The following is a 121689-nucleotide window of genomic DNA, read 5'->3' on the forward strand; positions in this document are numbered from 1 at the left end:
ATATTGAGAATGATTAAAAAATTGCATTTGTATAGAAGTTTGAAAGAGGTATTGATACTTTCTGGTTTGTGTATTCAGTAACAAGACTAAAATAATTTTGATACATAGATGATAGAGGGCCACACAGGAGAAAAGTCTCTATTCAATAAAACTGGATCAAATGAATAATAGTAAACAGAGAGCTTTTATCAGTGCAACCCTTAGTCACGAACCACAGATGAACTATTCGATGCACGCAAATATGACGTTACACTTTCTTTTACATAGTAAACACTATCACCATCTATTGGCAATCTTAAGCTACATAATTATAAACTTAACACATGGTATCCAGACTCATATCTATTTACAAAGAAAAGTGAAGAACTGCATTCAATCGGAGTACTTACGGAAGCAAGAAGAAATTATCCATGAAAGATGTTGGTGTGTTAAAATGCATTGTATCCAAAAACATTAAACGACTTCTCAAGTTACGGACAAGGTGTCTAATACACAGTTGAATTGATTTTCTTCTCGGCTCTCTTTGGAGGAAGGCAGGTGACAGGCGTGCAGCGAAGGAATGCTTTCGCCGGTCCTGCTTAAGTAAGTGCTCGTTAGATGTAAGTTTTTTTGTGCTTTTTCATGAAGGTTTCATTATGCATTTATAAGTTAATATTATTGTGTAAGTACGGGTTTGTAAGACATTAAATGCACACAGAACCGATAATAACTAAAAATTTACCTTACCAGAAGAAACACTTCACAGTTGTGGAACTTTCCAAAGTTCCAAAGTTGTGGAACTTTCCAAAGAAATAGTCGTACAGCTATTCGTAGTATTACAGACTACAGCCAGTAGTTACACTTCTTCTACGAACGTTAAACGCTATGCAATGCAAAGCGCATTTAAAAGGCGAAGCTCTAACGGATGTCTCAGTACTCCGAATTCAGCTCTTAACTAGCAACTACCACTCAGAAACTGACGCCCTGTCCGATCTCATATAGTCCCCCCCCCGTCTTTAGTACTTCTGAAAATTACCGGAAAACATATGAGAGCCGGAGACGGTTACAGTTACATACAGTATCAATTACAGTTATTCAATTACCATACCCATTGCAAGTATACAATGTCGCAAGTACGCAATACAAGGACCAGACCAACTTGACGCGAGTTTGGCGACAAAAGTCAGTCCCCAAAACCATTGCCAGCTTGATAATATCTGGCCAATTTAGCTAGATAGCCATTCATTCAATGTTATATAGACTTGCCCCTGTATTCTTAGTTTTCCGAAAAGCTTCGTTTTTTTAGATTTTCATGTTACATTATATTTAAAAAAAAAAAAAAAAAAGATACAATTTCACTAAAAAAAAAACAGATATAATTCCACTAAAATTATTTACATATGCACAAAATTCGTAATAATATCATTAATGAATTCGTCTATCATGAAGATGGAATTCGCCGTTTGAACACTTTGCCATAATTCATAGACCTTGCGATAGTCCAGAAAGGTGTTACTGCGCCATTTTGTCCATCTTCACGTAGAGATACGAGGTAAGTGAATAAAATGCCTTTGGCGTGTAGAGTAATTCGGCGGAATAGTAGTTGGACATATTTCATCCTTATGAAATTCTGTTTGATGCTGCATGTATCCTGTGTATAAAAATTAGAGGCTTTCAGAGATAAATTCAGATAGCTATTTCTTTCTTGTAGGATTTTCTAAAGCAGATAACTCGCGAGGGCCTTCCGTGTAATTTGTGATTGCCATGGTATCTTTCTTACTCATTGTATAATGAACACTGAATTGCTGAAAATGTGATTTTGAATAAATAGTAGCTCACACGTGAGCGCTATTGCTTTACTGACGTTGCTCCATTGGATAAGTATAATTTATCTACCTTTATCAGTTTCGGTTATTTGCAGCCACAACGCAGGTATGACTAGATTAATAATTATTTCTTAATATTTGATAATTCCAGGCATCAACAAAAATGAATTAATATCCAAATCTATTCTATTACACTTCCTCTCGTCATTTTCAACCTCCAACTAAAGAAGAAGGTTTTATTTAGCCTTCGAAACTAATCCTGCGAATAAATGCAACTTACGCTAATTCTTTTTGTTTTAGTATCTTTAATATCAGATCAAATCAATCTTTATCTGATTGTTTTCCCTCCCCCCCCCCCATGACAGCATCATTAAATTGATTTTCTTTTTCCGTTTTCAACCATTTTCTCTTTCATTATAGAGGGCTTCATTGTAAGTTATTAACTAATTCACGAAAAGTTGTAGATCTTTCTTTTTTATTTGTGGTATTTGTCTTTGGCTTAGCTGAAGAACACTTAGTTGCAGCTATTGCCATTCAGTCGCTAAAAGTTGCTTCTGCTAAAATAAATGTATGTCACTTCACACTGTTTTCTTGCATCCAATATTAATAGTCTTAAAATGCAAAATTTCATTGATAGTTCGTTAAATATCGTCTAATTTGTAAAAACTGAGGAAATAACTATTAGTAGATGATATTTTCAAATACGCATACTATCTTATAAAATATAATTTTAAAAAAGAAATTCTTTATTGGAAAAGTGATACTGGCCAAGCAAATGTTCAAAAAATAAATTCTTACCTTCAATAAAAATGATCTTATATATTATTTCCAGTATATTCAATTATTTAGAAATTCAGAGATTTAATTCGGATATTTACACCTTTGTAAAATCCTTGAATAAAGATTTTAAATTTTAAGGGAAAATATTCTGACAAAAGTATTTTTGCTTATTTGTTAAATACAGAATAGTACGGTAAAATTACATAATCGTAACAACTAAACAATAAACATCGTAACTATAAACAACAGGCAAATTAATAGATCATTTCGAACACCAGTGTAGCCTGCTTTACAACTCAAACATTAAAATTTAGGTAACTATTCTGAATTAAATATTCTAATTTGCGGCAAGTTGTTTAGCCTTATTATTAGCTGCACAATAAAGCTTCCAACAAAATAAAAGAATGCATATAATAAATAAAGAAAAAAATTAAGGCTGTCTTAACAGATGGAGACATTGTGTTCAAAACACTTCGCAGGATAGAAATTATGAAGAAAATTATCTGTTTTAAAAGTGGACAAAATTTTAAATTGATAGAGATTAGTTTTATACCCAAGCTCTTACCTGAAACAAGCCCCACTTTTTAAGGAGAAACAATTCGAGGACGCCATAAGAATAAATATATAAATCAGCAATTGTAGCACACCATTAGGTAACACATTAGTTAAAAAAATTTTAAACACTTTGGGAACAAAATTGAGACAACAGAGAATTTGGGCAAACGCCGTTACCTCTGTAGCGTGAGCTTCTATTTCTGCATTTATTACTGGTTTACGTGGCGTAACAGCTATTACTTTGCTGCCACTAGACTTCGACGCGGTTTTAGGTTACAGGATTATCTGAGACCTGTAGAATAATTCTACTGCTTGTTAATATCTTTGAATTCTTTTAGTTTAGATTTTGTTCGTTGAGTTACCGCCCGAGTGAGGGATAGTATGTTAGCGTCAAGTTGACGCATTGTAAATTTTGAAGAGTTTTTAATAAAGGGATCTTTTTTAAACCTTCTCCTGTCTGGTTCCTGCACGTACTTCAGCTGTCATACCTAAAACTAAACAAGTAGATATTACAACATAATTAGAATTTAAAGTGAAGCTATGGTAAATTTTAGTGTTTTCTCGTTTAGTGCCGTCTTAACAGGTGACAGGTGAATGCGAAGCCGAGCATCTGGAAGGCTTTATATGACTAATCGAGTGTCGTCGGATACCCAGAACTGTCCAGAGCAACTCCCTCCTGCTGCCTCTCAAGGACTGCATCGGGAGTGCCGTCTTAACAGTATTATGAGCATCTGGTCAAACCAAAGTGCTGGGATCCCCACAACACCCACTTACAGAAATGAGATATAAATGGATTAGCATGGACCCCTATGCTCATGGGGACCCTGGAAAGTGCTTTGCGGGCCCTAATTAAGATGACCCTAATCATGGAGGTAAGAAGTAAGATGGAGTAGCCCTAAACAAGTTTCTCCCGTACCCTGCTTTGAAGCACCGGCGATCCCTATTATTCGTGTTCTTTAACGCGGAACATTAGACTTCATTAGATTGGATGGTGTATGTTAAACTACTAGACAATTATTAGTAACTACTTAATTGAGTCTTAGTGGTTACTTAACTTAGTGGTGACCAAAACATTTGGTCATTTACCATTGAGTTCAATGGGATTTGACGCGTTCGGAAGTAAATATTTTGTAATTACGTCGTAAATATACATAAAAAAATATATATTTTCTTTTTCTTCAACACTTCAGAGTCCTAAGTATATGAAAACAACATATTTTTAAACAACATTTCATTCTGAACGGAATTAAATGCTATATTTTTCACAGGACAGTTTTCTCAGAATGGTTTAATTTGAATGAAATATTTTCACAAGTTTTCGTTAATTACATTAGAAAAAAAATTAAGGTAATTCGATTTTATTCGGTTAAAGTACAAAAATTAAGATCAAAGTTTATTGTATTATTAATATTAAAATTATGTATTATTTCTTTTCTATTTATAGAGCTTCTTCCTAAAATACTTTCTTAAATATGACATGATTTTTTGGCTTCTGAGGCATCTTTTAAATCGAAAAATGTAAGTCAATTTATAATTAATGCTCTATTCGGTTTATTTTAAATTAGAGAATTATTAGGAATTAGCGAAATACTTTAAATAATACTTGACTTTCTCTGAACATTTCTGAAAGGGAATAAAATAAGTTTTTTTTAAGTATTATTTAAAACTTGTAACTGAGTTATTATAAAATGCAAGGGGAATAATTCTTTTAATTATACTTATCAGATTTTTTTTACCCTTCATTTCAACAATACATATTCTAAAACTCTTTATTACGCTCTTAAGTGCGCATCTCATAGCATTTGCTTTACAATACCTTTTAACAGATTGCTTTCCAATACGAACAATTCTTGCTTAAATAGTTTTATAACGTATTTGTCAACAGGATTTCAATTTATGTTTACAATTCAATATTAAGGTTATTATATATTTAGATAACATTTATTGTATAATCATTATAAATTAGATACATTTAATAGTTAGATTTCTTCACAGTACTTTCACAGTTGTTTATAAGTGAATAAATTCTTCATTTCAAATACATTTATAAATAATTTAATGACCTGCGTACGTTAAGAAGCCAGCATAAAACTCGAATTTCCGAGAAAAAAAGACTTGCGCGGGAAACATTTAACAATCTGGAATCAATAAGAGGATCATAATCGGACCTCTTTTGGCAGGATATACAAATGTTTTTACCTCCGTCGATTACCCTATTTTAAAATTCTTAATAAGCTGTCTTGATCATGTAGCACGTTCACATGGTCACATCATCTTGACCGCACATGGTACTCTTCTGTTCCACCCATTTGTGTAAAACTGTACATAATTTTACACAAATGTGTGGTTCCAAATCAAGGGAAAGCTAACTTATTGGCATATCTGTGTGTATATTTATTAATTTTGACGAGGATTGAAGCATTTGATGGTAATTTTATTTTTAATTAGCCCAAATAAGTAAAACGTGTAAGCCCAAAGTGATTATTTTTCAGGTATATAAAATTAAAACGATGAGTTTAAAATGAGCGGCAGTAAAGCCTCTCCTCTAAAAAATTTTAAAAGGTACATGTTACAATAATATCTGGATGTGAAAAAACATTTGTTTTATTTAAAACATTTTGGCGTTTGGAAAATAAAATAAAAGTAGCGAATACTCTATCAAGGGTATCGAAAGACGTATACAATTTTAAATGTACCGTAAGGTATTTTTCATTCTTTAAGCATAACATTTTTCTTAAAATCTATATTTTTGTAGTTCAACAGCTTAGAATTTTATAAAATAAATTCAGATTCAAAATCGCTGTTGTTAGTTATCGAAAAATAACCAAGATGTGATTTTTGCGTAAATGTCACTAAACTATACAAATTGCTATTATCCATCACACTATGAATGTTTCTTTCATGCGAAAGTGTCCCTTTTTCGATTTATGGAACTGTCGTTTGTCGAAATACTATCAGAACCCTGTCAAGCGAACTTCTGAATGTAAACAAAGAACACCCAATCTGGTGACCCAAGCTTCAAAGCAGTGCTTCACTTCTAGTGCCGGTTGGCCCCTCCTTCCTTTCCTACCTCCATGAACCTAATAGTATTGATTTCAGATACTTGATGCGAATGCTTTTCAGAAACAACATATGGAGCCATTGCTTGAACAAAGAAAAAAAAAATAGTTTCTTAAGCAAATTTCTTTAAATCAAATACAGATACAGAAAGATTTCAAAAATATATGGCACCATTGATTAGTTTGACATGGAATTCTAAATTTTAAGAGACAAAAAATATGGTTTCTTATAATTTTCCAAAGAATTTATTCATGCAGTTACAAAATTGTTAGTTTGTACAGTATGCATTATTTCTCTCTTTTACTACCGTAATTGTCAATGTAAACACAGAAGAAAAAGATGGCTAACTTTTAACACTATTTTCAAGCACCAAAACTTTCCAACCCAAGAATATCATGTTAGTTTGCATCGATTACTGGCAGCATCGATGCGTATTATCTAATGTTCTGATTCATACGTTAGACTTCAATAATCGACTTCCTGGTTCAACAAATGCTGTTAAATGAGGAAAAATTGTTTGATGTTAATACAAACCCACGTCGGAAAATTTGGGCAAAAAATTCGGAAATATGTGGGCTAAGCAGTGATATAGAGAACTTCTGCAGGGTTGGAGAATGATATATATTTATTTTCTCAATATAAAGAAAGTAAGAAAATAAGTTTAAAAGAAATTACTGTGGCAAGATCAGGAGCATAATTGTATTATGCAAATCTAATACAAGTTAGCGAAAGATTAAACGAGGAATAGAAACAAGGCTGGTTCCAAGCATAAGCCACATAGGTAGCCATCTAGAGTCCTTACTTTCGGAGGGCTCCAGCTAACACTTTCCTATAAGCGATAGATAATTAAAGGAGTATTTTGTTTTGAATTATTAATAGGTTTAATTTATACGGCGCGTCAAAAATTTTGCGGGAACCCATAAGCATTGAGAAAATCCAATACACGCGTGAGTGAAACTGTCAGTTTTTTCACTTGAACTGTAATATACTATTGCAGTTTTAGGTCATAAAATTAATTTCTAATTTTAAAACATAGAACAATGTGAATATTTTAAATAAGTAACAGACGAAATGACAGCTTCACATGCAAAGCGAAAGAAAATGAACGTTTATATTATAAAAAGAATGTGTCGAAAAGTTTTCGTTTTTTCTTTGTGTGTATTGTGTTATCTTTATCTGTTTTCAAATGCATTCTAAAATTATTATAATAAATTAAAGAAATATTAAAATTGTTAAAATTTTTGGCGACCCCTGCTGCAGGTCCCGTGACCCTCATGGGGGTCGCGACTCACAGTTTAAGAAACTATTGTCTAGGACATCGAAAATGCACAGTCAGGTATGGCAGCAAGAACTGACCTGGTAATTACTTGTGAAAAAATTCAGAAATTTCTTAATTAATTTAATATTTTTGTGAAAATCATTGAAAGGATTTGAGCAAATATTTTTTACTTTATTTATTTATTTTTATTTTTTGATAAAGATACACGTTTCCTTTGTATTGGTAAAAAATAAGAAAGAACTTAACAGTACGAATTTAATTTTTCCAAACTTTTTCTTTTCTTAAGAATTTCGCTTTATTCATCAGAATTAAAAGTTGTCAAATTTATTACGATTAATCAAATTGTTTTCAAAATGGCCACATATTTGTTACATACATATATATATATAAGCATTTTGGGGACTACCCGAATCCATCAGTTTAGATATATTGTCATCGAGAGCGCTGCCGAGGGTGCATCACAAAGTGTTAGACCAATAATGCATCCTCAAAAAGGGGGAAGAACACATACAAACAACTTCTCTTAAACGGGATTCGAACTTGCACCCTGAAATTCGGACACCTTATCTCTAAACACTGTACCGATCAGACGATTTAAATTAAACTAAAACGAGCAGCAAAGCTATATGTTTGCATTTTGGGAAAAATAATGTGAAAACATCTTTACTCTTTCTCAAACCGCTATCTATACGTTTTTGCCATTCATATCTCTTTTCAACTACTGTATCTTTACTGTCAAAGGACAGCTTATATCTTGCCCGATAGTCATTCTTACGTTTGTACTGAATGAACATTTAATAAGAATTTAGCGAAATTTAAAAATTTAGAAGTGAGTTTATAAAGCGGAACATTTGTTAGATAGAATAATAAAAAAAGCATCAGTTATTAAATTTTTAATTTATAATTTGAATTTGTATTAATTATTTCTTAGAATTCATTGTTTTAAAGTCATACACTTTATTAAAGTTACTAAAAGGAATTTTACGTAAACTTAAAATTAAATTTTTTATTCCCAGTTTTATCTGTTTAATCATCTGATTATGCAAGTTGTTCGAAAAACATGATTACTGATTTCATTTCTTTAAGTCTTGATCTTACTCATACATTACCTCTAATTACAAATTTTCTCAAAATAAAAGAAAAAAGTATTAAATTTTAAGGAAACAGTTTCAACACTGTAAGTTAAAGGTTATATAAATATAAAAGCTAAGGTTTTGTCTTTTTTGTGTAATAAAAAGCAAAACTTTCCCCACATTTATGAGTAAAATTCTTGTAGATGTATCAAGAACAAGTTCACTGATTCAGGCCATGTATAAAAAACAAGAGGTGTGTTTTAGCGATTATTGGTTCAATATTGATTAAAGAACATTTGTTGTTAATTTTATAGTTGGCCTCTTGAAACTGTGAATCTCGAATTTAAAGGTGCAACTTATTAAAGCATAACGGATATTTTCCTAGTACAGATTTCCCCCTCCCTATTAGGAAATTTTTAATACCGGAACCATATGAAAATATACACTCACGTTTGTGAAAATTGCAACACCAAGAAGGAATCATCATAATTGAATGCAATTTAATACACAGTTGAGTGGTAGTGGTACAAATAAATGATTAAATGTTCAAAGCAAACAAACAAGAACAAGAGATCAGAATCAGTATTTTGTGTGGCCACCACGCGCCGCAATAAGTGCTGCTACACGACGTGGCATGGAGTCAAACAAAGTTTGAATGTCTGACTGAGGAAGAGCATTCCATATCGTTTGTACGCGTACCCAAAGTTCGTCTGCAGACGCAACAGGACGAGGATCACGAGCAAGACGCCGACCAATGACATCCCACACATGTTCAATTGGCGACATATCCGGGGAACACGCAGGCCAAGGAAGAAGCTGTACCTGCTGCGCTGCAAAGAAGGATTTAACAATCCGAGCAGTATGAGGGCGGGCATTCTCCTGTTGAAATACAGCGCCTGGCAAGCTTTGAAGGAAGGGAACAGCTTCGGGCTGTAGAACTTCACGGATATACCGGTTGCTGTTCAGATTGCCCACAATTCGTAGCAATTGAGATCGTCTATGATATGCTATGGCCCCCCAGACCATAACTCCGGGTGTTCGTCCACTGTGGCGTTCGATAATGCACTCCGGAAGGTGGCGTTCACCGGCATAGCGTCTGACACGAATGCGACCATCATGGTACCACAAATTAAAGCGGGATTCGTCAGAAAACACGACATGCTGCCAATCAGCACGCCAGTCTCTATGCTGATTGGCCCATTGTAGCCGCAGGCGGCGATGGTCGTGCGTTAGGGGGATCCTGTATAAAGGACTAAAACGTGCACAAAACCATCGGATGAACCAGCCACCTGTGCAAATTGTGGTTTAAGTCACACTGCATCCTTTCGTGGACGTAGTTATTTCCCCAAACCCCGACAATATTCACAAGGAAAAATGTTGTATTCGGACAGAGTTGTCATGAATAGTGCTCAGCCACCTCAAAACAGGCAACCACCTGAAATTGCCGAGCTCAGAGCAAAACTCGAAGAGGCCAAATCATTGATAGCAACCCTCACGGCCGCTATCTCTATCTTAAAGGACACTACTATGCAGCTCAATGCTGCTGCAGTGCAAAATTCAGTCATGCCTCCTCAGAAAAATCATGACTAATCCCCATCAAAGTTTTGCTCCCATTACGATTACTCTGTGGAATGCACAGAACATTACTCAAAAAATAGCAGAATTTCAGGACTTTTTAATTAGGCATGAAGTGGACATCTGCCTGGTCACTGAAACGCACGCAAATTCAAAGCACAACATCAATATCGCAAATTATAGCACCTATCGATGCGATAGAATCAGACACCGTGGCGGAGGTGTCGCCATCTACGTGAAAAGGACTCTTTGCTCTGGCTTATTATCTGCGGATAATACAAAAGCATTCGAAACTGTCAGTGTTAATGTGGTTTTACCCAAAATCGGACATACAAAAATTTGTGCACTCTACAACCCACCTGACAACAAAATATCTGCGAGTGATTTACATCATTACCTGCAAGACTCAGCTCCCACAATCATTGGAGGTGACTTCAATTCAAAGCATGTGGACTGGGGCTGCAATCACAGCAACGCAAACGGACACACCATCAGAGACTACGTAGAAAATTATCCCATCTTCCTATACACACCCGAAGAAACTACATACCGCCCAAACACTTCACGCAAAAGACCTGATATCCTTGATTTTTTCCTCACTAATTTCAACATACCCCTTGCAATGGAAGTTACTCATGAGCTGACCTCAGATCATGTCCCTGTAATGGCAAGACTGGGTTACAACAAGCCGAAAGATGCAAAGAAAGAGAAAATTGTAGACTGGAAATTACTTCACAACCTTGCAATTACATCCCCCATAAACCTGGGTCCTCTAAAAACCACAACTGATATCGAGAAAGCTGCAAAAATTTTTACGAACTCTCTTCAGGATTTCCTTGCATTAGCAACTACAGAAAAGAGGCATTCCTCTCATTACGGCGCCCTACCCATGCACATCAGAGAATTAATCAAGCAACGGAACAGAACCCGAAAACTCTACAATCACACCTGGGATCCTACCTTAAAACCAATTATCAATAGACTCACCAGAAAAATTAAATCTAGTATCCAGCAGCATCGAAACGAATCCTGGAATTTAAAAATTGAAAACTTAAATCTTGAAGACGGTTCCTTCTGGAAGTACATTCGTAAACGGAAAAACCCTACAATTAGCACCCCTCCAATCAGAACGCAATCTAACATTGCGTACACCAATGAAGAAAAAGCTGCAGCTTTTGCCGATCACCTGACCCAGCAATTCACGCCCAACGATTTCCCTGCAGACCAAACAAGCATTGCCGCCATTACTGACCACGTCAAAAACTGGCTCAGTGCACCATGTGAACAAACTGGGATCAAACTCACTACCCCAAGTGAAGTGAAAAATATAATCAAAAACTCAAATAATAGAAAAGCTCCTGGACCTGACAAAATCTCAAATAAACTACTTAAACAGCTCCCGCACGGTGTCATCTGCAAACTAACTACAACGCCTGTCTCACGAGCTCTTACTTTCCAAATGTATGGAAACACGCTTCGATCTTTCTTATTCCAAAACCCAAGAAGCCACCTGACAAACTTACCAGCTACCGACCTATTAGTCTCCTGTCTACACTGGGGAAGATTTTTGAGCGAATTATTTACAATAGACTGCAAAACCACCTTGACTTCATCCCAAAAGAACAGCATGGATTCAGGAAAGGACTCTCGACCACCCATCAGCTGGTTCGTATTTCTGAATTCATAGGATCGGCGCTCAGAAATAAACAAAGTATTGCTTTCCTCATGCTAGACGTGGCCAAAGCTTTTGACCGCGTCTGGCATGAAGGCCTCATCTATAAGCTTATACAACTGCATATCCCGAGAGAACTCGTCCTCATCCTGAAGTCGTTCCTCGAAAATCGAACTTTCTCAGTTAGACAGGGTGATCATCTTACTAATCCTTATCCTATCCTAGGAGGGGTCGCCCAGGGTAGTATCCTAGGACCCATTATCTATATTATTTACGTCTACGACTTTCCTACCTTCTCAGAAGACTACAATTTTCAACTTGCCTGTTATGCGGATGACACCGCACTTATACAAAAATCCAGGAAACCTAACAACGCTCTCGTCCAACTCCAAAAGAAAATGACCCAAGTAGAAGAATGGTGCACGAAGTGGAGAGTCAACATTAATGCTGACAAATCCCAAATTCTGCTTATCCGGCGCTACAAGCACCTGGATAACATTTCCACTACAGTTACCCTATTTGGCACACCAATCCCGATTGTAACTCGGGCCAAATATCTCGGAATTACTTTCAATAGAACTTTCACCTGGTCTACGCACTTCAACATCACCAGGGGGAAAATCTTCGGCATCATGTGCAAACTGTTTCACCTCCTGGCTGAGTCTTCAGGTCTGAGCCTCAATAGGAAGAGACGAATATACACAGCAATCATACGACCCATCATAACATATGCATCCCCAGTCTGGGCAAATGCCAAACAAAACGATCTCAAAAAGCTGCAGATTATCCAGAACAAGTTTCTCAGAATCATCACAGGAGCCCCATATTACATCAGAAATAAAAACCTGCACCGAGACTTAAAAATTGAATATGTGACAACCTACATCAATAAGCTTAACGAAAACTTCTACAAAAAAGCAAACCATAATAGTACAGCAGACTTCTCCAACATTTTTAATTACGAAATCATAGAGGACGATTACTACAATAGACCCTTCACCGCCCATACTATTAACATGTTAAATTCCCACACAAATTAAGCAGCATTCACTAGGGTCAGTTTCTGAGAGGGTGACCACCTCACGTGATCGACCTGACCACTGCAAAGAGTCTCGCTTCAAACAACCAGAGCTGTCTTCTGATTCGCCAGCCCATGATCCCGGCTCTCCGCCCACAGACTGCGAATTTCTTTTAACCAGCATCACCGCCACCAGAGGGCGACACACTTGACTGATATTACTTTTTATTTTCCTCTCACTCACAGCTACCTCCATGGGATTTATTCAGGTTTCTCATCACCATGCCCATCGTGGATTTACATCAGGTTTACAGGGAAGTACTGCAAATGCAGTAGACCCCCTGTATAAATACTTCTGTATCAAAGTATCATGTATAAAGGAGTCCGTGCGCGCAGTCCACACTGCAGCAGACGTCTACGAATTGATGAAGCACACAATGAAACACCTGTAGCTATTGACCACAGTGCTGCCAATTGTCTAGAGGAAGCTGTACGGTCCGTCCGCGCCATGCGGACCAGGTGTCTATCATCGCGAGCTGACGTCACATTTCGGGGTCCACTCCCGGATTTCCGAGTTGTCCGACACTCGTTCGTCCACTGCTTCCAAACGCGCATCACTGTGCTGCTGTTACGCTGCACACGAGAGGCTACTGCACGATACGACAATCCAGCTTCACGAAGGCCGATGATTCTCCCTCGTTCAAACTCTGTAAGTTGTTCAAATCTCGCTCTCTTTCGTCGACGAGGCATAAGTACAGATTGAGTTAACGTTTATCACTAGCAGATAACCACCGATAACCATACACGCCTTTCCTTTTTCCTACTATTGCCGTGTGTAGCTTGCTGATAGCAAGCTGTATACCGGCTGTCATGAATTAAAAAGTACATTGCAGGTATAGCAAATGCATGAGTGTGTCCGGAGGACAGGATGCAAAATGAAAGAAGGTGTGACTACTTTGTCACGTGAGGCTATAGCGGTGTCTGGTAGGCTAGAGAGATGCTGGTCCAAGTTTCAGGTACACTGTGCATTTTTACAAATATTCAGTGCATAAACTCATCAAAGTGCATTTTTCTCACAACTAGAAAGACTATATACAAAAGTAAAATTCCGCAGGGAGTCCAGCAGAAGCAGTCAAAGATATCTCTTAGTAGAGGTCTTTTGATTGGCTGTATGCGAAAATCATGAGAATTTGCTATTTACAAAATATTCAATTGCAGAGACATAAAAACATACTTTCCAGTAAACTAAAAGTTAAATTAAATAAAAGAAATTTGAAACCAATAGGAGCAGTGAGAGATCTACAGTAAGCAGTAGAAGACTTTAGTTCGTAGTCCCGTGGGAGGTCACCCTCCCGTGCCTTGACCCCGATAGTGGCTGCTTAACTTTAAGCATTTCAGTTTTCCAAGTAAACACAGGGGTAAAAACTTAGGTTGGAAAGTTCTGATTTTCATTGAGGATAAATGCAGTAAATGGTCTAAGGTGCCTGTCTTCGTGCAATATTTCATATTCAAAGAGGTTAAATTGACGCATATGATTGCAGTCCTGGGCTTCTCTGAAGAAATTCCGATTTTGCTTTGCGATGAACTTATCTAAGGGGTCGATCTTGAGGTCATCTTGTAGACACTTATTTGTCACGAAATAATGAGCATTCGTAATACTCCTGAGATAGCGGTTCTGCACAACACATAATTTATTGAGGTCAGTTTTGGTCAGGGTGGCCCACGCTGGGGAGGCGTAAGTCATGATCGGTCTGATCGCAGACGTGTAGATCAGCCGCTTTTTTCCCAGGTCGAGAGTGGAGTATTTACCAATAATTGGGAAGAGACATTTGATAATTTGTAAGGCCTTATCCCTGACGTAATTTATATGGTTAGTCCACGTTAAGCGATCATTTATAATCACTCCGAGGTACTTGGCATGGGGAACAATTGGAACAATTTCGTTAAATAGATAAAGTCCTCTTTTGACAGGTGTGTTTCTTTTATTTCTGCGTATGAGGAGAAGTTGAGATTTGGCTGCGTTTATTTGGACTTTCCATTGCGCGCACCATCGTTCAATGCTAGGAATGACATCTTGTAGTTTTTTGATGGCGTGATTCATATTAACAGACTTTACTGCCAGGGCAGTGTCGTCTGCATAACAGGCCAAAATAGCGTTATTTTGAGATGCTTGAGGAAAGTCAGCAGCATAAAATAGATACATATAAGGTCCTAGAACTGACCCTTGCGGAATACCGCTATGGATATATAGATAGCACCGTTCACACAAACACAAAAAGTCCGGTTTGTAATGAAGGAGTGAATTGTCAAGATCATTTCTCGGTCCACGTTAGCAGTAATTAATTTGGATATGAGCCCCTCATGCCAGACGCGGTCGAAGGCTTTCGCCACGTCCAACATGAGGAGAGCAACACTTTGTTTGTTATGCAAAGCAGAGCCACAAAAGTCAGTAATGCGTAACAATTGCTTCGTAGTAGAAAGGTGCTGGCGGAAACCAAATTGTTCCGGGGGCAACATGTTTAGATAGGATTGCATACGTGAGAGAATAATGCGCTCATAAATTTTTCCGAGCACAGGCAGGAGACTAATAGGTCGATAGCCATCTGGTTTCGTGTGGTCCTTTCCAGGTTTAGGAATTAAAATAATTTTTGCACTTTTCCACTGCTGTGGAAAGTAGGAGTTAAATAAACACGCATTTAAAATGCTAGTGAAATTCGCTACTGCACAGGGAGGTAACATTTTAACTGCAGTATTAGAAATGCCATCATTTCCGGGAGCTTTGCGTGATTTGAGTTTTTTAATAATTTGAGACACTTCTACAGGGGTAGCAAATTTGAGAATATTTCGTGCTGTGGGGGCATTTAGCCAATCTTTCACATGAGTAAGGGTGAAAAGTTCAAAGTTTCTGTCCACAGGCCAATCATTTGGCGTAAATTGTAGTTCCAAATGCGAGGCGAAAACATTTGCTTTATCTTCATTTGAAAGGGCAACAACTCCGTTATGGAAGATGGGACGATTGGTAACAAAATTTGCTTTGAGGTTTTTTATTAAAGTCCAAAGAGATCCGTCACGGAAATCTAAGTTGCACATTTTTTCACACCAGAGTTCGTCCTTGTGTTGCTTCACAGCAGTTTTGATGTCCCGGTTTAGGCGATTTATCGCCCTTTTGGCGACAGGATCCCAGGTAAGGTTGTAAATTTTTCTGAGGCGATTTCTATGCCTCATCATTTGACGTATTTTAGGCGGCAGTCGGAAGAGCGTGTTTGTATTTACAACTGTATCACTAGCATTTTCAATAGCCCTTTGAATTTTTGAGGTAAATGAGGATACTGCAGAGTCGATGTTATCAACACAGATCAAATTTCTGACATCAAGAACACTGTCTTTCATGAAGAGTTCATAGCGCTGCCAGTCAGTAATTTTCCTAGTGGAAGCAGTATTACTTTTGTTCACTCCTAAAGTAGCAATGATCGGTAAGTGATCCGAGGATAGTTCGTGCAATACTTCAAGCATGATAGGGATAGTTGTGGTGGACAAAACAATATCCAGAATGTCGGAATATTCTATTCTGTCCGGGCGATAAGTGTATTCGTCCGGTGTGTAAATAACAACAGGATGGCTTAAAATGTAATTTTGTAGAGTTTTACCGTTTGTATTTCCTTTACGGCAATTCCATGCGATGCTCTTGGCATTTAGGTCTCCTGCCAGGATCGTAGGAGTATCAGGAGGAAGGATTGAGTCTAGTAGGTTATAAGTTAACACATTATGCGGTGGATTATAAAAAGCACTGAAATAAATATTTTTGTACACCGGAAGGGTAATGCACACTGTAATCAGCTCGCAACCAAAGTCTTTACACTCTTTAACTAGGCAAGATGGTAAATTTCTCTTCACATAGATGGCGACACCTCCGCCTCGATGGCTAGTTCTATCACAGCGATAGATTCTGTAGTTGGAGATATTCAGACTGTAACATCTTTGAGCATGTGTCTCAGTAATGAGCGCGAAGTCAATATCGTGCTCGCACAGAAATTCTTGCAGTTCTGAGATTTTATTGCGGAGACTATTTGAATTCCACACCATGAAGCGGATTAAATTTGCCTTATTAGTGTGTTGGCCCATTATCTGAGATCACATTTTCTTGAGGTAGAGCGTTTTTTTCTTGGGTTAGTTGCTTGAAGAGCAGGGGAAGTCCAGAATTTTGAATAATTGCGACAAAGCTTTTAAGTTCATGTAGAATGGTTTTAGCTTCGCTTACCGCTTCAGGGGCAAGTCCACTGGCTAAGGCTTGCGAGTAGGATTTGTTACTAATTACTCGATCTGCATAAAATGATGGGTGAACCTGAGCTTTAGGCTTTGGAAACTTTTCACAACCACGAAAGTTCGCAGTGTGTCCAGTCATCTTACAATTCGCACACGTAGGGGGAGTATTCTTGTCTTTTTTACATAAAAACAATTGATGAGCGTCTCCACACTTAACGCACCGAGGTTCATGGTGGCAGTGTGTCTGAGCATGGTGAAATCCCTGGCAGCGAAAACACTGCAGGGGTCCAGCTCTACATCGGTATCTTTCTACTTTAATCCTCATTCCTAGGATGAATTCTTCGTCGAAGATATTTTTACTTTTTTCCTTACGATCCAGGGTGATCAAGAAGAGAGGCATATTTATGGCTTTTCCGTCTCGTCTTCGTTTGAGTTGATTCACTCTGATGATGCTATAACCTTTTTGAGTTAAATACTCAGCAATTTCGCTTTCGTCCGTGTCATTGGGGAGATGTCTAATAACAGCCTTAACATATTTGTTTTCAGGCAATTCGAAGCAGTGATATCGAATACCTTTGTCTTTGAAGACCTGTATGATTTGTTTATAAAGCGCAGGGGATTTGGATTGGATTTTAAATCCACTCTGAATTAATTGACCAAAGTAATCCTTTTCAGCCTGCAGATTATAACCGATGAGGAGTGCTTTAACTTCTGAAAATTTGAATCTTTCATCTTTAACCATGATAGGCGGTGGTTTTCTTGAGCTCGTGTTAGGATTGGTCGATGGTAGCGTCAGCATTGGTTGCGGACTGGGAGAAGTGTCCATGACGTTATTTTTTGGTGTTTCGGTAGCCGGATCTGCGACCTGTACTTCTGGGGCTGTATCCATATTATCAGAAGTTGTTTCCGTGGTCGGCTCAGCTGTCGAATCAGAGGAATTCGTCAGGGTAGGCTTTCGAGAGGGTTTTCTTGGTCTTCTAGTAATATCTCCTTTAGGACCTGAGTCCGTATCGGAGCTGTCTTCATCCAATGCTTTATATTTTTTCGATTGCTCTTCATCTGAGCGCGCAGGGCTGCTGGCTCGTCTGGCATTAGTTTTGTTGATTCCAGTTATTGAAGAATCGTTGTCATTAACCTTAGGAGCTATGTTTGGTTTGGGAAGAGAAGTAGAAGAACGATCAGCATTCAATTCTCTGTCGATGAAAAGTTTGAGACGACGAAGGAATTTAAGGTCTCGTGCATCTTTAGATGAGAGAGATCCATCAGCTTCTTCAACGCATTCTAAGTTGGTAATCTCAGCGGCAATAAAATCAATCATTCGATCCATGGTGGAGCGGATGGCAGAGAATATAGCAACGGGGAAAGCAATCAGAGTCTATTGCAATGCCGGCCTACTGTTACAGCGGCATGCACTCTGATCAGGTATAATAAAAGAAGAGTTCCAATATCACAAAATCAGGAGCGAGCAGATGCACGTCTTACATGTACGATAGTCAAAACTCGAAATCTCTGGGCACGTGGCCACGCAAGCGCGGCGATTAGGCCTAGGACAGGATGATGAAATCGAAGAACCGGATCTGGTGGAACGAGCACTCGCAAGCGACGTGCTACTCTCACGAGGGCCAAAAAAAAGCCCATACACGCCTCGCTACAGCCGTCTATTTATTCAGATCCATCAGCCGTTCAGAGGGCGCTGCTCAGCATACGCATGCGCTACGGATTTGCAATTCTAATCATTTGCATATCATGCGCTACTTTGCATTTCCTGAAAATTTCAGCTCACTCGCGTAAGTCCTTCATGGTGTTGCAATTTTCACAAACGTGAGTGTAGATTTTAAATTTGTAGAATCACTGCTCACACAGTGTTGAAAATACTTTTATAAAATTTTCTATTTTTTTAAAATTGTAAACATTTGTGGAGGGAAGTGAGCACCTAAAATTAATATTTAAGTAAAGGAAGACAGCAGCTGTCCTTTTCGAACACCATATACAAGCGAGTAGAAGAACTTTAAGCTCATATTTGATTCTTTGATATTCTCTAAACTTTGGAATGAAAGATAAAAAATCCTTGCCGAATTATCGTCTAATAATTTCGTCGAAAACTGAGAAAGATTAAAGCATCTGTTAGTTCTCAAATGCTTACACTGCAGTTAGATGTTGGTATATATATGTAGGAATTAGAGGGAAAAATTGATTTCGATCCGCTCAAAATGCATTTTGCAAGTTTCGTTTTAGTAATTTTCTGGGTAGGCTTCTGCCATGCCACAGAAGAAGGTAGTTCTCTAACTTTTATGTTTTAGGTTTCTTAATAGAAATGTTTCTACTCAAATATACTTTTCTATTCTGTAGGTATTATATTTGCTGATATCTGATTTTATATTATCTGGCTCAGTGATCATTAATTGAAATTATTTCAGATTTTAGGTTGCTGTTGGGAGTTAATTTATTACTCTGATTACTTTGCTCATTTACATATCGTAGCATATATATATTTTACAGATAAAATACGAAAAACAGAAGTACAAAACGTAAAGCTTATAATTTTTCTATGTTTTTAGTACTGAAATAAAAATAAAACTTTTAAAATTTAAATACTAATTTATTTTACAGAATAGTGCATTTTATTTTTATTTTTTTTCGCTTTGATTGCCCTGAAAACTGTACTAAAGGAGAAACTTTTTATTTATCTCTTAGATGTCTAAATAGTAGCTGATCGCCATATGCGAAGTATGAAAATTTTAGCAATAATTTTATTTTAGAACAGCCTTATTAGCGATTAAGTGAAAATCAGTTCTTTCTTCCCGTAACAAAAGTCCATGTGCAACTGAAACCATTTCCACTAGAATTTAATTTTCTTCCAATGCGAAAAAGAAACGTGAAATTTGTTTACAGTTATGCGGCTAAAAATCTCCATCGTGTTCCTTTTAATGTTTTCAAGATCATCAAATCGGTGTTATTTTATTGAAGATTTCAAATTTTTGAAAAGAAAAAATTTGCACAGCGCGATATTAGGTTTTTAAGGCAAATGAGCAAGGATAGAAACTTTTTTTAGTTCAAAGGGGCTTTGCCCCTGAAGGACTATTGTTTTCGTTTTGCGATTTTGCGTTGAATCACTATAAATGTCCGTTTCACTTTTCAAACTGTTGCCACCATATGTTAGAGTTCTGTTATTATGTTTGAAGAAATTAAATAATGAAAAATCTGCATAAATGTATGTCTATTTCTCGCGTTGTGATAAAACAACGGTACGTAGAGCCATCGAATTTTGAATGACGTAATCTCCCTACGAATACGGGCATGTGGAAGACCAAATTTGAAATATTATCGATTTCATATTTTGCAAAACTTTAACGAATTTTTGATTAACAAACTCAAGGATTTCAAAGTCAGCAATGGAAACACTCTACGGAAAAAAAAAAAAAAAAAAAAAAAAAAAAAAAAAAAAAAGACACCTTTTTATCTCCAGCGCCGCGGAGCTGTGTATCGGAAATTCTAAAGATATGCTCATTTTAAAATTATTTTGCGACATTGCTATTGAACTGAATTTTATGGTTTAAGTGCAAAGAACATGATATTTAATAGATAAAGATAACACACAAAACGTTAAAAAAATCCTTTGGACGTAATTTAAAATCTCAAACCTGCAAATTTTTTTAAATATTTTTTTAATTAAATATTCAGTCACCAAGGGTGCTGAATGAACTTGTGCCAAATCTGATCTTACTCGAATAACAAGGAGTGTTTAACAATGGTTTTGTTAACAGTCTAGGTAGGTCAATTGTATGAAATATTTATGTACTGAACCATGAATGTAAAAAAAAAAAAATTCTCTATTATTTTTAAAACGATGAGGACATTCATGCACATGTGCCTGTGATAAACACCGTTCCTCATACACATCGCGCAATTTCTTAACAATTTCGAATTCTTTTTTTGACTGATTTAACGAAGAACTTACTAACAGTTCTCTGTGCGTTCTATGTTCAGTAGCAATTATGTATTTTTTGTACCAAATATTTGCATGATGAGCGTTCCAGAGGTTATAGCTTTTATGAATCTCCAACTCTGCACCCCTGAAATGTACCGTCACACAGGTTTGATAGGCACGTACTGCGCAGTATTGCTATGCCTATGAGGTAGTGGCCAAGTGACCAATTGTGCAGTTACAAATCAGTTATTGTTATTTAGTTGTCTATCTTATATATTAATAATTGAAATTTAATTTATCTTAAAACATCTACTGTTAGATTCGAGAGCGCTTGGATTCGTAATTTTACAATTAGCTCTGTGCATTCTATGATATTAAGTGCCACTGATTTCCTTACACGAGTTATCGTGATGTTCTGCGAGTTATGTGATCTAGGTTCATGCAGACATGAATTCAATAAAAAATTAACATAAACTTCAGTAGGTCTTTACTTGAAAATTAACATAAAAGTTCAGGTGAGAGTCTGCTTGACTAACATTAGGTTCATAATATTCACAGCTTTATTTTACTCTAGGAGAAACCCCAATTCTATGTAATTTAAGGTGTTAAACCTTCAACTAAAGCTTACCGTTCCGGAAGGACTTCTCCGGAATCAGCTACAATAGCCAGGATTTAAACATCAGTATTCATCAGCAGCTATTTACTCGCTATACCATCGTCTAGTTCGTTCTGCCACACCTACGACTAGATTCGGACTGACATTCATCAAATAGGCAACTTCAACTAAAGCGATCAGACAACCTAAACGTTCCGGTTAACCTACTTACGTCCTTAAGTTTGTCACAAAATTCTATATAACCATCTAGAGGGAGCTAGTTGCGTGATTAAGTAAGATGTAATAGTAAAACTGCAAATTGAAAAATCAACTAAATTGTCAGAATTTAAGTATTTCTTTTATTCATTAAAAAAAATCAAGTAAAAGACTTCATATTTCAGAGTAGTCTTCCTTTTTTATTTAGTAGACAGATTTTGCTGTAAACAAAGGTCATTAAAATGCTCCACGTTTCACTTTTGAAACAAATAATTGCAGCACATGAAACACTTATCACTGCATTAGTTGACAGCGTTATTACAACAAAGGCCATCAAAAGTTCCCATCGTTTTTCTTCTAAAGCACAAACAGTTCAAGCAAAGATGAACATAACGCGATAAGGATAACGTGTCATCGATCATCGATAAAGTTTTGCATTGCTATTTTGCAAAGTGTAAAATATTCATGTTTCAAATTTGAATTAGAAAACTCGGCGATGGAAAAAAAAAAAAAAAGCATTTTTGCATCGCAGTACATTTGTATTTAGAATTTAATAAACATACTGAAAAACCTAATGTGTTGCCACTGACCGAATCAAAATATTTTTATTTTCCCAGCGGCAGTGTTTTGCCATTCAGTAAAGTGTAAGATATTTAATTTTCCTTTCAAATTTATTCTGTTACTAATTAATAAACAAAGCGATTTAAAAGCAATAAGCGCAGATTCATTTAAATTATTATAATAAATGAGTCCAAAGTTCAGAAGCTTAATATTAATAATATATAATATTAATATTTCAACGATTAAAAAAACGAAATGTTTCTAAATTTAAGCAATAAGATATTCATATTTATAACATGTACGACGGACTAAATTGCAATACAAATGTAAAATAATGCAAAGTGGAACAATATTACACTGTTATATAATTTTCAGTGATAGTCTGATTATTAGAGTTAAAAGAGTTTAGAGAGAAAGCAACATTTGCAAAAGACGGTAAGAATTACTACCTAGAATATTCATTGCTTCAAAAAATTGATTCTTCTACGACTTACTGCGAATAATTTACAAAAGCAGGAAGATTGTTTGTTGCAATTAAATAGTGTTTTAAAATTTTAAATGGTTTATTAAAGAAGTTTGTAATTTTAAACTGCTATACTTAATTTTTAAAATAGTGCAAAATTACTTTACAGTGTAATAGAAAACATGAAATTTCAGGATTTAGCGATTTAGGACCCTTCAGATTTATACATTTTGTTTAAAAATATTTTGTATAATACTTTTGCATTAATATACTTATATTTTTCATCTTCATTTCTTCTTGTAATCTCTTGCAAATATAGATACTTAAATGAACAAGATTTTAAAGAATATTCTATGGGTTTTAATAAGGTTTGGGTTGAAAAATCAAAATTTTCAGCAACATAATTTTAAATTGTGAAGAATACGCAGAATTTTTATTTAAGTTTTAAATGAGGTAAAATACTTCAAAGAAATATGATTTAAACAACTTAAATCCCTCTAAGATTTCGAAACTAATCACAGATAGCATGTATTAGATTTTAGAATACGTTTCCAATTTAAAGCTCTGTAATGACTATCTTAACTTCCGAAAACTTTAGCGAAGACTTTCATTAAACAACGGTACATATTTCTTTTTATAATTTAAGTTGCTATATTTAATTTCTAAAATGCCATTGATCTGAACAAGATTAATTTCAAAATATTTCAGACAACAATTTTTTTACCATTAAAAATAAAGTTTATACATATTGTTCGAATAGTGTGAGTACATATTGTTCGAATAACGTAATTATTTTGATAAATTTACTATATTTGTATTACATTACTTGTATTTAAAGAGTTACTAAATTCTTTATTCAGTCAAATAATTATATGGTTTTGCTTCGTTTAACTGAAACATGTTTCTCAATCCTACAGTTTACTTAGGAGATCTTCCAATGGAAAATCCTGATCTCATAGAGGGAGATATCTTAGGAGCGGATGATCATGATGTAATTTACAATTTTAAACATTACTTTTTATTATTAACAACTGTTAAACTGTAAATACCTGAAAAAATTTGAAGTATACTTATTTGAAAGAATCAAAAGAGAAAAACCTTCTCTTTTATGAAGATACTTTACAAGATATCATTAAGACAGTTTAAGATTAAAAATTTAATGTTTTTTCAACTTGCTAATACATTAATTATTTAAAAAAATTAAACATTTTGTTAAGGGCAATTAAAAATGTGAATGCCTTGATATCGTCTTACGCGCAGAATTAACCAACAGAGAACATAATTTACGCTTCGAAAATATGACGATTCTTTCTTAAAGTTCTTTAAGAAATCTAACAGGATTTAATTAAGTGACTTTTTAACATTATTGTCCATTATTGCACTTCAAAACGAAAGGCAAATGGTAGTTGCAGACTAGAAGGTAGGAAAAGACAACTTACGAAATTACATTGCTTGTCATTAAAATTGCAGCACCATGAAAGAAAACAAATACAAAAAAGATATTTATTGTACGTAAACAGTATAGCACGAAGATATATAATGATTCAATTTGTAAGCATTTTGGAGGTTTACAGGGCTGCGAAATTAGTAGAAATAGCTGCCACTCCTGGCAGCTAAAACAGCCCTTACCCCATTAGGCATCGAGTCAAATTGGGCTTGGATGACAGAAATGGGTAACTCATTTCATGCTGTTTCAAGTCTGTACCATACTTCATAAACCGTACAAACTGTAGAGGGGTAGCTGGCCAGTCTCTCAGCAACCCCTAACCAGATGTTTTCAATGGGTGACAAATCTGGAAACTGTTGAGGCCAGGGCAGCAATTGAATACACTGAGTATTGAGGAAGATCAGAACGTATGGTCTTGTATTATCTTGTTGGGACATGGCGTTTGGAGGTCTCGAAGATAGTGCACAACCATTGGACGTAAGATGTCAGAAATGTACCTAATTCCCGTCGATTCGAACCAAGGATGTGCGTCTTGTGTATCCAATGGCTGCCCAAACCATTACACGAGGTTCAGGGCCCCTATCAAATGCAATGCGATATCGAATGCAATCAGGCGACAGCGGTTTCCTCGGACACTCCAGACACGTATACGGCCAATCAGAATACTTCGCATAGAACCGGGACTCGTTTGAAAAGGTGACATTGTGCTACTCCTGTACCCAGCTTTGTCGTTTGGCGCACGCACCAGAGTCGCCGTCTCTCTCTATGCTGCATTGTCAAGCGAAGCCGAAGCAATAGTCACCCTGCTGATAAGTCCACGCTGCTGCAAACGTCGACGCAACTTACGAGCTGATACAGGGCGTGCTGCAAACATGCAAATTTCCTGACTACTGGTCCGTGATGTGGTCGTACAGTTTTGCAACGCTGACCTCACAATATGTCTGTCATCTCTGACATTATTCATGGGAGGACGTTGAGATCCTGCATGCCGTTTAGTATTACTCTCAGCAATCCATTGATTCCATATTCACATGACAAGGGCTGGATGTCGACCAGTGCGACCAGCGATATCATGGAACGATAATCTACACTTTCGATAGGCAATTATCCTGCCTCTATCGAATTTCAAAACTTGCTGGTAAGCATTTTCTCCTCTTATTTGAGGCATAACACGATATTCTGAGCAAACTCCAACTTTACAAAGTACTTTTCGAATGAGAAATCCACTACACTACTTCTCTTTTATGCAGTGTTTCAGATGCCATGTCTTCCTCCTGCATCGTCTAAATGCGCTGAAATACTGATCATTTACATATCCCAACTTATTCCTTCATGTGATTTTGACGTTTGTCAGATCATTCCTTTGTGGTGGTGCAATTTTAATAGCCAACAGTGTATTTGTTTCGTGCACAGTTTTTCAATCTCTTCTAGTTCAATGCTTACTTCTCAAGTTTTTTTACTTTTCAGCTTTTACCTTGCCTTTGCAATGATGACACATCAGATGTCTTTTGAATGTGATCTGATTGACTGATAGCGCTTAGAATTTTTTTACACATTTATTGCAATTACGTTTCATCAAATTATTAATTAAAACGTTTCACACAATACGGCATTTTTGAAGTGTTTTACAGATCTGACAAATTACTCAGATTTGCAGAAGCACGAGCAATGGTATATTTTCAAAGAATATGCTAATTGCTTTTACGGAATATCCGGATATGATACGTTTTGGGTCATATTTTTAGAATATTAGATTCATAGTTTAAAACACCGTTATCTTAAAATATAAAAGCTTAACTACATTAAACTTCAACTGACCTATGTATATAAAGGACTGACAGACATAATTTAGCACGATTGTTATAAGGATGCGTGACTGTAAATATTTATAAATCAAATGAATGTTTAAATGTTTGTTTCAAAAGTGTTTAAACAACCAAATCTTTCAAATAGATTTTTATTGTCTTCTAGCTTTTCAATGGCATTTACTGCCCAGAAATATCCTGCTACTTTTCAACTCTCATCGATAGATGATAACTTCTACGATGAAAAATTATGGTTAGTTGATTGATTATCCATAGCACACGTAGGCTGGCTTCCTAAGCAGGAAACCTTCTAGGAAAATTTTATCAGAGAAACTGGTTTGTAACCATGAAAATACTCTTGTAGCCAGCCCGTTATCTAGCTTTTTAACGTCAGTATTTAACAGTTTTACCCAGTCGTCCACTTATGTATCTTCTTGTTTCTAATCTTTTTTATTCTATATTTTTTCCTTAAATTGTATTAATACGTTTTCATAAAAGAGGTTAATTTAATAACGACATGTAATAGTTAGCAATATAAATTGAAAATAAGTTTAAAATTCTATTTACTGCTATACATAGCATTCCAGAATTTGAATACTTAAGTTTCCTTCTCGATTTTTCAGTAAAAATTTATTAGCTAATTCTTTAATTAGTACATAAAACACATACATAAACATGTTTTTTGTACTAAGTAATAAATTAAATAATAAATTTATACTGAAAAAGCAAGAAGTATATTTAAAATACACAATTACATATTTTCTATACTATTTTATCATGTGTTTTATTAAATCCAGAAGTAAAAATATTATTTACTTCTTCTTGCGCTTATTACGCGAAAATTCACTTAAAATTTTTATAGCCAGAAAAATATGTCTTCAAAGCCACATTCATAGCAAAGAATATGACGATTTGTAGAAGCTTTATTTTTTACCATTATTTACGACGATGATTTAAAACTTTGAAGTTTTTGCACTGCTTTATTTTATACTACGATCTTTTAAAATTGCGATACTTACTCCTTACTTTCATTTCTCCTCCTCCTACGACTACGGTTGTTCCTTGCCTTGATTTATACGTCACGATTCATCTGCGATATTTTTGCCCAAATGCTTTCGGCGGACATCGTTCCCAAATATTCCGATAAATAAATAAATTAATAAAACCTATTTATCTGATGATCCAAAATATCTCACAAATCTTAAATAAAATATGACTGATAGAAATGACGATGTGATAAATAAGAAGTAAATGCAAATAGAAATTACATCTGTAAGATACGATAGCTCACCATCACTTATAATATCTCTTTGTAACAATTTCGTTTTCTGCCTGATCAAATATCGAAAATCAAATTTGTTGCAATCTGGCTAATAAGAAATTCTTGAAGTAAGATTCGATACTTGCTTGGATGCTAAGACTCTCACATATGTTTTTCTACCATATAGTTCTTCCCGAAAATCAAATCTTCTTGTAATCTAGTCGTATATTATGTAACCATTTGTTCTTCAGATAGTTATGCAATCATTGAGCAAAACAAGAATTGGATCATACTTATACTTTTCAGCAATTTTTAGTAAACTCTAAAAAATACTAATTTAAGTCTTTCATAAAGGAGCGAAGTTTTGTAAAGTGAACATTCGGAACATTTTCGTGATGGTATAGTTTATTTATACACCATTTTAAAATTTATTTAAAATTCGTAGACTCGTTTAATTATTCAAACATCTGCATTAATATGACTCATGGTATAAATGTATGAAATAGAATGAAATTTATGAATTTTTCTAATGCGTACTTAAGATTTTTGAATGCCTGCCCTATGAGGATCTAATAAAAGTAAAGTTTTTTAAATGTGTGCAAATTTTTTCCATATGTAAAAGTACAGTGAATTTTCATTCACATTTCTAGGATAGAAATGCAGTTGTAGATAAAAGACAAATATGGCCAGGAGGGGTCGTACCATATGTGGAAGATCCTGGATTAATAAAAACCGTTGGTAAGTTTTACTTAAAATGTTAATTTGTTTTAAAACGTTTGTTATAATAAATTTTTAAATAATTAAAATATACAGAGAATTTTGTTTGTATTTTATCGTTATTTTTAACTGCATTTTCTTATATTCAGTGAGAGGCTTATTTACGATGCAGATCACAGATGTATTAAAGTTATATTAAATTAATTTTGAAATAACCAATCTATTAAACATAGCTAAATTGATAAAGGAATGATAAAAGTGTTTGTAATAAATCTGAATTACATTAAAATAATTCATTCTTAAATATAAATAATTTTTGTGACGCAAAATTCGACTAACAATAATTCTTCCGAAAAAGGGCAGTTTTGCTTTCTAAAATTTAGTTGCTACCAAATTTTATTCGCCTCTGTAAGACAAATGCCAATCATATTCTTTGGCTATTAATAGTTACTTAGTCATAAAAAAAGGAGTTTCAGCATAATACCGAGACACACATGTCCTGACTCCAATAGGGGAAAAAGAAAAGTTTTCCAAGGTGAAGATGCTACAATGATTTAAAGAATCATAAAAGAATTTTCATGATTTCAGTTTACACCTGAAAGGGAAATCTATAATATTTCAAAAGTTCACTCTAGACTCATAAGCATTTTCCTTTCAGTCTACTTCTACGAGATATCATAAAACTTATAAAGAGAAGAATTTTCCTTTAAAATTTGAGAGACATTTATCCAGGATTGCAACTGAATGTTTCAGAAAGGTCAGTTGGCAGATCAGTTGAAGCGAATGCTTTTATTTTTATTACTAAAGCGAAATTCAATATAAATGTAAATCCAGACGAACTCATCTTGTTTTAATATTTATACACAATTTATCGCTCTTTATGTAATATTTGTATATTGCAATTTTAAAATGGGCGAAAATATTTGAAATCTATTTTGTTACTTAATACTGAAATTTTACAGCTTCAGCCATCATGACGAATGCCAGATGGTTATACCAGAGAGATACTTGCATCCGTTTCGTACCCAGAACCACTGAGAAGGATTACATAAGAATATTTCCAGGACAAGGGTAGTGTAAAAATGAACGTATTTTGCTATTTCATTGCAACTGTTATTAGACGATATTTCTCAGATCCTTCCGTAGAAAACAAACTCTTTCCCTTCCTATGAGTTTTACGGTAACGTTTGTTTTATAGAATAGCTTATTGGCATCAGTGAAATTGCAGACATAACAGAACCTGAATATTACTTATAGATGAATATAACTGCATAAGACGTTGGGCAAAAATCATGACATGTTAAAAGAAAATGATACTTAATTGACTAAGCAAGTCATGAAACACAAACCAAATTGGGTTATAGAAAGATAAATCATAGTTATTCGAACTTATGTTTTTCTAAATTCTAATTTTAAAACGGAAAATTTTGATTCTTTCTAAAGCGAGTACATTAATCTTAATATTAATTTATTTAGGTGTTCTTAATTTTTCATTGATTTAAACAATATGAAAGCAGAGTAAAGCAGATATTTATTTTGAAAAACCGTTCAGATTAATATGAATAATAAGAAAATATAAAAAGCAAATAAAGTACAAATTTTATAAAAAGTTAATAAAGTAAACGTGACGAAAGACGCGATATATAGATTAGTTTTAATATTAGGCAAATATGCAACCTGTAAATATTAGTATTATTTAACATCAATAAATGTAAATAATACATATTACATAAATTTGACCGATTTACTATTTAACAATAAAAACTTTAGCTATCTTCAAAATTGTAGATAAATTCGAAACATAGTTTTCGAAAAATGACACTGAAAATATTTAATTCAAGGCAAAGCAGGGCAAAGTTAAAATATATTTTGAGACCAAAAAAAAAAAAAAAAAAAAAAAGGGGGGTGCACATTTTATGAATTTTATAGAGTTTGGTGAATCTGGTACCAGACCACCATACAGACCTTATTTTAAGTCAGAAATAATATTATATAGTTATAAATGGAATGTAACACGTTTTATCGATAAATTTTTGAAAAACAGAAACTTTATTTTATGTAATAAGAATATATAATTTTCAGATATAGAATATTTTAGTTGAAGAAGAATGAGAATTTTTAGCTTTAAATTTTGAATAATTTAAAATAATCGAGAATAGACAAAGAACGAATTACTACAAACTATCTTCTCTTTCTATGCGCACTTAATGGCTATGAACTTGATCTGCACTAGCCTGCAAATGCGAAGTTCCTTGTATTTTTGTAGAACTATTTTATATCAGTACTAGTCAATGAAATAATTAAAAACTAGTAAATTTATTTTTGATGAATTTTAATTAAATAACATATAACGTTGTCGTCAGCCACATATAATCAAATAGAGAAAATGTAAAGCACGGATATTGTTAGATTAGTTAAAACAGCACGATTAGTACCCATGGAAATTCTTCAGTTTACACATGTGCTCCATCGGTTCAATCTTATATTATGATGCTATCGATAAATTTCTTTTCTTGTGATCTTAAATTGTAAAAGTAGAAAATTGTGCTGAAGCATTTTTATATGACTTTCCTAATGTGTAAAAATACTTTGGTACAATTTTCTGTTTTTACAGCTTAATTTCTTTCTTTTTAAATACACAAATATATGTATCGACTATAAATGCACATAATATTAAATATAAGTACATTTAAGAAAAAGATTCATTGAAATGTTATTGACTGATATTCAACAATTTATTGAACTTTAAACGCAACAAAGCTAATAAATCATCTTTCCCTTTTAAAACTAACAACTCAGTATAGGATAATAATTTTTTTTTCTAATTTTGTTTTACCCTTAAAAAATGTTGCTGGTTGTTGTTAAATGTACAGTAAAAAAGAAGAGGGGGTCGAAAAAATTTTGAATGTCGTCTCTCATCCACTAGAGTTACACAATACTCACAAATGAACGACAGCTGTTTAGAGTTAAAAACTTAACTATTAGGCAGTGTTCAGACGATTATTCAACATTGTAGTACGTAATGTATTGCGCCAAAAATAATCAAGTGGGATAATAGTGCAAATGATTGTTAAAAATTATCAGATACCCTAATTATAATCTGTATGAATTAGATTTACTTAAGTATCAAAAAAATAAAATGAAGTTAGGATACGAACTACGTATATTGTTTTTAATCGTTCAGCTTGTTAAGTTATATAAAATTCTAATTTAAAAGATAAATTAAGTAACTCATATAAAGTTAAATGGCAATAATTCTCAGGCTGCATTCCATTTGCTTATTGAAATATCAGCAATGAATGCTGATTGTTTCCCTCTAAATATCATATGTAATTTTCAAAAATTTATTATTTAATACCAGTAAGATACTTTTATGCAGTAATTAATATTCTTCTTATACTTTTTGCCGACTAATATTAACGTAATTTAATTAATTACATAGGATTCATTAAAGATTAGCATTTTTTAGTTATTTTAATAAAAATGTTAACGAGTTAAAGCTTCTCAAAGCGCGAATCTTTACAGTGATATTATTATGTTTCCTTAGAGATCTGAGAAAATAATTTATTGTAACTGCAATCGTAATTGATATACGCAAAACTATAGCTTTTCGTTTAAAATATCAACCATGCCTCTCTTTTAGCTGCTATTCTCATGTTGGTAAAACGGGAGGTGCACAACCTGTTTCTCTTGGCATGGGTTGTGGTTATATGGGAACAGTCATCCATGAACTTGCTCATGCACTTGGATTCTACCACGAACAGAACAGATCTGATAGAGATGAATGGCTAACCATATTCTGGGAGAATATCAAAGAAGGTAAACCAACTTTGGACTGACGCATACTATAGAATGCAGTTTTTTCATTACATTTGTATCGTATTACTTCACAAAGCCCTGTCATCAGACCGGGCCAAATGACGATTGAGAGACTACATTTGGGGAAAACTAAGAGCTTGTTTCTAGCTAAGTTCTCAGTGGTTGAAGGGGTTGCTTATATGAGATTTTCGTGGTCTTCCATATAAGTAACATGAATGTTAACAAGTTCTCCCAGACGTTGATTAAAATGCAGGAAAAAAAAGCAAAAGAATAAGAAAAATAGATATAGGAAAAAATACAAAATTAAAAGAAAAGGCTGCAGTTGAAATTACATTTTTTAAATTGCTTAATTTAATTTGCTCATTAACTCGGAAGAAACCTTTCATCATTTTCAGTTAATAATATCAATATAATTTAAAATTATTTACTGAGAAACTTAAAACAATTTACTTTAAAAATTCGAATCATCTGGAGCACTTAAGACTTGTCATTCGGTTTTTTTTGGGGGGGGGTTAGTTTATGGCAAAGCGCACTAGAGTTATCTGCCTAATGGCAAGGATGCCTTCGTGGAGGACTTTCTAATGGAAATTGACTCGTATACAAATTACGCATGAGGAAAACCACGAGCCCAGGTCGGAGCTATCAGTGTTAAGCGATTTTACCGTTTGGCCGCTGGTAGGTCTAAGACTTGTCAAATGTGTATGTGCTCTATAATTAAAAATTATGAATTGATTGGAAATCACAAAATCAAAATAGCAAGGTATTCAAAAACAGAGGTTTCAAACTGAAATTGCGCCTAACACACGATGTGAAAGCAGCCGATAGGCCGATGTCTTTTTGACCAAAATGAAATTTTTTTTTTAAACTAAAGTTTCTTAACAAAATATTTATCAAAACATAGATAAACAATAATAATAATGATGAAAAAGAAAAAAATTCCAATTTATATTTATTTTCTATTTGAAATTTAATCTGCAAGAAATTTCCGTTAGTAATTCACACTTATTGATATTACACTTATTGGCATTATATATTAAATTTTCAGATTTAAATTTATTTCAAACAATTCTGATATTTTGAAATTAACAACTAAATAACTTGTTTCTAACTTAAACTAAAAATAAGCAAATTACAAAAATCTATGTGAGACCTTGAGAATAAATAATGAAAGCCTATTATCTTTTTTCTTATTTATTTATTAAATTTTTCTTCGACACATGCCGAAAAAATACATATATTTGCATGGAAATAATTTTAAAATTCTTTATTTTTTGCTATAACTTTCAGCTAAAACATCTCATGGTGTTTCGATTTTTGATACAGTTAGTAATCTTGAAGAAAAATCGCAAAAATAATATACGAAACAAAATTCCGATAAAGTTCTGGCCAATATTTGAAGTATCTTGAGATGTTTAAGTTATATTAATAGCTAAGTTATCAGGTTCAATGTTCCTTCTAACCTTCTTCGGAAACATACAAGGACCTGACTCGGAACAGAGAGCTTACTAAAGCTATGTTCACTAATTGTGGTAAGTAGACAGGATACAGACGAAGGGTATACAAAACCCTTTATTTTTCTCTATATACAATAACTTCCGTACTTCGGAATAAACTGACCCTCCACTCGGGGTCTAACGTAAAGAAGTATAAAAATAAAACTAAACTCTAATTTAACTTTAGAATAATACACGTGGAAGATTGGCCTTATAATAACAGGAAGCGTATGTAGCACAGAGACTGTGAACACTACAATACGTTTAATTTATCAAGAGGATTAAAACCTCTGGCCTGGAAGGCGAACAGCAACTGCGTAACTTCTAAGGTAAGCGGCCTGCGTTGACTTACTGCTTCCTCTCCTCTTGCTTGGCAAAAAGCCACAACTTAAATACTTGGCGTTCGCCAGACAAACTTTGCATAAAAACCTTCACGCTTATAATTCTGGCCGGAAGTAGAAAATAAGAAGTGATAGTAAAGATTTAAAATAAAATAAACGTTAGTAAAACTTAAGATCCTTACATACTTCCCGCCAGAGTTAATTAGTTTGAAACTGAGGTCTAAAACGACCTTGTTGAAAACTTTTAGCTCTAGAAACTAACGCGAGGCCAACCTTTTACAAACACAACTTCGCTAGAAACTAGAAAATTTAAAGAAAGAAATTTGTTACAATAGCAGCTCCCATGATATACAACAATCTTTTTTTCATCTGTACTGCATCTAAACAGGAGCTTTATTCAATTCTGGTTCCTTCCAGAGATCTGGAAGGAAAACTAGTTTAATGAAATGTTACACAATGACATAGCAAGTAACATATAGAATTATACTGCTCTTAACATTCTTATTTCATTCATGACTATTTTAATTATCTCTCCCCGTGCTCTCTGACATGTGTTGTAAAAGAACACCAAACACGAATGTGTTTCTGTCTACGTGTGCCACACTTCCTCCTACAATCAAAACACTAACGTGTTAAAATTCAACATAACGAGACCTCTTAACACACCCTACTTTCAACTCTAAACCCTGAGGTACTATTCTAAAAGTGGCTAACTCTAAAGTGTAGCGTCAGAGAGCCTAATTACATCATTCAACCTTTACCACATATTCGCCATGATTTAATCTTTACAGTCACACGAATAACAAATTTTTAACATTACTTTCACTTTTACCATATCACGGTATTTCTTAACATTTAAAATAACAGAACATATCAACATGCCGTTAATTTTACAGATTTGAAAACATACATTAGTAGTACATTGTTAACTTCTATTCTTTTCAAAGCAAGTGCCAATTCTTTCTACATTGAAATAATACATTTCAAAAAGTCTTTCAGACTAAAACTTCTTTCTTGCTAGAATGTTTTAAATAAAGTTTATACAATAACTTTTTACAATATTTAAGTCTTTACACAACGCTATTATACATCAACTTTAGTTTTACGCACGAGTAATTTAAAAACATAATACGAAAATCGGTCACAACTCATTTCTCGCCCTATTGGCGATAAAGGTAGACCTCGCATGAGGTAAAACTTCTTGAAATCTGCCACTTGCAGTAAGAATGAAAGATTAACTTAAGTTTGCAAAGTAACATAAAATTTTACTTATCTTTGTAATATTCGGACATCCTTTTCTGGGCCCAGTCTTTAAAGGTACTGCAGATAGTAGCTTGGTTTATCCTCCTTCTTGTACGGGCTCGCCCTTCAGTGCTTTCCTCTGGAAGCTTCCTTTTTTCACCAGTACGGCCACCCTTGAATACTTTCCTTTTCTCCTCTGCTTGTGGTCTTTGCCGTTTGATGGCAGCTGGTCTTGGCGGAACCGGGAAACTTCTGTCGTGATCCTGCTTGGACCTCGTTGTTGGCCGTTCAAATTTTCCTTGTACTTTTTCCTCCGCCGCTGATGGCCCTTCCGCAGTTCGGCGACTTTTGCTGCGGAGAGTTCTGTCGGATGAGTCGATCTTCCGTTTTAAAGCCGGGTTATAGTTGCCGTCATTTCTCCTGGTCCTCTTCACATACGTCGTCCTTCTCCCTTCTTCATTCTGGGAGTGTTCGTGAACTCTGTTTTCTGGACGGTGGAACGGCTTCTTTTTCTTGTTACCTTCCATTTTTCCGCGGGGCAATTTTCTTTTCACTTGCTTCTGTCTCTCATTGGCTTGCCCTTGTACTTGTCGTTTTTTCACCTCTGGAACTTGTACCTGCGGTGTCTGCCGTGCCGGATCCTGCAAAAGATCTGAAAAGATTTGCATTTTATTACGATCGAAGTAGGGCTTGATTTGATCAATGTTTGCGGAACGGGTTTCACCATTTCTGGCTTTTAACACTACAACAGCGTGAGTTATTTTTTCTATAACATATGGTCCTTCAAATCGTGGAAAAAATTTGGCAGTTTTATCTTCTGGTGCTGAAGAAAGTGAATGCTTAATTTTTAAAACTTCATCCCCTACTTTATAAGTTACTCCCCGTCGTTTCAAATCATAATATAATTTCTGTTTTCTTTGTGCTACTTCCGTATTCTTTTTTGCTTCTTTTATTAGTTTTTCTATATCACCCATTTTAAATTCTGGGGCTCTTTGTTGCACATAAAATAGTTTATCTAACGGTGTTATAATCTTTCTGCCTAGAAATAACTCAGCAGGAGTTTTGCCCGTTGTATCATGTTTTGCGGTCCTAAGGGCGAAAGCAAATTCATTGACATAGTTATCCCAGCTTTTATGAAAATTTTTAACATAACTACGGATAATTTTCACTATATTTCTGTTGACCCGTTCCGCTATATTTGATTGCGGCCGATACGGGACCATTTTTAAATGACGTATGCCCAGTTTTTGGCACATGTCTTCAAATATATTACTTACAAATTGAGGACCATTATCCGATATAACTTTTAGGGGCGCCCCGTATTTTAAAATATATTTATTTAAAATAGAATCGGTAACCAATTTCGCGGAGGCTCGTTTTAAGGGAACAATTTCGGTCCATTTACTAAAATGATCAACCATAACAAGGAGATAGCGACTTTTATTTAACTGACTTTTTGGGAAAGGGCCCAATAAATCGATGCCAATTATTTCATTTGGAAATTCGGATTTAATACTATTTAGAAACCCGGCCGGGCGGAAATTAATATAATTAACGGCTTGACATGTTGGGCAGGACTGGACATACGCCCTTGTTAACTTTTGCAGTTCAGGAAAGTAGACTGCCTCGCGTACGCGTTGGATAGTTTTTCGAATACCAGCATGAGAAGCTAAAGGGCTGTCATGGAGCTCATGCAGGATATTTAATCTAAGACTAGCTGGGATAACAGGTCGAAATTCGTTGTTGGAATTCGTAGTTTTTGTGTAAAATAATAGACCATCTATTAGTTCGTAATGGGCCGCCCTATTTCTTATCGCCACAATATCTTGGTGGCTAAAATTTTCAGGATCCTTCAAATACTCATAAATACTTCCAAACTCAGGATCCTTACCCAGTTCGGTTATTGCAGTTTCTCGGGAATTTATTGTACACGCTGTAAGCATTGCAACTTTTACGGTATTATCCTGTTCGTGTAATTTAATTCGTGATAGGGCATCTGCTACGATATTTTCCTTTCCAGGGGTATGCTTGATTACCAGATTATATTCTTGCAGCTTGAGTGCCCATCTTATTAACCTTGGGGATAAATTTTTCCCTGAGTACAATCTAGTTACCGCCGCATGATCAGAGTATACTGTTATCGGCGCCTTTCCAAAATAGACTCGGAACTTTTGCACTGCTAACAGAACTGCAAGTGCCTCTCTCTCGGTCGCGGAATAGTTTCTTTGTGTTTGATTTAAAGTTCGGCTAAAAAATGCCACGGGCTGCTTATTTTGCGAAAGTACCGCTCCTACCGCATAATCCGAAGCATCCGCTGAAATTTCTAAATTTTCATCCTTTTCAGGAAATTTTCACACAGGGGCTTGCGTTAATGCTTGTTTTAATTTTTCGAAAGCACTATTGGCTTTGGCCGTCCACGAGAATCTTGCCTTTTTCCTTTTTAATTTTAACAATGGCTCAGCGATAGCCGCAAAATCTTTTATAAAGGACCTATAATATGAACAAAGTCCTAGAAAACAAGAGAGCTTCTTTGCCGTGTTTGGAGTCGGATACATTTGTACAGCGATTATTTTTGATTCGTCTGTCTCGATCCCTTTTTGAGATATTTTGTAACCTAAATATTTTAATTCAGGGGCTGAAAATTTGCACTTTTCGACATTAACTTTTAGACCGGCCTCATTTAATAAAGAAAACACCTGTCTTAAATCCTGTACATGTTGGTCTAGATTATCACTAGTAATAATGATATCGTCTAAATAGATAAATGTGGACTTTCCAAGAACAGGTCTTAACACAATGTCCATGCATCGCTGAAATGTTGCTGGGGCCCCTGAAAGGCCAAACGGCATACGCAAAAATGCATAAGTGCCAGACTTGGTTATAAAAGCAGTCTTAGGCACGTCCTCAGGCCTCACCCCTATTTGAAAATAACCAGTCGTTAAGTCGTTAAGTAAGAAGAGGAGTTTTCGTGGCCTTCGGATTTCCGCACCCTCTCGTCAGCAGAAATCCGTTTTAGTTTAAATTATTTTTCCTTTCCGTGCTTTCCTTCTTTTTCCCCTGGCCTTGAGACTTTTTTCCTGGGTTGCTATTGAACTGTCGACGTTCGCCGGCTGTTTTTGAATGCTCGGGTTTCCTTGCCCACTGATTCGCTTTTTCTCCGTAGCCGTATGCTTGAGTTTGCTGTAGTCTTGGCGTACCAAATTGGTTTCGCTGTTGATATTGGCGTCTTCTTTCGACGTCCGCCGTTCTTCTACTTTCAAACTGGATTGCTAGCTCAAATAACTTTTCCAGTGTAGTCGGATTTCTTAATTCAATAAAGTCTTGCACTTGGGGTAGTAACCTCGGCAAAATCACTTGAATTATTTCAGGATCCGGACGGTTTCCATACAAGAGCTTGAAAACGTGAATTTTTCTTAAAATAAAGCTCGAGAGGTTTTCGATTCTTTGTTGATATATACTAAAAAGTTCCGTTTCTAATTTCGCACGATCCCTTACAACAGGGAAGGCTTTTAGTAGGGCAGTCTTGAAATTTTCGTAAGTATAGGTGGGACTTCCTGCTTGACCCAAGAGACTTCTGCCGATACATTTGAACCAGTTAAGCGCTTGGCCCCTCAAAGCGCTGGTAGCTAAGGTAACTTTTTGAAACTCGTGCACGGGGTAGAGCATGAAGTGGTCATCCAGTTTTTCCAAAAAACTGGTTACCGGTGAGTTTCCGTTAAATGTTGCTTCTGGTTTCATCGAAGCGCGCATGGTCTGGACGATGTAACCGAATCCTTCCAGGGCGGCAACTGGCATTTCTGGATATTGAGCCGTTTCTGCAGGCAGCACAGGTTCTTCTTGAAACTCGGCCATGGTTATTCTTCTTCGTTGGGCGCCACTATCAGGTTCAATGCTCCTTCTAACCTTCTTCGGGAACATACAAGGACCTGAGTCGGAACAGAGAGCTTACTAAAGCTATGTTCACTAATTGTGGTAAGTAGACAGGATACAGACGAAGGGTATACAAAACCCTTTATTTTTCTCTATATACAATAACTTCCGTACTCCGGAATACACTGACCCTCCACTCGGGGTCTAACGTAAAAAAGTATAAAAATAAAACTAAACTCTAATTTAACTTTAGAATAATACACGTGGAAGATTGGCCTTATAATAACAGGAAGCGTATGTAGCACAGAGACTGTGAACACTACAATACGTTTAATTTATCAAGAGGATTAAAACCTCTGGCCTGGAAGGCGAACAGCAACTGCGTAACTTCTAAGGTAAGCGGCCTGCGTTGACTTACTGCTTCCTCTCCTCTTGCTTGGCAAAAAGCCACAACTTAAATACTTGGCGTTCGCCAGACAAACTTTGCATAAAAACCTTCACGCTTATAATTCTGGCCGGAAGTAGAAAATAAGAAGTGATAGTAAAGATTTAAAATAAAATAAACGTTAGTAAAACTTAAGTCGTCATAAATTTGGTTGATTTTATGTTCCTTAAAATTTCTTCTATGATCGGCAACGGATATACCGGATATTTCGTTATGGAATTTAATTTACGGTAATCAATAGCGAATCTCCACCTTTTTGGATGCTCCAAAGGATAATCATTATTTTTCTTACATAAAACCACCGGGCTAGCATAACTACTTGATATGGGCGTTATGATCTTTTTACGTAGCATATCGGTAATATGCCATTCTATAATTTTTTCCTTATTCTTATCATACCGGTATGGTTTTTGACGAACTGGCAATGCATCTCCGGTGTCAATACTATGGTTAGTAACCTGAGTAAATCCTGGAATATCACTAAATAACGAAGCAAATTCACTTACCACTTGTCGGATTCTATCTTGCGCGTCATTAGGCAGGTGGTCAAGATTTAACCTTGGCGGTTCAACCTTTTCTACACGCACTGGTTTCATTGTCAGCCTAAGGGACGCTTCATTAAAATCCAGTGTAGCTTGTGCGTCTGAAAGAAAGTCTATTCCTAAGATTAAATATGCTTGCAAATTCTTTACTATAAAAAACATCACCTTTACTCGTTCGTCCTTGATACGGATATACAAAGGTACTTTACCTACGCACTTACATTGTTCTCCTTGCGCCGCTAATACTGTCGTATTATCCGCATTATATATGCGGTATTTGCGAAAATACTTTCTAAAAAAGACTTCTGTCACACAGGAACACTGCGCGCCGGTATCCAGGAGTGCGGTGGCCGGGATATTATTCACCAAGATTTCAATCTTCGGAAGAGTCAAACTTTTCACCATTACTGTATTTATCTTGTAGGAAGAGGGGTTTTCGTGGCCTTCGGATTTCCGCACCCTCTCGTCAGCAGAAATCCGTTTTAGTTTAAATTATTTTTCCTTTCCGTGCTTTCCTTCTTTTTCTCCTGGCCTCGAGAATTTTTTCCTGGGTTGCTATTGAACTGTCGACGTTCGCCGGCTGTTTTTGAATGCTCGGGTTTCCTTGCCCACTGATTCGCTTTTTCTCCGTAGCCGTATGCTTGAGTTTGCTGTAGTCTTGGCGTACCAAATTGGTTTCGCTGTTGATATTGGCGTCTTCTTTCGACGTCCGCCGTTCTTCTACTTTCAAACTGGATTGCTAGCTCAAATAACTTTTCCAGTGTAATCGGATTTCTTAATTCAATAAAGTCTTGCACTTGAGGTAGTAACCTCGGCAAAATCACTTGAATTATTTCAGGATCCGGACGGTTTCCATACAAGAGCTTGAAAACGTGAATTTTTCTTAAAATAAAGCTCGAGAGGTTTTCGATTCTTTGTTGATATATACTAAAAAGTTCCGTTTCTAATTTCGCACGATCCCTTACAACAGGGAAGGCTTTTAGTAGGGCAGTCTTGAAATTTTCGTAAGTATAGGTGGGACTTCCTGCTTGACCCAAGAGACTTCTGCCGATACATTTGAACCAGTTAAGCGCTTGGCCCCTCAAAGCGCTGGTAGCTAAGGTAACTTTTTGAAACTCGTGCACGGGGTAGAGCATGAAGTGGTCATCCAATTTTTCCAAAAAACTGGTTACCGGTGAGTTTCCGTTAAATGTTGCTTCTGGTTTCATCGAAGCGCGCATGGTCTGGACGATGTAACCGAATCCTTCCAGGGCGGCAACTGGCATTTCTGGATTCTGAGCCGTTTCTGCAGGCAGCACAGGTTCTTCTTGAAACTCGGCCATGGTTATTCTTCTTCGTTGGGCGCCACTATCAGGTTCAATGCTCCTTCTAACCTTCTTCGGGAACATACAAGGACCTGAGTCGGAACAGAGAGCTTACTAAAGCTATGTTCACTAATTGTGGTAAGTAGACAGGATACAGACGAAGGGTATACAAAACCCTTTATTTTTCTCTATATACAATAACTTCCGTACTCCGGAATACACTGACCCTCCACTCGGGGTCTAACGTAAAAAAGTATAAAAATAAAACTAAACTCTAATTTAACTTTAGAATAATACACGTGGAAGATTGGCCTTATAATAACAGGAAGCGTATGTAGCACAGAGACTGTGAACACTACAATACGTTTAATTTATCAAGAGGATTAAAACCTCTGGCCTGGAAGGCGAACAGCAACTGCGTAACTTCTAAGGTAAGCGGCCTGCGTTGACTTACTGCTTCCTCTCCTCTTGCTTGGCAAAAAGCCACAACTTAAATACTTGGCGTTCGCCAGACAAACTTTGCATAAAAACCTTCACGCTTATAATTCTGGCCGGAAGTAGAAAATAAGAAGTGATAGTAAAGATTTAAAATAAAATAAACGTTAGTAAAACTTAAGATCCTTACAAAGTTAGGTATAAAAGTTCAGATTACACTTAATGAAAAGTTCAGTTAATACTAAAGAGCTCAAATCACAATCAAATCAAGAATTAGTCTTGTCAAAATTTCATATCATGAGCAATACGCTTAGATGTTTCAGAAAGAATTCTTCAGTGTGATTGAACAATATATGTAATTAATATGATCGGCTCCAATTCCAGAAAAACAAATTAGGTATTTATATTTCATCTACAGAGAAAATTAGCGTTTATAGAAATATGTTAAGGAATAGGCATTGCCATTTAAAGAAAAATAAATTAAAAAAATTATGAAATTTTTGGTGCTGAAGAAAACATTCAACGTGATGATGTGAAATTAAGTGTGATGAGAACCCAGATTTCAAGGTAAGAGAACTTCCTGCAATCTTTTTTAAATATTTAATACTAGCGAAAGTATCCGACGTCAGTTCAGTTAAATTGAGAGTAATGGACAGTAATGCATTTAACAACAGAAAGAACGATACCGTTGTAATCCCTCTGTAATAATGATGCAAAAAATACATGGTCATACGTTTTTCAGTCTGACGCGATATGGAAACCACTTAAAAATTTCGATAGAAAAAGCTAATTCTCTCTCATTAGATCAGCAACAATGGCACGCAAGTTTTAATGATTTTCGTCTTTCTAATCAAATGGTCGTAGAGCTCAAGTTCCATCTCGTATTTCATCTATATTCAATTTTAGTCGATTAAATTTGTCAAAAAATTTATCATAATTGATCAGAAATCAATAATACGAACAAACAAACACACAAGCAGATAAAACTTACAAAGTTTTAATTAACAAACTCTACGATTTAAAAGCGAGCAGTAGCAACACTTTTCAAAATAAAGCATTTTTATCTCCAATGCGCGAGGTTGGTGCTACTCGGAAAAATGCGTGCGAAAATTACCGCTTTCAGAGTTTTTAATTAATATTTCCGCTGATTAAAGTCGTACCAAGATTTAAATAGTCGAAATGGCTTCCCACGAATTTTTGAAATCGGGAATAATGTATTTAATGTTTGGGAATGCTATTTTTATTTCATCGTAAAACACAGAAATTTTTTATTAACAAACTCTGATTTGAAAGCAAGCATTGGCAACAACTTTCGAAATAAAGCAGATTTTCATCTCCAGCTTGCGAGTCTGTTGCCATTCGGAAAAATGAGGGCGAAAATGATCGTTTTTCCGAGTTTTTAATTAATATCTCCGATTTTAGGGATTTTTTTTTTTTTTTTTTTTTTTTTTTTTTTTTTTTAAAGGTGTAAACCTTTTTCATCATCCAGAAAAGAATTCTAGAAAGTTTGGTGACGATAGCTATAGAAGTGACTGAGTTATTAGCGAACAAACACAAACTTTCTTCTTTATGTATATAGATTATTCCTTTCTTACATGTTTTACACACGTGTTTCAGTTTTGATTTTCTTGAAATTCTATAATTTTTGAACTGATTAAGATATATCTTATTTTATAAATTTTATTTCAAAATACATTCAATTGTTTTCATTTTTTCATTTAATCAAAAACTTATGTGTGCTATTAACTGTAATATATTCATTTTAATATAGGAATGGCACCTCAGTTCATGAAGTTAAAACCTGATCAGAATCAGTTGCTGACACCTTTTGATTATGATTCCATTATGTTGTACGGGTCTTATACTTTTTCTAAGGATCGTGCGAACAAGCTCATGACCATGGTGGGAAAGAACAACTTGTTTCTCAAAGATGTGGTGAGAAAGTACTTCATGAGCAAGAGCGATATCATCAGGATAAAGAAGCTGTACAATTGCCCCTGATTAAATAAATATCAATAAAATTAAACTGCAAAATAATTTTAACACTGGCTTTGTAATTAAATTTAGAATTTTATTTTTAATTATTATTACATTTAATTAATTAATTTATTTTATACAGTTTTAAGTACGATTATAAATCAGCGAACGATATAGCTTTAAATCAGTAAATAACATTTTTAAAGGAAGAAATTTAATGAATACATTTCCAACATTAAAAGCGTTATTTAATGTTCAACATAAAAAGCATTATGATAATACCGTATAACAGAAATAAAAGAACATTAATAACAAAGAACATTAATTTATTATTTATTAATCTAGATGGTTAATAGCATTTTCTATATGATTAAATATTCCCGATTCTGCACAAATCAGATAAATAAAATGTCATTAATAAGCTTACATATTCTACAATAAAGCATTTTTACTAATATGTAACAAAAATTATAAGCATTAAGAAATAAGAATTTAAAGAAAACTTCACCGATTATTTTATTGTCTTCAATTAAAATCATTGTAGTGTTTTGAGGGAAAATAAATTTGTGTATATAAAATCTAATTTTCTAAATTACTTACAAATTCCGATGTAAACTTGAATATTTACAGCGTCAGTAAACCTCTTACAAAAAGGATCCTCTGGCGGATAGCAATTTTTTTAATTCAGTAGACTCGAAATGGCAAACCATCTAACACTGTCATTTTACTTATAGTTTCATCCAAATTATCTTTTTTTTTTTTTTTTTTCCAAAATAATCTAAAATCCCTGATGGCTTGGGTTTAGAAACTGTGCTTAAACTTGTATCTTCATCGCAATTAGATGCTTTCCTCTTTAACCAATTTGTATCATGTTTCGCTTTTAAATGTGTATGGAGTCCACTTGTACTTCCTTAGTTCAATTTAATATCTCTTGAACATTTTATACATTGTACTATCATATTCTTTTCATCATATAAATAATGAAACCAAACCGAAGTTTTGTCAACAGATTTTTTAACAACCGAAGTATTATCAACTGACAGAAGTATTATCAACAAAAAACATCGAAATGTTTCGAACTATTACGCACTTTCCTCACAATTACAACCTTGTTTTCACAGATACGAATATCAGACTACGAATCCTACGCATGTGCAGTATCGCTCTGAGCTGTAATAGAACAGGACAGTTTTGGCCCGCCTCCTTGGATGGATCACATATTGTATCACTTCTCTAGACTGTATGAAACCTGTATTCACAGTCTAATTAATTTCGACCGTTAGTGAGACATAAAAACAAAAACGTATACTATTTTGCTATGTTGGCGACCCCTGAACAAATGTGGTGGAAACAATTTAAAAATTTTCTAGCAAATATCGAAAAAACGGTATTTAAACTTGTGAATACCGGTATTACAAAATTGTACAAATGGCTCAAAATACCGGTATTCGGTATTCCGGTATTGCAATCCCTATATACAAGGGGAAAGATTTGCCTCTTTGCTTCAGGTGAAAAAATATCTCAATTAAACATTTCAAACATAAATTTAAGAGTAAAAAATAAACATGACCAGGATACCCCAGAAAGACTACTTTAGGCGTATTTTGCTCTGGAAGTTTTACCATTGCAACGCTTCCACAGCAGCAACAAATAAAACATTAGAAATTTATGGCTCACGACAATTACGAGTTTAAGCCAAGAATGGTTTCTTTGCTTTCGTTGTGGGAATGACATCCATGAAAATGAACATAGATCACGATGCCATCAAGAGTATTATGAAGGCTATGTGCACTGCTAGAGAAGAATCCCAATATAATGACGGAGGATCTGCAGACTCATTAGAATGTTTTGAAACAGGAGACATGAAAAATGTACGATACGATATCTTCTGCAATATTCCGCTTTTGAGGCCCTCTTGATTGTCAGTCGGAGGTGCTTCCAATTATACCTCGAAGACTTTAATCCAATTATACTCCGAAGACTTTCTAATTATACCCCGAAGACCGGTAAGGATGGAGAAAATACCTTATACATCTATGACTCAACTTATCAAATGGTTTATCAGTATAGAAAAATTTTCCAGTACAGAAAAAGTATCTGGATCAATGAGCTCAGAAAAATTTGATACGCATTTGAAATATTTGAAATGAAAGTTTATATTACCTCATTTGGTTAATAAAAGAATAACTTATAAATGAAAGATAATAACACATAATTTTAGAAAACATAAAGGGAACTTAATGTCCTACTTTGCGATTTAAATGTTGCTGCAATGCTTTTATAAAATCCCATTTATGTAGCAATGCCACTTATTAATCTCATCGCTTGCAAGTCACAGTTGCAAATTAAAAATGTGTGGCGTTGTGACGTGACTTCATTGTCACAGAAACATACTATATTGTGTAGGTAACCATAAGGGACAAAAAAAAAAAGAAAAAAAAAAAAAAAAAAAAAAAAAAAAGATCGTTTACAGAAGTATAAAATGTAAAACACAGAAACAAAGCTGGCTGATAGGATAGCACATAAAGTATAGGATTTCATTAAAAAAATGGTAACATTGCATATTTGGATGGATAAGAAAGAATTAGTTTTCATGAACTAATATGTTATCGACTAATTTTTGAAACTCAAACCATTACTAAACAACTATATTTTAAACAATTAATAAAACTAAACCTGTGTTAATAAAATATTTAATAGTCTAATATTTTTCATGAAATGAGAAAATTTAAGTGGAAATAAATGGCCTGTTCATATACGAACATTTATCTGCTCTGGCTCCATCAAACTACATTCTTTTTCTACAACCTTCAAAACAAATTAATAGAAGATTTCTAACTCTAATAGAAGATTGAGATATGATATCGAAAAATGAAATATTCATTCTTTGCACTTAATACAAAAGTTTTGCGACCGGAGCAACAAAATTCTTCAAAACTGAAATGGGAACAAATTATAAACAGTTCTGGTAAATGCATTTTATATTGCAATTGAATATGTTTAAAATTTACTTTAAAGCATTTGATTATTTATGGAAGGACATTATAAGATCTAGCATGCCTTCGTGGTGTATCGGTAGCACACTCGAGGAATATTTGAAAGGTCCAGGTTAGAGTCCAGGCGAGGGCATTGCTCTTTTCCATGCCTCCTTAAAAATAATCCAATAACTCTACAATGGCTCCCGAACTAAAAGGTGGTGGGCAATAATTCGTCACCACCAGGATTTGGCGATTGGGTTTACCTAGTTCCCAGTGGCCCTGGTATTTTCTCCCTCATTCCAGCATTCCTTTGTGGTTTAACGATAACACACTTGGCGCATATTCGAGAGATCTGAGTTCGAGTCCGGGCGAGGGCATTGCTTATTTTACATGTCTCCTGTTTCAAAATAACCTAATAATTCTACAACTTAATAAAATAATAAAAATCTTTCAGTTGTTCTTAACAACACTACGAGTAATTATTGCTTTATTCTGCATTTTTCGAAGTCTTTATATGTCTTAAAGTATCTCGGTAATCTCATAGTAAAATAAGCCATGTGCTTGCACTGCGTACAAGTTCTGCTCAGTCAGTAACTCGAGCAGCAATTTGTGAATTTATTTCCAAAAAGTGCATGATTTCGCTTTAGTAATAAAACGAAAGTGTCTCCTATGTTTATTTCTTCTAAGCATTGTTCTACAGAATTTTAACATTCTTATCACATTTAAACTCTGTGAGCAGTGGTTATGTTAATTCACAATTAGGCCATCATTTTATATTATTTCAGTCGTATGATTATCAGCATGCTACAAATTCCGTGATTTGGCTGATTCGTAACATACTCATAGGAAGGGAGTTTTTGTTCTACAAAGACAAAACTGTACAAAGACAAAAACAAAAATCCGTTAAGACGAAAGTATAGTTACGAAGTATAGTAACTATACTTTATACGAAGTATAAAGTAGTATACGAAAGTGTTTATAAGACCTGAACTTGTCCCTTCTCATTTCAGGGAGACGTATCTGAAAGAAAATCAATCATATCAGGATAAAATCCGAAATTCAAGTAGATAACACTGGAATACAGAATTTATTCATGAAATAAATTTCACGTAGCTAAGTGCACTGGTGTTCGAAATTGATATATCATGCATTTAATACAGTTAAGGCGTTTGAGTACACTATCCTCTATTTATCACAGTTTTACTAAAGAATCATAAGTTAGAATAACTATGAAATCTTAACAAGTTAGAAAGTTTTCTTAACTCATATAGAACACAAATAGAATACAAATCAAAGTTAAAAGTCTTTATGAATATTTAAATCGAAGTCTTGAAACAAAAAAGAACTTAGAAGAGATTCATTTATTCATTTAAATATCATCAGGCTTACCTATTAAGGAAAATTATCAGGAGTATATTCCATAAAATAAAGTAAAATGCTGAAAAGAATGGAAGGACAAGTACGACGTTTTCACAGACTCTTTTTAAGACTTCTGCATCGGCCCATAAGCAGAATCCATTCTCTCCAATATGTATCGTTTGGCGTTGTTTGTTTTTGATGTTGCCGAGTTTCATTATGCAAAAGTGACACTAATTTATTCTAACGAAAATTAATAGAATAAGCACTTTTTCAAATTTTTCTAAAATACTGAACAAAAATTGAAAGTATATGGTCAGGTAATAATAGGAATATAATAGCGTTGTGTTGATCGCTTAACATACTGACATATCTAGTGATTTCTGAAGAGAATTCACAGCGTTAGATCACAAAACGTTCAATCGAACAACTGGTTCCTGCTACATGACGATATACCGCTGCACAATTTCATTCTTGTCAGGCATTATTTAGAAAAGAAAAATATGAGGATTCTCAGCGCCCTTTTCATTTTGGCATTTGAAACGTACACTGCGAGAGAAAAAAAAAGGGAGGGACAGTTCAATATCTCCCGTTCTACTGGGCCAATTGTTGAAGAAATTCAAATTGCGTTTTTCATGTCTCGAAAACGAGACTTAGGGTATATATTAGATTTACATGCAGCACTATTCTACATAGGCATTTTGGCACAATCAGACTTTTTTTAAATAGCATACCAGGTTCATATTTCAATTCTACCACTCACATTACGCTAAACTGCTAAATTTTGTAAAAATCTCACGAGTAGTTTTTAAAAAATTAGCTCTCAAAATTTTAGCTCCTCATTGTTAATTGAGTGTGGTCTATATTTATTAATATCTCTTTTTTATTAAACTTATTTGATTTTTCCTTTCACATTTCGGTCTGAGGTTCGAATCCCGCGAACGGGCTGGCTGAATGGGCATTTTCGTGGTTTTCCCCATGTGTAACGTGTTTAAGAGCCAGTTTCCCTTAGAAAGTCCTCCATGAAGGCATCCCTCCCCTTAGGCAGATAGCCCTTGTGTGCTTTGCCATAATTAAATAATCCATAATCCATCCTTTCACATTTCGAAATTTAGATTCATTCCAAATAAAATTCGCCCATTTTTATGATTTATTTTTAAAATTTGTATTTTTAAATAATTTTTATAATTTTTTTCGAAAACAAATTTGTATTATAATCTATAAAAACCATCATTTTAAAGTAGATGTATTTCTAAGCATACCTGCAAAAAATTAAAATTTTTTATTCCAAATTTCCGAAGATATACGTAAATTTATATACTGGCGCGTTTTGAAATTTGGCATATTTGTTGAAAGTGATAATATCATCAGATGTGGTTTAGGCACTTTGTTAAAATTATTTGAAAGGAGAACGACGTGACCTTTTTTTTCCGCTCTTGCACTATGTTAAAAAAAAAAAAAAAAAGGTAGGAACGATGTGACATTTTTTCCGGTCGTTCCCAATGGAAGAGAAAGGAAAATTGGTTGCCATATATTAAGAAGTTCACCATGTGAATTATTCTTGGCGCAAATTGAAAAAAAGATGCCAAGATAAATTTGTGAGTTTCCCTGTAAATTTCGCACCAAATTTTACAAAATTTAATATTTAGGTATAATTTGAATCGTAGAATCGAAATATGAAAAAAAGTGGTATGTTATTTCAGAAAAAAATCCCATTTTGTGTCAAAATACCTATGTTAAAACAATGCTATATATAAATATAATATATGTCCGAAGTCGCTCTTTCGAGACATGAAAAACGCAATTTGAATTTCATCAATAGGCCCAGTAAAACGAGAGAGATAGAACTGTCCCCTTTTTTTACGTAGTGCACATCCTCTTTCCTAAAGTGAAGTCTCTGCTCAAAGGTAATTATTTTAATAGCACTGAGAAGAGCTTCAGAAAAAGACAATTAAAGACTTAAACGGTATTAAAAAATATGAGTTCTACGTAGGAATTAAACTGCTGTCTGAACGTGCTAAAGCTTATACATTGAAATACGTACATACTGACATATCCTATACACTGAAAGCCGAAAATAAGAATATTATATTTTTCAGCTTTTCATTTTGTGAAATTAGTTGCAAGACTTTGTTGGTGCATTGTGTACATTAATTTCTGTTATGCACATAATGATTTTTCTAAAATGCACTTTTTTCCAAATGAATATGAAATGAAACATACTCTTCAAAACAGCATTGTATAAAATAAATAATTCAATACAATTTATTTTTATTTGCAAGATATTGTAGCATAAAACTTAAGAAAATTATTCCTTAAAACATAAATTCATTCAAGAAGAGTTTCTAGGAAAAAATATTGATACACTAAAGCCTGAAGCGTATTTTAGTATTCATTTTCAGATAAAGACTTCCTTAAAAAGGTATTTACCAGTTTAATGCAGAAAACATCCATTAAATATACGTACAACGACTGAGATTGCTTTGAATTTGATATAGATATTCTACATTTTCAAGGACATTCTTTAAAAAAAAAAAAACATGATAGCAGCAACTTATCGTTGTTTGTTGATCTGAAGAACTGAAGAAGATTAAAACACCTGTTTTTTTCTCAAACTGTGATTTAAAGTTTATATATGCATGTATAAATAAAGGAATTAAACCAGAAATCCGTACTTCACATTTAAAAGATGGAAGTTTCAAGTCTGGTTTTATGGGCACTCTGCGTCGGCATTTGCCATGCATATGCCATGCATGATGGTAAGTTTGTAATTATTATTTTAAATATAGGACACATTTAGAAAGGGGTACACGTATCGTTAGAAGGAGGTACTGTAAGAAGAGGTATACCTATAATAGCTGTTTTCTACATTTAACCTCTTTTTTCTTAGTTTCCATCAACAACATTTTCAGCAGTTTAAGAAATTGTGTAGCATATCTAGGTAATCAGCAGCTGCTTGTTGCTCTAATTCTTTGTCTTAGAAAGCTTTATTCAACCAGGATTTGAAACTTGGATTTTTACTTCCTTGTATACGACGTAAAGGAAGGACTGCAGTGGCGAAAAATTTCGGATAACATATTTTGACGGAAATATCCATTTTGACTGTTCCTGGATCCGTTTAGACGAATTTTTTGTTTCACGTCTGTACGTATCCACAGAATAAAGTCCTCTTTTTTCCAAAATGGCTTTTAAAAATGGATTCAAAAAGAATTTTGTTTCCTTGTTAGCTCTAGAACGTTGAAATTTCGTAAATGGGACTGCTATAATATCTAGTTGTGCACCTCCCGTTTTTAAAGTACCATATACATACTCCCTCTACTTTGCCACTTAAGGGAACGGTGGACTTTAAAATAGCTAAAAACCAACCAAAACATTGAATTTGTTTTTTTTTACTCTTGTAATATTCCACATACATAACTACATCATATGCAAAAAACCGAGTTCCAGTATTCTAATTATTAAAGAAGTTACAAGCATTTAAAATGTGTAAACAGCATAAACTTTGCCCTTTAAATTTTGGAGAAAATGTAAAAAATTGTATTTCAGCAGTTATTTACTGATGTTATAATTTATATATTTGACCAAAAGAAGTGTTTATTTCTTTGAAGAAGGCTAGAAATGACAGAATTGACAACTATTAATGAATTTAACTTATGTAAATGCTTTAGAAGGCATAGAACAGGAAGAAGCCAACTCGTTTTCCCTACTCGTGATCAACGTTGATCTACAAAAAACGCGTGATCAACGTTGCTTAAACCAAAGCAAAAAGAGAAGTTTACCTGCTTGAAAGAAAAAAAAAAAAAAAAAAAAAAAAAAAAAAAAAAGAAATAATAAAAAATAATGTAAATGTAACAAATGAAGGTAAAACATATGATGAGTGTGAATTTTAAAAGTTTCATTGGATATAATGCATAAATTGTTTCTGCCTCTAACTTCGAATCACATACCAATTTGAGAATGATACGAAAATGTTATCCATTGTCTATGTATTCATATTTAAAGTTAATTTTCTATTTCTCATGACCATGTATTAAATGTAAGTTTGAAGAAAATCTTTAAATTCGTTTTTCTCAAAACAATTTTTTTCGCAGTTCGTATGTCTTGAAAATGCTCCATGCGTCTCATATTTAGTTAAAAATATTTGGAAGAAACTATCTTTTTATGTGTTACAGTAGATCGGTGTATGGACTTTTGAATATGATGTTATTAAGAAGTTTAAACTTGCGATAATGTTTAACAAAAGGTGACATTTTTACGAAAACTGGGCTTAAGTTCAGAAAAATCGTTTTTAAAAATTTCTGATCTATTATATTCAATAACGGATACACAAAAACTTTTGTCAAGTCTTTATAACTAACTTAGAGGAAAAATTAGGAACAAATATTGAAAATTGAAAATTAGCGCGCAAGGAGCATTTTAAATCTTTAATTAAAATAATTAATTATTTGTTTTAAAATTTTTTAATTTAAAATAAATTTAAATTTTGAACATATATTTTATAAATTGATGTTATAATATGTATATGTATAAAATTTCTTGTTGAAAACACAAAAACTTAAAAAACTAATTTTTAAAGTCTACCGTTCCCTTAAAAGTTCTTTATTTTCATATAATCGTTGGTTTTATACTTCCAATTACAGAAGTGTTTTTAAATGACGAAAATATTCATATTTTGGTAATGCTAAATTAAAAAAAAATTGACAAATGACGTAACCTAATTTTTAAGATTACCTCCCGGTTTCAGTAGTAATATTTGGAAGTGTTTTATACTTGTTAATGATAAAATAAAATTATGAGAAGTTTGACTCCCGCACGATAAAAATTGACCATGATATTTAGATTCAAAATTTCCAATATTTGATATCATTTTCAAGTTGCTTTGAGGGATGCATTAATTAAGTTAGAATAATTCGAGAGACTAGCTATGTTTAAATCAATTTCAGCAAAAAAATGTATAAAATTTTATAGGCCGTGCAAAGACGTCATTTGGCATTTTTACATCAGAGTTTTTTTTTTATCTGCAGACAAGTGTTCTAAAATTTCGTTCCCGAAAATATGTGCAAACCAAGTATACAATGCCCTTCTGCGTAGTATATCAAGTGGATTGGCATTCGACCTTTTGAAATGGAGTGTAACATGCCTCGCTGCAGGTTCAGTGTTATATGAGTGTTTCCTTCTAACCTTCAAAGGTTTCTTTCCTTCGGTCGTAAACAATGAAGCGTTTCCATGTTTTAATGAAGCTTTGGAAATCTGATTTCAACAGACGAAAGAAATTTTAACTGTGTACGCTTTAAATACTAGACTAAACTTTCTCAATATATATTGGTGTGGAAAACTTCTAACATTTCCAACCTGAACTCATTCTGTAATAAATTGTACGTTTTACACATTAAACTTATATTTCTGCAATATATAGTAGCGTAAATATACAACCGATATGCTTTTTGTTTACGCTATTTCATAAATATATTTTTGTCAATTTCAGACGTTTTCTGTTCACTGGTTTCATGGGTCATGAACAAAATTTAAAAGCACTTAATGCCCATAGAATTAAAGACTTAATGGCTTTATAATTTGATAGCAGTATAAGAAGAGTTTATTTTAACTGAGAATATATTCCTGTACTAGCAATCAAATTAAAATTATACGTAAATATATAATTTAAAATTTTTATATCCATATGCTTTAGGAACTTGATACTGTTTTAAACTTTCTCGTGAAGTTGCAGAAAATAAACTACCTTTTTCCTTCAAAATTAAATAACTTTCAGGTTTAAGATGACGTTGATTCTTTTGAAAAATTGCATGCATTCTGAAAGAAACAAGTATAGGGCACGTTACGTTTGTTCATCGAAAAAGAGTTGCTATATGAATTTCCCTCGAAGCTATTAGAATTTTTGAACAAAATAAATCCCGATCTAATGTTAAATTTTACATAAAGTTTAAGATAAAAATGCATCTTTTTCAGACGTTAACTTACACATCTTATTTTACTAGCAAAAATGTATGCATATATTTATCTGGAGCAAGATAATCTTTTCAAATAAATTAAAAAATACACAATTAATTATTTTGTCAGCAAAATCTTTTGATTACTGGATATGAAACAGCTCTTTTAATGTGAGGTTGAATATTTTAATGATTAAATTCCTTTCTTTGACTACGACTGTCTTAATTTTCAAAATAAATTGATTTACTAATTCCTTTTCCCTTCACATAGAATTGACCTGAATTTTTCAAAATCTTCTTGTATTAGTGCAGTAAGTGTCTTTCCAAAAATATAGCTTTTACAAAAATCGAATTCTTCGCTAAAAAAGAAGAGAATAATTTCAGAGACCAAGTGGTTCATATCTTGTGTGTCAATCCGTTAAATGAATTCAGGCTGAAATCAGTACATAAAGTATGCTAATACTATAGCATGAAAACAAAGACTAATAATTTATTTGTTTCGGAAGTTATTGAAAATTAAAAATCGAACGCTGTGTTATCCAAATAAGGATATCCAAACCTTTAATTACTTTAGGCAATAATCAGAAACATCGTGCGCGCGTAAGATATATAATTAATGTGTGTAAGTAAAGAAACTTCGTTTACGTTTTCATTAATTAAAAAATAGCAGCATAAAACTAAGGAGATATTTGGAAAACTAATTTATCGATGCCTATTCTGGCTGAAATTTTTTGCGAGTTTGCCAGATAAGGAAAGTTTTTTTTGTTTGCTTTTATTTTACATTTTGTATATTTCATGCCTAAAACAATTTCTCACAAATGTACGTGTTGCTGAAAGCTACGATGCGAATATGGACACTATAAAGCGAAAAATATCCTTTTATTTTACTTACTTTTTTTTTTTTTTTTAATAAACTTTAAAACATCCCGGGAAGGAAGCTTTGTTCGGGTTGAATAGCAAATTCTAAATGTAGGCATTTCATTTGAAAAATTTTCTCTATAATTTATTTATGCCGAGTAAAAATTATTCGAAAAGTGTACTAAAATACTGATGATTTTTTCAGAAATTCAAAAAAGAGTTTTCAGGTAGATTTCACCTGTGAAAACATCAGCAACAATGTTACATATTTTTTTGTATCAGATGAATTTGTTCTGTTCACGTATAAGGGTTTTTACTGTCAAAGCACGAAAATCATCTCTGTTGTTAACGATAGTAAGGAAAAATTGGTATATTATTAAAGGTCTTCATTATGGTTAACAGTTATTTGATAGGTCATTTGGTCAGCTCAAATTTCTGAAACAAAACAATGCATTAGTAATTCTAAGACCTGTTATTATTATGAAAATTAATTAATGCGCATCTAATGAATAATTTAATGATTGAGAACTCAAACCTGTATAGTACTGTGGTTGTGCAGGTATTTTTTTGTATCATAATTTTTGCTAGATTTTGAAGGAAAATAATACTAAGTGGTTTTGCATGAAAATAACAAGATTATAAATATATTAAATGAAATTATCAAGAGAGAAAAGTGAAGATTCTTGTCTTAGAGGGTCTAACGGATAAAATAGAGATTCCTGCAAGATTAGCTCTTAAAAGTTACTCGATTTCTCAGTTAATAAACTTCCGAAGATGGTATTTAAAACTTTTATGCAAAATAAATGACTGGCGATAACCATAACCTGAAAGATAGGGCTAAAAAATGAAAATCGAGTTTAAAAACAATGTGTAAATGGATGACGGAGACGTAGATATTAATTCCTTTGGATGATAACTGATAAGAGGCTTTTCAGAAAAACTGGAATTTCCAATGTTATAAATGGTTCTGATCATATGATAGGATACTGAAAATATGATACATTTCCAGCTTCAGGAGGACAGGAACACTTAGAAACAAAAAATAGTTTATTATTATTTTGATTTATTATTGCAGAGATAATTCACTACTTTAAGGTTTCTAATCTATTTTAACGTGGTACCAATAATGAAATATTAATTTTTAATATTTTCTTCATTCATTTAATTAAATGTTATCACATCGAGTAAAAATGGACTAATTATATTTTGCTTACATTGAAAAAGTTCAGTTTGTTTATAAAATGTATGTTATGCGACTTCTTACTCATGAAAATATCTATAACACCACTGCAGATTTAGATTCCAAAATTCTTTTATTTAATATAAAAAAATAGAAAAAAGAGAACAAATAAAGAGAGCCAGAAAAACTTTCTACAGGTCTTCTTCTTCTTTCATTCGCAGCTTCTTCTGCTTAAGAAAGGGAGATCATTCTTTTCAGTCGGGGATGAAACCGATGAAGCAAGGGATTTTTTTCAGAAAATTTCTGAAATTGAGGAGGGACAATTTGTACATGTATATTTCTTAGCCGAGAAAGAAATTCATAAAAAATACCGCAAGGGGATTCTGCAATTCAAGTGAAAAATTAATTCAATAGGTATTTAAACAATGGAAGAGAATAAAAATTGATGACTTCTGTAATCATGAGGTTTGAGGAAGGAAACATAATTCTGAGCAATCTGTCTGCAAAATGAAGTGGTAGTTATAAAAAATATGAATTCAGACAATAATAAAAAGTTTATTTATGCTAAAATCCTTTAAAGTTTCGTTGATAATTAACTGAATGTTTTTATGTGAACCACTCTGGAATGTTTACATTATCAGCCCTCTAAAAATGAGCTTTAATGTATAGCCGTGGCATTGCTTAAACTAAAGAAGCAAGTGATGGAAATTAAAAGCAGAATCTGATTAACGAATATTGATGAATAATTACGTTATAGGATTTCATTAATTTTTACTAATAGTTATTTCAATTTGTAAGACTTTTCTGTTTTCTCTTATTCCCTTCACGTTTCCTTGCCAGGATGTAAATGAGTTAGGGTGAACGAGAGTATTTAAACTTTTGAAGCGAAAGTTCAACAGAGTGTGATTTCGCTATTGTGAGCTAATTCTTCCAGCTGTTAACCTTAAACATCGGATACGCATTCTTGCCGCCGGATTATTATTCTACCAATGTAGGTTCTAAGTCAACCGGTTAGCTTTAAATTGAATTGTGTAGTCTTGTAATAATCGCACCTTTAATTTCGTATCTTTTAAGTTCTCAATGCAAGTGGTCGGTGTTTGTAAGCACGTAAGCCCATGCTGTCTGTAAATTACATTGTGTTCAATAAAAAAATCTTTACACCCTTCTTCTGGTTGTATTCAGCTTCAAACATGTAGGAGAATTCACAGGGATTAAAATTTAGGTAGATCTAGTCGCATTTTATGACAGTTAAAAAGACTAGATCCTACAACACTTAGTATTTAAATACGTATAAATATTTTTCATGACTTAGCTTTCACAAAGGATATATAATTAGAAAATATTTAGCATCTAGTTGTTATCTTTAGGATAGCTCTAATTTACTTGGAATCTCTTTCTGTATTTACTATTAATTTTTAATTTATTGTCTAGTTGCTGTTATGAAGTTGATAACGCATATTACGTTTTTAGAAAATGAAATCAAACAAAATTTCATTGAGATGTTATTTAAATAGCAAAACTACAGCAACAATATTCAGCAAGTTGAAATAGTAAGAATGAACTACACTGAACTAAAATGTGATATCCATTATTCAAGAATGTCTTTCTGTTGCCAGAAAAATAATAATTTATTTTCTTTTCTCTTGCAGACTATTTGGGAGACCTGCCGTTGGAAAACCCGGATCTCATAGAAGGAGATATTCTTCCAGTAGAGGGATCAAATGTAATTTTAAATTAAATTTTAATTTTAGTTTACATACTATGGGCATAAAGATGAGAATTCATTACAGAATGGTTAAGTCAAAAATTACGTTATTCAGATTATTAACAATACATATTACAAAATATTACAAAATAGAACTTTTCTTTGGATTAATTTATTGGCAAAGAGATCAACAAAAACTAAACAAACTTCTGAATGTGTTTAAGAACAGAAAATATTAAAATAGCATTCATACCATAAACTGAAGATTTTATTAGCATTTCTGAAGTATCTTTATATTTATTTGTTCTTTAAAAGAAAGAAATCGAAAAGATTAAATTAAAATCGCTATCAAATTTTATATTAAGCCGATATAATGTTAGGAGCTTCATTTGTACACAAGCCGAAAAATATAAAGCATTAGTTAGATATGAAATAGTTATAAAACTTGAGAATATAAAGAACAGAGAATATATTAAATCACTGTGTTAGAAGTAAATATCAATTCTTGATAAGTTTAATATTAATCAAAATTCAGCCTTAACTTGAACTTGATTTTAAGTAAAAATTAGATGCGTTTCATTTCAAAATTGCACAGACTTTCATTTTAACAGAGAGAAAAAATAGTCTGTACAGAATATATTATTCCAGCTTGAGTATACTGTCATTTGTATGAAACGGATCTCAGTCGCATAGAATTTTAGAAGTTCAAAGGCTGGGCGCCCATTTTTAAATTTGAAATCGCAATTAACTGACGGCTTTACATTCATGTTTCACAGCTAATGGATTATTAACCAGTGGAGATTTAAGTTCAGCTAATGGTTGGGTTGGGTTATTCAATTATGGCAAAGCACACGAGGGCTATCTGCCTAAAGGGAGGGATGCCTTCGTGGAGGACTTTCTAAGGGAAACTGGCTCGTATACACGTTACACATGGGGAAAACCACGAAAACACCCATGCAGCCAGCCCGTTCGCGGGATTCGAAATTCGGACCGAACTACCATTTTTTAGCGTCTTTACCCCTCGGCCGCTGGTGGGCATTCAGCTAATGGAGTTGGTGTTCTGATAGAAAGTTAATTCTTTCCAGAATCTGTTTTACTATTATGACTTTACAAAAATTTGCACAGAATATTCAGGAAAAAACGCTAGAAATCAAGTTTTCTTAAAAATGCTGTAATTAACATAACATAATCGAAGTTATATTAAAAATTTAAACTGAAGTTTTTATAAATACTTAATAGTATTTATAAAATTAGTTTTTATAATACTTAATTACAATAAATATAAGCTTCTGTTAACTGATACTTCCCCTTTTATATTTAGGACAGGAATGAAATGTTTAACTACAATAAATGTAAACTTCTGTTAAATGCTAATTTTAATTTATTTTTAGGATAGAAATGCTATTGTTAATACACGACAACTATGGCCAGGAGGAGTAGTGCCGTACGTACACGAACCAGGCGTGATTTCCTACCAAACAGTTCGTAAGTTCTATTCAAACGTAATCCAATTACTATATTACTTTCTTAAGTTACTTACGGTTTGTATTTTGCTCTAATTAAAGATTATCTTTATACAGTATCACAGAAAGCAGCATTTTGTGTCTGATACAAATGTAGCAAGTATCTATCAAACAGAATGCTTTTAATGGGAGAAGAATTTTTCATTCATAACGAAATCGTGATTATCAACCAGTAACACCGTTTTATAATGAAGAATTTTTAAAGGATGTGAGTTATGTGTGAGAACACTAAAGTGTTTTTAATAACTTGATAAGTTAATAATATATCTATTAAATAAACCAGAAACTTGAATTAATTTTTAGTTTTTGTGCTTTATCTTCTGCGCTGACCCTTTAGGCAACGTCTTCTATAAAATAATTTTGGATCGCTTAGTATTATGGCACGAGAAATCTTAAAATCTCAACAACACCTGAAAAGCTGTATCCCATGTTTCGAGCTTCAATTATTATGCCGCATTTAAACTCAGTTTATTCAAATTTAACCAGTCTTTATGAGTCCAACAGGCAGTAATAAAAAAATCTTTTATTTGCATTTTTTTTAATGAGAAGCAAAAAGCTAGTTGTAAATTTGCAAGTTATTTTTCTAGAACTTCTGGCACACCAAGATTTAATAGAAATCTTTGCTAGAAAATGTAAAACAGAATATTGTCTCTTCAGTTGTATTATTATCTTTCTAAATTTGTTACACCTAATCTGCTTAGTCTTATATTTGGTACAATGTTCATTGGTGCTTAATTTGTTAATCTGTTAAATTATTTTCAACAAAAGTGTCACGTATAATTGCCAGTTCATAAATTTTCTCCAATATAGCAACTGCATACAACTGATCCACTTCTTGCACAATTTAAACATCTCTCAGACCAAATGTGCTTCGAAAACAGCGATTTAGTGGTGTCAGAACATGAATAAAAAAATCTATAACTGAAAATTCATCTTTCTCTCTTTCGTTTTTTAAAGAAATAATACCTCAACTTTTTAGGTTTGGTAAAACAAAGTTCATAAAATCTTCCATTCATTTGAAACTGCCAGTCTTTGAAGCAATTTTCTTCTGCAACTCTATTTATCTCGTAGGTTTCAAAACAGTATACTAGTTTGGAGTGTAATATACATAAGCACATTAATGTTCACTACGAGCTAAAACCCAAACAGATAAATGATAAAATAATGAAGTTGTGATTATCAATAGAAAAGACAAAAAGTGTTATTAATTTTAGTATATTACTCCATAATCAGGTATGTAAATGAATTTGTTATTACACTAAGCAAGTTTAATAATATGTGCACAGATGTAAAATGCCAGAAAAATTTGACGAGTTTTCATCAAAATGCCTATTGTTCTTTATATGGTTTCAAAAAATTATACCTTTTGTAGATCATTAGTATTCCCGAAAGCACAAAATTGACTTTGTGTTTTAACTTTTCAGTTAATATTAAGCTAAAATTTGGTGAAGAATGCAAAATAGCAAGTTATAGGTACTATAATTAAAATATTTAAACTACTATAACGAAAGGAAATACAGATCGGCAGTAACAATGTTAAGTGTGCTATTACTTGTCTTAAAGTGTCTTTCGCCTTAAAGTTTTGTTAAATTGCAAAACTATTTTCAACCAGTAATGAAAAATTAAATATTCTAAAATATCCAAACAATTAATATCCAGATTCTCTCCGGTAAAACTAATGAAATATTTTCCCTCAAATGAACATCTAAATTGACGTTAACAATTATAAAACTTAAATTCAGCGTTTTAAATAAAAATATTACATTAATCTATTAGTCTATAGAATTAAGAAACAAATGTTATAAACGCTGCAATGGAATCCTTAATAATGTGCCATAAGAAGTGTAATGTTTTCTATATCTTTGCCTGTTAGCCAAGCAAATTCCAGTTGAGAGATTGACATAATAGTTGCAATGAATTGAGAGTTTGCATGTGTTTATTGGTTAGGACATAAACCATCAAGATTCTGAACATAGACTTTAAGCTATGTATTTAATTCTGAACATACCTTTCATTCTACTATTTGAATTTAAGCAAGCTGTTAACGTGAATAACTTTTAGCGAGATGATCAGTATTTATCAGATAGCTAGTAAACTTAACACGTAAAACGAATGTATGCTTTGAAAATCATTTTTCTTTGCAAATTAGTTTAAAGTTTTTGAACTATATATATGTTCATGAATTTTCAGTAAGTAGAACAAATAGCATTGTCGTGATAGTTTTAATAGCATCTGCTTAGCGCTTATCTCAGCTTGTGGATCAGGAATTACAGCATGAAAAATCATATGATGCGATGAGGCTAAATTTGCAAGTATTTGAGAAGTATTTGAAGCTATCGACGATGCTAACTTAAATATACGAATAATTCTAAAACTATTTTGTTTTCGTTTGGAGCTGAAGCATTTGCAAGTTTGTGTGAATGCATTAGCATTTAGCGTGAGTAACACATAAATTCCCTCAGACGGTAACTTTTTGTTACGAGCTCCCAAGTACGATAGCTAGGACCTTCATCTGTATGCTACTTCACGGCCAGAGACAAGGTTTATATTGACCTAGGTTGCATTGGAGTGCGCTGTACCAACAGTCAACCAACTGCCGAGAGAAATTATATACGCTTGTGATGAAACCAAGACACCTACCTCTTACAAATTATGTTCTTGAAAATTTCATAATTTACTAGAAAGGCAATGATCAGAAAGATAACTAGATTATCACAGCAAAATACGCACGATCAGAGGTTGTCAGGCCGGAAGAGATCAGAAAATCTAAAACAGGCGGTGACCGAAATTCTTAGAACACATCTCCCCAAAGTAATTTATAAAACATCAAAAAGAGCTCAGTAATTGTTATGTTAACAAAGCAAAAACCAAGGGAATTAGGCTATTTTTATACAGAGGTGAACGAATGTTTCGTCCGGAGATAAGATTAAATGCGCTGCTGAAAAGAATGCTCTACTAATTTCTCATAGATTTCGTAGGTGCTTCTCGTCAAAAGAGAAAAAATGGAACTGTAGCTATACTAGTACTTTACCTGTTTTTCATCTAAAGATGAATATCATAATTCGAAATTCCCAAATTCCTATTCTCTTACTCAAAAAGACAATATTTAAACAAAAATGACCAGTACATATCTATTTAACTAATATGTCAGACACTGAATTACAAAGCATGAATATAGTCTAACATCTTCGTTTATGATCAATAAGTAAGTTAAGAAGCAGCAACATTTATTACGTTTAAATCTCAGTATTATGTAAAATAATGAACAAAATAATGTGAAAGCAAACTTTTAAACTGGCCTAAAACTTCTGAAGAATTATCGATATATTACTAAATTAAATACACGTCATTATAAATGGTATATACATAGATAGGAACTATTGGACTTAAAAGAGATGAAGCATTATATAATTTAAATACATTACTATTAAAGCACTGGCTAAAGAATTTAAACAAACTCTTTCTAAGTGTACCTTTTCAAATTAAGGCGGATACCAAATTTAGATACCAGATTAGTAAATAATTAAATAATTTAAGCTATTATTTTTAAAAATCAAGTAATTAAGATAGAAAAAACTGCATTAATTTAATGCCAACGTAATAAAATAAGAATTCAAATTATTTTTCGTCAAATATGACTTTTACATTTTGGAAAGAGAAAGAAGAAAGGAAACAGTTTTGCATACTAAGATTAATAACATCGAAATACTCCGGAATTAGCTAGAAACAGTATTTATTTTTAGCACACAACAGTTGGTTTCAAACAGTTAACATTTTGTGTATGCAAATATTATTTACCCACTCCAAAAATATACTAAAACTGAAAAATATATATCCCGGTTTGGTCTGCAAAGACAAAATTTATAAGCGACATATTTGTTGGGTAGTTCGGTGATGTCTATTCGTATGTTCTCATCTATAGAAAGAATGTATCAAAGGATCAATTGATATTTGCGTACACAATGAATTTTTGAATAGTCAACTATTTCCTTTTATAAAAACATCTTTTCAATTATTAGTTTTACATTATTGAATGTTTTATTCATTTTATGTGTGGTGAATATAAACGGTGGAATAAATTTAAAGATATTAAACTAATTCGCAGATAAGGTTACTTGGCAGCATGCGGTAGATACATTTGCTAAGAACACTTGCATTCGCTTTGTGCCAAGAACGAATGAGAAAGATTACGTCAGAATTTTCCTCGGACAAGGGTAACGTAAACAGAATACATTACTGTAAAATGATGTATATATTTGTGTTTATTTGATTGTATTTTAGTTTTACATATTTTTGTAATGTTATGCACTCTTATTTGTTTATTTGTTGCATTTTATATAATAGTGTTATTGCATATTTTTGTTTAATATAATTTGTGGCTACTTGTTGTGTTTGTAAGTATTCATTTCTTGTGTTCTGTTGTAAATCTTATAATTCTGAGGCGATCTAAGTTCCAGTTATGAAAATAGCAGTTCACTTAAAACCTAAAATACGGGCAGAAACTCCCCAGACGCGCCTTGGAGACTTCGGCTATTTTTCGCAAAATCGGAACCATTTTGAAAGCCATAGTAAAACGCATTTTCGAAGCCCTAGGAACGAATTTTTAAGAAACTTCTGGAAATACTGGCAACACTAAAAATGTTTCGAAATTCAGTTTAGTTAGCTAAACACTAGTTCAGTTCAATGTCCCGCGGTTGTAATGATCTTGTTGATTACTATTTCAGACTTTGCTTCATGAGTGAATTTGATGATGTACGATATTCTTTGTGTGTTAAACACAATTTAATTTCTCTCTTTTGTGCTTCATTAGCTCTTCATTCATGTTAGCATGCTGTATAAGTTCTGATTTATTTCAAATAAAGTACTAACTTCTTCCGCTCATCTGCTATAATTTATGTTCGCATTTATATATTATAGGTTATATAAAGAGATTTTAAAACATCAATGTTTGGATACTTGAGCAGATTTTAATAATTTTTTTCAACAAAAATAAATACACTGCTGGCCACCCAAATTGCAACACCAAGAAAGACAAGAGATATCACAGCAAAATTTATTTAATAGATAACATGTTGACCAAGTATCAAACGATTAAATTTATACACTTCTGTGAAGTGTGGTTCCTTTCAGAATCGGTAGCTAGAGTAGCCGCCATTGTTGGAGATCACCTCTGCCACACGCCTCAACATTGATTCAAAGAGACTTTGGATGTGTTCTTGGGGTGCAGCAGACCAAGCAGCTTCCACACGTTCCCAAAGTTGGTCTGGTGTGGCAGCTTGGGATGTAATCTGGGCCAATCGTTCAGCAAATATGGACCACATGTTTTTTATCGGTGAAAGATCCGGAGAGCGAGCCGGTCAGGGAAGCAATTCAATCTGGCGATTGACGAAGAACCCTTGGACAATGCGTGCCACGTGTGGTCGCGCAAAGTACCGGCAATGCGTACTAGAGGAGTGCGAGAGTGATATCCAATACTGCCCCATACCATAATATCCGGTGCAGGACCAGTGTGGCGGTGCATAATGCAGCAGTTCAGCATTCTCTCTCCACGGTGTCTCCAGACTCGAATACGATCATCCTGGTGTTGCAGACAGAAGCGTGACTTGTCAGCAAAGACAATTTCATTCCTTTCTGCCGTCCACATCCTTCTTTCATCCCACCATTGGCGGCGGAGACGTCTGTGGTTCTGCGTCAAGGTTAGACGAAGCAATGGACGTCTTGCGGACATACCACTCTGCTGTAAACGGCGTCGAATGGTACGGGAAGACTCTGGATGATGCGTTACAGACTGAATGTGCTGTGCTATGGTTCGTGATGTGACTGAGCGATTCGTCACTGCCATACGCACAGTGTTCCTGTTATCACGTGAAGTGGTGCACTGAGGTGGATGCGATCGAACACGTCGGTCCGTCGTACTATCCTGCATCCAACGGTCACATATCCGTATTACAGTTGCCTGGTTTCGTCCAACACGACTACCGATTTCCCTGAAACATAATACACACTCTCAGTAGGCCACTATCATTCCTCTGTCAAACTCGGATACTTGATCAAACGATGATCGCTGTTTACTACGAGACATAATAGATCTTTTTTTTTGGGGAAAAAAAAAAAAAAAAAAAAAAAAAAAAAACTATTGCCGAACTTGAAATCGTCGAAAACTCCAAGCATTACATAGCGCTTTGAAGTGGCGCCACAGGCGCGTGTGATGTGCGTCTGCGCTGAAATTCTAATCATTTGCATATTTCCGCTAATGCATGTTGTAAATTTCATGTTATTTGCCTGCTTCCTTCAGGGTGTTGCATTTACGGTGGCCAGCAGTGTAAATAGTTAAGCAAATAATGTCTTGCATCATTTGCTCATCTTATTAAGAGAGTTTTCAAGGAATTGCATGACTGTTTAAAAAACTCTACCCAATGTTTTAAAATAATTGCAATTTTGGTCAAGTGACATCTTTTAGCAAAAATATACGAAACGTGAATTATTTTGTAAGCCCTCTTACAGGTAAGTTCTAATTATTACATCGCTTCGCAACCTACTACACGTTTTTATTACCCTTATGTGCTTTTTAAAATACGATTTCTTTCTTCTGAAAAATTTGCCCTCGAAAAAATTGCTCCAATTTTCTGATTTAAACCATTTTTATCCGATAGAAGAGGAGGGACTGCGAAAGAATCAGTTTTAGGGGTGAGGTGAGTAAAAATTACACTTCGTTGGGTACCATTCTGACAGGTACCATTTCATGAAATAAATAAGCGTACTCCTTGTCGTTTATAATTTTTTTAATGCAAAATGTGTTTTTTTTTATAAACTTAAGTTATAAATTTAGGCTTTTGAATTACATGCGGGGAACAAAAGATTATTTTTGTACAGAGTTTATTTTTATACTGTTCTCAGTAAAATATTTTAAATAATCTCGACAATTTTGGATGCATATTTAAATAGTTTATTTCTGTCGGCACTAATCTGATTACATGAAGAGCTTTACAGACTGAATATTTTTTTCCGCTTTACGTTTCGTGTAATTTTAATAATAGGAATTAAGTGACAGCTTTTCAATAATGATTTTAAAAGTTAATTTCTCATGTTAATAGTTTTGAAATACGCTTTATATTTTACTCAGAAGGAGCCACACTGTAGTCCGCGAAGAAAAGAAAAGGAAGTCTGTATTAACATTTTTGCATGGGGATGTCCTGATATTATTTTCCTTTGAATTTCGAAGATAGTCACGCGCTTTAGAGAATACTAACATCGAAGGGCAGAAAAAGAGAAATGTAATAAAAGCCCGATTAAAGCATGGAATTTATTTGATACTCATGAAAAAACATTATCTACAATTTAAAGCGATTTTATTGCTAATTATTTTGAACAAGTACATCTTATATAAATCACGAACAGAGGGCCTCCCATAATGGTTAACGACGCTGACTGCCGTAACGAAGAACCCGGGATCGAATCCAGGAGAAGGCATGGATGTTTGTAAATGTATAGTGTCTGCGGCATGGAGGTACTCTAAATATGCGGTGACCCTAAAGTCCTCTCGAAAGGTTGGTGGTAGGTATAACTATTAGTGACAATCAAAATGAGTGTCTATTATGCAGGGCTATAATACAAGGTATGACAATAAAGTTTGATGACTGATTTTATATACTGCGCCTGTGCGGTAGTGGCCGAAAGACGAACTTAAAAGATGCTTACATAGTGTGTTTGGACGCGTGTGGTTGCAGCATAGAAACAATTATAACTTTTGTTCGAAACATTCTAGCATGCAGAGACAGAGCAATGGCTGTAAAAGGAGCGGCAAGCTAATTTAAAGTTCTTTTTCAAGCTTAATAAATTTACGAATGAAAGCCATGGCGTATTAAAACAAGTTTACAGGAATAGCATCGTATTTTAAGTTTGTTTATGAATGTTTTAAACTGTAGAGACATTAGGATTTTTTGGAAACAGGCAAGATGAAAAATTAGCAGACGACTTCGGCGGGAATTGACCCACGGACCTCTGGAATACCGGCCCAGTGTGCAGAACCACTACACAATGAAGGCACGCTAGGAAGGCGGGAGAAATACCTTATATACTCCCCCTTTTAAAGGGTGACTGGGGTTTTGAGGGGGCCCAATCGCCAAATCTTGGGTGAGGAAAATTATCATCCAACACCCTTTTTAGTTCGGGCGCCACTATAGAAACATTAGGATTTCTTGGCAGCAGGCAAGATGAAAAATTAGCAAACGCCTTCGCCGGGAATTGAACCACGGAGCTCTGGAATACCCGCCCAGTGCGCAGAACAACTACACCATGAAGGCACGCTAGGAAGGCGGGAGAAATACCTTATAAAACGTGTTCCAGACGAAAACCATTCCATGGAAGACGATGCTTGAAGTGGTAAGTCTACGCCGTCCCGGATCTAGGGGCTGCCCGGATCTAGGGGCAAGTCGGGGTCTGTGTCTCGGGCGGCAAATTCAAGAGTGTCGCTGGATCATATTTGGAATGTTGTCAAATTTTGATACAGCATTAGTAGTTTTAAAGCCAGGTTTAAAACCTCCCTTAAGAGTACTTATAATTAATTACTCGGAAACATTTTAATGGGACAAACAGCTAAAAGTAAGCTAAATGCAGCCGAATACGACTCTAAATTTAAGATCAGAGAGAGGACAATAGAGGGAATCCAGGTGTCACTAACGAGGTCAGACGACCCTGTCCCTTTGCCAACCCAACATGTAATTTTATTACATGGTACTTCGTAAACGCCTTGGTCGTTGGTCCCTGTAACTGGAGCCTAGAGTCCCTCTGTTATCATCTCTCTTGGCGAGGATATTCAAATGAGAAATAGAACGATAGCATAGAGGGTCTTGCTTTCATACTGACGCCTCTTGCGAAATAAATGGAGAAGCATTGTAAATTGTAACTCTTTCCTAACACCCAATACAAATTAACCTTGGACCAATGAAATAATTCAGAGTAATGTACGTCGAGAATATACAACAGGAATGAAGTAAGGCATTTTGGATTTTTACAGCCAGTCGACAACAAAGGTTTTAAAAATGGATTTATTATTTTTATAGTTTTAAAGTTTGTAAATATTATGTTAATTTTATTAACAGTTAAATTTTGAGTTAAACTTCCTTTCCTATCGATTCTTACTTCAACTTACGACTTCCGGCCAGAACGTAGTTTTAGAATCCCGTTTGAATAATAATGAGGAAGAGCGGTATATAACCGCGAAGTTCTACAGTCTTAAGCCTCGTTTCCACTACTGCGTACGAACGCGTTGCGTCAATTGAGGACACGCCTACGGCATCCGTACAAGCGTTTCCACTGCCTCATATCTGTAGAAAATTTTCATTTTCCGCCGCTAGGTGTCACTGTAATATTTTGGCGCCAAACAAGCAGTTCGCGAGTTACGACGCTGAACATCTGAATTTTTCCCGCTTAAGCAAGTATTGTTTGTTTTGGATTTGATATGGATCCTGACGTAAAACGCAGAAAAGTTTTGTTTACTAAATTCCATGTTATTGGAAATTTTTATTTCTGCTTATGAACTGCGAAAGTAAAGTACGCTAGCAATCTTTAGATAAGTAAGGTTATAATGCATATTATGAACATCACTAATACCATAGAAGCTGAAGTAAATTAAAAAAAAAATTGCGTTTCTAGAAGCCTTAAATATTAATGAAATAATATATATATTATTAAAACTAAAATGTACTGTTAGTGAAAAAATAAAAAATAAATAAAATAAAAAAGTTAAATGAATTAAAAAATAGTTGGTACTTTAAAAATACAGAGCAACTGTAAAGAAAGGTTCACAATATTTACAAAAAAATTGCTATGCTTGTATACCGCTGACTTCAGGGTCATAGCTGGATAATTTATTAGAAATCGCGTTTGTTTTAAAATGCACTATGGGCAGTTATATATTTTATGCATAATTCATAAAATATTATTTTTAATTTAAACATTTTTAATTCATGTCTCTTTTTATAGAAGAAGTTATAAAAATAAGACTTTTCTCTTTATATATACACACATTAGGTAAAGAAAATGGAAATATTTAATTAATTAATTATTGCGCTTCTGCTGGAGAGGACTGAATTTAAAAGGAATTATTATAGCAATTTTTTGTTAAAAAAATGTTTAGGGCATTAATACTGTCTCATTTTAATTAGAATAAAAGTTTAGAGTCGTAAATATCCCAAGTCTGAGCACATGTATATACATTCACATAAAAGTGAAACGAATATATATATATATATCTACAGGGTTTCAAAATAAATTAAATTTAAATAATTCTCTTGCGCCATTGCTGCAAGGTGTATTGAGAAATACGGCAAAGCACACTAGGGCTATCTACCTAAGGGGACTCTCTAAAGGAAACTGGCTCGTATACACGTTACACATGGGGAAAACCCCGAAAACGCCCATGCAGCCGGCCCGTTCATGGGATTCGAACCTCGGACCGAACTACCACTGTTCAGCGATTTTACCGCTCGGCCGCTGGTGGGCCCATTGCTGCAAGGAATGAAATTTGAATTTAACAAACATTTTCTATTCGTAAAAAGCAAATTTAAAGTTAATTAAATTTAAATGAAATTTAATGCAAACAAATAAATGATTAATTATTGCTGCGAACTAATATACAATATCATTTAAATTCTGAGAGCATTTGTAAATCAAGTGCAAGTATCAAAATCCATGAATAAATATATAATTCCAAAAATTTATTTATCCTATTATTCACTTAGGCATTTTATAAATTTTTTAGGATTAAATCTATCCTATTATTCATTTATGCATTTTTATAATTTTTTTAGGATTAATAATGTATCCTATTATTCACTTATGCATTTTTATAATTTTTTGAGATTAACAATCTATCCCATTATTCACTTATGCATTTTTATAAATTTTTTAGGATTAATAAATTTTTGGATTTATGGATTTTGATACTTGCACTTGATTTACAAATGCTCTCAGAATTTAAATGATATTGTAGATTAGTTCGCAGCAATAATTAATCATTTATTTATTTGCATTAAATTTCATTTAAATTTAATTAACTTTAAATTTGCTTTTTACGAATAGAGAATGTTTGTTAAATTCAAATATATATGTACAGGGTGTGCTTTAAATTAGTATTATATAATTTTCAAACTTTTTTGCGGGGGGAAATTTAAATAAATAAGAGCATAAATAAAACAATATATTTAACGCATATAATAATAGAAATAAATTATAAAACACGAATATAGATCAAATTGGAAAAAAATGCTGAGAAAGTTGCAGACAGGGTGCAAAAAGCGTATAGGATTCGAACTCACGACCCCCAAAAGTAAACATTAGTAATCATCAGCTTTACCATCAGCTATCATACGTCGGTTTGTTTAGGAAGAACAACTGTTTGGAACAATTTTTCTACTTTGTCACAACAGCCAATCACCACAGATAGCTTTGCGGTTAACGCAGGGAAAACTGGTTCCGCATTACAAACAGGCTGATAGCATTCGAAGCTGATAGCTGATTGGTTGAAAACGAACAACCTGCAATTTTTTGGAAAGGAAGGAAAAAGTCGCGCGTCTTTCTTTCAATAGTAAACCAGGCAGAAAAGTTGTCCGAAACAGTTGTTCGTGTGAAACAAACGCCGTGTGATATGGGCCTAAGCTAGCATCACACGGGAATCATACGCATATTTTGGCTTATATACATCATCAAGTAAATAAATTCTTAAAACTAAATTTTTTGGTCCTATTTCGGTGTGTTATCGTCTGAAAAATTCACCAGAGTTTGTTCTTCAGCTTCTAGTACATTTTTTACAAAAAACCTTATCTTTTAAAGTGGCGTTCCGATTGAAGTTAAACGGGTTGCTAAAAATATATTTCATGTGCTTACAAATATTTGTTAGCCAAAAAGATATATTTATAAAGGGAAATACAAATTTAACATACTCTTTAATGCAGTGGAATATTTAAAAGGCTATCAAATTTAATTTATAATTAACGTTTTAGTTTTTAACCTGTTTCAAAAGAAAAAAAAAACAAATCTTTTAATCATATCTAATTTGCTATAGCAGTTTGATATAGTCAGACATTCATTTTCATTAAAGGTAAATGAGTATGCAGATCTAGGAAATAATTGTCAGGACAAATTTTGCTACTTCATGGACTTGGAATTATAATTTTTGTCGCCGATTTTCTTGAACTGAATTTTTGGCCGCCTGATTTTATCTGCGAACAAGTACTGTAGTTGCAGTTATCTTATTTTTCTTATCTCTTTTTAACTAAATTCAGCTGATTGCTGTCTTTTTCAGTACGCAAATTTCTCGCTATAATGTTAATTCAACTATAATGTATTTTTTAGCAAAAACATTCCTTCCCTAAGCCAGCGTTCATTGCTACTTCTGCCGCCATTAATTGTTGGTGACAACACCTGATTGCTCCTTTTTTACCACGTGACCACAACGCATCCGCAGACATACGGATAGAAGTTGAACATTGTTGAACTCTATCCGTATGAGAAAAATGAAAGCTTCCATAGACGCAATGTAAACCTGTTTCGCCTCTTCGCCGCTGTACCTAAGAGCCACGGCTATGCAGTGAAACACCAGCGCAGGGTGGAATTTAAACAGCGCAGTTTGAGGAGATAGTAAATTTTTTACTTTGAAATAACTCAAGTTTTATTTTCATACATTTCTGGAGTTTTATGAGCAAAAGGATGTTAGTTGGAATTTTGGGCGAATTATAAAAATCCTGTCCAATTTTTACTTTCAATTTAAACAGCGAGCCATACGAAGACGAAATTCAAATGAAATAAATTTCTTAATTCTTTTCTTCTGTAAACTTAAAAAGGGGGGAAAACACATGCCATACAAAACGTAATAAATTTTTATGAATCCATAGTTAAAATTTTACAGTGAAATTTTAAAAGCAAAATTTGCAATAACTAACTGAAACAGAAAAAATAATTAAAGACAATTAAAGGCACCCCTAAATAAATTGAAAACACTGAAATGCATTATAATTATCCGACAACAACTTTAAAAAAAATTACCGTACAAACTTTTAGACAATTATTTGGAATGACCATTGTGAAAACCAAGAGCAAAGTTTTCACCCAATAGCCAAAACCAGTTCACTTACAGCATTACATTTAAAAAGTCTTTAAGAGACTTTCACATAACTAAAACCAAGTACCTCTGAGTACAACAACAAAGAACCTTCTTGAACAACGTGGTAAAAGATTGCTAATATGGCCGACGGCATGCTGCTTTGTTGCCTCCTGATGTTATTTCGCACATGCGCAGAGAGGTACGGAGGGTGGATAGCTTTGGGATGGTCTGCTCCTTTAAAATAAGCTTCAGGGATATACATAATGTGTCTCTTCGGTCTGACGGAGCCACATTTGACTCGGGGAACCTTTACTTCTTTTCCTTAGAGATTCTTTGAGATCCGTATGTCATCCGTCACCGCACATCGACCGGATTGCAGATGTCAATCAAAGTGAATTAGCTAGCTGATTGGAGAAACGCATAGACACCGCAACGCATACGCAGCAGTGGAAACGAGCCTTTAGTGAGAGAGATACCAGATATTCTGGCTGCACGCGTCCGCCTTTTTAGGCTACTCTCTCGTAAGTTATTATTACGCTCGGCCGTACTTTAGGCCCTTGACAGCTTCGCAGTCAGTTGGCGTTAAGGGGCCAAATCTGTTAGAATTTTTATAGCTTCGGCTATATCTTTTTAGTTAAGGTTAGTTTAGTTTAAATCTTAGTCTTAATTGTCGGCTTTATTGTACAACTCCAAGACGGAGTTTTGTTAATCTTTAATTGGAATAATAAAGGATTATTTTCCCCTTCTATCTTGTTGTTTCCTGTCACACGAACTCAAGCGATTATTCGCTTATAAGTTCTTAAGATTCTTCACTTCTAACAGTAACTTAGAATTACACATCGGGGAATCCTACAATTTTTTTTTAGTTTGGAGGGTTTTTTTTTTGTTATCTCATTTTCTTTTAATATAGTATTAATTCAGTATTCCTCATCATATTTAGCGAGATGCAACCATTTAGTTAGCGCGCGCGTCCGCGACGCGGCCCTAAGACTGTTGAGTATAATTACGTCAATTTCTAGCTTTTCTTACTAAGGCGAGTTATACTGCATATTATTTAGGGTAAAGTAAATCATGCGAGCGTCTAAAAAAACTATCAGGGGCCGAATATAGAAAAAGAGCAAAAGATACAACCTAACAGAGAAAACAAACTGCAGCTAAAATGAAAAAATCGCTTCACGGAAAAGACGAACCGTCAGACCCTGCCGCAACTTTCGATGGTGCCGAGATTCTAAAGGATATTTATATTTCTTGCAGTTTGCATGACCAAGATGAAAAATCATCAGCTAACATCCTCAAACAGATTATATTTCAGCGACTGAGAGAACAACCTTTTTCATCGACCTCAAACGAACATCTAGAGGACATGAAATTAGGATATCTCATTGAGTAGGCAACAGAAAAAAAAACTTAAAAAAAAATTGAATTGTCAGACCCGGATAGTTGGCCAATTACAGAAAAAATGAACGATAAGCAAAGATCTTTCTTAAGCAGTCAAGCTGTATTATTAGCCGAAAAACATCCAGAAAACGTAGACCTTAGGCCCACTGTACGTGATGGAAGATATTTGACATTTTCATTATGGCACAGAACATTAGCAAATAATGAAAAGATTAAAAGGTCTTAGATTATATATTCTAAAACTAAAAATGCAATTTTTGTATAGCTTGTGAGATTTATAAGAAACATGCTACTGCCGCTACATTAGCATTGTGTACTACAGAATTCATTAATTGGAAAAAACACTTCAGAAAGGTTAGCACGAAGCATCTCAAATCCACAGAGAGTGCACGATTAAGTGGAAATTCGACTACAACAAATAACTAAATCGTGTCAAGGCATTGATCATGACATTAAGCGACTAATTCACACAGAGAAAGAAAAATGCAGAGAGATCCTAAAGGTAGTTATGGATGCTGTATGGTATCTTTCAACAAACTGTCTTTCTTTCTGTGGGTCTGATGAAACTCCTAGCAGTCTACTAAAGTGTCCTCGTCCTAGTTAAGGCATTTTTTCGAATTTAATGGCTCTGCTAGCCAAACATAACTCAACTCTTAAGTACCAATTAAAACACTTAAAAAAGGGACAAATATAATTCAAAATTAAATTACTGATATAATGGCGAAAACAGTTCGCAATAGCATTTTAAATGATATTAAAGAAGCCAAATATTATGCAATAATGTTCCTTTGCATTCCAGATGTATCGCATACAGAACAAATGAGTCAGGTGATTCAACACGTAAAAAATATGTGGTGATCTGTATGATAAAGGAGAGCTTTATTGATTTCATAGAAGTTGGTAGAAAGACAGAAGAATGTATTTCTCAATGGATTGTGGAAAAACTGACACTTGATGGTTTGGATAATGGACAATGTCGTGGTCAATTTGACCATAACGAATCTAATATGGCCGGTACTTATAAAGGAGAACAAGCCAGGATTACAGAAATGAATAAGCTTTCCGAATATCTGCGATACTTGGCTTACTCTTTGAATCTTCGGTGTGCATCCTGCCTCATCTTGACCCGAAGCAGTTAACTTATTTGGAATTATCCAGAAGCTATTTAGCTTTTTTGTCGGGTCCACTATTCAATGGGATATTACGAAAGGATATACAAAAACCAACTTAGAAGGAAGCAGCCAGACGCGATGGCCGGGAAATATGTGGCTGTGAAAGCCCTTCTAACAAATTTACAAAAAGTAGTAAAATCCGTGAGAGAAATTAATTATCTTTCTCTTAGTGCGGCATCAAAGTAGGAAGCTGGATATCTGTTACATGTTGTAAAAAATTTTTAATTTATTATCAACCTGAATATTTGGCCTAATATTCTTCGAGAAATCAATCGAATAAATATTGAAATTCAAAAGGAAGATATTCTAGCTCGTTCCGTCACATTAATGGAAGGTCGGACCAAAACTTTGCAAAAAATGAGAGAAATTCTCATGGAATATTGGATAGAAGAATCTGAAGCGCAGCCGAAAAAATTGAGGTTGAACACTTTCTGACATAGAAACGAATTCTAAAGCGCAAAAAGCAATGTGATGAATTGTGCGAGGACGTATCACGAACACTTCATCCTGTTCAGCTATTTTCTAATGCACTGAAAATTGTATTTGATCGAAATTTTATCAGAAATTAAAACGAGTTTAAACAGCGCTACTACACTAAATTCATATTTCTCATTTTTCAATAGTCATGAAATATTGAACATTTCAACTGAAGAATTGCAAAAGAATGGAGCAGATCTTGCACGAAAATATGAGCGAGGTCTTTATATTCATTTGAGTTCTGCCAGGAAATTGGCGTAAAGAATAAGCCCCAATGTTATTCGCCGACATAAAAAAAGTTAGAGCTTTTTACCTCTTGCAAATGATCTACACCTATGATTTTCAGGATGCGAATTTATTGTCTGTTTCCAACTACATCCGCGAGCTGTGAGCGAAGTTTCAGCAAATTTAAACTTATTAAAAACTATCTGCGATCATCGGTATGAGCCAGGAGCCTTTATCAAGTCTCGCAATTCTTGCAATCGAATTTTAAACAGAACATCAAGTTAATTAGGACGATACCATAGATTTATTTGCAGAGCAAAAGGGTCGCAGAGTACAATTTTAATCCCGTAATATTTTAAGAGCATTAGGTGAGAACTTAAAATTATTAATGAAACAAGAATTATGGAAAAGAAGTACAAATACTAACCTTTTCCTTTCAGCAGTAGCCCGTATTGTTGCTATGTATAGCTAATGAAAGTTAGCTATTACGTAATTAATCAGCTCATCTATCGTCTTAACTTATGAAATCTGTTGTTTGTAAGTAAAGATTGATTATTTTTATTACGAATGCATATTTGATTGAACGTTAAGTATGTTATTGAAAAAAAAGGCTTTTAATTGTTCATTGCATTAGTGATTTGTAACATGTATATATTCATTTAAGCTATAATTAGTACTGTGCCATTTCTATTTTTCGTGCTATTCTTAACTTCTTTAGCATTTAGCACTGAATTACTTTCCATTAGTATGACTAGTTATTGTTGCAAATATTGAAAAAACTGCATATTTCAGAGAAAATATAAATTTGATTATTACAGTGAAAAAATAATCTTTTGTGTGAATATATAATTATTTATTACGTTATCGGGCTGTGTGATAGTACAGTTCGATAGTAGATTCGAGACAGGATGATAGTAGAGTTCTTGAGTAGCCTACATAAAGGCGTTAGAGTGAAATGGAACTTTAAAGTGCCAGGTTAAAGTTGCTGTTAATTTAAAGAAATTGGTAAGTTAATTATTTAATCCACTTCATTCGTGATTTGTAACTTATATACATTTGTTTAAGATATTAATTACGCTGAACTGTTTTAGTATTTAGTAGTGAAGCATTTTCCATTAGTCTGGCTAGTTATTGTTGCAAATATTGCAAAATTGCGTATTTCAGAGAAAATGTAAATTTGATTATTACAGTACGAAAATAGTCTTTTGTGTGAATATGTAAATATTTATTATCTTATCGGGCTTTGTGAGGATGATAGTAGAGGACGATAATTGGCTTATATTTGTTTAAATGTAACTTTTTATTATTTAGTAATCTGCGATTCCCATTTTTGTACTGTGCTGAACTATTTTAGTATTTATTACTGAATCGTTTTCTATTAGTATCATTTATTAGTCTGAGTAGGTATTGTTGAAAATATTGAAAAATAATCTCTATTTCAGAGAAAATGTAAATTAGATTATTTCAGTGCACTTGAGAAGCAACTGCATTAGGATTCACACAGGTTTTTAATTATGTAACTTTTGGTATGTATGTCGGGACACTAGCGGCTGAGAGGTAAAGTCTGAACACTGGTAGTTCTGTTATGTATATTTCTTTTATAACAAAAATGGCACTTAAAGAATTTATTACTATAAAATGGATTTTACATTTTATCTCGATCCCTATCTATTTCTAGGTTTATTTAAATAATTAAAATTTGTTAGAGAAATATAAAGGAAGATGGGTGAGGGGGGCAGTTTTAAGTTTTTTCCCCGTCTAGGAAAAAAGCTAAATCCGGCGCTGAGTGTACGAGCTCTCGTAGAGACGGAAACATTGAAAAAGTGGCAGTGATATTATCCAGAAAAAGCAACAATGAATGCTGATACAGATAAGGATATTCTAGTAAAAACAGTATTGCGAAAAATCCATCATATGTGTTCAGAATATGGCGAGGCTGGCTAATGTTTTCTAACACATAATAATGCCCAGCCTCATTTGGCTCTTGTCATGCAATAATATATAGTCTGTAGTTGTAGCCCTCATTCATCCATTGTACTCACCTATCTTGCTTCAGTAGAATTTTTTCTGCTCCTGGACGTAAAATGAGCTTTAAAAGAAGAAAGAATTTTGTTTACTCCAGACAGTTAAAAAACCATGGGATGAGAGTTCTCCATGCGATACCAAAAAACGGACGTTGACCGCAGTTTTCAAGAACTGTAAAGTCATTGATTGTACAGTCAGTGTTGAACTGTACTGTCAGTGCATTGCAAGCAATTAAAATAATTTCAAAGGTCTATAAAACGTTTTACGATTTCGATTAGAATCTTTTGTTTACGAACGCATTCACCAAACGTTATTGTCTTAGCTACCTAGCTTGTACCAACTTATGTTCAGACATGTGCAATTTCTTTTCGATAAAAACTCAGTATAATTTTGGAGAATATACTATCAAATGCTTTACCAATCGAATCATATTTGCTTCTCTAACTACATGTAGGAAAAGGCTGACATATGAATTTATACAAAACTATTGAATTTCAAATAGTATAGGAAACTGCAGGTTTACATATTATTGTGTTTTTTCATTTGAAAGCAAGTGAAATATTTAAATACTGTTAATAATTAAGGCAGCTTTCATCTTCGCAAAACACAGAAGGCATTTCGCATTACCTATGAGATTTGATAAAGAGTATCTAATGACTTTTTAATCTGCATTAATAACTTCAAAAGCTCTTAAATTTTAATTTATATTTTCCATTATTTTATTTAGGTGTTATTCTCATGTTGGTAAAACGGGAGGTGCACAGCCACTTTCTCTTGGCAGGGGATGTCATTTTATGGCCACGGTCTCACATGAGCTCATCCATGCACTCGGATTCTATCATGAACAGAACAGATCTGACCGAGATGATTACATTGATATTCACTGGGAAAACATCAAAGAAGGTGAGTGGAGTAAATTTTAAAAATGCGGTTTCTTCTATATCAGTCGCAAATGTCTTCTGAGATTTTAGTGCAATCTGTTTGGCATGTGCTTCGAATGAGATACGTTATACAACGATATGCTATTTAGCAGTCGAAGTTTGAAAAGCAGCTTGAAATTGTCATATGTTATTGCAGTGTTACCGTGTGGGCTAAACACCAAGCAATTGCGTACCGTTAAAATTAAGGAACTTCCTTTATATTGAGAAAATGCTATTTTTTTGGAAAACGGAGTTATAGACAAATGAAGGTACTCAAAAGTTGACAATCTAAATGGGATATAAAAGAGAACTAAGGTTACTGGGAAATTTAACTTAAAATCTACAACTGCCTAGATTAAAAAATAAGTTCCAGGTGAAAAATGTGTTGAAATTATTCTAAAAAAGTAAAAAGAGCAGAAATATCAAAGATACTACACACATTTCAATGTGGAAATATTCCTCATTTCTGAAATAATCAAAATTAGTAATAAGTTTGAAAAATCAACGTGTTTTTGAGGTATATTTTAAAGAAAAAGCGCTAAATGCGTTTTCAACTTTAAAAACATCACCGTCTTCAGCAGCGTATACAGAAACTACTGGGGAACATAGCTATTTGTTGTTTTTAGAATTATCTTTTTTTCTGGATTATACGAGGATGGATAAAAAATGGTTACAAGGATAATAAAAATTATTTATTAGAAATAGACAGAAAATGAATAAGGGGATTAAGAGGCATACTTCCCTCTCATTTTCCACATAATCACAAAATCCATTTAAACATTTATCTGACCGCAAGACCAACTTGCTTAACTCGGCTTTGTAGAAATCCCTGTCCATTGAGTCCCTGCCCATTGAGGCATTTCTAAGTGGCTGTTTTCCCATCACTGTCTGAAGAGATAAATATTCCTTCAACTTCAGAAAAAAGAAAATAGTTACTGGGCTGCATAGGTGATGACTTCAGATTTAACCACTTAAACTTTTACAGCAATTCTTGAGTTTAGCAAGCATTATGGGACAATTGCGCATTTATAAACATGAACGCTGATTTGCATTTGGATGCGTATGTATTTGTTCGAAACCTCAAAGTATTTGAGATTTTTTCAAACATTGCTAATCAATATTATAACTGTTTTCCACATACCTGCAAAATGTTTGTGACGTTACAATTATCTCAAGGAGTACTTTTAGGTTAGTAAAGGTAGATTTTTTAAAAATATATAATAGTTTTTTACGTATTTTAAGAGATTAAATTATTAAGTTAGGACTGCTAAGTTTTGGCATCATAAGTAAGTTGCAGCAATAGATCCATTACTGTATCACATTTCTTAAAATACAGATGGAATGAACGCCTCCCCTTCTTCAAATTCTTCCACTTAATTAAGCATGACATTTGACATTGCCCATTAAAACGGAAAGATGATCTGGAAAAATATTTTTGTGTTTAAAATTTCCAACCAGTGTTCTTATAAGGTATTTTCTCTCTCCTTCCAGCATGCCTTCGTGGTATAACTGTAGCACACTAGGCGCTTATTCGAGAAGTCCAGATTCGAGTCCCGGCGAAAGCATTGCACGTTTTTATGTTTTCTGCTTCAAAATAACCTTATGACTCTACAGTGTAATCCAAAATTTAATTTTCCCTCCTAAATTATCGCATAAAATAACCAAATTAGGTTTTTATGTTATTTCTGAGAAGCATAAATATTCATTAAGCATGACTCAAACACATAATTTAAGTGAAGGGTAAGAGTATCGGTTAATTGGTGAAATCAAGAGCGTGGGAAAACACAAATGGAGGTCATCCATGATTCGAATATCCTTCCTTATATAATAATAAGTGGGATATCAAGAACCTGAAGCTACATTTTAAGAAGCAAATTAAATGGACAGCTTGCTAAGCACAGCTAAGATTAAAAGAACCAGTACAGAAAACTGCACCCGAAGACAATTTTCTGTTATTTTCGAGTTGAAGAAGCCATGAAACGATTACAAGAGAATTGGTTTTAGGCTTTCAGGCTGCCTAAGAGACTCCTAGCAGCCATTTTGCCGCTGCACGAGGGCTTCATGAGATTAGAGTTTATGCGACAAAATTAATGGCCTGTGTCCTAATAACTTCATATTTCAAAAGGATCCGTTTAAAATAATGTAGTATATTCAATGGAATCAAGATAAATGAAAGTGTATACTGTTCACTAACAAGTCCAGACCAGTGATTTTAGATGTAAATTGAGCTGAAAGGAGCGAGAAACACGAAGTATACTTTCCCTTGTTCCTAAAGTTTTCATTTCTACGGATGTAATTTCATGGTTGGGGTGGAATCATCAAATGCCCACACTGAGCTGTATATCGTTAATGAAGTTGCTGTAACCGGTCACAGATATGTGGGCGAGGATTTAGAATCCCATGTAAGGCTGTTTAGAGGTGATGTTCGTTCGGATTTTGTGTTAAAAGATAACAGTATTCGTTCGCGTCGAGCAGCTGTGGCATGAGAATGTTTAGAAACAGAATTTATTTCTCTAAGGATTGGTCAGCGTATTCACCAGATTTGAATCTGATCTAGGAAATATGAGATGATTTAATTCGTCGAACTGCTGTGCTCCAGACGCTTTCCCTGGTTCTCTAAGATCTGAAAAGTGCACTTTCAAAAGAGTGACTTGCGGTTCCATGTAATTTGATCAAGAGTTGGGAAAATCATATGCTTTCAAAATTATTAAGTTTCTCGTACAGTCAGGGGTAATCATAATCCATATTAAAGAAAGACTTGTGGCGGAACAGAAATGATAATGTTTTCCTCATTTTTTAATTTTTTTATAGATTTGATTTTTTTTTTCAATATTTTGAGATATAACGTAATTTGCGTTAAGATGGTAATTTGGCAAATATATGTATTTATGTAAAATAGTGCTTTGTAAAAAGTGTTTTCCACCATTTTTCAATTAGTAACCGTGTAAATTTACTTTTAATAACATTTTTTAATTTTGGCGCGCAGTGTATATCGCCAACTGCATGAAAATGAAATGGAGAATGGTTTTTCGCAAGCAAATGGATGACGAAATTAGTTTTCCTAGAATTAAAGAAAATGGACAAAACACTAAGAATTCCATATTGCTAACGTGATAAAAATATTTTCACATTTATTTATGCTAAAGAGGAAATAACTATATTTTAATAACATCAAGATTTATGATAATTTAGTCGTTTCTGTCAATTGATATTGCGAAAGTACTCAAAAGGAAAAATTTGTCAGCTTTATGATTGTGATCGAAACAAAGTTTTCGAGTTAATGTACATATTAGTTTGAACAAATTAGTTTGTGTATCAAAATCCAAAACAGCCTCTAAATAATCTTGAATTTTCTGCTTTCACAATTCACTATTATTTAAAAAATAAAAACACAGCATATCTTTTACAGAAATCAATGTTCTTGACCAACAAGAATTCTAATTCTTTCAGCTTCTGTAAGAACTCAGCTATACCATTAACTCAAATTAAAATTCAAAGATGTTTAATGGTTTAATGAAAATAATGGTTCTTCTTATGGCCATAAATAGTACTGCTGTAAGTATAATGATTTTAATATACGTAAAATAATGTTATTGGGTATGGAGCCTAAAAATTATCCCAGACTCTGTTATTGTGTATATTTAAAATTATTTAGGATATGCTTATGTTTTCACTTAATTTTTATATTGCAATGTGATATGTACTGATATTCAGCATTACATGGGCACTGTTGTATTAGAAATTATTTTTGATATTGCACTGGATATCATTATTTATCGAAGTCAGTATATTAGAGACAGCTATTAATTTTATGCTTATGCAATCTAGGAATGGAAGACCAGTTCATGAAATTGAAGCCTCATCAGAATCAACTGCTGACACACTTTGATTATGATTCTATTATGCTGTATGGGTCTTATACCTTTTCTAAAGATCGTAAGAATAAACTCATGACCATGACGGGTAAAGGCAACAAGTACCTACAAGAAGTGATCCACAAGTACTACGTTAGCAAGAGTGATTTCTTGAGGATAAATATGTTATATAACTGCACAGGACATTTAAAGAAAATGTTGTAAAATTATTGCTTGAATTTTAATTTGCGTGTTGTGTTCGGTTTTCAAAATTAAATTCTAATAGTAATAAAGTCTGACAGTTTTTGTTCATGCAAAATCTTATCAGTTACATCAAAATACATAACTCGAAAATAGCTTGATGTAACTGCAAAATTACAATAAGTAATAAAACGTAAGTAAAAAAATTATCACAGATAAGAAAAAAATAAACAAATTTGAACATTAATAGTTCTAAAAGGTGAAATGATCTCGATAAATAAGCATGGAAGAATATAATTAAATACCGACATCTTTATCAATTCATATATTCATAAACACATTGTCGGACATAAGAAATAACAAATCTGATATAAAATATATAAAGAAAATCATTAAACCTGACGATTTCAGTTAATGATTTTGCTATACATATTTAATACTCGAAAGCCCGGCGGTCATACGAAATGATCGCTGTTCTAGATATTATAAACTGTAATTAAAATGATTTCTGCAAAGGTGTCTTCTAATTCTTCAGGGCTGAATTACCCAGGGCAGGCGGCGAGGACGCCCCTTTGCTTACTGCCCCACGGGATTTCCCCCTTCTACTTACTTAATTGCTTAAAGTAGAGTGCAATGAAGGATACCACTGGTGGTACATTTCTTAAGAGGCACCGATAGCTCAATAAATAAAGATGATTTAAATAATAAAATGTTAATTTACTTGTCAAAGATCTCTTTGTACACAGCATTTCTTGTGTAGATCTTTCCATCATTTTTAAGCTCGCCTTGCAGAGGACCATCAATTATTTTTTATTTTACGTCCGTTTTTTCACGAACTCTTGAACAGGCAACATATAGTTGACCGTGTCCAAATGCAGGCTCAGGTAAAAAAATTGCCAACACGCTTAAAGATGCTCATTCAGAGCTTTTAAGTAGCAGTTTATGACAGAGAAGTCAGAAGAACGCTCATCCAACCAGGCAGTAGCTAACCGGAACCTGTGAGAGGTGTAGTTATCTTCCTGGGATACTCCATTTCCGCGTGAATGACAGGACAACATAAATGGATGGAAATGATCGCCCAGCAACTCTACTTACCGAATCATATTGAGAGAGGTTGGTGCTAGTACCAAAGATCCCAGACACTGCCAAGAGAAAACACCCCAGATCATGATTAAGCCCCCAGGGCCTTGTACAATTCCAATCTGCCATACACAAGATTCATGGGTTCTTGAGTCGGTCGCCATATTCTCAGCCTTCTATCGGTATTAATTAGTCGGAATCGAGACTTATCAATCCATTCTACTCGTTTCCAGTAGGCTAGAGTCTATTCTCTTTGTTCTTTTGCCCAGGCAAGAAGTGCAGCTCAATAACATGCATTTAGCAAAGGTACTCTCGTGGATCTTCGGCTTCCAGAGCCATATGGTGGCTTTGGAAGCCGAAACGAGCGTTGCACGATCCTTTTATTGACTATACGACTGTCGCCCTGATTCACCTGGGTGGTAATTTGAGCTAATGTTTGTCTTCGTTGACTACGTACAATACGACTGAGCCGTCTCACACCACGCTCGTTCTAGGTTAATTGTCCTTTGCAAATTTGCCCGATCGCTAGTTCTTTTTTTCACCATTCATGTATTCTAGGTATACTCTTGACACTGCTGATCTTGAAAATTCTAGCCCACTGAGGATTTTGGAAATTGAATGGTCCATGCGTCGAGTGTCTGCTATGTGTCTGAGACCGAAGCTGTCTAAATCAGAAGTTTTACCCATACCGGTAATAGAAAAGACGGATTAACAACAACCATAGTAATAGCCACATATGCAGTTACCACAACGCCCTCACGTGCGTATAAATGCAGTGCGTATTTTAAATAATACATCAAGTCCCAAATCCTTGTTTTATTTTTATTCTTAGAAAAATTATAATTATCAAACTATTCATTGTTTCGTTTCCAGCATCTTTTCCAGAAGTGCAGGAACTAAAGAAAAGATGATTGTCTCAAAGAGAAACATAAACTTTAATTTGAATAAAATATTTACTTCATATTTTATTATTATGCTGTGTTGTTGCTGTTGCTATGACGAATCTCACATGTCTGACTAATCAGACAAGCCGACGAATTTTATCGTGGCAAAGTGTACAAGAATGAATCAGTCGTTGTTGGGCACCATATAGGTGACATTACGACTTTGCCTACTAGTTCCACCTTTGAGTGAGATCTTCAGGGCTTTGTCCGAGGGTCTCCCACCCCTCTTATCCTACGACCAAACCACACCACAGGACTTTCGGGTGGCCATATATTTAGAGTGCCCCCATGCCGAAAAGAGATTATACATTTACAACATCCATGCGTTCTCCGAAGTTCGAATTTGGGCTCTTCGGTACGGTCACTAATCACTACTTTTTTTTATAATTAATACTATTCGATTTTCATTATTAAGTAACATTTTATCATAATTACTAAATAATAGCAGTCAAATAATGTAATTATTAAATAATATCGTTACACAAATAAAATCATGATAATCAAAGTATACCCAATCAAAATAATATTATACAATTAAATAACATGATAAACTAATATTATGATATTTTGATTAAGTTAATTGTTAGGTTAATTATATTATTTTAATATGAATAAACAAATATTTTCAAAGCTGATGAGACTGAAATACGAAAATCAGTTGCACTCAATACGTCAATCTCAATATAAATGTTTGGAAAGAGCTATTTAGACATTTGTCACCTTAATGTTTCTTGATTAGATCTGTCTTGTAGACGATAAACTAATTCCATACCTGAAAAGAAGAAAAAGTAATCAAAAAAAAAAGTACGTTGTACCAAAAAACATTCATTCAAACTGAACGTTCTGGACGAAAGAGGAAACATTCTGGCTTCTTTTTCAAGAATACAAATTAGTTTACTTTGCAAGTGATTGCAGTAAATTCAATAGCCTCATTCTACAGCATATTTTTCTTGCTTTTATTTGAAATGAAGATATGTTTTATTAAACATTTTCGACTCTTCGACATTGCAACGGTAAAACAGAAAGATTCACGTATAACAAGATCTAATTATTTTCTATAAACTGAACTGCAAACCGAAATACCCAACGCTTTAGCGAAAATAAAACTTCTCTCCTTAATAAATAAACAACTACCACGTGCGAATTTTAAGAGACGTCATAAATCACGCCATTCGGAAACATTTATTTGCCCTTTTGTTTATATAATCAAAAACACGTGTATGTGAGTCATGCTTCTCTCATTTTGAAGAGAAGGTCTAATGTACATGTATCTGAAACCATATGGATATACAGTGTCATCTTGTGGCAGAAATTATAGTTCTTAAAACGTTCCAGGACACTGGCACTAATACGTGACAGTCGGGGATGAACGGGAAAATGCTCTGGCACGCCTGCGTGTCGACCGGGAAGTGAGTGTGTTCGTTGCTGACACGTAGGCGTGACAGTCGGCGCGAAGGGGAAGCCAAAAATACCAGTAGAATCTGTGGATTAACATTTAAGTTACAGATTAATGGCCGTTAATACTGGGGTTGATCCAAGTTATTAGAGACATTTCTCACAGGTGACATTGTTCCACTGTTTTAAATAAACCAGTTTTTATTCAGCTGAAATGTCTGAGTTCACTTACAATGCTACTAGCCGATACGGGGAACCGACTCCATTATATCATATAAACCCTGGTATGAACGGCGCTTTAAACTCGTTATTTCCCCAAACAACTGCCAGATGTGCAGGTTATGGCACTTAGTCAATGCACAGAGTGCTCTCTCGCTGTAGAATTCAAATTTTGTATGTACTTACGTCTGAGTGTGCCAAATTTCATTTTTCACTGATAAATTAAGGCATTGAGTTAGCACAAAAAAAAAAAAAAAAAAAAAAAAAAAAAAAAAAAAAAAAACTGACATGGAATGACGAAATTTTAATGATATATGGATAAAAAAGTATCTGTTTACAAGTGAGAATTATAAAACAATTTGATTAGTTTGCCAAGAGATAATTATAGTAGTCAAATATCTATTCTTTGAATACAGCAGAACAGAAAAGAACAAAACACCGGAGAAGATCCTTGTCCTCGCGTTAACCTTACGAGGATGATTAACTCCAAGGCTATGGCTTACTCGGTGGCGTTCTTTTCTGTTCTGTTCTGCTGTATTCAAAAGATACAACATAATAGAAAGTTTTGCACACAGCATTGGAAATAAGAATCAGTTTCATCAAACCAACTGCAAAATATTGCACAAAACTTTTGTTCACAAAACAAAGCATCGACAAAGCAGTCACGAAAGCTAGCTATGCTGTTGCCCATGATGCTGCAAAGTTGCGCAAACCGTTTGCTGAAGCAGAGTTTGTTAACGTTTTCGTAAATGAAAAACACGAAAAATAAATACTGATCACAAATTACTAATTAAGGAGTATATTCGGTGCTAAGGATTGCTCTAGCCCCTTCGAGCCGAGTAGCGAAAACGCGCGCTTATCGCTGAGGCCGGCAGTGTCTTACGCGAGCGTCTCTCCAGGGCCGGGGCTTTTCTGCTACTAAGCCTAAATCCATGAAATTTCCGAAGTATCAACGCATTGTTTAATAATGCTCTATAGAGTATTTAAACGGCTTATGCTTTATAGATATTTATATATATATACTTTAATTACCTTATTTCTTGTTTAAATGCATATTTTACACATTTTATTTTAATTACTCACCATTTTATGAATTTTAACATTATACCTCTGAAAACTAAATATATTACTTAAAATTCTCTTTTCGTATGAAAAATTTGAAAACAGGGATCTACACACAGTCCTACGTTACATTCCTTGCACTCGTAATAACTCATTTGCCGTTTTGGAGGATTTTTCCGGGAATGTGAACAAACGAAGCATCGTCGTCTCATTTTCTTATCAGTCTCTTCTGAACAAAGTTTTGGAAAATGTCTTTCAGTTAATCTTTCAGAATCAATATCAGAATTTCAGAATCAATATTTGAAATATTTTGCATCATTTCTGCTATTTCATGCTCTGTTAAACATTTTCAACGCTTCGACATTGCAACGGTAAAAACAAAGAATTCACGTCTAACAAGATCTAATTATTTTCTAAAAACTGAACTGCAAACCGAAATACCCAACGCTTTAGAGCAAATAAAACTTCTCTACTTACAGTAAACAACTACCACGTGCGAATAAAGTGCGATTTAAAGAGACGTCATAAATCACGCCATTAGGAAACATTTACTTCCCCGTTTGTTTATATAATCAAAAACAGTGTATGTGAGACATGCTTCTCTCATTTCGAGTAGAAGGTTTAATGTACATGTATCTGAAACCATATGGACATACAGTGCCATCTTGTGGCAGAAATTATAGTTTGAAAAACGTTCCAAAGTACTGGCACAAATACGTGACAGTCGGTAGAGAACGGAACAATCCTCTGGCACGCCTGCGTGTCGGCCGGTAGGTAAGTGTGTTCGTTGCTGGCACGTATCAAGGCCAACTAGATATCTACAGGCCTGCTCCAATCTGATGATCACATGATCTGACGTCATAATCTTAGTCCTTCAATTTTGTAAGTTGACATTGCTTCGCCGTAGGACTAGTGCTAGTGAGATAATTCTTTACATGTGTTTTTTCTTCTGAAAAATTTTGTATTTTACCGGAAAGTAAAATATTATATTGTGAATTCGAATTTATAAGAAAAAGTGTGTTTTAGAATGCCAAGAAAGTGTAGTGTACCTAAATGCCGATCAAATTACGATAGCAGTAATGAACATGTGTCGACTTTCAAATTTCCTTCGTATCCTGTACTCTCTCAGAAATGGATAAAAAATATTAATCGCAAAGATTTTGTAGCTGGCAAACACAGTAGTGTATGCATTAAGCATTTTGAAGAAAAAATTTGTCGTTCGAGAAGATAAAGCTGTTCGTGATGATGGAACGGCATTAGTAATGGTTTTGCAAGAAAAATAGATCTTCCCTCTTCATGGATATTCATAACCAAAGGTAAGATCTTTTGGCTATCGAAATTAGAATTTTTAAACTGTTCAAAAGTGCTTGTGTCTTTAAAAATATTGGACGATTTAAATGTAAGAGTTTTTTTCAATGAAAATGAAATTCCCATTAAAAAGTTCAAATGGATATTTGGAGAAGAAAAACTATGTGATAAATGGTTTAAACTTGAGACAGTGATTAGCCATTTGGATGGTTTTTCTGCTTCTGATATTCATGATGAATGCAATTTAAGTTTAGATAAAATATCAGAACTACTGTTGAACTGTGCAGAAACAGAAAATAATCCACATTCTGAGAAATTTAAGTTTTTGTATGAACAGATTCAATTAATGCAAATGAAACAGCATTCATATAGTGCAGAATTCTTTGCCTGGTCTTGTTATATATTTTATTGTAATCCAAACAGCTACAATATTATACGTAACAGTAAGTATTTTATATTGCCTCATCCGTCATACTTTAGGAAGTTATCTTTGAAAATTGGCCGAGCAGATTCTGGATTACAAACAAGTCACTGGATGTATTTGAAAAAAAAAAAAAAAAAAAATGTGAAATTTTAAATGATTCTGAAAAAATTGTCAATTTATTATTAGATGTGATATATATAAAACCACAAGTTTCGTATAAAAGTGGTCGTGTTTTAGGTTTTTCGGATAATTCGCAGATGGAGGCCACAACTCTCTAATTTATGATAAGCTATATTAGCAAAAAACAGAGATATTGTAGCAATGTTTCCCGTAAAAAACGTATCATCACATCAATTATTAATATTTACAAAACAAGTAATTGACCATGTACAGTCTTGTGGCTATCGAATTATAACTCTAATATAAGACAATAATAGAATTAACAGAAATATGTTCAAAATGCTTTGTGGTGGTGCATTAAAATCCTCATTTATAAACCCTACCATGCATAATCTTCCTATATTTACATTATTTGATACAGTTCATTGGTAAAAGTTTACAACTGGGTGCCCCTAGTTTATTGGCGATTCTTTCTTGACGCCAAGATCGGCGCCAGGAAGTCACAATTTCAAGATGGACGCTACACAAAACCAAAATAAGAAGTCGAAGAATTGCATAAGATCTGTGTCCATGTACACATCGATCTGTTTTTACTTAAAAAAAACATCCTAGAATTGCACAAACTAGGCATTGCGCCTTAAATATGTCCATGTACACATCAATCTATTTTCATTTAAATAAAATCGGGAAGCTAAAACAAATTTAAAACTATTGTGGTAACCAGAAGTGAGGTTTCATCGCCAAAATTTTTAAAAAAATGTCGCCAATCGAAGGGGCACCCAATTCTACACTAAAGCCAGTTCATTTATCGAAATCTATACGAAACAACTAGTTCAATCAGAACGATTCAAACCAAACATTTTTTATACCGTCATTTGAAAACTCAAATATTGTTTACAATTCCAGTGTTCTACATTTAAAAAATTGTATAAAATAGAAAAAAAACGATATTAAAATGGCTCCAACTTTATCAAGGAAAGTTTTATTTCCGTCTTCTATAGAGGAACAGAATGTAAGTACTGCTATTAAACTTTTTGATGAAAAGACTTTAGCTGCTCTGCAAATTGAATCGCAGAATAATAGAACTCGGTATGGAAAAGATGTCTTAAGAACTAAACATTTTATTGATGTAATTTTAAAGTGGTAGAAAATTGTGAATGTTAAATACTCTAAAAAGGCCTTACAGTTTCGAGATGTATTTATGCAGCCTATAAGGACAACAGAAGATAAAAGCTTAGAATGTTTATCACAGTTTTGTTCGTGGCTTATATCATGGAACGATTTTTGCCCAACAACAAAAAATTGTAAGTCACAAATTGGGGAAACTGTCAAAAGAAGCCCAAGTTGCTCTTCTCCATACAACAGCAACATTGAATGAACTTTCAAAGTATTTGTTAAAAGAATTTAAATTACCTTTTATTCCTTCAGGAAAATTTCAGACAGATAACCTTGAGGGACGTTTTGGTCAATTTCAACAAATGAGTGGCTGTAATTATAATGTATCCTTACAGCAGATTATAGAGTCGGAAAGAAAACTAAAATTAATTAGTTTGCTTAAAATGCAATTTCTGAGAAAGGTTCATTTATTTTACAACATTTTTCTTGTAATGATATTGAAGATTTTAATGATGATCAACTTATTGATAAGGAATTTGGTGATGTTTTGCATCAATCTAACGATGTTAATGTTACAGAAAAAGATACAATGTGTCTAATTTACATTTCTGGATATGTTTGTAGATCTGTATTGAAGCATATAAATTGTAATCTCTCCAGGAAAAAATTAATTCTTGACAAAGAAATGATAGTTGAATATTGGGAAGATTTTGCGTACTTAGCTGCTATTGATCGAGGTGGTTTATTTTGGCCAACAGAATTCGTGCTTTTCATTAATACCTCTGCATTTAAAATATTTTCAATCCTAATATCTGAAATGTATGAGAAATTATATATTTCATCAAAAAATCAACATTCTATATTAATAAGTCTAATCTCAGAGAAAGTTGAAAACAGGATTATTTGGAATGATAGTATTTGTGAATGTGGCAAATCATTGCATGATTTGTTGAAAAGTTGTGCCACATGTATTTCCAATATATTGCAGAATATTTACTGTAAGGTTAAAAATAACAATTTAAAGGAAACCAATGACCAAAAAAGAAAAATGGGTAAATTAAATTATTCTGGAATTTAGGTGAATTTTTTATGTAATTTTAAAGTTAAATAATTAGTATTTGCAAACTGTGCATAACTGAGCCATAGAAACTTGCTGCTGCCTACTAGTGGCTGAGTGGTAAAGTAGCTGAAAACTGATAGTTTGGTCTGGAGTTCCAATCTCGGCGAACGGGCTGGCTGATAATTACCTTATACGGGCAAATAGAATTGATAATTACCTTATATGATGAAATAGAATCAAAAGTTAATTAAGTTTGAAAATATTGACAAGTGTGATAGAAGCTGATGAACCAACAAAAAGGAAGATGTTAATTTTAAAAGTGAAATAAAAACTTGGGAAATATGGGATGATAATGCGATAGCAAGAAATCTAATGAATTAGACTGTGACAGCTCCATAAGCGTTAAAATATGTGAATGAACAGAATACAAAGAAATGATGGGAGAAATTAAAAAATGAAATAGCAGCAAGAACAGAAGATATTCATATCAAATGTAGAAAGAATTAGCTCAACTGAAAATGAGTCAAAACGAATCTGTAGATGCTTACATGAATACAGCTGTAATTCTGAAAAGTAAAAGCATTCAAGTTGGGATGAAATAAGAGATAAAAAATTAATTTACCTCATACTAGAAGGACGTTAATGTTGATTGTTGTTAAAATTATCAAAAGTAATAAAGAGAAAAATATAGCTTCAATTATACAAGCTTTAAGATAAACAAATTGTAGATCATGATTTAAAAGCAATTTTTACCAAAACTAAAGCAGAAGAAAAGACGAGCGAGAACAATAAAAAAAGATTATGTAGTATGATGTATGAAATGATAGAAGAACTAAGTTCCATGGAGGCTCATGAAGTCAGGAAATTAGTTGAAAGATCTATCAATAAGAAAATTACGATGTTTACGAAAACTACAAAATAAGATTTTTGATGTAAAAACTGCATATTTAAATGGATACTTGAATAAACCAATTTATATGGAACAACCACCTGGATTTAAATCAGATTGGATAAAAAAAAAACAACAAAGTAGTAGTTCAAGGCACATTAATCGAAATCCTTTGCCGTAAGCCAAATCAACTAGCTAAATCATGTTTATTTTTGTAGACCTCAAATCAGGGGCTACAATGATAAGCCTGTTTTGGCATTCATATTTCAAAAATTTGAATGGCAAACTTTTTGTTGATGTGAATTAATGATGTTTAACTTAATAATTAATATCTTATAACATTGTAATGATATGCTGGATTTTTCATTGCTTAATACTGCATGCATCTTTTACTATTTGTCTATTATTAAATAAATTTACAGTGTATATTTAATCAGATGTTCTTTCATAAGAATTTTTTATAGCATGATATGGTGCTCATTGGGGTAGATTGCATAGTTATGATCTCACTTTGTTTTCAGGGAATTTTATAATATATTTTTGGATATGCTACAAGATTTCTCGTATAATGTTCATGCTTTAAAACATCTTTAAAATAAAACTTTTTTTGTCATATATTTCCCAAAATGTTTACTTGTATGTTTATAATTAAAAAGTACCTTAAGATATTGGATTAAATGTTGAAATGTTTTTATGAGAAAGAAAAAAAATGGCTTTTGCTTCAATAGAATTGCATGTAAAATCATAAATGTAAATCAAAATTTTATTTAAATTAATATGTTTATGAATTTTGTTATGAAATATCACATATCTTTTTAATATTTAAGCAGTATAAATCAATCTAATTAATTTAAGCAATACAAATTAATGTAGTAGTATGTGGTGTATAAAGAGTTTAAATATTTTTAAAAGAATGTCTAAATTAATTGAATACTAAGCATCTGTAAACTATATCCATTTTGGTATATAGAATGATATAGATGATATATTGTAATATCAGTGAGTCGTAGAAACTTATTCAAGTTTATGAAGTTTATTTTTGTGGACCTCGCATCAGAGTCTGCAATAATAATGTTCCATTATTAATATTTAAAAAATTCAAATGACAACTTATTGCAGACGTGAAATGATAATTTCAACTGGCTAATGAGTATCTTATACTATCGTAATGACTCGCAGGATTTTTCATTGCTTAATATTGTGTATTTTTAATGAGATGTATTAAGAGTGTATTTTTAATAAGATTTTCTTTCATAAGAATTTTTAGGAGCATAATATGATGCTCATTGGGATTTATTGCATAGTTATGATCTTGCTTTTTTTAAGAGAACTTGAAATATATTTTTGAATATTCTGTGTAATGTTTTTGCTATAAAACATCTTTAGAATGAATCTTTTTTTCAATATGTAGACTAAACTTCAGATATACTTTTAATATATTAATGTATTAATAAGATTTATGTATTTCACTTAATGTCCACATGTGTATTTATTATTAAAAAGCATCTTAGGATCTCTGATTGAATCTTGAAAAATCTTTATGGGAATAAAGAAAAGAAAGAGTTCATTTTGCTTCAATATCATTGCACCAAAAACAATTATAAAGCAATATTATATTAGAATTAATGAATTGATATTAATTTTATTATGAAATGCTATATGTGTTTATTTAGTATTCAAGCAGTATAAATCAGTCTTCATAATTTAAGCAATTTAAAATCATCTGAGAGCTTTAACATATTTTTTCTTTCTATTACAAAATGAAAACATCTCATGTTTAGTTCATTACATATGTTATATTTTCATTGCTATTATCATCCGTATAATTTTTATAAATAATTTTTGTGTCCATTTTATTTCCGTATAAAAGTTCAGATATGTTTCAGTTTAATTTAAATCAGCTCTGCTAAATTTACAATATCACTCAAGTCTTATTTTTATTTTCTGTTTAATAAATCGGTATTTAGTATTTAAACATCATTACGATATAACATAGTACGTTATTATTCCTAAAATTCGAAATATTAGTTGTAAAAATTAATTTGACTTGACTTTTGTGTTGGAAATAAAACGCTGCGCACTACATAAATGAAACAGTCGGCTGCGTCTACCGTGGGAACGATCGCCTTCGATTGTGACGTCACAAATCGGTGGAGCAGGCCTGTAGATATCTAGTTGGCCTTGCACGTATACGTGACAGTCGGCGCGAAGGGACTAGTGAGTTAGAATCTAATTTGGATAAAATTTCCCGTCTCGCGTTAAGTATATGTGATTTAATAATTGCTTCAACAACACAGTGTTTATAATAAAAATTAAAATGTATGCAAGCTATAAATTTATAAAACAATTTGATTAATCAAAGATGCTTTTTTTTTTTTTTTTTTCCGCTTCATCTTCTTTGAAATTCTCGTGTACAATTTATATTTCATCAGTTGGTGTGAATTCAAGGCCGTCGTTACTGCGTGTTCACCGTTTGGGGCTTATTTAAAGTAAAAAAATATGAAATTAAGTAAACAAAATGCTGCTTTAGAAATTGTAATTAAAAAAAAACTTTCACTAGGGAGGGATGTTCGCCTTCCCCCGTCACGTCCTTGAAAACAGCAGGGGCACTGAAAAAGATCGTCCACGAGCACCATCGCATCTTTCAACGGCCTTGGCCACACGTTGTATTAAAAAGACCTTTTTTAAGCTGCGGTTAAGAGTAATTTTAGCCATCTCTGCTCTAGAATAAGTTTTTTTAGATGTTTAGTAGTGTTTTCCATAGCATTCAGTAACTGCAATGTGTTGCTTTTCACATTGGACTATTAACGGTGTATGATCGCACCCAACCTTAGAAAGCTTTTACAAACGCAGATAATTTTATTTATACCTGTGATTATTAAAGATTGAGTGAATTAAGTGCATTCATGGAGGTGAAGTATTGATTTCATATGTAAATCGAAGACTGGATGATGTTGCAATGGCGCGTACGAAACGTAAAAACAGCGCAGGATAGGGAAGTGCTTCTGCAGATCCAGAATATTGCCTGGACTTGTTCATTCTCATCTGGAAGGAAAGAATCTAATAGCAGGGTTCGTACACATTTCTGCACATGGAAATTAAGTACTTTTAAGGACTTTTAAGGACCATTAATGAAAAAAATTAAGGACCTATGAGCAAATGGGAACTGAATAAATTCAATTATAAATATTATCAATGCTTGAATTTCACTTTTGTAATACCATCCTAAAAATAAAATAGATCCCTAAGTAGTATGCATTATTACTAAACATGAATTAACATAATTATTAATAAGTTTGAGCACAAAATATACTTTATGAAATTTATCAAACAGCATTAAATATTTTACACTTATAACAGTTTGCCATATTTTAAAGAAGATAAATGGCATTTTATTTACGTTTTACTAATAGTTAGTTTCATGTTGATTTTTTTTATGTCTCATTACTTGCTCAATCCAGAGGGTTTCTAAATAGCAGGTAGATTTTATGTCAAGCGTCATTGGTTAAAGTGAGAAGTAAAATCATTATCAGAATGATTTATAACAAAAGACAGGCTGTTGTCACCGCTGCTCCTTGCCTAGAGAGAGACCTGTTGATCAGAACAAAACTGAAAGGCCTCATATGAGTACAGTTAGCTAGTTTTGAAAGTTAGTAGGTGACACTAAGTTGCTTTGTATTATTTTAGGTTTCTATTTGTATTATTTTATATTTCTCGCTAGATACAAAGAATAAGTTTTACATGAATTTTTACATTTTTGTGTTTTACCTTGTACCACCTTTTTTGTGTTTTACCTTTTTTGTGTTTTACCAAGTCAATAACTCACTTTAATATGCAGAGATAATTTTTAAGGGTAAGCAGTTAGTTATAAATTAAATAAGGTAGTTAGATAACCTTAGTCATTATGGATTTACATCACCACTATTAAATTTTACTTATTTTTTAACAATATTGTTAAAAGTCCATATTAAAATCACAATCTATATAAAATTTCACACAGAAAATACATACAATTTATATCATAGATTCTTAAACGATACTAGGGATAATTATAAATTAAAAGCTACAAAACATGCAACAACACTCAACAAAATATTTATGCATCTTTTTGATTTGAAGCCTGGCCAGACATTTTGGCTAATTTATATCGATTTCCTTCTCTTTAAGCATCTATACTAAGAATTAGAAATTTCTCTCAATATGCAGACCAATGTTCTCACTAGTTTCTGCGTGCTTTATCTCCTAACTTGTCAACCACTCCACAATGTACCTATGAGGGTTTACTTGATCTGGTAAAAGTTAAATAGTCCAAAAAGTCCCGATAGACGTGAAGCAAATTATCGCAACGTCTCAAAGTAACTACAAAGGTTTAAATAAGCATCTTATTTAAAAAGAACTTAAAAGCATGTTCTTATGCTAACCAAATCAATTACAGTTTGTGGTGATGTAATTAAACAAGAACAATCGAATTCAAACAAAAAAATGTGGACTCTGGTGGTTAAAGACTATACAATTTAATTTTAATTTAAGCTGGCTCAGTAACTCTATCTTCATAACAAATTCAAATGTCAGCAGCGATAATGCAAAAACAAAAAGTTACAAATTATCAGAGCGTGCAGGAAGTAATGCAGCGAGCAAGTGGAGATTAAAAACACATTCTATCTTACACACCAAAACCTCAGTTTAAAAACTGCCTAAGTGATTTGCATTCTGGGGAAAAAACGGTAAATTATAGTAAAGGCTGAAATTATAAACAACTGGGTAATTTACATAATAATACCTGTATATATATTTGAAGAATAATTTTCTTACTCTGTATGTATTCGGTTCCTTTCTTCAACATGCTTCCTTTTCATTTTAGAATTTTTGGATTTAATTAAAGATTTCTGTTATTTTAAAAAACTAAATGCATTTAGAACGTATAGAAAAAGCTTTTAATTTTATTTTAGTAATATAAAAATTCAGAAGAAATATGAAATATATATGGTAAAAGCCGGTTACAGAGTTGGTGTGGCAGAATTTTTAGAATTTAGTGACACACCAAACAACAAAATCTAGAAATGGCAGAACTTTTAGAATTTAAAGCATGCACTGGAAGCAGAATATTTAAAGGCACTAGTCAGCAAATTTAGGATCTACAGAGATAAGTTTAATATTCCACGTGATTGCACCAGGTGGGAAAATGCATAGCGTCAGACCTGTGTATGATGCATTAAGACATATTAGATGAATCTTCTAAGTTGCCAGTTTTCAATTTATTTATTAATAAAAAAATTCCTTTCTATAATGTCTGTCCATGTGATCAGATTAGAAGCATTTTTAATATTTTCCATACTTGTGTTTAGTGAAAAGTAGAGAAAATAAAGTGAAGATAAGTATGTTAAGAAAAAGATTTTAGTATCAGAAGTAAAGCATTCAAATATTATGTTTTCATTGTTCTTCCAGATGTTCTCCAAAAAGTAAGAAATTCATTGCAAACTTTCTGTTAAATACATACATTACGTGTTAATACCTTAGAGACATTTTTCATTTTGTCACATTTTTCTAAAATCTTCTGGAATCGTGGGTCTATAAATCTTACCTTTAAATCTTTCTAAACTTTCCAAGTTCTTCCAAACTTCTTCAATGCAACTGCTGTTGTTGTTGCAATGTCTAATGTTCCGAAGAAAAATTACCCCTACCAATTTTGTAACAGCAAACAGCCAGAAATATTTTGAAAAAGAAATCAGACAGAAAAAGTGTGAAATTAATTTTATAGAGAAAACTGATGCATATTCTGAGACAATTACATGAGAAAACTCTTATCATGAAAAAATTTCAAAGAAGATATTTTTAAAGTAATATGTTATTTTTAAATATAATTTCAATATATTACCATTACTTTAATGAAATTTATCAATGTTAGAATGTTTAAAAAAAATCGTCGAAAAATTCCCAGATCTTGGAATTTAAAATTTTCTATAGAAACTGATGTTAAAAATCGCCAAAATGTTGATAAGTCGCCAAATTTAGAGCTGCTCAATGAAAGAATTTACAGCTCTAAAAGCGAAAAGTTGTTTAAGAGCTCTTCATTAGAAAAAGAGGCCCACCAGCGGCCGAGCGGTAAAGTCGCTGAACACTGGTAGTTCGGTCCGAGGTTCGAATCTCGCGAACGGGCTGGCTGCATGGCTGTTTTCGTGGTTTTCCCCATGTGTAACGTGTATACGAGCCAGTTTCCCTTGGAAGGTCCTCCAAGAAGGCATCCCTCCCCTTAGGCAGATAGCCCTAGTGTGCTTTGCCATAATTAAATACACCACCACCATTAGAAAAAGTGAAATAATTTCGAAATACTTGTTTCACTTCTTGCTCAGAAACTCGAGTATCCCAAAATTTATATTAGAAATAGAAACAAATCATAACCCATTCAAATATCAATATTTATCAGTGAATTGCCAAAAATATACCTCCAAACTGGTTATTCACACCCGAAATGGCAGTCGTAAAAACAGACAGAAATTTCACAGGATTAAAATTAAGGACCTTCTGCTGATTTTGGCCAAAATTAAGGACTTTAAAGAACCAAAAATCGATTTAAAAAACTTAAGGACTCTTAAGGAACGTACGAACCCTGGATAGATAATATAGTCATGATCAGGATCAAATTCAAGCAGAAGGCTCTGAAATCCACAATATTTTTTTAAAATAAGTAGGCTGGCTTCGATAGTACAGCGGTAACATGCACAACCGAGGAAGGAGGTTTGATTTATTTGATAACGGCAAAGCACTCACTCAAGAGATATCTGCCTAAGGGAAGAGATGCCTTCCAGGAGGACTTTCTAAAGAAAACTATCTCGCACACGGGAAAACCATGAAAACACCCTTTGGTTAGCCCGTTGACCGGGATTCGAACTGCCAGAGTTCAGCGACTTTACCACTGAGCCGCTGGTAGGCCCCGAGGAAGCAGGTCTTTGCATTCGTGTCCATTCGAAGCTTGTTTCTAAATTCCAGCAGATAAAAGTTTAAAAATAGGATTTATGATTTGAAAATAAATCGTGTGATGCATACATGTTCTTCACTTTTATTCTGTTAAATTAAGCGTCGAGGAACCTAGTGAACTTCTAAGCAAATAATCGCTTGGTTCAAAGAACAGAGAGTGTACGCTCAAAAAGGGTTAATTACCCTTTATTCACTCAAAATAAGATTAACAGTCGGGCCCCTTTCTTTGGGCGTACAGTAAAGCATCCACTTGGGCTTAAAAGTAAGAAATAAGAATTAACTAATGACTAACTAAAGAGATTTAGCCGAAGCTAACACAATTCTAAAGTACTTGGCCCGTAATATTTAATTACCCAGCGAACTATGAAAAGACACGTAATACGGCCGAGCGTAACAACAGCTTAGAGAGACGTAGCGCAAAGGAAAACGAGCGCTACTCAGGAATCCTAACTCTCTCCGTCGAATTCAGTTGAACTTAAATAATATTCTCCTTCTCATTTGCATTTAATACGATTCTAAAAACTCATTCTGGTAGGGAGTTGTAAGCTGAAACTAGATAAGATAGGAAAGATGCATCAAATTAAAATAATTGTTATAAAATTAAAATATACCTTACAGTGTATATAATAGCTTATTGTGAGTTTCCGCGAAGTTTGTTTCATAACAGCTTCAATAAATATTCATAAAATAAAGAAGATAATTTTGAATTAAAATACATACTTTTTCTTACTCTTTCGAGCACATTTTCTAAACACACATACGGCAGCAAATAACTTGCCTTGTCATCGATATTTATTTATGTGTACGCTCAAAAAGGGTTAATTACCCTTTATTCACTCAAAATAAGATTAACAGTCGGGCCCCTTTCTTTGGGCGTACAGTAAAGCATCCACTTGGGCTTAAAAGTAAGAAATAAGAATTAACTAATGACTAACTAAAGAGATTTAGCCGAAGCTAACACAATTCTAAAGTACTTGGCCCGTAATATTTAATTACCCAGCGAACTATGAAAAGACACGTAATACGGCCGAGCGTAACAACAGCTTAGAGAGACGTAGCGCAAAGGAAAACGAGCGCTACTCAGGAATCCTAACTCTCTCCGTCGAATTCAGTTGAACTTAAATAATATTCTCCTTCTCATTTGCATTTAATACGATTCTAAAAACTCATTCTGGTAGGGAGTTGTAAGCTGAAACTAGATAAGATAGGAAAGATGCATTAAATTAAAATAATTGTTATAAAATTAAAATATACCTTACAGTGTATATAATAGCTTATTGTGAGTTTCCGCGAAGTTTGTTTCATAACAGCTTCAATAAATATTCATAAAATAAAGAAGATAATTTTGAATTAAAATACATACTTTTTCTTACTCTTTCGAGCACATTTTCTAAACACACATACGGCAGCAAATAACTTGCCTTGTCATCGATATTTATTTATCTATGAACACTGAATAAGACACCTGCTCCTTTCTCGAACATTAATCTAACAATTTGATAGGTATAAATAAAACAAGGAATTAAACCTAAATATTGTATTTCATTTGGTCAAGATGGAAATTTTAAATCTGGTCTTACTGGCAGTGTGCATCGGCATCTGTCATGCCACGGAAAATAGTAGGTTTTTTTTTCCTTATTATTCTTAAGTGGATATATGAAAAGTAATATAAACCATTTTCTTAAGCAGGGTCTTTTTTGCTTTCTCTATTTTACTTAAACTATCTTTTTAACAGTTACAAAAATTGCACTTCGTGCCCTGTGAACCTGAGTCAATTTTCTTTTTGTAGTGTTCAGCTCAAAATATTCGTAAAATTTTCTTTAATAATGATCTGAACTGGCATTTTTTGATATGCAGTTTGATTTATGATATGATATTGAGTACTGTACTGCTGGACTGTTGAAGATATTAATCCAATTTCATAATATAATTTGCTTAAAGTATTAATTAAATATAATCTCGGTGTAAGAAATGTAACATGTCCTTCTTGCATAATTCATCTTCTATGAGGTTTCTCTATACTTTCAAGAGTTCTGAATGTTGTTAGCTCAATAAAAATTCAATTTACATCGCTTGCAGACGAAAACGAGTCTGTCACTGTATTTTAGAAGCCTCAGCTTTCTCAAGTTTCACTTGCTTTTTTCGTGGTTTTTTTCTCAATTCCCACGTCTTACATGTAAAACATTTCTTGCAACTTAACAGCAGTAAAGACGAACGTTTATAATTTAAATAAATAATAATGTAAGGGTAATTTTTAATTGGCATTACAACAATATTATGTTAAGCCTAAATGCATAATATCAAATTTTTCTAATTTTAAGAGTATTAATAACACTCTCTTTTTTAAAGTTTGACCGTCTTTATGCTTTAACGGGTAACCTAGCTTTTACATTCAAAGTTAAAAAATATTCAGCATTAAACTGAAGTCAGTTCTGCCGGAGACTTCAATATGCATTCCAGTATGTCCAATATTTTTGCTGCCTCTGAACTCCCAGGGCTTTATTATAAAATGAATATTAGTCCCAGACTAAAGTTTCTTTAGAATTTTATATTGGCCTATATCTCTTTCAAATATTAATTTACGCATTTCATTTTATCTATGATAAAGTACCACAATTTTATTTTATGTTAGGACAATTTCTATAGTTCAGTTTATACAAAATTTACTTAGAGTGGATACTGATACAAAATCAAGAAAGTGCACAATTATCGTATTTGCCGGCGTATAAGACGCACCACCTTTTTATACACATTTTTGAAGGATAAAACTGTATTACTGATTATCATAATGAATTTAGAGTATTTTAAATATGAAGTAATACAAATGCAATCTAATACGTTCGTCAAATATCCAATCTATCTGAGAAAGAACACCTTTTAATCTTATTCGTGAAAATTCAGACACTCGTCTCCAGAGTTAAATGAAAAGTCACCTGAATCCTCTTCTAAATCAGCATCTGAGTTCTCATACAACAAATTGTCCTCTGTACCATCTAGTGTGATCGTCGATGTCAGCGCATGCGCATTCACTGAACTCTACGTAATTGTAATATTTCCACACTTCGCAAGGAAACAAGAAACAAATCGCATAACTCCGAATAAAGGAAATTTCCAGAAATGAAGACAATCAAAAACTGAATATCGACGTATAAGACGCACCCCGTTTATCAGACCTATTTTCAAAGAAAAAAAGTGCGTCTTGTCGTCAACGCCGTTTTGTACGATAATTCTACTGTCCGAAAAGTTTTAATGACTCCTTCTCATGGAATAGTTCGCCTCAATGAAATTCATGAAATTCACTTCACTACATGTGCCACTGACTATTTTATTAATTTAAACAGCTGATATTTCTTTTAAAAAATTTTATATTTTGAAATCCATTGATTTGTTTAGTTCCGTTTCTTCCGAAATGCAAATGATGCGGAGTTTTTAATTTTCTCGAAATTTAGATTAAATGTTTCCATGTGTTAAGTTGCTTTGAGGAAAGGCGACTTTCACAAAATACTGGTTATTGCAAAAATAGAGGGTAATATTAATGAGAAAGGAATAAAAAGTTAGTGATCTGCTAAGTATGTTTGTGTGAACCAGAATCCTTCTTGGAAATAAAGTAAAGGTAATTCTAAACAAAATCTTAATTTACATACATTAGGAACTGCATTAACATTTAAGACATTTTTATTTCGAAATTATTATCTATACAAAATTTAAGGCTTTACTAACTGTTAGAGACTGTCATTAATAAAAGAAATGAACAGAAATCAAATCTTACCTCTGACAAATTACCTCTCTTATAACTTAAATGTATGTCGTAAAATACTGTAGCCAAATTTATTCTGCAATACTAGTTAAAAAGGACAAATATGCATTCCATGCGTTAACGTAAGTAATAAAGTACATTCTATACGATACGTTAACGAAAAATGAAAGGAGAATAGAATAACATAGAAGAAAGTAGCATTTTAATTGAAGGTAAAAGATTTCCAACTAGAGAACATTTATAAATATTCAGCAGAATATGTAATTGCCATTCAAATTAAGTCTTAATCTGCAGCTGTGATATTACACAAATTAAAGGAATATTAGTTTCAGTAAATATTTCAATAAAGTCGGGTAGAGAATATTGATAAATAATTAAACGTGAAATCAGAAATATTATTGTTCTTGTCTTTACCCTTACTTTCCTCACTTCACTTTTGTGAAATGAATGTCTTCAGTATTTATTGTTAGTTTTAATAGCTATAGTGAAGTTATTTGAAAGTTATAAGTTATTTGAAAACATTTTTTTTGAGTTTTTGGTTTAAAATCTATGAAATATTATGGAGATGGTAAGGTATTTTACCCTTGAGGCAAATGAAATCTTACTGCAAATAAATAAAGGAAAAATTGAAGGAATGTTATTTAAATTATAAAATTGCAACGGAAATTTTAATTAGCTACATTGAGGTGAAATTATGTTCTTTCGTTTGAATAACTATATTGTTTTCTCTTCTTACAGATTTTCTAGGAGACCTGCCATTGGAAAATCCGGATCTCATAGAAGGAGACATTCTTCCAATAGATGACTCAAATGTAATTTTAAATCAATTTTTAAATTATGTATAATATATATGCGAAAATTCGGTGAAATTTCACAGAAAGTGCTGAATCAAAAATAATACGCAGATTTTTAAAAATAAACGTAACTAAAACCTGAAAACTAGAAAATGTTTTTTCATATTAATTAATTACCGTGTTAATATACAGTATACAATATGTAATATTAATATGCAATTATAAATTTTTAACTTTCTTAAACCAGTAAAAAATTAGAAAAAGTAAAAAATTAGAAAAAAGTAAAAAATTAGAAAAAAGTCAAACTATTGAAACTTTAATTTCTTATTCGTTGTGCCTTAATTCATTAAAGAGGAAAAAAGTGAAGCAACTAAAAAAAACCGTACTAAATTGTATTAAAGTATAATTGTTACCAAGTCGATATCAGTATCGGATGCATACAAGCCGAGAAATGAGAAGCATTAACTAATAAAGAAGTGCAGTTAAAAATATAAGAATTAAAAAAAAAAAAAAAAAGAATTTGTGAAACCAATTTCACGAGAAATAATTATGATTTCTGTAAAGCATAAAATTAAGAAAATTTAAATCATACATTGAACCTGATTTTGCAGAAAGTGTTTTTTTATCAGAAAGAAAAAAATAATACGCTCGAATATACCACCTTAACCCATTAGCCGCTGGTGTTGCGTTGACGCAACGGTTAAAATAAATGCGTATATAAATATAACTACCTAAGGCATTTTATACCAGCAGATGATTTTGTGTAGGGAATGTTATGACGATAATTTCTGTAAAAAATATTTGCCTTTTACAATCATTTTGTTTATAATAATTAATCTCATACTTTACGCAAAATTTAAGCAAAATTTTCGACCGGGTACTTTTGCTGAAAATATTTAACGAAAGAATCGCCGTCTTTATGAGTGATCTATTTTTAGTCAAGGTCATCGTTTATCAGAACATTACATCAATCAGATGTTTATATTTGTGTTGGGAAGAAAGTGAAAACAGGTGTTGCGCTGACGCAACGTCAGCAGGAAACGGGTAGTCAATCTCCTTTTTCACTCATTCCTTTCGATGTTCTGGTTGTTTAAAAATGCCTAGAATGAGGTATCTGAAGAAGCCCTTCAAAGATTTTTTGATGAAGAAACAGATGATGATAATGTTAATAATGACCAGAATGAAACTGCTAGTGTTGTTGTTCCCCCAGAAATTGCAGAAACTAGTGACGAAGAAGAAAGGAATGGCAATGTTTTAAATAATGATAATGATATTTTACCAAATGATACTGCTGGGGAAGTTGAAATTCACGTAAGAAGTAAGTTTCAGCCTTCTAAAAGCAGTTATAGTCATACTAAAAAGTTTAAAAAGCAGAAGATTGAAATCTTGAAGTGGATAAAAAAGGAACTGTTAGTTATGTCTCAGGAAGAACATGAAGAAAAAGATAGAAGAGAAATTATAAAAGACAAAATACAAGGTAAAAGTAGTGCACAGATTTTCGGTTTTCTTTTTGGTTTAAACATTTACTCTCTTCTCGTTGAAGAGACAAATATATACGCTCAGCAAAAAAAAAAAAAAAAAAAAAAAAAAAAAGGCCCAGAATTTATTACATCTGAAGCTTATATGAGAAGATTTATTGGAATATTATTGCTTACAGGATATTATTCTTTACCTCAAGAAAAAATGTATTGGTCTTTTGATAAGGACATTTCTGTTCCTGTTGTACGAGAATCGATATCACGTTTGCAGTACAGGAATATGAAGCAGAATTTGCATTTGACAATAGTCAAGTTGACAATAAATTATATGATAAATTATATGAGGTGAGACCGTATCTAAACTTACTAAATATCACCACTTTTTACTACTGGATATATAAAGTCTCTTTTAGATTTCAGACGCGAAAATGCATTATTCCTTTTGCAAACTCCTATTGAGTGTGTAGAATTAGCCAGAAATAGATCAAAAACAGGAAGACCTAGTAAATTCAGCATTTAAAAACCATTACATGGAGATGGTAGACATTTTATCGTAAAGTCCGTTGATAACAAAAGACTTTGTTGTAAAGAGTACCAGAGTACCATAGCCATACTGTTTATAGATGCAAAGTATGTAATGTAGTTTTACATCATGATTGTAATCAAGCTTTTTATGCTTGAATCCTTCAATTGAAATATTCTGTATTTGTAAAAGAAATACAATGTATATTTTAATATTAAACTAATTACAAGTAAAGTGATTTTTAGATTTATAAAACGTTATACAGCTAAAAAGTAATCCTGCGCTCCACTTAAAAGAAACATCACACGAGTACAATCCTACTCACTAAACATCCGTAGTCTTATTCCGCTGACGTTGCGCAAACGCAACACTCACGTTTTCCAGAGGTAAGAGCATTTTTTTATTTTCAATGTAAATTTATGTAATAAATGCTTAATTTAATATTTGTTATTATTTTCATCAGAAAAGAAACATTCCTTGTAGTTTTGGCGGTTAATGGGTTAAATTGGATACTATCACTTTTGTGAGAACTTTAAATTGGATACTACAAGAAATTCAACTCAGTCATGTGGTGATTAATCGTAAGATCTGGGCTACATCTTCAGAGCAGGGGACGTAGTTCAATAAACGCTCAGCTACTTTCATGTTCAGTAACATTTCAATTTGGGTAGCAAGTGCGCCTTTTCTTATGTGTAAATAATGTCTTCCAGATTATAATTTTCAGTTCTGTGAAAATTTGAAGACAATTTTCTGAACAAAAAGGAAAGAATAATGATTCTGGATATGAGCACTAATTTAGATAAAATGAGCATAAAAAATTATACGAAAAACTGAATGTGAAATTTTTATATATATATAATTATAAGTGTGACATGTTCATCAGCAGTCCTATTACTAATTTCATTGTATTTGTAGGACAGAAATGCTATTGTTAATACAGGACAACTATGGCCAGGAGGAGTAGTGCCATACGTACATGAGCCAGGCTTGATTTCCTACCAAACCATTCGTAAGTTCTGTTCGATACATTTTCTTAAACCAAGCCAGGTTTCGCATTAAAGCATTTGCAAGCCCCATTCAAACTTGTTGAAATTTGCATTATTTTCTTGGCTAAACGCTACATTTACTTATTACAGTACAAAGTCTGAAATTCGGACTCGTCGGGACTTCGGCGATTCCGGATTTGGGATTTTTCCGGATATTAGATCATCAGTTTAAATCTAGTAAGATGGCATGTAGAAATTATTATGAAATCGTGATTTATGAAATAATGAAGTATTTATGATCTAAAAGGTATCAAAATTTACCAAAAAAAAGCATTAATATTTATTTGTTTACCTTACTAAGCATTTCTTTCAATACTTTCTCTTTAATTCTGTAGACAAGCATAATCTTATAGTCCTGTAACTGCCGTTTCGAGAATTCCGACTAACTTGTCAATCGAAATTTTCTCGTTTTCAGTAACTTCTCTGTCACTTTCTTCACTATCGATAGCGGTATTTTCTGGATCTAGAACAATATTACAGATTTCGCCATTCATTAATGATTTATGATTGAGAAACATTGTCATCACAATGAAAAACTTCCTTTTATATCATCTTCATTTATTACAGCTTCTCCACATTTCTTTACAAAATCGGTAAAATCCAAGGAGAGCCTACACCCTTTTATACAAACCGGGAAAGTGCAGAATCACCCACTGCTTCGTGCGTTTCTCAAAATCGCCAGCTTGAAAATAACAAGTAAAAGAATTGCACAAACTCGGTATCCATATTTTCACTTAAAAAAAATCAGAGAATTGCACAATCTTGGCATTGCACAGTTCCTTGACTCTGTCCATGTACACATCAATACGCGCCATATAAGCGGGCGCGCCAAGGGTGTGGGCTCTGCTAGGATCCAACCACAAAATCCATTAATTGAAAAATTTCACCTTTGTTTTGCGATATCCGAAAAAATTTTAAATTAGCGGCTATCATCATCAAATTTAGCTATCCTTCACTATACATATTTGGCTATGCATCACAAATTTGGCAATTAACGACAAGTTGTTCCGTTAAATTTGATCTTGCTTCAATCGCGCACTGAATTGTATTAGTTTAGTTATTTAATTATACTTATATCTATTTCTTGCACATGCTTATCAGAGTTCTCAATAAATAAATTCCCACATATACTAAATGTAATCTTTGGGTATATGGGTATCATCAACAGAATCTATTTTTAGCATATGGAAAGAAATTTTTGGTAAATTTTCCCTCGTCTACACTTTAAGCGCATTTAACTTAATTCTGTAATCATCGCCAAGCGTAATGTCAACATAAAAGGTTCCCATACTCATCTATTATTCAATTGCTAACATAAAAAAAATTTATTAGGCATCGCTACATGAGTCATTACTCAAGTTGTCATGTTTTGAAACATGACAACTTGAGTTGAAACGTTGATGAAAGGAAAGTATGATAAATAATGATTCGCCAGGTTGGCGTCAGATGAACAATGTATCTACAGTTAGTCACAAAAGTCTGCGTACAGACTAAATTGTAAATTAAAAAAACACTTAAAGCATAGAAAAATGTATTTTAATCAATGCATTTTTTTCTTCTATTAGCTAAAATTGTAAGCTTAACTAAAAAGTAAATAATATCAGTGTAATACTTTTTACATTTTTTCAAAAATATATTTTGTCAAAAAAACTCAGAAATTCCCTCCAATAAGTCTGCGTACACTTTCAAAAAAAAAAAAAAAAAAAAAAAAAAAAAAAGCAAAATATAAGTTTTTTACATTACTTCGATACTTTGTAGGATATCCTTTATTCTTCAAAACATCTTGCAGACGTCTGGGCATTGACTGAACTAGTTTTTCAGTGTCATCCGACGTAAATTTCGCCCATTCTTCCTGCAATTTACTAATTAGTTTATTTCGCGACGTAATATTGTGTTTTCGAATTCGTTTCTCCAATTTTGCCCACATTGGATTGAGGTCTGGTGACTGTGGAAGAGTACGCAACTGTTTTGGAGTGTGATAGAGGAGATATTCCTTCACAATTTTAGCTGTATGTTTTGGGTCGTTGTCTTGTTGGAAAATAAAGGTATTAGAAAGGTTTAAATTTCGGGCACTGTCTCGTAGAGTTTTCTTCAGAATATCCAGATAAACATACTTATCCATGACTTTATCAATAATGTGAAAATTTTCAACTCCTTTCGACGACATACACCCCCATACCATCACACCGCCAACTCCATGTTTGACAGTTGGATTTAAATTTCTCAGATTCAGTTCTGTTCCTGGTTTTCTCCATACAATAGGGTGGCCATTAACTTTAAATATTGTAAATTTACTTTCATCTGACCAAATTAAATTGTTCCAGAAGACCTGCGAAGAGTTTAAATATGTTTTGGCAAAAGCAATTCTTTTCTTTCTATTTGTCTCGGAAATGTATGGCTTAGACCTAGGTTTGCGTCCATGATAATCGGACTTTCGCAGCACTTTTCGTACAGTTTCAGGAGAAATTTCCTTGTTGCTAGTTAAAAAAATGTCTTTTGCAATGCTTGCAGCAGAAAGTTTAATATTTTGTTTAATTCGTAAAAGAATTTTTCTTTCTTCTCTCTGCGTTAGCTTCTTCGGTCTCCCATATCTTGGTTTTACAGCAAGACTACCAGTGTCAAGATAGTTTTGAATAACTCTTTGCACACTAGAAAATGGTTTTCCAATGGTTTTATCAATATAACGAAGAGTTTTACCTTCATCTCTCAATTTGATAATTAGTTGTCTCGTAACTAAAGCAATTTCTTTATTGGTTGTCATTTTCGTCAAAGAAAATAGAAATAGCAACTTCCAATCAACGTGAAATTTGCTTCGGAAGTCAATGACCTTGAAAGTGTAACCTTGTTTGCATTCTCAAGTTTGAAGTTTAAAAGTTAGATAAGAAATCCCCCGCCTCCTTCGCGTTGTACGCAAACTTTATTGGCTTTGATTTCTGGCCACTTATCTTTTAAAAATTAGTGTGCATAAATTATTAGATATGAAAATATTACAGTTAAATAATTTCAAAGTCCCTTATTGAAACTAAATATTTAAAAAATAAAACTTTAAGAAACTACCCTTTTCGCACCTTAAAATTTGGATTTGATGTTACTTTTCTTGATATACAAAATTTGGATTTGATGTTACTTTTCTTGATGTACGCAGACTTTATTGACTAACTGTATGTGGAATGTTTCGGTTTGAGATGTGTGCCAAAGAAGATACGCAGCAACGGAGCCAATTTACTGATCGTACAAATTTATGCTAAAATGATTATTTCTTCAATATCATCATTAGTATTAGATTTAGTATCAAAGTGAAATTAAGAATCGGGACTGTCCAGATGTTTTATTATGCGCGGAGGGGGGGAATCAAAGGCGGCATGCGTAAAACCTACGAAAAAACCTTTGTTGGTGGTTTTGAGGTTCGGATTTTAGATCATTCTGGATAATGGACGTCCGGATTTCGGGCTTTGTACTGTATAACAGAATGCAACACTTCTCTTTATCTGTGTCTAATACTAGTCACTATTAATACCATTTTATAGCGACTAAAGGAATTTAATTCCCTTTTTTTAAAATTTTGACCGTTTTAAAGCAACTAACCCGATATAAACTTTCAGTACATTTTTCAACAAAACTTAAAAATCACTCTTTAATATTTTTTAAGGCAAAAGCCAAAGAAAATTTACATGTACGTTTTCAATTCATTTATTCTTAACATAAACAGTCTCTAACTCAACAAAAGTAGCCTTTAACACTTTAGAACAATAGTAAGGTGAATTTTGCTGATTTCCAGCATACTCAGAAGTCGTCGGCTCTCAATCTGTTATCAAGGACATTTAAGTATGATTCCAATTACGAAATCAGAAAATAACAATGACCATGTCGACTCCACAGCGTTTCGTCAAATGATCTCGCTAATAGCCATGCAGTGTTCAATACCAGGAAGTTCCAGTAGGGCTAGTGTGTCGGTAAAAGAACCCCAGAAGTAGCTCAAGAAACAAGGGCAATGAAGCATCTTCAGTCGAAGGCACAGGCAATAGCAACCTTGAAATTAAAAGAAGGAAACACCGCCTTGATACATCTTGTACTTCCACGGTTTAATGCTTGCACACTAGACACTTACCCTCTATTATGTAACCTTCAGCTCCGCGTCAAATAGGAAATGCTGATTGGAATCAAATAGGAAACGCATGGCTTACAAAGGCACAAAAAATCTGTGTCTGTTTTTTACAGAGTTGATTGTGCGTAGAAAACCGACAAAGAGTTAATATTTTGAGTCTTTTCATTATCACTGGTTATTAAAAAAAGAAATTGTACCTGCTTGCCTTTAACATTAACTATAAAACAACAGAAATTTGTGCCTTTGGTTTGCAAGACCTAATTAAAAAAAAAAAAAAAAAAAAAAGGATTGTTTTGGCTTCTTAAAGCAAACATTAGCAGTAAGAGAAAAAAAATTACATTTCTACTCCTAAAGGCAAGGCCAAATGTTGCTACAGCTATGTGATGCGGGTTTTATTTTATTAGATAATTTTCTGATTCTTTGTATTTGTCCGAAAGCTTTCTGTCACACAAGCATTAGGTAGAATATAGATTAAAGTTACCGTATATAACAAAGTATGTAAATAATTAACATAGTAAGAAAATAATAGTTTTTCACTATTATATTCATTATTAAACTATCACTAAAATAAAGTTTTTCACTATTATTTTCTTTTATCAAAATTTCTTTTTAATTACTGTTTATACATAAGCTGTATTTATTGTCTATAATAAATCCAAAAGGATACTATAAATTTTAAAAATCTAAATTAAAATTTACAGATCCTGCTCTTTGGGCAGTAGCAGTAAGTATGTTTGAAAAGAACACCTGTGTCCGTTTTGTGCCGAGAACTAATGAGAAGGATTATGTCAGGATATTCCTTGGACAAGGGTAATATAAACAGAATATATTTTAAATTTTCATGTTATGGTTATGTGAAAAGAATGAAAGTACGAATGTTAAGATTTGCAAGCAGATGTTAAAATTTCTTTTGAATAAAAAATAATTTCTCTCTTCATTTATTCATCTCGTTAAACGGATTTCAAAATTATTGCATGTTTAAAGAAATATTTCCATGACTTTTATTTAAAAAATAAAAAAATAAGGAAGATTTTTCAAAATTTAATGGTTTTAGTCCCATGATATTTCTCAATAAAGATATATGCAATTTCAATTTTTTTACACTCCTTCTACAAAGGAATGTTAATCTTTAATTATTAATAACGCAAATTGTTTCTGATCTCGCTGAATGTCACTATTTCAATTATTTAGTTTTTAAATTAGAGTTTTATAATTTACAGAAATTTTCCTGAGCATTTGACAAAAGTAAATAAATCCTTTTTAGCGGTAGAAAGAAGGGTTAAAACATTGATTTCAGAGGCAGCGTAAAAACTGAATTTTTAAGATAAAATTTAGATTTTCGGGGGAATTTGTATCCTGTACTTATATCATTCCATTTGTCTGATGCAAAAGATTACTTTTAAAAGTTTGCATCTGAAAATGTAGGCTATTCCAACCATATGCATGGCTGTACAGTTAGATTTTGCAATTGCTCCTAATGAATTATGACCCACCAGCGGCCAAGCGGTAGAATCGCTGAACACTGGTAGTTCCGCTCGGGGTTTGATTCTAAGCAAACGAGATGGCTACATGGGTGTTTTCATGGTTTTACCCATGCGTAAAGTGTATACCAGCCAGTTTTTCTTAGAAGGTCCTCTACGAAGGCGAAGACATACTCATCTCTTCGGAAGATAGCCCTTGTGTGCTTCATGTAATCAAATAAATCAACCTTTAGGAGACCAAACCTAATGAATTATTTAAAATAATAGTATCTTTGTTAATTTTGATCTCATATGGGTATGGTTTTCTTCCTCACAAATTTTGCTTTAGAAAATATTTCCTTATTGATTGCTTTTCATGTATGAATTTAAGTTTTACATAACTTTGTTAAAAGATGTTACGCGAGTACCGTTACGAGTCTTTCAAGGATATTTTAAATCGTACACGAGTAATAAAATATCCTATACAAAGTAACGAGTATTCAGTTAATGTATTAAAAACAAGCAAAGTCTAGATCACCGTTTATATATATATATAAGAATACACTAATATTTTTTAGTAAATTTCGAAGAAAGTCACACGTTTTTGCGTGCAGCTAACGATAAAGTACAGACTATGAGATATCTAATTAAGGTCTTATAAAAGCTTGGAGCTAAGATTTATTTGACATCCGAAAAAATACTAAAAATAATTTAGAAATTAATTTAATCAAATAATACATAAACTTGAAAGAGCGCAAGAATAAAATACACAGAGATATGTTAAACAATTTATAAAATTATTTTCTTCGCCTAACAATAAAAATACTCAATAGTTACACCAGCTCTAAACCAAAATCTATTATGTTTAATAATTTGAACATAACGCAGAGATTATACACAATTACAATAAGGACTGCAAGGATAAAATTCCTCTGAATCGTATGGGATTTCCTTTCCGTTCTCTTCATTTAATGCAGTTACCAGTAAAAGTAATTTCAAGTATCTTACTAAATTGATTTATATTTGTTCTTTTCTTATAAATCATAGGAAAGGGTGGTATATGAACTGACAGAAGTTTATTGGAAGGGATGTACTCAATTGTGCAGAAAATAAAATTTTCCTCTCATAGGGAGCTGCTCTTGGATTTTTCATGCTTTAGTGGAGCAGTAAAATGTGTACCCAGAATAAGTTCAGACCAGATTATCGTTAACAAATATAATGGTAAACTAATATGAAAATAAAACAAAATAATAACAAATAATCCAAAAAAAAAGATTGTATGGGTATGCTGTATTACATTTGGATTTACTTATATAGTTACAGTCATCAGTTTTACAAAAGAAATTATATTTTATTTGGAAACATGTTAAATACTAAATCGCTGCTAAAAATTATTTAGATAGCTTTCGTTTGCACGAAGCACAGATACGACTTATCTATAAGATTATCTATAATTATCTATAAGATTTGCTAAAGTGAATCTAACACATTTTCTTCATAGCCTCAGCAACGCTTACAAATTGATTTATAATTTCATTTGTTGCTTTCAGGTGTTACTCTCACGTCGGTAAAACGGGAGGTGCACAGCCACTTTCTCTTGGTAAAGGATGTAATTTTATGGGCACAGTCACACATGAGCTCACCCATGCACTCGGATTCTATCATGAACAGAACAGATCTGATCGAGATGATTACATTGATATTCACTGGGAAAACATAAAAGAAGGTAAGCGGAATGTGTTACCAATAAGACTTCCAAAATCACTCGCAAATGGTACTTGAGCTCTTAAGTAGCATGTGTCTTGAATCAGTATGTCCCAAAATAATGTACTGTTTCGTAGTTGAATTAAAAAAGGCTTAAAACGAATCATTTTTGTGACAAATTATTGGAATGTTATTGAATAGGTTGAAAAGAATTTCATTATGCTAAAATCTAACACGAACCTAAAAAAATGAGGAAGTAAAAAGTCTGATAGCTTAATTACACACAATAGAGAACTAAAGTCAAGAGAAATCTGACATTCAAATACACAGGCGAGTGCTAAATGTGTTTCGAGAGTTAAAAATCGTTAAGAAAATATATGAAGAAATGAACAGCACGTGCCACTATAGCGAACTTGCTTTATAGCGAACCTTTATAACGAACTTGCTTTATAACGAGTCTTGAGACTATGCAGGTGATTTATCGCTTATAAGGAATGAAAATTGTTTATACTTATCGGTTTGATTTGTTCAATGTTTAAGACGCCTCCCAAGATCTGTCTTTTGAACGGGGATTTTGCATTCCTACTTTTTACAAAATTTAGAATGTTATTTATAAGGACTGTCGCAGCTTTGTTTTCCACCATACATATCTTGGAAAAATGAACGTGTTCTCATTTTACATTCGACAGGACAGATTAGTGATAAAATTTTCTTCACTTTTCATGTTTTCCAGAACAACGAAGCTTCACATACTTTTTTTAAATTAACTCTCTTCGCTTTATACCAGAGAAATTTTCTAAGTTAGAAATCCACCTATTTACCAAGCAATAAAGGTATAGCTTTCTGTACTGAAAATAATGTGAGTATTATCCGAAAAAACATAGAATGGATGTAGCCGAATCGAATACAGCTCATCCAAATCTACATTTCACACCAGGTGAAAAGATTGCGACTCACTGAAAAAAATTTGGATACGAGGAAAAAAGTGAGAAAGACTGACCTTAAGGACGTTGCAAAAGCACTGCTGAAATGGTCTGTTATTTAAAGAAGCTGCAGTCTACCAATATCTGGATATATGTTATGAGATATTTTCTACCTCCTTTCCGCATGTTTCCGTGGTATAGCTGGAAGTACAGTCAACGCGTATTTGGGAGATCCGGAGTTGGAATCCCGATGTGGACATCTCACATTTTTCCCGTTCCAAGCATTGATATAATATAATGGCTCTTACAATGTTACAAACAAAGGCTAATGAATTTGTTAAATACTTTATTGAGGATGATATTTTGTGCTCAAGTGGTTGGTTGAATAAGTCCAGGAAATAGAACAGTATTTCGTTAAAAAAATTGTCGGAGAATCAAATAAGGTATCCAGATGTTGAAAAAGTTCTTCTGAGATGATATCCCTTACCAGAACAAAGACTAAGCCATTTTATGTGCTAATGAAGCTGCTCTGTTCTACAAAATGATATCAAACAAGAATGTTAAAATATAAGAACTAAAGATGCATTGCAGGAAAATTAACAAAACTGAAAATCATAGTTCTAGTGTATGCAGATACTGAACTACATAGGATTGTTTTGTAATAAAAAACCGCAGAAAAAAAATGCTTAAAAGCTGGGAAAATTATTAATGTTTCCCGTCAAAAGGTAATTGTAAGATATGGATGAGACCAGAATTGCTTGAGGAAGAGCTATGAAAGTAGGATTAAAAAATTTTGATACAAAAGGCGAAAGCTTCTTATATTTGATTGATAAATATACTACACATAGTTGCCGAAAACTTAGAATGAATCGATATTGTTTTACTTGCTTACTTTACTTTTAAAACAATATCGATTCATTCTAAGTTTAATTAAGGCTAATGTACTGAGGTACAGAGGTTGAAGTTGATACTTTGTGCACTATTGTCATAGAATCTCAAATCCTTGCACATTACAGTGTTTCCTCTCCTTATCAATAAATTCTTTACTGAGCTTGTCATATTTCGTTTGGTCTTTTATTGAGAATTTTTGTGTGATTTTGATAGTATCTTTCATCGAGTAGTTCTATGTGTAGAGTCGAGTAAATCAGTAACTCAAAGCCTTGTTGGCAGCCAGCAGAAGAAATAATGAGTTTATTGCTGATGTATCGGCACCGTAAGGCACACACATTTACTCAAGTGCTAAAAAATGACAAATAGTGGGTCCAGTATAAGATTTCCAAGCCTAACGTCTGCCACGACGTACCTCGGTGCCTCTCATCTTAAGATCATCTCTGAACGCACACAAGATCAAGCTTAGTGTTTGCTGGACTAGTTGCTACAATTGATACAATACTAGCTACTGCTGCGAGCGACGCTATCACTCAGGACTCGTTGCAGTTGCAGAGGGTACAACATGTATTGCAGAAGGAATTAGCGTTTGTAAGTCGCTAGGTTGTACTGTACTTCTACAAGAAAGTGAAATCAGACCTGGCAAGGATAATTTAGGAATACCTATTCAGCGTCTTGGATAGGAGACACTGGGAGCGCTGAGATTAGAGCCTACAAACAAGAGAAATCCTTCAACAACGAGGCAGATCTGCGGCACGCACTTACGAATTACTTTGTGCCCACTCTACAACATTTACGAATCCCTTCGCAAGTTGTATCGAGAGGGCATTGCACAGCTGGAGGAACGTTGCCAAAAGGTGCTGGGAGATTACTTCGAAATGTAATGCTGAGTATTTTGCGCTTAATGTCTGCTGTTTCTGACGAACACGAACGGCAGGAACATTTTTGGTTACTTTGTTGTAAATGTTTTTTACACCACGTTCAAAAAATTTCGTATGCCGCCTGTAGTTCTGCAACGATTGTTCACAGACATATACTGTCAGTTACGATAACGTTTTAAATAATGCAAATGTTCATGATTTGGCATTTTAAAATTAAAAAATTTAATTTTGTAAAAATTACGAAATTTTACACTTTATAAGGTACTCCGACTCCTACAATTATACTTAGTAAGAGTTTATACTCATCAAGGAAAAAGTTAAACATATATGTTTCATTCTCGTACGATAAAAGTTGATCGAGATACAGTATAATTTCAAATTTGGCATTTTAGCATTTTATTTCACTTTCCTTGAAGGGTACTTAAAAATGAGTTAAGATAAATTGAGATTGATGTTTTTCTTTTAGTATCCTTCAATTATTTCTTTTTTGTGTGATTTACTGGTTAGTAACATTCTCTAATTTATAATTTTATTGCATATGGTATGTCTAAAGCGTTTTCAGACAAGTAGTTCAAAATCTTTTAGATACTAAAAATACATCAACAATATCCACATGCAGTTTTTTTTTATCTTAGGATTGTGATCTAATAGCCAAATAAGGAAATGAAAAGGTTTAGAAATTTTCCTCACTTTTAATTTATGTAAATAACGTTTTAAATTAGTTATATGCTATTACTGAAGAACACGAATTCTGTAAATACATTCTTTTTGGAAAAACGTCTGTTGATCAAAACGTTTTAGAACGATAATCATTACTTAATCTATTAACGTTAGAGTTTCGAACCTCATATTTCATTTCTACAAGTCTTCCCTTTGTACATGACCCTTGAAATGATATTAAATTTTAAAATTAAATATTTCGCTCAGGTTCTGATTATGGGAGTTAAAATGTTTTATAGTTTATTTTTTACAATGAGAATAAAATTTTACTAAACGTAATTGTACGGACTGAAGATCGTATAAAAAGTTACATTTCGTAATTTTGATAGAATTGATTTTTTAAGTTTAAAAATACCGTAACATGAATGTTTTTCTTATTTGAAGCATTTTTGTAAGTAGAAATACACATCTACGACTAATGCTTACAAAAATAAAGACAGCATAGCGTCTTTACTGAAGAAGGTGTACTGAAGATGTAGGAAAAAAACATTTATGCTGTATAAATACCAGATATTATAGCCATTTTGGTTATAAACGTGTTTAAATGTCTATACAATAGCTTTAGAACTTAAAAAAGGTGTTTATTTATTGGTGCTTCACTGAAAGTTACTTCTTAAATAACTGCGTGTTATCACTGAATACGATCAATTTACAAAAGTACACATGAAAAATTCAACATATTTTATTTTACTATATTTAAGCTAGATATAAGGGAGGGCCTTAAGGGTCGATTATTTATCGACTGCACGTGTTAACAATCGTATTTGCTGCTTTAAAACATAAAATTACTAAAATTAAATTCCCCAAAACAAAACACTTGTTTTCTATCCTTAGTTGTTCCTATAGAAGAGGTTCACTTACCTAAGATGACAAAGAAACTAATGCGGTCTCTGACCATTAGCAATTTTTTTCCAATGCAAATAGTTAAATAGGCTGTAGCAACCATGAACATCACCTTGGCTTTTCGCGTAACGTGGCTATGAGCTGCAATAACTTTTACTAGCTTTAAACATCTTTGCGCGTACTTGAGTTTCTGAACGAATATATATAACGGACAACAACCAGCAGATGGTCAATAATTACTAACTGACGACTACCATATAAGTTTACACCATTAAGAAGCTCAAAGAAAACATCTAAAGGGAAATTTCTTATATTTATAATTAGGAAGGCCACGGTTGAAAGATCAGGAAGCTTTTCGGCTAGATATTAATCTCAAGGCATTTAATTTGTCCACCAAAGCTAACAGAATCTGCAAATAATTTTAAAGCCTCTCGTTCTCATATTTCTTCGTTATTTAAAATGTCACGTATCTTCTATAGAAATCATTGACTTTATTCACTAAGAAATGGAAAAATCTGATCATTTTAATATCTGTTCGAAATTCAACATGGCTTTAAACTCAAATTCAAATTTAAAATAGGTAATAAAAATAATGGATTTGTTTATGGCCGTAAATCAAACAATGTTTAAAGCTATAATGATTTTAATATCTGAAGAAAATATTGTGTGCTTGCATATGAGTACATTAAGTATATTTTCAAACTCAAGCATTTTAAACTTTATTTTTTAAAATTAACTAGCGTTTTTCATTTAAAGATGCGTTATGTCTTATTTTATTTCTTCACTTTTGCTTGAATAATTTGATTTACATTCGTACTCAGTATTATAATGATATCGTATATCAAAGCCATTGCCAATATTACGCTGAATATCACTATTTATTAAAGTTGGCACTATTTATTAAAGTTTACAATTATAGTTGTTAATTCTGTTATTATCCCAACCAGGAATGGAGGACCAATTCATGAAATTGAAACCTCATCAAAATCAACTGTTGACGCCGTTCGATTATGATTCTATTATGCTGTATGGGTCTTATACCTTTTCCAAAGATCGCAAGAATAAGCTCATGACCATGACGGGTAAAGGCAATAAGTATCTACAAGAAGTGGTCCATAAGTACTTCATGAGCAAGAGTGATTTTTTGAGAATAAACAAGTTATATAATTGCACTGAACATTTAAAGAAAATGTAAAATTTAAATGTATCTTAATTTGTTGTGTACATTTTGCTAAATTAAATTTTGGGGAAATAAACTCTGAGAATGTTTTTATTTATTCAACATCTCTTAAGAAGCCATACATAACATGTTGCGCAATATCTGCAGTAGTTGTTGGAGTGTTTCAGCATTTTTCATTTAGATTATCCAGAAACCTAAAAAATCTAAAAAAAAAATGCTTTGTTTAAAGAAGCGAATGAGACAACAAATAAATAAATAATAAACAAATATAGTTCGACAAAAATTTGAGGAGCATTTGAATTAAATATTTGGGGATCTCTTAAACAATAGGACCTTAGCAGTAACTTGACCATTGCAGCAACCTCCTACGGGATGAGAAATCTCAAGGTTCTCAAAAACAAAAGAGAAAAACAGCAAACTCTTAGTGTTGCTTGCAAAGTGCTGTGTTAAATAACAGAAAATTATCGTTTTATATATTTTTTAAACTTTAAACTTTGATTCATGGTGCCGAACACACTAACTCAAAAATATAATATAAAACATCATTCATAACAATCATATATCATATCGAACTTCTTATAAACATTCGTATAGTGGTAGTACAATTTAACTTTTAAGTTTGCGTTGTGAGTAACCTATGCAAAGGAAAAATCAATAACCCCAAAATCAATTAAACTCCATGTTTCTTAAAGCCTCCCGGCTCAAACAAATGGAGGGACATTACAAAACACAGTAAATTATACACAACATAAATACACAAATGCAATTAAATTTTAAACACACATTTATTAAATTCTTGACTATTTTATATAATTAAATAATGGATAACTGATCAGTAATCCTACCACAATTTTTCTAAGCAAACTAACACATAATACTACACCAAATTACAGCTTACATTAATTAAGATTAACATTATCAAATTCTACTGTATCATAAGTGTAACACTAGTATTTCTCACATTTCATCTTCTAATTTTAAGTATTTATCATGGTAATTCACTTTAAGAACACTGATAATTTCTACATCGATTAATTAATTTAAGTAATTTCTCAGATTTCAACAAACATTAACATGACGACTCTTGCTTGAGTATCAAGATAATTATTAAAGTTAAACAAATAATAATAATAAAAAAAAAAATCACTCACGGGGTGAAGTCCATACCGCACACTAGGGAATACCTTTGTAAACTGATTAATAAGGTGATTTGACAGCTCCACAGATCGTCCAGCGGCCAACGTTTACTCCAGCGCCACATTATTCCTGCTGTTCTTTATTCACAAAATCCTCGTTCATGGAGATAGACATTTCTTGCGAATTTTAACGATGACTTGGTTGAAACACCACTGAAGCTGTCCTTACAATAAATAAATTCCAGAGCACGGAAGGATGAAAAATCGACGCAGCTGACACAGGCAGAATAAACAGCATCGCACACCTTAGACGGATCCTACACGAGTCTCTTTCATTCTGGAAGCATCGAAACCCACTAATAACGTAGAGCAGCTTTAGAACAGTATGTAATTAGGAAGTCAAAGTCGGGAAAACAGGAACACGGCATCCGGATCACAACGAGAATCTGCATTTCAATTCTTGGGACAAGAGAATCGAAATTCTTCTGCTGAGCTCTACGCCTTATGCCAACGCAAATTCTCGCCAGCTAAACGCCTAGAGAAGATCATATCCACTGCCCGCCGCGGCTCGCGAGAGCAAGACCCGAAGGGTCAAGCACCCACTTTTTCTCCTCTTACTCTTCTTGAAAATCCGAATCAGAGTAATCTTTAGCCTGGTGCAAGCACCCAGGAAAACTCGGTTTCTCCGCCTCTGTGACTTCATAGGCTTTCAAAAAATCATCAAATTAAATCTTACCAATGCCGGAATTTTACGTTATCTAAATTGAGAAAATGACACACCCATAACGAATCAAACACCAGAAAATCTGACAATGCAGTCCGAAAAACATCTGTACACACAACGTGAGAAAAAAAATGGACCCCCCAACTAACAAGCGAAACTAAGCTTTACGAGAACCCAATTACCTAAACTTAGTACACTCCCTCACTGTCTTGAAGTAACAAAATTGAAACTCTAACAAAGCGAAAGCAAGACGATTTCCGTTTCACATGCCATTAGAAAAGGCGAAACAGAACATCCTACTGCCTCCACTGTGAGTAAAAAGGCCATAAACCAGATGTGTTTCCTTGCGACCGTCTCTCGCCTTTGTTACAGTTCCTACTCAAGAATAACGCGTTAAATAAAACCTTAAGAGCTTAAGAATACTTTTTTCCAGATTAAAATACACATGAATACAAATAAAAATATTAGAATA

General features: G+C 33.3%; 3 protein-coding genes across 3 annotated transcripts; all 3 read left to right on the plus strand.

Annotated features, from left to right (window-relative positions):
* The first annotated feature begins 19218 nt into the window (after positions 1–19218).
* On the plus strand, positions 19219–43607 carry LOC118192938 (astacin-like metalloprotease toxin 5). The gene is made up of 6 exons (XM_085822335.1): positions 19219–19354; positions 23761–23834; positions 28007–28094; positions 29036–29144; positions 31717–31892; positions 43336–43607. Exons 1-6 carry the CDS (start codon positions 19291–19293, stop codon positions 43563–43565), a joined length of 741 nt encoding a protein of 246 aa, XP_085678461.1. The 5' UTR covers positions 19219–19290; the 3' UTR covers positions 43566–43607.
* A 6895-nt stretch (positions 43608–50502) lies between these two features.
* Positions 50503–82558, plus strand: LOC118192953 (astacin-like metalloprotease toxin 5). The gene is made up of 6 exons (XM_035363973.2): positions 50503–50634; positions 57511–57584; positions 58958–59051; positions 63195–63303; positions 78216–78391; positions 82237–82558. The coding sequence occupies exons 1-6, from the start codon at positions 50565–50567 to the stop codon at positions 82485–82487; spliced, it is 774 nt and encodes a 257-aa protein (XP_035219864.2). The 5' UTR covers positions 50503–50564; the 3' UTR covers positions 82488–82558.
* A 17986-nt stretch (positions 82559–100544) lies between these two features.
* On the plus strand, positions 100545–119433 carry LOC118192939 (astacin-like metalloprotease toxin 5). Its single transcript, XM_035363953.2, has 6 exons — positions 100545–100674; positions 103551–103624; positions 106523–106616; positions 111460–111568; positions 113769–113944; positions 119125–119433. Exons 1-6 carry the CDS (start codon positions 100611–100613, stop codon positions 119370–119372), a joined length of 765 nt encoding a protein of 254 aa, XP_035219844.1. The 5' UTR covers positions 100545–100610; the 3' UTR covers positions 119373–119433.
* The last annotated feature ends 2256 nt before the right edge of the window (positions 119434–121689 follow it).

Source organism: Stegodyphus dumicola, chromosome 8 (assembly GCF_044657685.1).
Source record: "Stegodyphus dumicola isolate Sdum_Otavi_A_Nest chromosome 8, ASM4465768v1".
Classification (NCBI taxonomy): domain Eukaryota; kingdom Metazoa; phylum Arthropoda; class Arachnida; order Araneae; family Eresidae; genus Stegodyphus; species Stegodyphus dumicola.

Bases quoted from the DNA above. Each gene is read 5' to 3' on its own strand.
- LOC118192938 (XM_085822335.1), top strand. From the start codon at position 19,291: ATGCATTTTGCAAGTTTCGTTTTAGTAATTTTCTGGGTAGGCTTCTGC. The intron at 28,095-29,035 runs GTAAGTTTTACT...GAAATTTTACAG, and splicing joins TGGATTAATAAAAACCGTTG to CTTCAGCCATCATGACGAAT. The intron at 31,893-43,335 runs GTAAACCAACTT...ATTTTAATATAG, and splicing joins CTGGGAGAATATCAAAGAAG to GAATGGCACCTCAGTTCATG.
- LOC118192939 (XM_035363953.2), top strand. From the start codon at position 100,611: ATGGAAATTTTAAATCTGGTCTTACTGGCAGTGTGCATCGGCATCTGT. The intron at 106,617-111,459 runs GTAAGTTCTGTT...TAAAATTTACAG, and splicing joins GATTTCCTACCAAACCATTC to ATCCTGCTCTTTGGGCAGTA. The intron at 111,569-113,768 runs GTAATATAAACA...TGTTGCTTTCAG, and splicing joins AGGATATTCCTTGGACAAGG to GTGTTACTCTCACGTCGGTA.
- LOC118192953 (XM_035363973.2), top strand. From the start codon at position 50,565: ATGGAAGTTTCAAGTCTGGTTTTATGGGCACTCTGCGTCGGCATTTGC. The intron at 50,635-57,510 runs GTAAGTTTGTAA...TTTCTCTTGCAG, and splicing joins TGCATATGCCATGCATGATG to ACTATTTGGGAGACCTGCCG. The intron at 63,304-78,215 runs GTAACGTAAACA...TATTTTATTTAG, and splicing joins AGAATTTTCCTCGGACAAGG to GTGTTATTCTCATGTTGGTA.